The 133038-nt window shown below is 35.6% G+C and overlaps 2 protein-coding genes across 2 annotated transcripts; one reads left to right on the top strand and one right to left on the bottom strand.

The window, feature by feature from the left end:
* The first annotated feature begins 32059 nt into the window (after nucleotides 1-32059).
* LOC129273988 (integrin beta-1-A-like) lies at nucleotides 32060-87840 on the top strand. Its single transcript, XM_064108111.1, has 23 exons — nucleotides 32060-32161; nucleotides 38038-38114; nucleotides 48669-48776; nucleotides 51297-51381; nucleotides 55987-56118; nucleotides 56822-56918; nucleotides 57919-58003; nucleotides 58619-58705; nucleotides 61017-61100; nucleotides 63902-63982; nucleotides 64636-64731; nucleotides 66612-66701; nucleotides 66827-67014; nucleotides 70660-70744; nucleotides 71713-71855; nucleotides 72974-73046; nucleotides 73527-73608; nucleotides 74593-74717; nucleotides 75750-75842; nucleotides 77886-78015; nucleotides 78701-78811; nucleotides 79213-79379; nucleotides 81141-87840. Exons 1-23 carry the CDS (start codon nucleotides 32086-32088, stop codon nucleotides 81201-81203), a joined length of 2358 nt encoding a protein of 785 aa, XP_063964181.1. The 5' UTR covers nucleotides 32060-32085; the 3' UTR covers nucleotides 81204-87840.
* A 426-nt stretch (nucleotides 87841-88266) lies between these two features.
* Nucleotides 88267-113075, bottom strand: LOC129273989 (serine/threonine-protein kinase OSR1-like). Its single transcript, XM_064108112.1, has 12 exons — nucleotides 112968-113075; nucleotides 111864-111972; nucleotides 110283-110424; nucleotides 109756-109921; nucleotides 108882-108983; nucleotides 105311-105444; nucleotides 104106-104223; nucleotides 102878-103066; nucleotides 100567-100688; nucleotides 98317-98438; nucleotides 96929-96990; nucleotides 88267-96134 (listed from the first exon to the last, which is right to left on the bottom strand). Exons 1-12 carry the CDS (start codon nucleotides 112980-112982, stop codon nucleotides 96060-96062), a joined length of 1356 nt encoding a protein of 451 aa, XP_063964182.1. The 5' UTR covers nucleotides 112983-113075; the 3' UTR covers nucleotides 88267-96059.
* Nucleotides 113076-133038: the final 19963 nt, after the last annotated feature.

Consider the following 133038-nt stretch of genomic DNA (forward strand, 5'->3'; position numbering starts at 1 on the left):
ATGCAGTGTGAAAAGCACATGTAAGTCAGCATTAGTATCTGCTTTGTTCCGTGAACAATACATGTAGATCCTTGTTTCCTCTAAATAATTATCATAAATACCACTTAAACCATTTAAAGTCAGGGCAATGATTTATCACAACTTCAATCAGTTTAAACAGAATATGATAATGAGCATATGAAACCACTTCACTGTCACATTACAAATGAAAAAAAATAACAAAAACAAAAGTGAAAAACAGATAACTGAAGGGTGTTTTTATATACATGTATGTCAGGGCATACAGTATAATATTTCAAGATCCTTAATTAGCCTCTTGAAACTTGTTTTATAAGGAACTTTGCTACACTCTGCATAAAATACATACTGTAAGTTCAGGGGCGGATCCAGGATTTCGCAAAAGGCGGGGGGTGGCACATTTTCCCCGAGGAAAAAGTTGACCAGCCAAAAGAAAAAATTTTAAAGGGGGGAGTAACACTTCTGTTTTAACAGCATTTTTACATTACAAATTTTAATTGTGCCTCTCAAAAGGGGGGGGGGGCACAGGCCGGCTGTGTAGGGACACTGAGAATAGTGTGAACATCATGGGAAGTCTATCCTGGGACAATGGGAATAGTATGCAGTACAAAAACTGAGAACAGTGTGAAAGTCGGAAGTCTACACTATGCCACTGGGAATAGTGTGACCATAGGGAGCCTAGACTGGACCACTGGGAATAGAGTGAACATAGAGATTAGGAAGCCTACACTGGGCCACTGGAAATAGTGTGAAAGTAGGAAGTCTACACTGGGCCACTGAGAATAGTGTGAAAGTAGGAAGTCTACACTGGGCCACTGAGAATAGTGTGAAAGTAGGAAGTCTACATGGGGACACTATAAATAGTGTGAAAGTAGGAAGCCTACACGGGGACACTAGGAATAGTGTGAATGTAGCAAGTCTACACAGGGACAGTGGGAATAGTGTGAATGTAGCATTGGGAATGGTGTGAACGTAGGAAGCCTACTCTATGACATTGGAAATAGTGTGAACGTAGGAAGTCTAATCTACAACATTGGGAATGGTGTGAACGTAGAAAGTCTAATCTACAACATTGGGAATGGTGTGAACGTAGAAAGTCTAATCTACAACATTGGGAATGGTGTGAACGTAGGAAGCCTATACTTGAACACTGGGAATATAGTGATTTCAAGAAGGAAATCTATTCTGGAAATTGAGAATAGTGTGAATGTGGGAAGCCTACACTGGGACACTCAGAGGCCGTTCTCATTACGCTTTCTAAAACTAGTTTACTGGAAACCGATTCAGGAAACCACTTTGGAAGATCGCTTTGCTAGCGTTCCCACTTGATCGCACGAAAGTGGTTTTCAAAATCACTTCACGTAAAGCGCTCTTGTTGCTATGGAAACGCTCTCAGTGGGGTGACACGTTTCGCGCGAAATCCGAAACCGCAGCATAGGCATTCTACACCTTTCGTGTGGAGTAGCGCGCTCAAAATGTGCGAAGATCGCTTCCCGAAGAACGGTTGTGTCCTCACTTACGCTAAAACCAGTTTAACGAGGCAAAGCGATCTTGAAAACTACATCGCGAGGTGGTTTTCCAAACTGGTTTGGAAGATCGCTTCCAAGACCGCTTTGACCGTTCTCACTACGCGTTAAACTAGTTTCCACTGAACTAGTTTCCAGTAAACTAGTTTTAGGAACGTAGTGAGAACAGCCTCTATGAATAGTGTCAATGTTAAGAAGTCTACTCTGAAACACTGGAAATAGTGCGTAAACCCATAGATAAAAAGGTGTCTCCCCAAATTTCAGTTGCAAAGAGTAGTTCAAAGTTCATTCTTTATTGTTCAATTTATACCCCCATATGATAATGTATCATTTGTCTTTTCATCATGACAAGCTATAAAAAACCTGTGTACTTCAGCTTTATACGATCTTCGAACACTAGAGTCTGACGAGACGGCTATACATGTACATGTATTTTTAATCACAATGATCCTCTGAGCTGTAGGCCTAAAGCAGAAAATCTGTAGTCAAAACTAATAACACTTCATGAAAGCTTCTATTTCAAACACTTAAAAATATTTTTCCAGGCTCCTAGGCCTACATGTATTACAGTCATTTTGCAAGATGGATTTCCTTGAAATGTAGATGTCGACATACAAGCTGGCCATCATGTGTGTAAAATGTGCAATTGTGTATTAAAAATTCCATATCATTCCCTAACATCCATCCCATTCAAAAAAGGGGAAAATTAAAAATTTCTTTTATAATAATGTAATTAATCACAAATTTGTAATTACAGGGGAATCCAACCCAAATAAAAACTTGTTTTTATAAGGAAAAGAAAAATCAGACAAGTTGACAGGTGAAAGTTTGAACAATAAAGGACAAACAACAAGAAAGAAATGAATTTTTAAAAGTTGTAAATATTGGTAATCACTATACCCATGGAGACTTCAAATTGGCCGCATATGGGATGTCATAGAGGCTGTTCTCACTCAGTTCCTTAAACTAGTTTAGTGGAAACTAGTTTAGTGGAAACTAGTTTAACGCTAAGTGAGAACGGTCGAAGCGCTCTTGGAAGCGCTCTTCCAAACCAGTTTGGAAGACCACCTCGCGATGTAGTTTTCAAGATCGCTTCGCATCGGAAAAGTGGTTTTAGCGTAAGTGAGGACACAACCGTTCTTCGGGAAGCGATCTTCGCACATTTTGAGCGCGCTACTCCACACGACAGGTGTAGAATGCCTATGCTGCGGTTTCGAATTTCGCGCGAAACGTGTCACCCCACTGAGAGCGTTTCCATAGCAACAAGAGCGCTTTACGTGAAGTGATTTTGAAAACCACTTTCGTGTTATCAAGTGAGAACGCTAGCAAAGCGATCTTCCAAACTGGCTTTCTGATCCGGTTCCCAGTAAACTAGTTTTAGGAACGTAGTGAGAACAGCCTCTTTGTGATGTAAGGCAAGGACTACTCTTCCATGTACTCCAATACATATTATGGCTAAAATGTCATTTTTCCAAAAAGTTTTATTTCAAATTTTATTTATTTTTCTTTCATGAGGACATAAAACAATATACTACCTGGGTTATATTTATATTACTACCCAAAGGGAATGGGTACTTAGGAGAAAACCACAAATGGCTGATAATAAAGTACATGGCCTATGGGAAAGTTATCCTTGCCCCTGGTCATAATTTAATTACCCAGTTGCCAATTTGAAATCTACATAGTATTAGTGATCTCAATTTTAAAGCAGCTATAACTTTCTTATTGCTTGTCCGATTATTATGGCTAAAAATGTCATTTTTCCAAAAAGTTTTATTTCAAATTTTATTTATTTTTCTTTCATGAGGACATAAAACAATATACTACCTGGGTTATATTTATATTACTACCCAAAGGGAATGGGTACTTAGGAGAAAACCACAAATGGCTGATAATAAAGTACATGGCCTATGGGAAAGTTATCCTTGCCCCTGGTCATAATTTAATTACCCAGTTGCCAATTTGAAATCTACATAGTATTAGTGATCTCAATTTTAAAGCAGCTATAACTTTCTTATTGCTTGTCCGATTATTATGGCTAAAAATGTCATTTTTCCAAAAAGTTTTATTTCAAATTTTATTTATTTTTCTTTCATGAGGACATAAAACAATATACTACCTGGGTTATATTTATATTACTACCCAAAGGGAATGGGTACTTAGGAGAAAACCACAAATGGCTGATAATAAAGTACATGGCCTATGGGAAAGTTATCCTTGCCCCTGGTCATAATTTAATTACCCAGTTGCCAATTTGAAATCTACATAGTATTAGTGATCTCAATTTTAAAGCAGCTATAACTTTCTTATTGCTTGTCCGATTTCTTTCAAACTTTCACCATTATTTTTCTCCTTCCCAACACAACAATTAATGGCCAAGGCTGGATTCCCCTTTAATACTAGTTTGCTTGTTGCAACGGAAAGTACATGAATAAATTAATTTTCAAATCATGAACTGGCCCACTGATTGCAAATTTCCATGGCAACATCATTGTAAATTGTTTTTTTTTTCTTTTTTGCTATTTACTACCTCCTAAGATTTGAAACTTTACTACAGTAAATGCCTGTATATCATCTTTCACCATTAATGCATGTATTAAAGTAGACAAACAGTACTTTTTTTGCACCAATGAATTTCCATATGAACTCTGAAAATAAAAAGTACATGTATATGGAGGGGGAATTGATGTTTATTCTTGTGACTTCAACAACTGATGATTCAGAAAATGTGCACCACTGAACTCTCATTTTATACATAGGCCTCAGCCAATGCTTTATAGTAGTATAGAGACTAGAGAGTCTTGTCAAACAAACGTTGTTTACTATTAACAAATAATCCTGACACGCCTCTCTCTCCTGTTTTATAGTCACGATGTGCATTGCACAATGCACAAAATGTTGCACATGTACATGTACACTTTGAAATTGAGAAAATGACGAATAAAACACCAGTTGCAGTTAATCACAGCTTTGCCCACAGGTTTTCAGACTATTTTTATGGTCAAATTGGTCAGAATTCAAAGTTGCAACACTGATTTGTACCCAGTTGATTATCGTACAACATCAGATGACCCCTATCAGTGTTATGTATCACCAAAAAATAATAATTATCCTGGCATTTCAGACATGTACATGTATTTTGGATAAAAAACATATTTCTTTTTCTGTAAGAACCAAGATTACATATTAATTATGTTTATATGCAAATTAAGTATGTAGGCCTATACACTGTACATGTATGTAAAAGCGTACAGGTGTACATGTACATACTGTACCCTCATGTTTTGGTATACATGTACGTAATGTAGACTAATACCCAGCACATATGTATTACATTTAGGTCTACATGGGGAAAGTTTCCATAAAACAATCCTTACTTATTCTATTTTGAACAATGAGGGCAGTATTCTATTTAGTTGTCTGTATGACATGAGCAAACACTAAACCATGGCATGATTTTCAAAAAAAAAGATTACTTTGCCTACACATGTAAAGAGCCAACAAGAAAGAGATTCTCATTTTTATTCAGTTCCAAATGTATAGTGATCTCTCGATCTCTCCCAAACTCTCTTTCTCTCTTTCCCTTCTACATGTACATTCCTCCTGTATTATTAAACAACATTCTTTTATCAACTCACTCATTCATATATTCTTTCCTCATCTTTCTTCATCAACCCCTAGCATGGCATACACATGCTCACTTTAAAGGGATGGTCCAGGCTGGATACATGTACATGTACATAAAACTCAGAGCAAAATGCTGAAAATTTGATCAAAATTGAATAACAAATAACAAAGTTATTGAATTTTAAAGATTTGCATTATTCTGATGAAACAGTTCTAGGCATGTCTTCTTGAATATTCATTAGGTGGGCTGATGTCATATCCCCACTTGTTCTCTTGTATTTCATTATTTTATTATTACATAAAATCAGGTTTATTCAAAAATTTTCTACCAAGAACTAAAACAATCGGATTGGCAACTGATTATAAAGTGCATAAGTTATTTATTGCCGCAACTTATTTCATAATAATGGAGACACATCATATGAAAAAATGAAACATTTGAATGATTTCATGTAATAAAATAAGAAAAAGGGAAGTGGGCATGTGACATCATCAGCCCATCTAATGAATATTCATGACGATGTGCATATAACTGTTTTCACAAAATATTGATAAACTTTAAAATTCAATAACTTCCTTATTTGTTATCCAATTTTAATGAATTTTTTGCATTTTGCTCTGTGAATTTTATTCTATTTTCTATATAACTATTTCCAGCGCGGACCATCCCTTCTTAATTCATATCCGGTGGTTGACACAACATATGCTTCTGTAGGCGACAAATGTACATGTACGGTTAGCGTTGCAATAGGGATTTATATTAGGTTTAGGAATATGTTTAGAAGGGTATCGTGTTAAATCCAGGGTTGAAGTTGGTCATTCGATTTTGTGAGGAATTTAATATAGCAGATCAATTGTCGCTCCAGGGAGTAAACGTCCTGGAACCGTCCTGTGTACCAGATTTCTTTTAACACTAATTTTTTTCAAGTATTAAAGCTGCCCACTTCTTCAAAAGGTGACTACACAGGCTATAAAAGGATAACCAAACAAAAATTGTTTAGAATGTTCATACAACACTGTCTACTACATGTACATATGTACTGTATAAGAACCTCACACTACTTTGTTTAACAGTTTAAACAAGAGTTAAAATTTTTTTAAAATTGAAGTTAAATTTTTAATATTAATTCTCAATAAATTAAGCTTGGTTGTTTTGAACTGTTTAACAACTACTGTAAGGTTCATATAGTAAGTACAGCGTTGTACAAAGTTTTTAAAGGAGAATGAAACCCTTGAAACCAGCTGAATCCATATCAAAGAGAAAAATCAAAGAAATATATTGTTGAAAGTTTGAGGAAGATTGAATGAATAATAAGAAAGTTATGAGCATTTGAATATTAAGATCACTAATGCCATGTAGTTCCTCCAATTGGCAATGCAACCAAGATCTGTGACGTCACACACGGACAACTCCCTCATTACTTCAGTACTTATTTCACTCATATTCTCACTTTTATAGTCTATATCACAAGGTGAGGTGTTCTCTTTATGAGAGGACAAGTACAGAGGTTTCACAACATTATATCATTGATGAATCGTTTGTCATATGATTAGAATGAGCAAAAAGAGATGTTTTGGGGTATATTTTCAGTGTCCAAAAGGGGGGAGTTGTTCATCTGTGACATCATAGATCTTGGTCGCATTGCCAATGGGAGGATCTCTATAGCATTAGTGATCTCGACATTCAAATGCTCATAAATCTTCTATTGCTAGTCCTATTTTACTCAAACTTTTGTTGATCTTATTCTTTGATTTTTCTGCTTTCACAAAGGCTAACTTGCTCCAAGAGTTTCATTCTCCTTTAAACAATGCTTCTACTCAATCTACTGTGTATTGCTTTTGTTTGAATATTTAATAATCAAGCAAAATCTTACTGTAAAAAATACCTCTAGTAAAGAATATACATGTAGGAGTACCGGTATACAAAACGCAAATGGCATGTCCATATTTTCTCCATCACACAACAGAGAATTATGGAATAATTTTTTTGTATTCACAATGTCCTTCTCACCCACACAATCCTAGCTTTCTCCAAAAAAAACCAAAGAAATAAAGTTGATTCCATCATAATAGCTGAACCATGATGGGCCATCACTGCCAAATATGTGACCCTTGTTGTGCAAATAGTGGAATTCATTGTATTGCAATGACGGCTACACCAAATGGATAACACTACATAATCTCAATTCAACTGATTTTTATAACCATATGGTACACTCCAGTGTCTGTACATCTTGAAAAATGCATTCCAATCTATTCATGAGTAATCCTTAGCACACACACAGCATAACAATATTGGGTAATACAGTATACACATAGGGTAACTTGAAAAAAAATGCACAGTATTAAAGTGCAGTAAGTGTCAAACTACATGATAAAAAAGCTCATGACTATGATACTAAAAAGGTTCTATGAAACATAATACAATTTCGCCTCTAGTCACATACATGTACACTGCACACACAAATGAATTGGAATACTGGGACACTGTATTGTCAGACAAATAGTTTGGGGTATCATTATTTATAAAATCACAAGTACTTGAAAAGTGATATTGCAGTGGACTTTAATATATTCTCCTGACCCTAGTATCATAAAGAGACTATGAATGCTCACAAATTAATTTTTCCCCACAATCGGGTTCTCAATGTACACAAGTGATAATCATAAACACACCATTTGATTACCCGAGCCCACAAAAGGGCCGTCTGCACCAGCCCGAGTTTTCAAATTAGCGCGCTATTTCCGATCCGGCAAATTATCCCGATCTTAACAATCTCAAGATTATTTGAAATGGAGACGCAGTCATCGCGCTAGTTCTCTGGATTAATCTCGAGATTGCAATCCCAAGTCAACTTGTGATTATTTGCAAAATAGCGCGCTATTTTACTAATTATCCCGCTAATTTGCAGGTGAAGACGCACTCTGGATTATTTATTCATAGCATCACACCATAATGTACCGATGTCTCGCTCGAGCATGAATCGCTCTTCTCGCGATGGTGGAGACAAGGATTTCTTGAATCTCGAGATTAATCGCGAAGAGGGCTGATTGGGCTAATATCTCGAGATTGAGCAAACTCAGGCTGGTGCAGCACCGCCAAAAGAGAGGGACCTTCACTAAAGAGAACTTTTTAATAGGTAAAACATACGAAATATAAGTTTGTCAGTATACATGTATTGCAACACTCAATGCGTTATATTCATTAGGGATCCTAACCCACTATAAATTTAACCATAGACAGTACTACTTTCAAGATAAGCTTGTAAACAAAGCATCAAGAGAAAATATTACACAGGGGGTGGGGGCCTTTTCACCCCCTCAATGCTCAAAAGAACGTTACAGGTACAAACTCCAAAAAAGAGCCCTTGGAAAATCTCCATTCATTGCGATGTTTAAGCTTTATAAAATCCCATTTTTCTGGCAGTCTGAATTTACACCTGTACCTGAAAAAACGTGCCATTTTCCCCCTGAAATCAGCCTGTTTTATGCTTTTATTATAGCTTCACACACTCTAATGTCCGATAAAGAATAACCTTAAATGCTTTTAGCGATTTCAGAAAATTAGGCCTGTCTAGGATACCTATAAATATGTTGTCACTTGTGATCGTATCCATATAAATAGCTATTATGTGAATATTAAAGATTCCTGCACCACAAAACTGCACTTTAGTATAACTTAAAGAAAGGACTCTATGTGTAGGGTGGCAGGGTCTGATGTCAGACACTTTATGTAAAAGTCATCATTTTTTGTCTGGGTATTTCTAAACATACATGCATCAAATTGTAGAAACAATTATTTATGGAATATAGTCTCACATCACTTTCAGTTTCTGAAACATTGATCACAAAAACAAGGTTCCTGGAATGGTTTATTTCCAATTGGTCTAATGCTAATTTGTCCAATTACCAACTTTTCTGCTATCGTTCGGTCTGATATCAGTTCGTCCACTATCCCCATGGTCTAATTGTCATTTCGTCCACTCACCATTTCGTCTTAAAACCAGTTGTCCAAAAGCCATTTACTCCATATACCATTTGGTCTACTTGGACTGTTACTTGGACGAAATGAATGAAAAGGAAATTGGTATTAGGGATTAGACCAACTGGTTACGGGACAAAATGGTCATAGACAAACTGGTGATTAGACGAAGTGATTATTGGACCAAATGGCTGTTAGACGAATTGTGTATGGACAGAAAGGCATTAGACTATTAAAGTGAAGATGATTGGACAAGTTGACAATAGACAAATCGGCAATATATGCAACAAAATATGAAATTACAGTACATGTGTATGTTCAAGAAGAAAAATATATGCAACAAAATATGAAATTGTATGTTCAAGAAGAAAAATATATGCAACAAAATATGAAATTGTATGTTCAATAAGAAAAATATATGCAACAAATATGATGTATTTAATCTATATCTATACATAAAAATAAAGGCATGAAGATGCACCATATGCTCAGCACAGAATATGTGTGCAAAATATATGCAAGACACAAAAATATATGCAAGGCAGAAAATATTTGCAAGGCTCAATGTATATGCCAGGCATAAAATATGCAAGACTCCAGGGGCCCAATTCATTAGGAATTAAAGTTGCTATGATAGCAAGTCTGGTGGAATAGCGACTTTTACTTGTGTAGCGTAAATGATGTTGCAAGTGAAAATTTGACACTGTTTTGGGACTTGACGCTGATGCTAAACCTTAATGAAATGGGCCCCAGATATATACATTGTAGCCTACATGTATGTATGAACAAAATTAGATGCAAATCACAAATATATGTAATAGCCGGAAAATATATGCAAGAAACAAAATATTTGCAAGAGCCCTTTGAAGATGACAGCAGATGATGATGATGAAGCTTGCCATAATATGCAACCCAATTTTGTTCAAGCCTGACAAAATGTTTAAGCTCGACGAACCGCCCTTTCAAAAGGTAAAAAGTCGTAATTCGAATGATTCCAGTGAAAACTAAACTAGAATCACAAATTCAAATTCTACTCCAGAGGTGAATTCCATTTAAGTTTCACTCAAATTACGGTACGAATGAAAGGCTTGACCTCCAAAACATCTTTTTGGGGGCGGAGCTTACGTGTCCTTTCAAGCACTTTCATAGTTAATACAATTGTCTACACTCATCGTATCGATGCAGTGCTTTGATTGACAAGTCACAAAGGACACACACCGCCTTCGCTCAGGAATTCGAATTACAGTCACAGTTATCGAGTGAGCATGTGAAAGGTCCAATGATTCTAAAGACAAATTGCAATCAAAACAATGATGATTCAAGATTCAAGTGTTACAAGGCCCAAAATGTTAAAGGATGTTTGTCTCTTCCCAAGGCTTGGGCCGTTTGGGTGGGTGCTGGTGTTAAGGTAAACACACTCTTCCGTCCAAAGCCCCCCCCCCCCCCCGTTTTGTCGAAAGGGTGCACGGTTCTCTTAATATCCCTACATATATATAGTAAACTACAGTCAATTATAGTTAATTCATCTAATAGCCAATTTAGTCTAATACCAACTCGGTTTATTATCATTTGGTCTAATCATCAAATGGTCAGTCTAAAATAAAATCAAATTAGGATAAATTTGTCCATTGTCCAGTTTGTTTAACCTGGCGCGGATCAAAATGGATATTAGACAAATTGACTATAGTTCTCAGCCTTGAGAAGAGACTAAAATCATTGAACACATTTTGTCAAGCTTGAAAATGTTTTGTCACACTTGAACAAAATTGGGTTGGATAATATGGCAAGCCTTTTATTTTGTGTCTTGCAAACAGTTTGTTTCTCGTGACTTCGTGTATATTTTTTTGTCTTTAATACACATATATTCTGTGGTTTGCATATTTTGTTTCCTACATGTATATCTGGGGGGCGTTTCATGAAAGGACTTGTCGGACGTTTTATCCGACAATTCCCATTTTATCCGACAGTTACCATATGGGAGTGTTTCATCAACATTTTCATCCGACAAGTTGTCAGATCTGACATCTTTCTCTGATGTTGATTGGCTGAGAGGTACTGTTACTATGGTTACTGTCGGATAAAATGGGACATGTCGGATAAAACGTCCGACAAGTCCTTTCATGAAATACTTTTATCATTTCGTCTTGCATAGCATGTTGTGCCTTGCCAATTTTTTGTACCTTGCACATATTTTAATGTATTGCATAGATTTTCCATTTTGCACATGTGCCGAGCATATATTTCTTGTCCAAGTGCACATAATGCCTTTATATTTTATGTATATAGATATTTCTAATATTTTTGGTGTTGAATACATGTTACATATATTTTTCTTCTTGAACATATAATTTCATATTATACATATCTGTATATTTTTCTTCTTAAACATAGATCTTCTAAATAATAACTTCTGCAATAGCATGCCATACAAGGCATGGCATTGAAAAATTTTGGCGTTAACGCAGTCGCACCAGCCAACTTAAAGAAAATTTGCCCACCAGTAATTGTTTGCAAATGTCATATCATACTCATAGCAAGTCTCTCAATCACATTTCAAGGTCAAAATGCCCACCGCTTTTCCAAACATCGTGATAGGGAACAGCTAAAGTCAAGAATCTACATTCTTCTTTTCTTATTGATGTGATGTAACAAATGAAATAAACTATAAGTATAACAAAACATAAAAAAAAAAGACTCTACATGTATTTCAGCTTCGATCTCAACGCAATCATTCAAATTTTCAGCTAGACATCGCTTCCATTGGAATCACCGTAATTTTCATTTGGCCTGAAGTTAGGGACTATACACTCAATACAGCAGTTCATCCTTTGCAGCATGTTTACATGATTTTATTTGCTAACTTTTCAGTCCATATCAAATTATGGCGAATCCACCTCCTCGCATCCTCACAGATAACACAGTCATGACACAATCATTCATAGCCTACACATTAGTCACGTCTCACAAACAGTCATCATGCATCAACTGGCCAGAACTCAGACTCAGAGACGAGTACGAGTCAGAAGGATTTACTGTAGTATAGTGAGTGCTTGTATTACCGACCGGCCTTGCATTACCGAACGCGCGCATCATACGCATCAGAAATAATTTCATACGCTCAAAATTTTGCAGAATCCTTCAAAAGAGAACTTGAATAGAAAGATGAGGAAAAATGGTAAAAAACACATTTTCAAAGTCTTAATATTCTAAAAATAATAAAATATGGTCAAAATAGCTCATCAGTGATTTTGTTGTTTTCTCAACTTTTCCCATAGAAAATACACGTTCGGTAATACGATAACTTTTTCAAGTGACCAAATTATTTCACATGCGAAGAGGGGTCCGATTGGAAGCTAATATCGTAAAAAGGAAATACAATTTCGGCAAAATTTTTACATATTTATATTTTGTAGGTAATTGTGTTTTTATGGTGAAAGTTTGGTGAATTTTATGAGAAAACTGAAAAGTGTGTTGGATATGATTGAATTCATGACATGAAAAGTGTTCGGTAATACGATCCACTACCATACCACAGATGCTGATACCACAGATACCAATATTTTTTGCATAATAAATTAAGAATTTAAGGCACCGGTAACGGTTAGTGCCAGTAACACAGTCACACGGCCTTGGCCCTGCCCTGAAAAGAGCCTGCCGAAGTGCCAGGGGAAGGGCCGAACAGAAAAGGGGGTGGCTTCTTCGAAACGCTCCATCTGCTCAGTCACTGCATTGCACGCTTTGCCCGTTTGCATACCGCGGCGAATCCGGAAGACGATTGCTAACGAAAATCTAACCACAAAACAACATAAATCATGCAGAATAGGGAAGTGAGGGGCAAGAATTTTATCAGTTTATCAATTATTCAATTTATCGCAAACATGTTTAATTAGACACATATTTTGATATCAAAACAAATACAATTACTTACGGCACAGCCACAGGTTACGAAAATTGACCTCTTTCCGATAAAAACATCAAATTTAGACATTATCTCATGATGAGCTGAGATGGCGCTCTTCACTTCAATTGATAACTCTGCTTCAACGCAGAGTGCTTCAACGTTCACAACAACAACAAACATCAAGCTCGCGCTCGGGTGATATAAGTTTGGTATGACCTTTCAAAATAAAGTTATAATAACGATAATAAGGAATTGTACACAAACACAACTCTAACAAAAGTCTCTAGACTCCTTCAAAATAGAAATCACTAACTTTGAACACCACTGTATATTCCATATACCAAACTTCTGGCAAACGTGAAAATTAATGTTTATGAAACGGGATTTCTCAGAAATGTATTCCATGAATGAATAGTAGCATTCATTCTGTATTCGGGTTACATTTTCTAAACGCACGAAAACAAACTTAAGAGGTTTTTCAAAAGCAAAACTTATCCTTTCTCGATACAACTTATTACCGAAAAGAATCCATGAGCTATCCTTTTGAAAGTCACTTCCCTGCCTGCTCCCCTCTCCCAGTCCCCTCTCCGTATTTATTTTCGGTTCCTTCATCCACTCCCCTTCCCTCTCGATCTCCTATTCCCCACTCCACCTCATTCTGTCGTGATAATTAGGGCCTACATCAGGTATTTATTTTTTGGTGTTGTTACAAATAAAGCAAATGTACATACAAATATAATAATAACAATAAAAGGGCTCCTTCATAATAATCAAAAGGTGCCATTTTTGTTCCATCCTTCGAGTCTTTTTTAGTATTTTGAATGGCGATACATTTAAATATCATCCAAAGTTGAATATAATAAATATAGGAAAATACAACAAAAATCATCAAAATCGGATGTAAATTTGATTTGATTTGTTTCACATTTCACAAAAATACATACATCTTAAGCAAATGAGAAAATAATGACAATTACATTCAATTATTTACAAAGTAATAAAGAATCACGTGAAAGAGGAATCTAATAATAAAAAGCATAGCTTGTAAACATAAGTTCCCAAATAAATCAGAAAGATTAGGACATTCAAAATTTTCGTTTATTTTTCGCATATATAATATAATATTTATATTATATGAAAATATTTTATAGTATATGAAGCCAGTTACTGAATATAACACAGCGGCTGCATTCCACTCACTAATTGCGTTTTATTGTTTGAAATGCTGTTGCTCATTGCAGATCAGACAAAAAGGAGACTTTGCATTAACTCAAAATAGGTCATAAATGGCAATTTTACATTTTCGGGCAGAAATCAATCTTTGTTTTATATTATGACGTGGAGAAAATTAAAATATTTCATATTTCAAATACAAAATTGAGTGAGTGGGTGATAAAATCGGTTTCCTCTTCATGCTCATTTGCAGACCGATGTGCTAGCGGTACTTTGAAATAATATTATATTTTCCTATATTACAACCGATTTTCACGTTAACCCCAACAAAAAGTTCATTTAAAGAGAGGAATCTTACATGCAAGCATCGAACATAATATTTCATCGAAATCGGATATGAAATAGATTTAGATTTAGATTTAGATTTTATTTCCGTTCAACAATTTTTTTCAAAATATAATCAAAGTAACAATACATATTCAATATAATCGATAATACAGACAAATCAATGAAATTTCGTAACAAATGTTGAATATAAATTAAACAAATCTACAATTTGTTTCAGTAATATTATCAATGAAAAGAAACAAGAAATGAACGGAGGGACTTGCCAAGAAAAGCAAAAGCTTGTAGAGAAGGCAAGCCCCTAAACTTAGTTTCAATACTAATTATAAACAAACTATATATACAACTCTATACAAAAATCGAGACGGACACAGAAGACAGACTTAAAACAAGTAATCCACAAATATCAAAATAAAACGAATAAGCGACAACAAAAATAAGAGAAAGTAATTCAAATAATAATAATTACAGTGGTAACACACAAAAAAAAAGTACTTACAAAATCATAATAGGGAGGGAAAAGTGGCAAAGGAAAGAAAGAGGGAGATAAGGGAGGTGCAAAATAAATAGGAACGTTACGAAAGTCTCAAATTTCGCTTTTGTAAAAATTAGAGATTCGATGATGTAACTCTTAGTTTATTTGGATGATGTAACTCACAGTTTATTTTTCAACATTGTAGGACTGTTAATTTGACGTTTGGTTTCCTTAAGAATATATGAAGTTTAGTTTAGCTATTTCAGTTCGACCCTTCAATTCTCTTTATTTTGATTGGTTGATTTTATGTAATTTGAATGTATGTTAAGTTTTAATTTGAGCTCTGATGTGGCAAAGTATCCCAGCTATTAAATCAGTGCACGACCTGACTTTGTCGTGTCATGCTCTTTAAAGGAGAATGAAACATTTGGAACAAAATAGCTTGTGTGAAAACAGAAAAATTAAAGAAACAGATCAACGAAAGTTTGAGAAAAATCATCGGACACATAATAAGAAAGTTATGAGCATTTCAATATTGCATTCACTAATTCTATGGAGATCTTCTAATTGGCAATGCGACAAAGATATGTGATGTCACTTGCGAACAACTCCGTCTCCCCATTACTTTAGTATATATTTCACTTAAACTGCCTCTTTTATCACATGCAGTATGTATTCTTTCTAGGATGGTATGTAATACAAATTTTAAAAATACATCATGGATGAAGAATTTGTATCACCATGAGAAAAAAACAAAATGAGACATTTTGGCGGTATTTTATAGGCATGAAGGGAAAGTTGTTTACATGTGACATCACATAATTATCCTTGTCGCATTGCCAATGGGAGGATATCCATAGCATTAGTGATTGCAATATTCAAATGCTCATAACTTTCTCATTATTTGTCTGATTTTTCTAAAAACTTTCTTTCTTTTTATTCCTTGAATTTTTCTGTTTCGACACAAGCCTATTATTTTGTTCCAAAGGTTTCATCCCCCTTTAATGTTGTGTCTCCCTGAGTTAGTTCTTCTCTCCGTTTGCTGTTCCATTTGATGCGTGTTTGAGCTTGTTCTCCATTCTTCAGTTAGATATTATTTCTCATATTGACTAACTTATTCTAAAACCCAACAACATTTTTCCTTTTTTTTCCAAATATGACAACAAGGATATTTCATTCGTCTAATCGCAGTAGTTTACAATGGTCAGGGGCGGATCGAGGATTTTCGAAAGGGGGGCACATTTTCCCGATGAAAATTTGACAAGCTCCCCCCCCCCAAAAAAAAGAGGTTTCAACCAAAAATTAAGGGGATTTCGTCCACGAAAATTTTTGACAAGCAAAAAAACAAGAAGGTCTTCACTTTCAAAGGGAAGGGGGGATGCACTCTTCTATTTTAACGGCATTTATTACATCAAAAAATTTAATTGTGCCTCTCAAATGGGGGGGGGGGGGGGGGGGACGGGCCGGCTGTGCCCCCTGGATCGGCCAGTGACAATAGTATTCCCACAGAAGATTCAAACTTTGTTTCACATTATAATTAGGAGAATTAATGAAAATAAATCATAATAAATTGAATACATGTATATAGAAATTTTGAGTCGGTCACCTTGTTCATTTGCATATTACCGACCATAGCTAGTTTGTGAAATCGAATAAGCGAAACTTTGAAATGTCATAACTTTGACATGTTTCGTGTTCAGCTTGTATACTTTTCATTTTTCTATTCAAATCAACTTTTGTTTAGGCACGACTGTACGAGCGATGAGTGGTACAAGTTGAAATCGAATGTTAGTGGATCAAAATCAAAATCAAAATTCAAATTGTAAAATGCAAGATACATGGGCGGTGCCAGGTACTTTGATAGGGGGGGGGCAATCGTATTTTTCTTCTCAATGAAAGTAGAGGTATTCATTACGGATATCTCTTCAGAGTTCTCTCTTTCCCCTTTGTTCATATTTTATTACCTATCCAAAATACTTAAGAGTCTAACCGATGCACGATTTATTTAATTTTCTTTTCCGTGTATCAATAAAAAGCCCCACCCCAGAAAATATTCTTTACTTTCAAATTTCCGTCGTAATAGAGAGAGAGAGAGTGTGTGTGTGTGTGTGTGAGAGAGGGGAGAGAGAATATATATTGCTACCGATCTGCCGATTGATTTTATTCTTCCAGCACAGAATAGTATATACCGCCATCTACACTTTCTACATTTATTTCATTTTTTTGCAATCAAAATACAATACGGAAAAAAAGTTTTATGGGTGAAATGTAAATGAGCCATTAGATAACGTCATACGCTCTTAAACAATATATTAAATGTGATACATTCAAAATTTCTGTGAATATTTTATAGTAAATATGCTCTCGGACTGAATCATAATTAGTTACAACCACGTCTAAGTGCATGAATTTTCTGGGGAAGTGTAGTGGGGGGGGGGGGGGTTAAAATAAATGAAATGTTAAGGATATACAAGCAATTAAGAGAGTGTAGTCACCGAGCTGATTTCCTTTTTATTTTAACATAAAAATAAAAATATCCGGCTTACACAATGGATGCAATTACGTGAAAAAAAATATATCAGAAAATAACCTGATTTTACCATATCTGAAAAGGGGAGCATATTATTAGTTTGTGAAATCGAATAAGCGAAACTCCACTCGAAGGCCCAATGCAATAAGTTTTTTTTGTTGGTCTTTTCTTTATGCATGGCTGGCCCATCATCCCCGGCTATCGCATCTCCCTGGTCACCATCACCGCTACAACCGCCATCACCATCGCCACCACCAGTACCACCACCTCCACCACCACCCTCCCCCCCGGACTGTACGTACCCCTTTTTATTACCCCTAACCCCATACTTTTGCTCCTTGACGCGGAACACTTCAGAGCTTGCATGCCGGTGCCGGAAGTGACAAATTTCGACGACTAAGTTTACACTGAACAAACTTTTAACCAAGCCTTTGCCGTTGACAAACTTCAGTCGCTCCTGAGTTAGCTTCATTTTAGACTGAAACACAACATTGTTCAATTGATTTATTGGTGAGTATTATGCAATGATCGTCTTTAATACAACCTTTTCTTTTAGATTGTGTTAATGTGTGTAATTGTCATATTAAAGTGCAGGTTTTCTTTGGAGTTGTTACGGGTGTTTGTGATCGGCGAGTACGAGTGCTCTATGTGCTGAGCTGAATTCTGTGTGCAGGTGTACCCACGGCTTTCGGGCAAGAACCACTACCGAAACACGGTGGGGAGCGGGAGTGGATTGCTGGCGCTGATATTCGATATTATTAGGAATGGTATGGATAATTCTGCAAAAAATTACTTTGATGTTTAGAATTGAATTTAAAATAGTGCATGAGGGTTATTTCATTAGTGTTTAAAAATTATACTAGTCTAAAAAAAACCTGAATCATGTGGGCAGAGCAGCTCAGCTCAGGTAAAGTGCTCTTGTCTTAAGTCTTAGTCTTAGTCTTAGTCTTAATTGATATTATAAACACTACTATAATTCATAGTCAAATTTATTTTATATTATGAAATAAGAAATTAAGACAGGAGGAAGAACGTTAGAAACTCATGTAACTTGTAAATGACATGCATAACAAATAAATAAAATGAAAATCAGGGCTAGGGGAAAGGAAGTGTGTTACAAATTACATGTATATTTAAATTAAAGTCTTTCTGTGTTAATTTATATTCCTAATTTTGATAGGCCTATATTATATAACCAATAGATTGTTGATGCTTTTTTAAAATAAATATGACTGTGTAAATTGTACCAATTATACCACACATGTTTTAATTTGGAACAATTAAATTGCAATAAAGCTTGCAGTACTCTGTTGTACAAGTGATATTCTCTATAGATAGTACCACCAGTATCACATTATACTAGGCCTATACTTTCTGACATGTAGTCCTGATCATATACCAAATTTTGTTTACATATCGATGATTTGAAAATTGACTAGGAAAGTATTAGAGTTTAGGTGGGGGTATTGTGGTCTAGTGGTTACGACTCTCGTCTTTTAATCAGAGGGACATGGGTTCAAATCCCAGCCATAGCATGTTTTCCTTCAGTATAAGAAACCTACCCACATTGTGCTGCATTTAACCCAGGTGAGTTGAATGGGTAACTGGCAGGATTAATTCTCGCTACCCCAAATAGCGATTTCGCCGAGATCTGGGAAAATCCCTGTAACGTGCATTGCATTATGGGATAGCTTTTTCGGTATTACAACTTCCTGTTCGGAAGTCCAATGCACTGTTTTGCCATTCAGATCAACAGTGCCGTCATGCACAACAACACAACGTCGCTTTCGCTCGGAAAGTTTATGATCACAACCCTCTCTTTCACGATACAGTTTAACAGTTTTACAGCCTTTTCTGCTAAAGTCACTAATTCTGCCCGACGCTTTCCATTGCACGGTATTCATCTGTCAGTTAAGATTTTTTTAAGTTCCGAAACTGATTTTTATCCATTTTGTGGTCGACGAAAAATTGAACGAAATGAATGCTGTATATATTTAGCGTCTAGTTGAATACGATCGTGATGTCAGGCTGGTCGCTAAATGCAAAATTTTAAGATATTCATTATTTGTTTGATTTTTTTATAACCAAATAAAAACATGAATAAAAATTATTTTCACGTGAAATATATTTTTTATTTTTATTTATAATTCAAATGGAATCAAAACTGACCAAATGTAATAAAAAGTATTATACTCTGTACATATTACGCTGATTGGCATCGATTTCAGCGTGGTGGAAAACTCAGTATCGCGAACCTCGCGCGAGCATGACTCTAAACCGGAAGTGGTGATGACGACCCGACGGAGTGAAAATTATCTCGTCTCGCGCATTATGAAATTTTTGTTCCTATTTGGGGTAGCGAGAATTCCTTTTTTTCAGCTGGAGCTAAAGCCGGGGTAATATATAGTGCGCCATTGAATAGGCGACTAGATAATCGGCGCCTCAGCGATGCTATATTTTAATATTTTTATTAAATTTATATAGTTGGCTTAAGTTTTTAATGTAATGATAGCTGAAATCTTGAATTTGCCACCAATGATTTTCTTTGTGAAAAAAGAGGGAGAAAAGATAAGAGAGGTCCTGGTCATGTGTATGCTCTTTATAATTACCCCTTTCATTCAATTGAGAAAAAATATAACATCGTATTTAGGTCCCCTTGCTCCCGTCAAAATATGGCGTTGACCCTACACTAGGTGATTTCAAACTGCCTCGATCACAAGAATCCCTGTTGAATTACGAGAACTTTTTCAGGCTGAAAAATACCCGATAATTATTCCTGCATTCACACCGCCCTGAAACATACTCTTTGGGGAAAGTTCCTAAAGTTACCAGCATGCGCAGTATGGTCTGATAAGCAGGTAATCACGGCGCCCGTGCCCAACTAAGAAAGTTCCCATAATTTGCTATTTTGCTTTCACACTGCCAAAATACCTGTGACCTTGGAAAAAAAACCTTGAAAGTTCTTGTAGTTTATATTTAGACAACTACATACTATTTAGTGGATATTTTCTTTCTGGGATATTACGCATGATTTGCTTTAACTCAAAATTACGTGTTATTTACTTATTTTCTGATCAGGGCAAATTTCCCGATCAGAAAATACGTGGAACTGACAAACTTCAAGGTGGGCTGAAACCACCTAATATCTGTGAATTCTATTCCTTACTGGAACTTTTAGAATTTTCATTAATTAAATGTGAATTACAAAGAGAAGATATTGTATATTTTAATCTGATTGTCTTGTGCAGTCATGTGTGAAAGTCCAAACTCCCTAATTGCAGTTATGTTGAACTATTCAAGTATTGTCAGGGTGTTTTTCCTATAAACTTGCAAGGAGATGAAAAATTTCCACACTTCACATCTATAATCACTTCATTTAATCCCATCATATTTTTTTTATTCACTCATGTTTATTTCATATAGATAGTTGATAAAATGGTGGAAATATTTAGTCTAGTCCGTTGGAAAAATTCCAATTACTGCAGAGCCCTCTAAAATAACATTTCCAATTCAAAGAATTAACAAGCTGATCCAGTATAGTATTATTTTTTTATAGTGCTTATATCACATCAAAATTAATGTATTAAAGGCCTCTAATGATAATTGGCCCTGAATGAGGAAAAGTAGGTCTATCCACACTAACTTTTTTTTCTTGGTGGCCCGATCAGTCCACCAAAATAATAAATTTCATATTTTTGATGGCCTGCAAAGCAAATTTGGTGGCCCTTAAACTTTAGAAAACATTACGATTTATCAAAACTTTGGTAGCCAAACCACTTTCATAGCCAAACAGGGCTACCAAGTGTGGGCTTTTACAGAAGTTTGGTGGCCGAACTCTCATTTCTGGTTGCCCCGGGCCACCAGGCCACTGCTAAAATTGAGCCCTGTCTATAGACTATTGTCCCTTTAACACACTTTTATGTCCCGAAACAAAGCAATAGGTGGTTTCAGACCGCCTCGAAGTTCGTCAGTTCCAGGTATTCTCTGATCGGGAAATTTACCCCGATCAGAAAATACCAGGTATTTTGGTAATGTGAAAGCAAACTACGCGTGATTTCCCCGGAAGAAAATACCCGCTAAATAGTAGGTACTTGGCGAAATTACGAGAACTTTCGCGGGGATTTTTCCAAGGTCGCAGGTATTTTGGCAATGTGAAAGCAATTTACGGGAACTTTTAGCCCAGCGTGTCGTTGGGCGCGGGAGCCGTGGATGGCTGCTGGGCTAGTGGTTTTGAATCTTGCGCCTTGCCTGCTTATTAGACCATACTGCGCATGCTCCTAACTTCGGGAATTTATTCCGAAGGGTATGTTTTGGGGCGGTGTGAATGCAGGAATAATTAATGGGTATTTTTTAGCCTAAAAATGTTCTCGTAATTTAACGGGGATTCTTGTGATTGAGGCGGTTTGAAACCACCTAATATGCAATGAGTCACTTTCAATCCAGAACTAAACTGTAAAAGTATAAAACAGTCAGAAACGACAACTATATAGTGCATTCACTTCACTTTTCTCTCGAACATGAGTGCCTATTTTTACAGGAAGTCAAATATGAAGTCAAGTTGAACTCAAATGAAAGCACTTTCAAAGCAGCAATAAGAGAAAAATGAAATTGGAGCTTTGAGAAATATCCACAAAAATAGTAGAACTATGAATTTGGAGAGCTTTCATTTTCCAATACATGGCATTAAAGCAACTTCCTAGACCAATTCATTAGGCATGTTTGTATGTCATGTGAGTGTACAGTACATGTAGTGCAATTATGTCAGAAAGTTGAAAATGAAACCAGACACATTTAATATGTTTTTGTAAACATGGCAATATATGAAATTAATTTTGACATATTAGTTCGCTCTTTGAATATATACCTGTACAGACCCTGTACTTATAGATTCTGCCAAACCTTCACAAATATCTCTAGTTTTCTTGTTCTAAACCCAATCTGCGATCAGGGTGAAGTGTCCCTTTAAGACTACCCATTGTACTGGCAACAATCACAAGTCTGTGACTGACTTATGAATAGAGTAATTTGATAGGATATCTTTCAAGCTTCGACCTTATGGAGTGACCTCAAGTCTTTCATCTTGATGGCTGGCTTGTATTGTAATGGAATAGTTCTGAATTCTTCTGATGTGTGGAAGTGTTATTTATTAGGCATTGTTGTGTGCTCCTATTGAGTTTACATTGTACATGTAGTTACCTATAAAATCATGAAAACATTTTTTTTTAATTTTTATTCATATATAATTTACCTGATTGCCAGGCTCGTAAATGTGCATGTACATGCTCAAATGTACTGTATGCATGTATTTATGTATGTACACTGTACAGTACGTGTGTAAGGAACATTAATGATTAATCATTCTTGATTATGTAACCATGTACGTTATTGAATGTATCGGTACAGCAGAATGTCACATGTCTACATGTGCCAGCCAAGTCCAGACCACACCCCCAAAAAAAGTTGATTTGAGTATATGATTGATGTAATAATTGAGCGAGTTATTAAAATATCATTTTTTTCTTTGTTTCATAAAACAATGATATACACAACTCAGAGTTAATTGTGATGGGGCCTAATGCAACAATATACTGTAGACTGGTCAGTATTCAGTAATAGGCTAACTTATTAAGAATGGTACCAAATGGATCACCCCCCCCCATCGTATCAATCACAGACAGTTTTAAGTACAAACTACAAAGCATCTAGCCTATAACTCCCCTTCTTTACTTTACAAAGAAAGGACCCATTGTTTACATTTCAGTTAATATGATCATGGACCTACATTTACATGTACAGTGTACTAGAGTAGGTCCATGATATGATTCATCATTATGTAGTTCCCCACTAAAGTAGTTGCCTCCAATTATACTGAAAATAACATGTGGCCTTGTTATTGACAAAGCTACTTCACTTCAGACTTCAACATATTTATCCTATGACTGTTGTACATGTATTGTCACATTGTGACTGATGAGCTTGAGAATCTCAACAAGAACATACAGGACTATAATTACAAGAACACATAAAGAATTTAAGCAAGATTAAACAACATTTTGAAAGTTTATGTTGCATCAAGCTCCTTGGTTGCGTAAAGCCTTAGGCCTTTTAAACTTCCTGTAGGCCTGTACTGTACATGTATGTTCACTGTGTCACCCTTCAGTTTCTCGTTGTGCACAAACCATTATTCTAGATTTAGGTAATACATCAAAGTTTTATAGCAGTTTTCAAGCCAGTTGCCAAATCTTGTACTAATTACAATATTGGTGATTCCATGCTTTTGTTGTTTTGTTCTGTTTGTGCATTCCGTATGACATTTTGATTTCAATTATGTAATGAAGTTGGTTCTTGTCCCCTTCCTGGTATTACTACATATATTCTTTTATCTTCATGTCGAAATGTGAAGTTTTGTCCAAATATCCGTATGACAATTATGTTTTGCCAAGATGATATGAACACACATACAGTTTTCATAGAACGAAAAAGAGAGAAAGAGAGAGAGTCATGCATGCCAGAGACTGAGGCTGTCACACAAAACTGAAAATATGACCGCAGGCCGACTCTGAAGTGTCACAAACAATTGGATTAATATGATATTATGGTAAACATGATGAATCAAGCCAATGCCATTTATAAGCTCCTGTTGTGCACACCAGTCAACCAAATCTGGGCTTTTGCTCGGAAAGATCCATTGTTCACATTCACCCCCCCCCCACACACACACACACACACATACGCACCCTATTCATAGAGGCCTCTTCACACTTGGAATATGTACGTCTGCACTGTCTTCCAAAAAAGTAGGAAATACATATTGAAATATCATTTAAGGTAAATGCTGTAGTATCATTATTCTAGTATTCCTTTACTATAAAATTTTTGATTCATGTTGCTTTTATATTGTTACACTTTTGTTACCCTACATGTCAGTGTAGCCATCAAGACAAAGACATTTTGTGGTTCAAGTGGCAAAAAAATGAATAGATTTTATTCAGATTGTATCATGTTTAAAAATACAGCCTGTACATGTATATCACTGATCAGAAGAAAGAGTATTAATCTATTTGAAATGACACCCAAATTTTCATCATTATCTTTCACTTTATTAGTGCTTAGATTTGGAAAGGAAAAAATAAATAAAAGAAACAAAATCACATCTCAGTTAATATCCCTATTTGATTGAAAAGTAAAACTCAATAAAAAATTCCATGCAAATTGCCAAACCTATCTGTTGTTCAAACTTCATTCTTTATCAGTCTTTATATATTTTTCAAATTCTGATACATGTACAAAACTTTATAGGAAAATGTAGCATTGAAATGATAAAAATACTCAACCCCATCATATTTTTTTTAATTACTATTTTATTATTTTAATTTTGTTGATACAATGGTGAAGGGTAGTCCAGTTCAGTTGAAAAACTCTGATTATTGCGGAGCCCTCTATAAAGACATTCATATTTCCAATTCAAAGAATCGAAAAGCTGATCTAATATAATGTATAATATTATGCTTTTATAGTGCTAATATCACATAAAAAATAATGCATTAAAGGCTTCTAATAATAATTGTCCCTGAATGAGGAAATGTAGGTCTATAGTCCCTTTAACACACTTTTATGTCCTGAAACGAAGTGTATGCAAGGAGTCACTTTCAATCCAGAACTAAACTATAAAACTATAAAACAATCAGAAATGACAACTGTGTTGTGTTTAGACAAGATTAAAGTAATGTATATACAAAGGAAGAAAGTTATGAATATACTGGGTACATAATACTGAGAAGAATGGATGTACATGTATTAAGATTGTAAGAGTAACCTACAAAATAACATTGAACATTGTAGGCCTAAGGATATCCCCCCCCCAAAGAAAAACACCATAAAACCACTGATTGACAAGATGATGGTCTGATAACCCCACTCTAATACAGCACACTGTATTTCATTCAGTCACAGAGCCTTGTTTTTCACAATTTCTTTGTCCAAACATTATTTTACATGTACATTGTACATGTAGGTCATAAAATTGTTTTGCTTATTGACATCAAGGTAGAGCATTTTCAATAAACTCATTGATGTATGATATTCTATATAGGAGAGCACTACACTGTAATTGCTGGTTTTAGTTAATGTCCTTTTTAGTCAATAGAGTTTTGTACATATCATGATTTTCATACATGTACATTGGAATGATTGAATTCTGTCAGTCTAAAATGCGAGGTTCATTTTCTTCCTCAGGAAGTTGAACCAAGTGTTAGGTTTTCCATGTATTTCCTGTCTTTCGCTAGAGCAGGCTATTGTTGTACTCTCAATGCTCTCTTGTAACTCGACAGGAAAGTAAACGTTCTAGGGCCGGAGGTGAGAATTTTTTTTGTGATTCTAAAAAAGGATTGGAGCTCTTGAAATCATAGGTTTTGCCAAGAAATGGGTTTTTAGAATTAAAATTGGGAGTTGAGAGACTCTTGGAGAATGTTGAGGGAGTGCCATTCCCAGTCGTAGCTCTGAGAAATATTGTGCTTTTCAAAATGCCTCATTTATTAAAGATAGAGAGATTTGTTCGAATTTCCTGAGAAGGGATTCATTGTCAATTAATTCAATTTAATTATAATTTGAAAAATACATGTACCAACGAGCAAACTATGAATTAAAGACAGAAAACAGATTTAGATTTTAATATTGATGGATTTTAATATTGATGGATTTTATTGAACTGGAAATGCATTTTTTTACTTTGAAAATAAATTATTGTCTTAACTGTATTGTTTATTTCTTTAAGTTCATAGACATATACATGTATTTGAGCAGACATGCTTGCTTTCTTCATTCTCCGACAATGCTCCAACCAACGGGATTTAGATAATTCATAATATAAAAACTTGTTCATGTTTATTTTGTTCTGTCTGATTAAATCTTGCATATTCCAATATAAAACAAAAATTACTGTAGCATTGTGCCAAAATTACAATTAAACGTGGAGGTGTATACTGTACCTGTTAAAATCAAAGGTCAAGTCCACCCTAGAAAAATGTTGATTTGCATCAATAATGCTGAAAATTTCATCAAAATCGGATGTGAAATAAGAAAGTTATGACATTTTAAAATTTCGTTAATTTTTACAAAATAGTTAAATGTGCAACAATTTAGTCATATGCAAATGAGAGAATCGATGATGTCCCTCACCATTTCTTTTGTTTTTTTATTGTTTGAATTATAAAATATTTCAATTTTTTACAGAATTGACAAGGTCCAACTTGACTGAACAATAAAATGTTGAACAATGGTAATTCCACATGTTCAGGGAGGAGTAAAACTTTGTTTCATAGGACAATAAGGAGAAAATTTGAATATTTCCTATTTCATATAATAAAATACAAAAGAAATAGTGAGTGAGTGATGTCATCAGTTCCCTCATTTGCATACTGACTGGGATGTGCATATAACTATTTCTGAAATAAAGCGAAATTCAGAAATGCCATAACTTTCTTATTTTTCATCCGATTTTGATGAAATTTTCAGGGTTATGCTAGTTGGATTTTTCTCTTTTTATTCAAATCAACTTTTTTGTTTGGGTGGACTTGTCCTTTAAGTACTGGGAATGACCCACAGGAGGCAGTAGTACCATTGACGAAAATATTGACTCTCTTCCAAATTTCCTCTGACCTCTCTTTTTCTTCCCATGACCTCTATTTCTCTTTCTGAACCTGTCAGTTCAAAACTACTTGTCAATGGGACACTTTTCATTTCATAGAAAAACAGGTCATATTTAAACAGGTTCCTGCTGATTTAAAGATTTCTGTGATTCTGAGGCAATCAGCATAAAATAGTATAGTACAGTCACTATTTTTTAATTGAATGTATTTGTAAGAATTGAATTCTTACTATTTAGATAAGTACAGTACCTCAGTTACATGTTACCCTCCTGTTGTCCAAAGCACCAGCTCGAGGGTCAAACAAATTAGCCTCCACCAATAGTGCTATAAAGGATAAGTATATATATATTTTTTAAGATGTGTATAAATACTGAACAAAGAGAATCAAATTATTGAAATCTTCAAAGAATCTCAAGTTATTAAATTCTTTGAGTGCTTGAGGGTTTGAAAATGAGAAGGTTCTTGCATCTTCTTAGAAGACAGACCCCCTGTGGCATTCACTGTAGAGGATCAGGTGTATCTTTTGGGGAAAGTGGAATCAGACACCATGATTCATTCACTCTCATGCATCATCAGTTCTCCTGTCTGATGCGGTCATGGGCCAAATATTCTGGGATATTGATCCGTCTACATTGTTGATATGTGAGTGGGCACACAAACTTGGAGATACAGTTCTCAATTTCTCGGCTGACTTTTCTGAGAGTGAAAGCTACATTTACATTATGCATTTAAGCAATACTGTTAGTTTTTTGAAGTTTTCAAAGTAGGAGAATGGGAAAAGTGTGTGCATGTACATGTATGAGAGTGGCATGATGATTAATTCTCATCATCAATTTGTCTGTCAGATGCTACAGGTCAACAATTCTTTAAAAATGGGCTTCTATTATTCTTTAGGCCCGGGGTGTTTCATAAAGCTGTTCATAAGTTAAGAATGACTGGTGATCCTTTCTTGTGTTACATGTAAATGGTATATTCATTGGCTAAGCGCGTAAGAAAGGTTCACCAGTCGTCTTAAAGTCGCTCTTAACTTACATGTACGAACAGCTTTATGAAACGGCCCTCTGGCATGGCATACATGTATGCAGACCAGGGGCCCGTCTTACAAAGAGTTACGATTGATCAGATTAATCGCAACTATGGAAAGCCAGCAAAGCCTACATGTAGAAATGCATATTTGGTCCCAAAACAATTATAGATATGAATGTATATCTGTAAATTCATTGATTTCTTGACAATTTGATGTGTTCTCCTTTGTTTACATAGAACGTTTTGCAAATTTCCTGTCGAAAAAATCATGACACTGATGGATTTCCATAGAGTTACGATTGATTGGATCAAACGTACCTCTTTGTAAGACGGGGCCCTGGGGAACATATCAACATAATCCCAGTATCCATGTACCTGTGTTTTGAAGATGACCCTTTAAGCCTCAAACAAGGATATTACATTTGAGGATCTATCCTGTGTTCAGGTCATGATAAAACTCTTATCAATCATGAAGTGCAAATGGATAGCCTGATTCTTGCTCACCCTTGGTTTCTTAGTCTGTGGATATGGGCCAAATTTTATGTCTAAGGTTCTCTGTCTCAGTATTCTACCCTGATTAGCCCTTCATGTAGTAGATTTATCTCAAAATTGAAGAAATCTTCTATATCAACCAGTGTGTGAGAATTACTGCTTGAACATGGAACACGACCTTGAAACGACATAATCATTAATATTCCGCTTTTAACATAGTGATCAGGTACATGTAAGAGCATGTTATATCTTGCCTTCCCACAATGTAGGCCTATTGTTTGGGCTCTTTGTAAATGGGATGGTATGGTACAAATTAATTATATACTGATTCAACATTCACTTAATTATGAAAGACATGTACAGTAGTTAGATAATCCATCAAATCTCACTCTTGTTTTAACAAATTCTCAAGATCGTAATAAAATCAAATCCTACTGCAGCACTCACGTCCTTTGGCAAGGCGTTTATCTACCCTTGCCACTCTCCACCCAGGTGTAGTAAATGGGTACCGGTAGGCAGGAGTTCCTTAATGCTCGAGTATGCGATGCGGATCGCCGTGCTAAACCTGGGGTAACAGTATGCAGCGCTTAGAAACATTTGTATTAAGCGCTATTTAATGTTGCATATTAAGCGCTATTTAATGTTGCATATTATTATCAATAAAAGAAACCCTAAAAATAACCTGCTTATTGCGTCTTCATTACACATAAGATTCTTTTGATTGGGATGATTTTTCAGATCAGAAATAGTGGGATTATTTGAAAATTATGGGTGAAGTGGGAGAAGTGCATGGATCCAGAATCCAGATACATGTACATGTAATTATCTCAAACAGTCACAACAGAGAGTGCTTGCTCGATCAATCTGTGGGATTGATTATGTTCCAAACATACATGTGTGCTAAAATCAGGTGTAAACTGTTCATAAATCTAAGTCATACATTGTTAACCTAGTGCACTTAGGCCTATGCTTCCTGAAGTATTCATATACATTGTTTTATTATTATATTAATACCTGCACTTCCTTGTAATTAGTAATTAATAGTGCCTAGCATAAGTAGGCCTATTCGGATATTAAATACGCCTGCACATTACACATCCATGTACTGTAACTGCATATGAGTGTATGAAAGAAATGAGGGCGATGGGTGATTTTGCCGTTATCACAGCCCTTAAAATCCACAAAACGGATTGCTTTGGGGTGACCACCTCTTCTAAAAAGTTATCCCAATTTCTACTACATCATTCATGAATTTAGAAAATTTATACAAATATGCATTTACCATACTGTAGCCCTAATTGCTCACCTTACATGAAAAACAGCCTTTGAAATGATACAAATTTAGGGCCTACAATGTAGCCCCAAAAATAAAAATATTTCCTACCCCAGTACACTGTAGTTCCATGTGTCTACATGTAAATGATTGAGAGGTAGGGACTATAAAGAGAAAGAACAAGAGGTAGATAGCATTGTGTGATAGATAAATATCCTGGCCAGTGTATGTAATTTTCAAAGTCGCTGTCAACATCTCTAATTTGGTGAGAGGCCTCCATGCATGTATCTCCATTAGGAGAGGGGTACTGTGTGTCTCCATATAGACACTTCATGTACCTCACACAGGAACCAGCATGGAAACATGTTTCTTCAACAAATATTTCAGTTCAACAAAATGGTACCTAATACATGTATAATAGACTTGTACTAATACAGTGTACGTATTCAGCATTTACTTTAATAAATGACAGGGGCTACATTGTACATGTACATGTATGTGAAATTGTGATAGCATTTTGTGTCGTTTGTAGGATAGCTTGACACTTATCAGGTTGGTTGATTTGAAAAGGTATTATGAATAATATTTTGAAAGGTTTAGGCTATAGATTATTTGTTCTACCAATAACATTCAATCTTGATTAAATCCAACAACAATCAAGCAAGTACATTATTTGTTGTGTTAACGAGTTTAAAAACTATGTACACTTTATTCAACAAGTATCGCTTTAGTTAGTATATACATGGTTGTAGTACTAGTAGGTCCATGATATATACACTTGTGTTGTATAGGGTCAGAGTTTGCTAAATTATGTCTTGTTGTACATGCAAACTTACTATGGTCCTGCCATTAAGACTAGCTACGAATACAGGTATACATGTATGTAGTACATCTACATAGAGTTCATTTTTGGTGAGTCATGAAATATAGGCCTGTTGATGCTGATGTTTACTTTAAGAAACTGTCTCTTTCACCCCCTATCCTTCTCAGTAAGTGTATTCAGACTGACTTGATCTCCAGAATAACCATAAATTTACAATGCCTCAAATACCCGATAATTATTTTCTGCATTGATACCAACCCATAGCTCGGGAGCCCACAGCAACTGTGCTCAGCTATATGTACTTGCTGGTGTAAGAGAGTTTCATATTATAATAATAATATGCAACATCTATATGGCACTTAACACAAATGTTTCTATTCTAGCCCTGCATAGTACTATTACCCGTCGTGGTCTAGTGGTTCTGACTCTCGCCTTTCAAACAGAGGGTCGTGGGTTCGAATCCTAACCATGGCGTGTTTTCCTTCAGCAAGAAATTTATCCGCACTGTGCTGCACTCGACCCAGGTGAGGTGAATGGGTACCCGGCAGGATTAATTCCTTGCATGCACTGAGCGCCGGTGATGGTAGCTCGAGCTAAAGCCGGGGTAATAATAGCAGCGCTTTGTATCCTCGGGCAAAAGGCACTTTATAAATACAGCTATTATTATTATTATTATTATTACCCGGGGTTTAGCATGGCTACCCTGATCGGACGTTCGAGCAGTCAAGGAATTCCTACTGGGTGCTCATGTACTACACCTGGGTGGAGAGTGGCAAATGTAGATAAATGCCTTGCCAAAGGATGTGAGTGCTGCGGTGGAATTTGATCCCTGGACCTTGTGGTTCCAAGTCAAGAGACATTTTTCAGGTATTTTCTTGTGGGAATACATACCGGTAACACTATTTTCTGATTGGGGCTGTATCAGTTTAAATTCCCCAATTAGAGAATACCTGTGCCTGTAACACAAAGGTTAGTGATTAAATCGATAATATGAAAGAACATTCTGATTGGTTCCCAGTCAGTCTAAACCATTTCATGATTTATCACTAACCTTAAGTTTGTATTTTCGAAACATCGAGTCAGTCTGAATATGCTTTATATTGCAACACCCTTAACTTTAGTAAAAGCTCTCCCCCTCTCTCTCTTGTTCACTAATTTCCAGTCAATCCCACTTCCTCTCCGCCTAGCATAAACACTCCCTCTTCTCTTTACCATGTTACAGATTCATATACAAGGACTATACTGGCATGGCGTGGAAGTGCCTTCTTGTTCTGACGCTAGCGGTCAGCGCAGGGCAACTGTATAGGACATATGCACAATCAGGTAAGTACTGGCACATGTAGGCCTTAATGTTTTTTTCTTGACTTACTGTAGATACATATATGTTGAAAGTAGAAGTTCAACCTGATACTAAGTTGATATTAAAAATTCAAGCAGATAGATTAGACTCTAATAGAAAAAAAATATTGGTGAACTTTTTAATTAAAATCCATCAAAAAATATTTTATTAGAGCTATGAATTTATAATCATTTTTATTAAATTAACAAGCTGTGTGCACCGGAATCTGTAGACTAGCTTAGCAGGGGTGATATACATGTATGAGCGCCTTGAGCACCTAGCAAGGTGGATACGTGCACTTTACAAATCCTATATTATTTATTATTTTAAATTGTGGTGTCAGGTGCAAGCAGCTCCCTCAGTTATAATGTTGATATGAATTCCTATTTTTGATGGAATATTATTCTAGAAGGGGTAATGAAGTGATGTGTCACTTTCAATTTTTTAGAAAATTGCATTTTTGGGGGAAAAACATTTTCTGATATAAAAAAATATATAGTTGCTATGTTGTATACAATTTGAGTTTCCATCCTCATTGTATTTAAGAAAGGATTATCTTTTCTCATTGTATTATTAATGATACCTTACAAGGATAGGTTTCTATGATCTATTATATTTCAAGTCGGTTAGTTTTGATTGATGGGAAATTTTACATTATGGATTAGAAAGTGTAATGATATGATTAAGGAAAGACAAGTACAGTGTACATCACATTAGGCCTATAGGTATACAATGCACATTACATTATAAGAAAGAACTTAAAGAGAAATAGACGTTTTAAAGTCAGAACTGGAAGTATACAAATCTTCAATTTTTAGGCCTATTTGGCAAGTTTTTTGAATTACCTAGTAATGAATGTAAGTTTAATTTAGTCTGTAAACAGCTCCATAGAATTTCAAAAGTTTGCTCTACAGGTACAGGCCCACTTTTCTTCAGATCAGTTGATTTAAAGTACAAGAACATTTAGACTTTGTGCAATGTGCAGTGTACAGGTGCGGAGCTTATATCGCCATGGAGTTCCGCAAATGAGTCTGCAGGATTTTAGGCTCCTGCCTATTAATAGTTCCACGCTAGCCAGACCCAGTGGTTAACATTAGTGCTCACTGACAGTGCCCCCGTGTTTCCCACGATGTTCCCTTGTGAAGCCCCTTTGACAGAGTGTGGCTGTATATCAGGCCAGAGGCGCTGTTCTGTGAGACCTGTATTATGGCTGGCTGGCTGACTGACTGGAAATGTTTCATATCCTGATAGGCTAGGCTTAATAGAGGATGGGAAGAGGGGATCTTACTGGCCAAGTTCAGGGGTACATGTAACTCACAAAAAAATGTTCTGTCTTAAGTACTTGAATATTTACAATGGAGGCAAAACCCATCAAATGCTTTGGTTGTTTGTCAATAATTTAAGAGTAAATAGCATCCTGGGAAAATATTTCACTGTGGCTTGGGGCAATTTACCTTTAAGTGCTCAAAAGAGCAGTAATTTGTGTGTGTGTGTGTATAGTAACATCTTACATTCCTAATAGTGTAGTGGCCCTCAAATATTTTTTGCTCTGGAAATTTCTGTGAAAATTTGAATTGTGATGTTATTATTACTGTTTAGATTTTGAAAAACTTCATTTGGATAAATAGTCTGGCCCCTCCCATCCATTTCTTCAGGTGTGGTGTTATTTTGAAATAGGGGGGGGGGGGGAACAGGTATTTGAATTTGTTCCTATGCTTCCAATAAAAATAAATCATCATATAACGTTGCAAAATTCATCTTGTAAAACCATGAAAAGTGTATTCATCATTATGGCTTGTCACCGGTAAGTGAGGGAAGTTCACCCTGACAAAAAGTTTGTTGTAAAAATAGCAGAATACATGATAAAAAATAAGATGAAAGTTTGAGGAAAATCAATCCAGTATTAAGAAATTCATCAGAATTTATATTTTATTATTTGTGACATCATAGAAGAGCAGCTGCCCCATATGTTTTATGTAATATAAAACCCATATATTTCCAATTTTTAATGGTCCGTGGTGACTCATGTTTTAATGTCATTCATAGGAGCGGGTGTGAAATGACTTGTCTATCGATATATACTGAAGACACAATTAACACTTATTTCATTTTTCTGAAAAAATGACCTTTCATTGATTTTACATGTATATCATACAATATGTGGGGAAGCTGCTCGCATATGACACCACACTTTAATAGATTGTTATCAAACCTTTACCAATATTTTTTGTTATTTTTTCTGCTATTTTTACAATAACTTTTTGTCTGTGTGAACTTCCCCTTTAAAGTCTGCAGAACAATATCAACTGAAACTTTTGATAAATGCCAGTTGTTGTAATGAGCTCAAATGAGTTTGAACAGAATCCAATAAAATGACCACCTACAGTAAGTGTTTGTATACTATTTAAAAATATGTTCCAAATGGCTCTGGAAGAAAATGTGTAATTGCTGAGAAATGAGCAAAATAAGCACAAAATTCCATCAAATGTCATATATTTTTCCAAGCAATGTTATTACGTTGTCACACATACTTTTCTGTATTAAATCATCAGAACCATTGGTTTTCAGCTAAGAATTCATGATTTCACTGACACTGTAAAGTTTACAATAATAATAATGGTCTTTATTAGGCATCAAAACATTCTTGGCAGCCAATGGCTGAATTGTAAATGTTTTACACAGTAAAAAAAAATCAAGCTTGGGTGGATAAGGTATATCTGGTATATTGGGTGGATACCAGATTTAAAAGCCTAGATCTATGATAATATTGTGACAATTAATCTTGATTTAATTTGTTTGCTGCCCTACTTTCTTTTGCTTTGAAATTTGAAATGAATCTGAAGTTTAATTTTAGGTGTGCAGACATGACTGAGGCCCCCTTCATACATGATAACAAAAAGTATGAGAATTCACAACCTTCATGATTAAAAGCATTTGTTTTACCATGGACTTTACTATCTGATTATTTTACTATCCCTTAACATGCTTTCTGTGTATTGGAAGTAAAATGTGCTGGTAGCCTTGTATATTGTACATTGTGAACAATAGAAATTGAGTTCTAAAGGGTATTCTATCCCATACATGTACATGTATATCCATACTTGTAATGAGCCTAATCAACATACATGTATCACAGCCTTCACAGGGCCTTTTTTAATATTAGCATTTTTTAATTATTTATACACATATGCAGGCTTCTGTAAATTCTAAATTACATATAATCCAAACTTAGGCCTATACCAGTACCTCATATAAAATATTTTTGATACTTCTTTGAGTACTAACCAGGCGCAGATCCAGCCGGATTAGGCACAATACCATTTTTGGGCCATAGTATTAATGCACAATCATAGGCCTCTCAAAGACTATGTGTCTTTATATCCAGCTGGATTTGTTCCTGGTATATCTAGAGACAACATGATTGCCCTTTAAATAATTCAATACAGAGCATGCAATCAAATATTGTAATGTCGATTTATAAAGATTACATCTCTTTTAATGCCAACATTTATGAAAAACAAATACTTGTCTATTTGCTGATTATTCAGTCAGTATATTAAATGGCAGTTTGATCAACTGTCAAACACATTTCTGCTTTGCCATTTTCACTTGCCAGTCTGATGTACACAGCGTTATGGTTAGACACAAGAGCCTTAATAATACATTCACTTTTGAATTTTCCATGTTTGCTTTATGTATTAAAAGTGTTCAAATTTCTTATTTTGTATTGAGGAGTTTTAGTTGTTCATCTGAATACTATTTCTAATCTTATGAAACAATTAAAGTAATAACGGTTTCACTTTCATTCTAGAAAGAAAATTAAAGCACAAGTCCCACCCCCCCAACCAAAAGTTGATTTGAATAAAAAGAGAAAAATCCAATAAGCATAACACTGAAAATTTCATCAAAATTGGATGTAATTTAAATCGAGTTATGACATCTTAAAGTTTCACTCAAAACACTTCTATACACATCCTGGTCATCAGTATTTAAATGAGGAGACTAAGTACATCATCCACTCACTATTTATTTTGTATTTCATTATATATGAAATATTCAAATTTTCTCCTAGCTGTCAAGTGAAACAAATACCCCTTTCATAAACCCAATAAAACATATCCTCCAATTAGCCGCCTAAGAGTAATGCGGATAATTCAATAAAAATTGCGTTCACAAACTCCGAAAATTATCCGCATTATTTTTACGAGCGCCTGTCCTGAAAAAGGCGGATAATCGTCATGACAACTGGACACGCCCCCTCCGATGCGGTTGTGTTGGAAAAGGGTGACCTTGTGACCGCACCATGGCAATTATCCGCATTATTTGGAAATACGTTCATAAACTCAAAATCTTGTCCCGATGCCGCTATTATGCGGATAATAGCAGCATCAGAATAATGCGGATAACTCTTGTCCTCCTCTGATTTTACGACCAGATTATGCTGCTATTAGCCGCATAATTGGGTTTTATTGGGTTTATGAAAGGGGTAAAAGATTACAAGTAATTCCTCCCTATGAACATGAGGAATTAGCATTGTTTCAGGGACGTGAAAGGTCACCCTCTCACATTCCTGATTGTTTTACATGTACATGTAATACCACAAAATTGGTCCTTAAATATTGTCAAATCTGTAAAAAAAGAAATATTGTATAATTCAAACAATAAGAAACAAAAGAATTAGTGAGTGAGGGACATCATCAACTGTCTCATTTGCATGATGTCATTGAGTTGTGCATATAAATATTTGAGCGAAACTTTAAATGTCATAACTTTCTTACTTTACATACGATTTCGATGAAATTTTCAGCGTATTCGTCATTTGATTTTTATCTGTTTATAATTCAAATCAACATTTTTCTGGGGCGGACTTCACCTCTAATTACTGTAAAATTGTACAGAAAGTATAGATATCATGTCAGAGTTTCTGGCAATTTTGAAAGTATGACTGGAACTTGGAAGATGCAACTTCCAGTTTTGATCAAGTTTGTTAATAGAATTGTTTGCTTTTAGTTTTAAATAAGGAACCTAAACTCAAACTATCAGTTCTAATAGCCTTTTTGTCTCGTCTGCATAGCAAAAGCGAGACATACAGTGAACATGTATGTAGATGCTACTTTTGTTTTCTAGAGAAATTATTTTCATATCTACATGTGTGTACTGTACATGTATCAAACAATGAAACTACAGTGTTTTACAATCATGGTGCCCATATTAATGCTTAGAATTTGATCTATATCTCATTTTTGTGGTTCGTGATAAAAATACTTTGATAGAAAGGTTAATTTTAAAGGGACATTTCCTGATAGTTGATACATACATGTAGGCCTACATTAATGGTGTGAAATGTGAAATTGATTATCATAATATAATAATAAATACCTATTCACATAAAGAAAACTGTATATATTTAGAAGCACAGTTTGATAAAAGAAAAGACAAAATCCAAATATTCAAACATTTACCCATACAGACATGTATTGCTTATGAAGTTATGATAAAAAACAGTAGTCTAGTCTGTAGGCAAATACACTTGGTTTTTGCCTAGTGCATAATGCAGAGTCTGGTGTAGCGAGACTAGATTGACTCATGTACTGAAGCTGCTTATTTTACACAGAGGGAGGATTTGGAGTCTAGTCTTCTCTCTTAGACATGGAATGTAATTTGTTTGTAAAGTGTCAAATTTGAGTCTGCTTTATAAAATACAAGACAGTCCATCTGTCATTCATTTAGATGTATGCATTTTTATTTGTTTTGTCTTTTTTTACAAACTTCAGAGTCTTTTGAATGAATTTGATAATGAATCACAAATTTCTCACTCTCTTTTCCCATTGCATTCCCTACTCTTTTAATCTTCTTCCAGCATCTACATGCAGCGATGCCAAATCTTGTGGGGAGTGCATTTCACTAGATCCATCCTGCGGTTGGTGTACGTTACTAGTAAGTATTGAAAAGAAGGCCGGTGGTATTGTAATCAATGAAAATAAACACCACAATGTATTAACAAATAAGGATGTACTTTAACCATCAGGCAAATGATGAAATAATCATCCAACAATATTCACAGGAAATGATTAGTCTGCTGTGCAAACCCTTCACTCGAGTAAAGGGTCTGAATTGCAGCCTACTCATAATGCCTTGTGTACATACTGAAGGCCCTGAATTAAAACAGCAAGTTTTGTATGTGCTAGTCTTTGCGTGGAGACACACTTGTTGATCAAAGTTTCAATCAGGGTCTGTGCCTGCAGACTAGGAAATGATAGGCCTATTAATTAGGTGGTCTGTCATTAAGATGACAGATCACCTATTATATTCGTCAGAATTTTCTTTATTTTTATTGCCAAATCTTTGTCCACCTCTATCTCAAAATCGGGCATGTCAATTTCCTTGATTTTCATGTCATGTATGGGCATCATTATGGACATGGGAATCGAAACTTTTCAAGGTTATCAAATCATGATGACGTCATCTAGGCGCCATTTTGTAAAATTAAATGATTGATCATATCATCGCAATTAATCATAAAAAATCATCCATATTTGCATCATATCAAGTTCAGGTGACAGGTCATCAGGACATATCATCAGAGGTCATGCAAAGGTCACGACGCGCACGTACGCGCGCGTCAAAATTTTAAATTTCCCCAAATCGACCGTGGTCAAGTTTGGGTACGTTTCTGGTCATTTTGAGCATGTCAAGAATTTGCGCGCGCACAGGTATGCGTGCGCGTTCTTGCACCTACCATCGTTATGCATCTTCGAGTCATCATTTCTTTCATGTCTTTCCATTGTCCATTATCTTCTGATTAATTTGGTACCTCATTCAGCCTCTTACGACCAATAATACGGGAATGCGCGTCCATTCAAATTTGCATTACGCGCGCGTAAATGGGCAAAAATATGCCTATATAAAATTCACTGTAGCTCTTCAGGGAGTCCGTTGACCCCAATTTTTCTTTTCATATTCGAATAGAGTATGAATAGGAGATATGATTTCATGCCACATTTGACTCTTAATTACATCGTGACGTCATCAAAATGGCGTCGGAACTAAGAACAAGTGTTTTCTGTTTCATGATGTCACCACAGTCATTTAAATTGATTTTAATTCCGTAAATCTTGGTCTGTTCTCGCCAAATTTTCAATATGTTTTAGCTTAGAATGTATCCTTTAGACAATATCTCCACTGTTTCATTTTAAAGCTTGTACTATTCTCAAAACTAGAATTTGTAGAGTTTTGTCATCATGCCAATTTGGAATTGCAAGAATGTACATTCAATGTCAAGTTGACAATATGTTTCCTATTTTGCTCTCTGTGCTTGTCGTACACACTGTGGCCGACTGGATAACACACCTGACTGGTATACCAGGGTTCGGTGGTTCAAACCTCGCTGGACCCCCTTTTTTTTTTCTTCTTTTTTTGGCCCTTTTTAGGTGGTCTGTCATTAAGATGACAGATCACCTATTATATTCGTCAGAATTTTCTTTATTTTTATTGCCAAATCTTTGTCCACCTCTATCTCAAAATCGGGCATGTCAATTTCCTTGATTTTCATGTCATGTATGGGCATCATTATGGACATGGGAATGGAAACTTTTCAAGGTTATCAAATCATGATGACGTCATCTAGGCGCCATTTTGTAAAATTAAATGATTGATCATATCATCGCAACTAATCATAAAAAATCATCCATATTTGCATCATATCAAGTTCAGGTGACAGGTCATCAGGACATATCATCAGAGGTCATGCAAAGGTCACGACGCGCACGTACGCGCGCGTCAAAATTTTAAATTTCCCCAAATCGACCGTGGTCAAGTTTGGGTACGTTTCTGGTCATTTTGAGCATGTCAAGAATTTGCGCGCGCACAGGTATGCGTGCGCGTTCTTGCACCTACCATCGTTATGCATCTTCGAGTCATCATTTCTTTCATGTCTTTCCATTGTCCATTATCTTCTGATTAATTTGGTACCTCATTCAGCCTCTTACGACCAATAATACGGGAATGCGCGTCCATTCAAATTTGCATTACGCGCGCGTAAATGGGCAAAAATATGCCTATATAAAATTCACTGTAGCTCTTCAGGGAGTCCGTTGACCCCAATTTTTCTTTTCATATTCGAATAGAGTATGAATAGGAGATATGATTTCATGCCACATTTGACTCTTAATTACATCGTGACGTCATCAAAATGGCGTCGGAACTAAGAACAAGTGTTTTCTGTTTCATGATGTCACCACAGTCATTTAAATTGATTTTAATTCCGTAAATCTTGGTCTGTTCTCGCCAAATTTTCAATATGTTTTAGCTTAGAATGTATCCTTTAGACAATATCTCCACTGTTTCATTTTAAAGCTTGTACTATTCTCAAAACTAGAATTTGTAGAGTTTTGTCATCATGCCAATTTGGAATTGCAAGAATGTACATTCAATGTCAAGTTGACAATATGTTTCCTATTTTGCTCTCTGTGCTTGTCGTACACACTGTGGCCGACTGGATAACACACCTGACTGGTATACCAGGGTTCGGTGGTTCAAACCTCGCTGGACCCCCTTTTTTTTTTCTTCTTTTTTTGGCCCTTTTTAGGTGGTCTGTCATTAAGATGACAGATCACCTATTATATTCGTCAGAATTTTCTTTATTTTTATTGCCAAATCTTTGTCCACCTCTATCTCAAAATCGGGCATGTCAATTTCCTTGATTTTCATGTCATGTATGGGCATCATTATGGACATGGGAATGGAAACTTTTCAAGGTTATCAAATCATGATGACGTCATCTAGGCGCCATTTTGTAAAATTAAATGATTGATCATATCATCGCAACTAATCATAAAAAATCATCCATATTTGCATCATATCAAGTTCAGGTGACAGGTCATCAGGACATATCATCAGAGGTCATGCAAAGGTCACGACGCGCACGTACGCGCGCGTCAAAATTTTAAATTTCCCCAAATCGACCGTGGTCAAGTTTGGGTACGTTTCTGGTCATTTTGAGCATGTCAAGAATTTGCGCGCGCACAGGTATGCGTGCGCGTTCTTGCACCTACCATCGTTATGCATCTTCGAGTCATCATTTCTTTCATGTCTTTCCATTGTCCATTATCTTCTGATTAATTTGGTACCTCATTCAGCCTCTTACGACCAATAATACGGGAATGCGCGTCCATTCAAATTTGCATTACGCGCGCGTAAATGGGCAAAAATATGCCTATATAAAATTCACTGTAGCTCTTCAGGGAGTCCGTTGACCCCAATTTTTCTTTTCATATTCGAATAGAGTATGAATAGGAGATATGATTTCATGCCACATTTGACTCTTAATTACATCGTGACGTCATCAAAATGGCGTCGGAACTAAGAACAAGTGTTTTCTGTTTCATGATGTCACCACAGTCATTTAAATTGATTTTAATTCCGTAAATCTTGGTCTGTTCTCGCCAAATTTTCAATATGTTTTAGCTTAGAATGTATCCTTTAGACAATATCTCCACTGTTTCATTTTAAAGCTTGTACTATTCTCAAAACTAGAATTTGTAGAGTTTTGTCATCATGCCAATTTGGAATTGCAAGAATGTACATTCAATGTCAAGTTGACAATATGTTTCCTATTTTGCTCTCTGTGCTTGTCGTACACACTGTGGCCGACTGGATAACACACCTGACTGGTATACCAGGGTTCGGTGGTTCAAACCTCGCTGGACCCCCTTTTTTTTTTCTTCTTTTTTTGGCCCTTTTTAGGTGGTCTGTCATTAAGATGACAGATCACCTATTATATTCGTCAGAATTTTCTTTATTTTTATTGCCAAATCTTTGTCCACCTCTATCTCAAAATCGGGCATGTCAATTTCCTTGATTTTCATGTCATGTATGGGCATCATTATGGACATGGGAATGGAAACTTTTCAAGGTTATCAAATCATGATGACGTCATCTAGGCGCCATTTTGTAAAATTAAATGATTGATCATATCATCGCAACTAATCATAAAAAATCATCCATATTTGCATCATATCAAGTTCAGGTGACAGGTCATCAGGACATATCATCAGAGGTCATGCAAAGGTCACGACGCGCATGTACGCGCGCGTCAAAATTTTAAATTTCCCCAAATCGACCGTGGTCAAGTTTGGGTACGTTTCTGGTCATTTTGAGCATGTCAAGAATTTGCGCGCGCACACGTATGCGTGCGCGTTCTTGCACCTACCATCGTTATGCATCTTCGAGTCATCATTTCTTTCATGTCTTTCCATTGTTCATTATCTTCTGATTAATTTGATACCTCATTCAGCCTCTTACGACCAATAATACGGGAATGCGCGTCCATTCAAATTTGCATTACGCGCGCGTAAATGGGCTAAAATATGCCTATATAAAATTCACTGTAGCTCTTCAGGGAGTCCGTTGACCCCAAATTTTTTCTCACTCTTTTATATATTCAATATTTCATTTGGAGATTTTGTAATTACGTCAATTTTAAGTTATTAGTGAAAATTACATATTTCCGCAACAAACGTCAATGACTTGACCGTATCTTCGTTTTTACTGGTCAGTTTTCTTCCAAATTTTGATATCGTATAGTGAAGACAATTCTCTACAAATAACGTGTGAATAATTTTGACTTTTGACCACAGCATCAATGTGTTATGATGTGTTTAAATTTTTGCAAATTTTTTCTGGACGTAATTTTTGAGAAATTCTTTAGAGAAATGTTTTATTAACCAATTGTACAGTCTTCCTGAAAATTTCAAGCCCACTTGCCTTGCATTTTTTTATGTAGGACAATTTTTGTAATTTTGCCGGAACTTTTTAAGGGGCAATTTTAACATTGGAAAACATCATTTATGTATTTTTTAGTAAACGCTGCAATATTTAAACGCTATTGGGTTGAAAATTTTCATTCCGGACATTTTGCGGAAATTCCTGGATTTTTTTCTGTTTGTTCATTTTTACTTAATATAACATATAACAAATTTTCAGGTACCTTCTGTGAAATGAAAAAATTGTGCAATTTAGTTAATTACACATGTTCCCGAAATTTTGCGGGAAAATTGCCAGTATTTGAATCTTTTACCTGACTTTTTTTCAGTAAAAATCATCAAGAAAGAATTTTCAAGTAAATGTCAAAGTCATACACAATTAATAAATGGATATTGAAAATTTTTGACGGAAAATATTATTTGAAATGTTTAAAAATTTTCAGAAATTTGGCAAACATTTACAAAAAAATCTGGTTCTTTTATCAAATACATCACTCATGAGTTTTGAGGTGAATGCTGTGAAATTATAGCATTATGAAACTTCTCATTATAATCTATTGAAATGTAGCAGAAAATTTGAACAAAAATATTTAAGATATTTTAGCTTTTAAAAAGTATCACCTATGAATTTTCAAGTATTCTGTGAAATTAATACCCACTGACATTGTGAAATGTCAGTGGGTGAAATAAAAAAAAAAATGCTCAAAGTACAAAGAATTTTTAACAAGAATTTGCATAAAAAACATCAAACTGTCGATTAAAAATTAGCTGCTGTGAAAATTAAGGCGCCTTTCATTGCGCAATTTTGGAAAGCCAATTTCGGTAAAATCGTCTGAGATTTTTGGAGAGTTTTTAAGCCGGCATTTTACGTGCTCCTAACTTTATTTCGTATTTAACATATTGCATTATCACCACCATCATTATAATCATCACGATTGTCATCACTACATTTATAATCACATTTAGCAATGGTCAAAATTTATTCCTTTGATGTCTATGATCAAGATTATCAATCATATCTGAATGATTCATTCCCGGGATTCATTTTATACAACATTAGCCGACAATGAATGAAAAATCATGACAGACCACCTAATTCGTCCGCATGACGAATTAAAATCTAGTTTTAAAATTTTTTTCCTTTGGGAAAGGATTTCAATACATTTCTTTTGTGGGGGGGGGGGTAAAGTTTTATGTGCAAGTCTGATTATATTATGCAAAATATATTTCCATAGCAATCATATAAAACTTGAATAGCAAATTGTGATGCCATACCAGGGCCTTGTCTTCCAAAGTTATGATTGATCCAATCAATCGTAACTATGGAAATCCATCAGTGTCCTAATTTTTTCTACAGGAAATTTGCACAATGTCCTTTGTAAACAAAGAGAAGCGCAGTGAATTTTCAAGAAAACGATGAATGCATGAAAATACATCATAGTTGGAAAATACTTTGATCAAACATGCAAAATAGATGTTGACGGTGCTGGCCGTCCATAGTTGTGATTGATCGGATCGATCGCAACTCTTTGTAAGATGGGCCCAGGAATGTTGTTTCCTGGCTTGTATACATACATGTACACCTTAATGATGTAATCATCCAATAGTATTTACAGGAAATGGTATCAATTTTCACACCTGGGGGCCGTTTCATAAAGCTGTTCTTAAGTTAAGAGCAACTTTAAGAACGACTGGTGAACCCTTATATGCGCTAAACAATCACCAGTTCACATAGAGATGTAGTATACATCTCTATGCCAATTCAATACCATTTACCACAAGAAAGGAACACAAGTCGTTCTTAAAGTCGCTTTTAACTTACGAACAGCTTTATGAAACACCCACCAGGTCTTTGGGCTTTGTGGAAGAGGTTGAACTAATATTTATTTTAGCTGATTCCATACTTGAAAAGTATCTTAAAATGTATACTTTAAAAAAATTGCAGATATTTTCATTTTGTTGAGGCACCTAATCAAAATAAATTTACCCCAAATTGCACATTTTCTGTGATATATTCAATATCATAACTACATGTATTTAGGGCATTTTTCGTCATGTACATTTTTTTAAATCTTATTTCATTTCCAGGTACACATTATACTTGTGACAATAGTTAAATTCATTACATTGAAAATAATCATCATACAATATCCAATATACAATATCAAATTAAAAAACAAACTAAAAAAAGGGAAAGAACACCACATTTAGTGATGAATTGGATTAGTGATAAGGCACTTCTGGGAAATTCATACAATATCCAATATTCAATATCAAATTTAAAAAAAAACTCAAAAAAGGGAAAGAACACCACATTTAGTGATGAATTGGATTAGTGATAAGGCACTTCTGGGGAATTTATCCCTACACTGTAAAATAGGCTTTAACAATATGAAATAATGATTATTTCAATTCAAGTAATCTTTATTTTGATACAAATCAACATGCTAATAAAGCATTCATTCCAAACGTTGCGGAGTAAACATTCCGGGTGTGAATAAAAGAAGCATTCAAATCAAATCAAAGGGTATTATGAGTCAACTTCCAATCTGACTCAAGGTTTCTTCATTAATGAGCAGGATTCGGAGCTCGCTAATTTCACTTTATTGACACGCCCAATGAGGCATTTATTAGCTCTGCGGTGTGGGCTGTGTGTAGTACTGTATAATGACAGCCAGTGTATTTCTTAATCGTGCCCACCTTCTCATTATAAGCACACAATCATGTAAATAAGGGTTACACATGAATTGATGTCTTCAAAGGAAACCCATTACAATAGCAGTTTAACTTTTTTTTCTCTCTTTATTTTTTTAATCTATATTTTAACTTTGCATAGAATGGAATGCATTCCTTACATTATTGATAAAGTTCACAATTACGTCATATATGTCATCGATTTCTCCTAAATCTGTTTAAAATGATAAAAGAGGATATTGAAAAATAAAAAAAGTATTGTAATTAATATCTGATCTGTTAATGTGAAAAAGTTGGATATTTATCGTCAGTAACCTTTACTTTGTGGAGGTTGTCTTCATAATTAGAAATGTCAGTATTAATAAATAGCACAAGGAAGATTATACTACTGATAATGATATATATTTATAAATTGCTTAATATGATATTTCTAAGCGCTGCATACTAACTGAAGAATGAAAGAATACAGATGTATTTTACTTTTTCTGTGTTTAAGGCTGCTTTTTTTCTACATTGTAAAAAGATATTAAAGTGATTTGATTTGAAGAGGTAGGCCTACATATGAATTGTATCAGGAATGCATTTTTTATGTAATACTAGTGGGCCTAGATTCAAGCAAAAAAATTATCAGGAAACAAACTTTCAGTTTCAGGGCTGCAGATTTGTGATAATAGTACTATCACTAAATATGAAAAATATTGGTATCCCTGAAAATGTTTTTGCTTTATTAAACAGATTTTCCATGACAAATTACATACGGCCTATGTCCTCTTTTACTTTGAGTTCAATCTCGGTTTGAGTAACTGTTCATGAGACATGCTACAGATATTCATGTGTACTGATGCATGCATGTGAGTTTAATAAAGAGACATTTGTCACTTTGTCTGGCTTCGAAGAAGACGTTCTGCTTGTGCGTTCCTCATCAAAGTCAATTGCAAAACCAGATTCTATACTGGAGGTCTGTTTCTAATGATGCTCTCATAAAATGAGATCATTGAGAGCTCCTTGATGAACAGGCCAGACTCATCGAACATTCACACTAGAGAAAACTAAGGTGTAAAAATGTATTTTGTATACAGTAATACTCTCTGTATTTAGAGATACTCTCATACACAAATTTAAACCTAATAGTCTGGGGGAGGAGGGCATTATGTCCCCCTTCCCTCATCATTTTTCACGATAATCCACTGTGTCATTTGACTTTCAACTCTTGCGCAACTGTTGAGGCTAAATTTGCAATGTTCGGGCACATGGTAAAAGTACACATAATTACATCAATGTAGGCCCTTAGGTGCATCATGCATGTCAAAAGTGTGCAAAAATGTGATTTCTACAATGTCAATAAAAACTTTTTCAGCTAAAATTCATGAATTATGAGTGATTGTTTTTTATTTTGTTGACAGCAGTCATTTAATTTGATGCTGTTTACTTGTGAGTCAACATACATTTAATGTCACCAACAAATTTTGTCAAAAATCAAAGCTAAAAAGAACTAAAACAAAGAAATACATGTACATAAGAAATAAAATAAAGAAATATAAGAAATCAGTTTGGCACCAAACTTGTACTGAGTACAATTGTTCAGAATTCTATATAGTTACAAAAAATGGTTCTAGTCCTGAGCTTTATTAAGTGAATTTGAGAAAAAAAAAGTATGATTTTGTGAATAACTTGGCAATATTAGTTCATATAGAATAAAAGATATGAATTGAGTGAAATTTACCTATGCACTTGCGTAGATTGCGTCATTATCTATCATCATGCAAATTTTTGTCGCGATCACATGATACACAGCCGAGATGTTATGGGGCGTGGAGAGTGAAGAATAAAAATAACTGGGACTATTATAAAGGGTTTAATACTGTAGGTTATAAAGTATAATGTAATGCATAGAACATAATAATCAGGGGCCGCGGAAACCGTGTACAAAAACGTAAAAATGACCATATGATTGTGATTTTTTGCATGTTCAGCCCCCCCCCCCCCACTTTGAAAACCGTTCTGTGGCCCCTGATAATGTACATAGTCAGCAAGGAATTATACTAGAGAATGGAACTTACAGGCTGCAACGTAAAGAACAATGTTTCATGATACTGTACCCACAGAAAAATCGCAAGAATAGTAGTAAAGACAATACTGGATAGAGGAAATCTCCCAGTTTCAATGCTCATGCACACATGTACAGTCAATAGTAATGAACTAATTTTACACATTTTTGTACAAGTTTACTGAAAAAAAATTTGTCTATGGCTGGAGATCCATGTACCCCAAGTACGGTGTGGGAGGTAATCAGTATACTGTTCAGAGGCCCTTTGATAATATGATAATTACAATGTGATCTTGATATTGATCAAATACATGTACCAGCAAATGTAATTTCAGTTCTCAGAAGAGTCACAATAACTGGAAATCATAATTTGTATTCCAGTATAAATTTCTTGACAGTAGTAGTCCATGTATGTCTGATGTATTTTAAGAGATAATTTAAGATACATGTAGGACTTCTCAAAACATTTACCAAAAGCTCATGCACCTCAAAATATCCTTTCTGCAGTTGGAAAGGAAAACAGTCAAATTTACATCAATACTTTGTCCCAGCTTGCAGGTACACCTTAACAGGATGTGGCGGGGGGGGGGGGGACAAAAGTCAACATTCTTGTGCCATTTTCCTGACAATTTTTTTTAATGTCAAGTAAAAAGGGATAAATTAGGTACAGTTATGCTCAAAAGTTATTGAACCCACCACAAAATGCACCCCTTCAAGCCGAGTGTCGAATGTAGATAACAACATTACAATTTTCGGCGAACCTGGAGAAACAACCTTGATTGAATGTAATATTTTAGCACCTGACTTCACAATTAATTATCTAAAATACGGCAGAACTTGAACACTTTGCATTTTCAGGTGAGTTTCACTAACTTTTGAGCACCACTGTATCTTTTTTTTTTGGTGACGTTTTCTTTTGTTTCATCATCAGGTTTTGTTATTTTTCATAATTTCATATCTTCTATTTTTTCTTTCTTTTTTTCTTAGAATTATACAGATGAGACGGGAAGCCCACAGTGTGATGTAGCAAGCAGTATGAGATCGAAAGGCTGCTCGCAGGTCGTTGACCCAGACAGTACTAAAACTACCATTAAGGTAACCTTAATCCATTTATTTCTCTAGCTTTTCTAACATAATAGTAACAATTGATTTTTTATGAAGCACAATTAGACAGGAATATCTCTATAGTACAATTTATGAAGTACAATGTAAGACAATTGTATAATGAAATTTCAACAAAATATTTGAAAGTATTATAAAAACCAATTTTAAGGGTAGAGAATTACTGATACTACAGAAAATAAACATTGGATAATAATGTATAAATATGTATTAGTTATCTGTACAATCACAATAAACCAGTAGTAGAATTAAAGGGGAATGAAACCTTTGGAATAAGTAGGCTCGCGTCGAAACAGAAAAATCAAAGAAACAGATCAACGAAAGTTTGAGAAAAATTGGACAAACAATGAGAAAGTTATGAGCATTTGAAATATTGCAATCACTAATACTATTGAGATCCTCCCATTGGCATTGCGACAAGGATATGTGATGTCACATGTGAACAACTTTCCCTTTGATGGACTATAAAATACCCCAAAAATGTATTTTTTTGCTTTTTCTTATGGTGATACAAACTCTTTATCCATGATGTATTCTTTAAAAATCTGTATTACATGCCCTCCTATAGAAATAATACATGATCTACTGATAGATGTGATAAAAGAGGCAATTTAAGTAAAATATATACTAATGTAATGTGAGGATCTCCCTAGCATTAGTGATCGCAATATTCAAATGCTCATAACCTTCTCATTATTTGTCAAATTTTGGTCAAACTTTTGTTGATCTGTTTCTTTGATTTTTCTGTTTTCACACAAGCTATCTTGTTCTAAAGGTTTCATTCTCCTTTAATGTATGATTCAGAAAGGGTAAAATTGTTACACAATAGAAGGCCAATTCTTTTCTTTTCTGGTGCACTATGTGCAAAATTCAAGTTTTGTTTTCTATGTAAACACAAATATCCAAAGAAAAAAGAAAATGAAATCAATTATCTTTATTTCAACACTTCCATGTACTATTGCAGGTATATTGTATGGTATGTTTATAGAGAACTTAAAAATATTTTTTTAGTGTTTGTTTGCAGATGGTATACATGTACATGTACATGTATTTTTCATTTTATGATTTTCTTATCAAGAGATGAATTCAAACTTTTAAAATAGATAATCATTAAAACTTGAGACTTTAATGCAGTTTGAGTGACCATTGATGATTGATTAATAAAATACAAAATTGTCCTACTGGAAGAACATTGTCCACAGTGGGTGCCACAGTGTGTTCACAGTGTGGAACACAAAGCCCGAGTTCACAAAGATGGTTTTGAAAACCCACAGTTGAGTCCATGGTTTATGCAGATTTCCTGTATAAATTATGCTTATTTTACCGCGTATATTAAAAAATGTCCAATGCTGATGCGCGCTTTTGTCACAGTGCGCCAAAGTGATGTCTGTTGCTGTGGTTATCCACGCTATTTTATTCATGAGTCCACCCTTCAAACAGTGGACTCATGAATAAAATAGCGTATCTATCTTGGTAACAATTTGGCGCACTGTGACAAAAGCGCACATCTGCATTGGACATTTTTTAATATACGCAGTAAAGTAAGCGTAAATTATACAGGAAATCTGCATAAACCTTGGATTCAACCGTGGGTTTTCAAAACTACCTTTGTGAATTAGGGCCAATGTGAAATCACCTTTTCACTGTTCAATTTGAGCATTTCAACAGTGTGAATCATATATTCACATAGTCGACCATGACACCGTTCTCATTATACTTTCTAAAATTAGTTTACAGGAAATTGGGTCAGTAAACCAGTTTGGAAGATCGCTTTGCTAGCGTTCCCATTTGATCAGCCGAAAGTGGTTTTCAAAACCACTTCGTGTAAAGAAACCTTGTATTTATGGGAACGCTCTCAGTGGGGGTGACATGTTTGACACGAAATTCAAAACCGCAATATAGATATTCTATACACAGTGTGTGGAGTAGCACGCCTGAAATGTGCAAAGATCGCTTCCTGATGAACGGTTGTGTCCTCACTTACGCTAAACCAGTTTAATGAGGGAAAACAATCTTGAAAACTTCATCGCGAGGTGGTTTTCCGAACTGGTTTGGAAGATCGCTCTGACTGTTCTCATTACACATTAAACTAGTTTCCACTAAACTAGTTCTAGGGTGGTAATGAGAATCGGGTCCATGTGAACATGCTGTGAACATTCACACTGTCGAGGTGCCCACAGTATGAAAATATTTTCATGCACTCTGTTGAATCTCCGCATTTTAACAGTGTGAATAATATTTTTAAACAGTCCACTATGTGATCACACTGTGATTTACACTGTGTAACACATTGTAATCACCCTGTGGACACACTGTGTAACACTGTGATTGCACTGTGTAACACACTGTGATTACACTGTGTAACACTGTGTTATTTCTAGTAGGGTGTTTGCATGTATTAATACCTTTTTTGCTTGTATAATATGCATGTAATGATGGGAAATTCATTTTTTTTTGTCAAGCCTGTTTCCATGGTTATTTTTGTGTTACTAGGATGCACCTTTGAGTAATGCTGGCAGTGCCCAAGGCCAGGCAGTTCAGGTAAAGCCACAAGAAGTCAGTCTCAGACTCAGAAAAGGTAAGGATTTTTCTTTTCCTCTATTTTGTCCAAAATTAACAGTAACGAGGTAAAATCTGACGTAGTATCTGACATAGATAAAACCAATGATTGTCAAAGCATTAAAGGAGAATGAAACTCTTGGAGCAAGTTAGCTTTTGTGAAAGCAGAAAAATCAAAGAATAAGATCAACAAAAGTTTGAGTAAAATAGGACTAGCAATAGAAGAGTTATGAGCATTTGAATGTCGAGATCACTAATGCTATGGAGATCCTCCCATTGGCAATGCGACCAAGATCTATGATGTCACAGATGAACAACTCTCCCCTTTTGGACACTGAAAATATACCCCAAAACATCTCTTTTTGCTCATTCTAATCATATGACAAACGATTCATCAATGATATGATGTTGTGAAACCTCTGTACTCTCATAAAGAGAACACCTCACCTTGTGATAGACTCTATAAAAGTGAGAATATAAGTGAAATAAGTACTTAAAGGGGAATCCAACCCAAATAAAAACTTGTTTTTATAAGGAAAAGAAAAATCAGACAAGTTGATAGGTGGAAGTTTGAACAATACTGGACAAACAACAAGAAAGTTATGAATTTTTAAAAGTTGTAAATATTGGTAATCACTCTACCCATGGAGACTTCAAATTGGCCGCATATGGGATGTCATAGTGATGTAAGGCAAGGACTACTCTTCCATGTACTCCAATACATATTATGGCTAAAATGTCATTTTTCCCAAAAGTTTTATTTCAAATTATATTTTTCTTTCATGAGGACATAAAACAATATACTACCTGGGTTATATTTAGATTACTGCCCCAGTGGAATGGGTACTTAGGAGAAAACCACTAATCCTGATAATAAAGTACATGGCCTATGGGAAAGTTGTCCTTGCCCCTTGTCATAATTTACTTACCCAGTTGCCAATTTGGAATCTACATAGTATTAGTGATCTCAGTTTTAAAGCAGCTATAACTTTCTTATTGCTTGTCCGATTTCTTTCAAACTTTCACCATTCTGTTTAATTTATTTTTCTCCTTCCCCACACAACATTTTATGACCAAGGCAGGATTCCCCTTTAAGTAATGAGGGAGTTGTACGTGTGTGACATCACAGATCTTGGTCGCATTGCCAATGAGAGGATCTACATGGCATTAGTGATCTCAATATTCAAATGCTCATAACTTTCTTATTATTCATTCAATCTTCCTCAAACTTTTAACAATATGTTTCTTTGATATTTCTCTTTGATATGGATTCAGCTGGTTTCAAGGGTTTCATTCTCCTTTAATGTATAGATCACAGGACCTGGGCCCCATTGCATAAAAGTTACTAAGGTGACTTTGCCATCCAATGGTAACTACCAAGGTAATGATATTCAACAGCCAATCAAAATCAAGGATTTCATGGAAGTTAACCCCATAATGGTAACTTTTATTATGCAACACGGCCCAGGACCAACACTTTTTGAGATAAAGATAGATTTCAACATAAACACTGATTACTCCCATTTTTGTCTCGCCTGCACAGCAGAGCGAGACTATAGGCGCCGCTTTTCCGACGGCGACGGCGGCTTCGTCAACATTGAAATCTTAACCAAGGTTAAAGTTTTGAAATGTCATCATAACTTAGAAAGTCTATGGACCTAGTTCATGAAACTTGGACATAAGGGTAATCAAGTATTACTGAACATCCTGCCTTAGTTTCAGGTCACATGCCCAAGGTCAAAGGTCATTTAGGGTCAATGAACTTAGACCATGTTGGGGGAATCAATATCGAAATCTTTACCAAGGTTAAGTTTTTGAAATGTCGTCATAACTTCTAAAGTATATGGACCTAGTTCATAAAACTTGGAAATAAGGGTCATAGTGTATAACTGAAGATCCTGCCTGAGGTTCAAGTCACATGACCAAGGTCAAAGGTCACTTAGGGTCAATGAACTTTGACCATGTTGGGGGTATTTGAGGAATTGTCATCATAACTTTGACATTTTATGGATCTAGTTCATGAAACTTAGACGTAAGAGCAATTAAGTATCCCTGAACATCGTGTGCTAGTTTCATATCACATGATCTAGGTCAAAGGTCATTTAATAGGGTCAACGAACTTTGATAATGTGGGGGTATTGGTGGAATTATCATAACTTTAAAGTTAATAGATCTAGTTCATGAAACTTGGGACATTAGAGTAACCATGTATCCCTGAATATCTTGTGCTTGTTTCTGGTCACATGATCAAAATCAAAGGTCATTTAGGGTCAATGAACTTTGGCCGTGTGCGGTGTATTTGTTGAATTTGCATCATAACTTAGAAAGTGTATGGATCTACACATGTAGTTCATGAAACATAGACATAAGGGTAATCAAGTATAAATGATTGTTTTGCACATGTCTTAGGTCACATGATCATGGTCAAATGTCATCTTGGGTCAATGGACATAGTATTCTTTTGTGAATAATTATTTAATAGCTGTTTTCAAAGTCAGCACTGCTGCTATATCGAATTGCGTAATGCAGGCGAGACTGCCAGAGGCGTTCCACTTGTTGTGACATAGTGGCTTTTAAAGAGGAGAGTAACTTTTTTTAAAATGTCAGCCACACACGGTGATTGAAGGCACATAAATTTAATTCACCATTCCACCTTCACTATCTGCTTCTTTGATTTTTATTTATTTTAAGAATTCAATTGGGGTTATACTTCCCTTTCATGACACATAAATAGTTAGAAAGTTGGTATAAGGATGGTGGCTGCACCTCTTAGACTCCCCCAAGTCTTGATATTGCCTTTAATAAAGACAGACTCGGTCTGAGATTAAGTTAGTCGCAAACCTAACTAAGACTTAGTTTTAAACTGATGTTCCCTTTAAGGCTGCAGCAACAAAGAGATTAGCGTTGGGGAAGAAAACAACCTGACACTGTGCATTGGCTGTGCTCTAGAAGTGGTGAAAGTCAGGATTGGTTCTCACGTTGAAGCGATATTGACAGACAAGCATCCCGGGGAAAGTTTTCACTTGATTCAATTAATATTTCCTGATGCTAGAGTTATTAATATCTACATGTGTGATAATCGTTTGTGAGGGAGTAGCACAGGGGGATATGTTTTGTGTACAGCGAACTGTCCGTGGGTCATGTGACTGTGTGTTTGGAGTGTGTTTTTGTGTGTGTGTATTTCACTACAAACAAGTAGCAACCACTTGAATATGTACATGCTTGCATTCATGAGTTTGTTGACCTTTTTAAAGTTTAAACATTTTTAATGAAAAAAAATATTTGAGATACATACTATGATTACACGTAGATGGAAAGAAAAATTGAAAGCTATAAACTGTTGAGGCTTTGTTGTAATAATTCTATAAGAAATGAAAATGAAAATGATTATCATTTAGCAGGTTCAAACAAATTTACTTTGTCTTTTACATTCTTTGTGGTTTGTTTCGAATGTTGTTTTGTACATGTATATAAATCTTATTTTATGACATTGTTAGCATGTGGGTGTAATGACGAATGTTACATTATAACCACTAATGTTAATTATCCTATGATAATATGATAATGATAATTATCTATTTGACATGTATATTGTCACCTATAGTTTCGGTTTTGAAAATGTATCAAGAGTAATTGAGGGCATTCTTTTCTGCTTGTCTAACATTTGAAATTTCTGTATGCCATTTGAAATTCTTGTATGCATATCATTGGGGGTATCGCTGAAGTGACAATCGGGTTTATTAAAAAAAAAATCCAGTTCATTCCATTGGGAATGTAACAATTTTTTTCTGCTTTGTGATTCCTCGGCACAAGATACATTTTTAATGTTATGATGGTGATGATGCTGATTGTGATGATGATGATGATGATGATGATGGTGATGGTGATGATGATAATGATTGTAATTAGGGATTTCCTTTTGTTTCTGTAATACATGTAGTTGACTAAATTTGATACTACTACTACTGCTGCTGCTGGTACTACTACTACTACTACTTTTACTAACACTACCACTACTACTACTACTACTACTACTACTACTACTACTACTACTACTACCACTACCACTACCACTACCACTACCACTACTACTACTACTACTACTACTACTACTACTACTACTACCACTACCACTACCACTACCACTACCACTACCACTACCACTACCACTACCACTACCACTACTACTACTACTACTACTACTACTACTACTACTACTACTACCACTACCACTACCACTACCACTACCACTACCACTACCACCACCACCACCACCACCACCACCACCACCACCACCACCACCACCACCACCACCACTACCACTACCACTATCACTATCACTATCACTACCACTACCACTACCACTACTACTACTACTACTACTACTCCAGTACTACTACTACTCCAGTACTACTACTACTCCAGTACTACTCCAGTATTTAATTTGCTACTAATAAACATAATTTGACTACTATGTAGTAGAATATGAATTCAATAATTTTTGCATTTTCTGTAAGTCGTTATATCTTCCCACAGCCATTATCTTTAAGAAGTAAGTGGTCTATCTATGTAGTAAATGTTGTACAGGATTGAATAGTTGGCGTCATTGATTGATGTTTTGCAGGAAAGCCGGTGGAGTTGACACTTCAGGTCCGGCAAGCCGAGGATTATCCAGTGGATCTTTACTATGTCATGGATCTATCTAAATCTATGGAGGACGATCTTTCCAAGCTCAGGGACCTTGGTGATACACTCGGTATGTCATCATAGTCAAGCCTACACTGTACAATTACAGTGTCAAGAACAACATCAGTCAATGTTCTGTGATGGTCTTTGCACCAAATAGTGTTAGAAATAAAATGTTTTATTCTGAGAGGATCTCACCTAGAGGTGTTCAAAATACACCTTGAAATTTTATCATAACACCAAATATTATTAAAATGAAAACTGAAATATAATGTTCTTAGATGATCTCACCTTCTGGTGTCAGAATACACCATGCAACTTTATTATAACACCAAATAGTGTTAAAATAACAAATAAAATGTGTTATTCTGAGAGGATCTCACATTCTGGCGTTGGATTACACCATGGAATTTTATCAGAACACCAAATTGTGTTAAAATGAAAAATAAAATGCGTTAGTCTGAGAGGATCTCACCTTCTGGTATTAAAATACAACATGGAATTTGATCATAACACACTCTACCCTGATATATGTCTTTCTTCAAGTTTCTCTCAAATTTTTCTTGATAATCTATTCATTTCACACGGTTATACCTTTTAAAAAAATATTTGACCCCCAGTTTTTTTCTCCAATGGTACTTCACTCCATGAACTACCAAGCCATTCTGAAATCATTTCAAGAAGGCCCCAGATACAGAGGCTTGTACATACTTATTTATGACTTTTAAGAATTTTTTTAAATCAATATTCTATTTATTTCCAAATCATTCCAGCAAGTGAGATGAAAAACATCACAAGCAATTTCAGGCTTGGATTTGGGTCATTTGTTGATAAGACTGTCATGCCTTACGTTAGCACAGTACCTGAAAAGTAAGTACATGTATACTTTATTTATTTTTATTTTGTTTTAAGTTTTATTTAATCAGCATGGCCTCATTAGTTATACAAACTGCCGTCCTTGAGGGCCCTGAGAAATCATATACAAACATATACAAATCTGGATCCACAGAGCGGTTTTGACAGTGGGGGGGGGGGGGGGAGGGCTGACCATGCCAAAAAAACTTAGCACTTGAAAGTGAATGCTTAAATTTGAGTTCAGATCACATCGAAGTATTTTACTCTAATTATTACAAAATTTCAGCAAAACGCAAAATACTTACTACATTGTGACGTCAACAAATTTTAAGTCAAATAATGTCCCCTGTACATGTATGTAACCATTTGTGAGCAGTATGTATGACTGTGCAAATACATGTTTGTAATTTGCATGTAAGCCAGACTTGAGCCATGTGAGGGGGCTGACTTAGATTTAATAAGCAAACTACTTTGCCACAAAAATACCATAGAATACCAAAGATGATTAAGAACATGTATTTTACTTAAAAAGCAAAATACCAAGTAAAATACCTTAAATTTGGGCTGAAGTATTGAATTGAATACCGGTTCTTGTCCTCAAGGTAGTGCTATATAATTTAAAATGGGATGCGGGGGGGGGGGGGGGGGGTGGGGGGTTGATATGCTGTACCACGTCTGGGGGTGTTTCACAAATATTTAAGTATGACTAAGAATTGCACTAAAATACCGAGTTGCGTACAGTATAAAACGCTTGACCGCATTGGTCAGATCGTGTCATGAGGATGCGCACGATTGCGGCTCTATCAATAAGAACGCGCGTTGTATATCATTTACGCGTCAGCATTTAAGTGTGACTTAAGTCATACTAAAATCTTTGTGAAACACCCCCCTGATGTCGAAATGTGTTAACATTTTAATGCAAAAGGTTTACCTGGCTCAATGAGATGTACACCCCTCCCCCTCCATAGGAATCTTTATGTCAAGTTGAATATAAATCCTGTTTATTATTTTCCAGATTGATAGCACCTTGCACTGGTTGCGAGGCTCCTTATGGATTCAAGAATGTCCTTCCATTGAATGAAAATACCGACAGTTTTTCGGTAAGTTTTGATTTATTTATTTCATTAACCCTTAGCGTGTAGATACATTTTGTGTAATTGAACTTATTTATTTAAAAAAATTATTTTCTCTGAGATGGTGAAAGTACAGGCTGTGCTAAACAACAATATTCCTTGTATTGTGTCTGTGGATTAATTTCTAGTTATCAATCAAGGCTTTTTCATATTTTTAATAAAGATAAAAAAAGAAATTGTATTATTTCAATAAATTGAATGTGACATGTTAAAGGGGATCGAATGCTGGTAAGAAAAGAAATATTTGGAAGGGGAAAAAACAAAAGAATGGTGAAAAAGGTACAAATTATCTGACAATGAATGAGCAAAATATGAATGTTTGAAAAACCTGAGAACTTAGTACTTTCATTTATATACAGCACAAAAAGCATGTTTTTTAAATGAACTCTACTTTCTTGACAGATTCTGATTTAGTATGGTATCCATAAATTCCCTCATATTTTTACCTCTCATTTCTTTTCTTTTTCTCCTCATTTTTTAGTTGTGGAACTTTTTTGTGGGGGGGGGGGTGGTGATGAGGGGGCTGTGTTGCACTCAGAAATTATACAGTATGAAAATTTGTAATTTTTCTTAATTTTATAGCAAACTGTAATGATGCAGCAAGCTTCGGGTAACCTAGACGCACCTGAGGGAGGCATGGATGCTCTTATGCAAATCACAGTCTGTGGGGTAAGACTAAGATCCTTTTCACACATGAATCTTGAATCATCATTGTAATGATGATTGCAATTCGTCTTTAGAATCATCAGACCTTTCACATGCTCACTTGAAAACTGTGATTTGAATTTGAATTCCTGAGCGAAGGCGGTATGTGTCCTTGGTGGCTTGTCAATCAAAGCACTGCATCGCAAATACAAACTATGATAAGTGCTTGACAATTGTATTATCTATGGAAGTGCTTGAAAGGTCACGTAAGCTCGGCCCCCAAAAAGATGTTTTGGAGGGCAAGCCTTTCACACACAAATTCGTACGTAATGTGAGTGAAACTTAACTGGAATTCACCTCCGGAGTAGAATTTTGTGACTGTGATTAGCGTTTGTGATTCTAATCATGCTCTAATTTGGTTTCACACGTGCTAAAAATTTGTCATTAGCCTTATCTTTCACTGGAATCATCATTCAAATTACAGTTTTTTTACCCTGTGAAAAGGCGGTAATAATTTCTGATATTCTTAGAAAAGAAAGCAGGAGTGCATGAACCCATTAACTGTTTTTATTCAGTTAATTGTCAGTCACTTGAGTTTTGGTTTCATTAGTCAATAGTCTTTCAAAAAAAAAAAAAAATCTTATTATGGTATGGAAAAGTATATATATAAAACAAATCTGAAAGAGAAGAAATTCATAAAAAGGTGGTCATCTTTTACTTTATTACATTAAGTCTATCAGATATCATTCTAAAATACATATATATATCTTGTATGGATTTTTTCTTTCCTTTGCACTTTGATTTTGCTTTTTTTATACAAATGTTACGACAATTCCATGGAATATTGTATTGTACATATTCAACTTGTGTGTCATATACTGTGTTAATTACATGTATTTAATCATGTATTGTCAAAAAATATGTATTATAGTGATTTCAATAAAGGACCCCTGTGGAAGGGTTTAAAAAAAATAAAAAAATAAAAATAGTCTTTCAATCTCTGAATAGCATCTTGTCTTGTAAATACTGCACTTGAACGCCTCAAAGAGGCTATAGACGTGTTGCACTTGGAGGGATGCATAATACAAGCATTGATTTAGGATAGATTCTTCATTGGAACAATAAAGTGAAAGTTTTAATCTCATTTCATATAGTTTCTTTTGAAATAGAAATCAAAGAGAAGGGGCTTACTTTCATTTATAAGGAACATATAGTAGTCCACCCTAGATGTTATTGAAACCCTGTTTGGGAGGTCTTCATAATTAGGTCAACTATTGGCTTAGAAGACGATCTTCCCGACAAACAATTGAATGATTCGATTGTTTTTTTCAGGAAATAATCGAATGGTAAAATTAACATTCGTCCCAGGCCTACTGTTCAGTGTGAGGTGAATCCGGCTACCCCCTGTAATTGCAGACTAAAAATTGAATTACTATTGCTTGCATGTTTTTTGTGATAGTTTTGTAATAAGACTTATTCTTAATCTTTGCCATAATGGGTATTGGCATTGGGCTCATTTGGAATACTTAATTGTGCCATATTTCATTGCAGTGCATTGAAATCAAATGGATTCAATTCATAAATGTTTAAAAAAATCGTGATTTGTTCCAAAAGCCGATCATGGTCCAGTCAAAAGGCAGACCTGCCAAGCAGTACGTTTTTGGCGTATTTAGTACGTTTTTGCAATCAAAATACGACAGTACGTTTTTTCTTTAAAAAATACGATTTTGTAAAAAATTTTTTTTCTAAATCGTATATATATGTCTCTATTTCATAAAACTTACACAAATATGGTTATTACTGTAGATCAATGTAATTTCAGGTAACTGGGTTTTTCTTTTCAATCATTTTGTTGAAACCAGGGTGAGATATACACATGTTTCAATGTTTTTTTTCATCTGCAAGAGCAGTGCGCATTTTAGATTGCATGCAGCTTGAGCGCCGCGATGAGCGCGTGTGCGCCACGCATTTTATTATGAAATACACTTTTTTTGGGAAAAATACAGTTTTTTTTATCACAATACAATTTTTGATTCCCAGAGGTTGGCAGGTCTGAAAAGGTGTGCGGATGCATATTAGATGGTATAGTTACTGATGTGACACAACCAAGATCTAATGAAGCTTGCATGTGAAAGCTTATCAAAACATGTAATAATTCATGATTGTGCAAAAAAAAAATGTTTCTTATGTCATCATACATGTACCAAACAAATGGATCTATTTTGTAGTGATTTTTTTTCACAATGTTTCTTTTTAATGAAAGGGATGTATTTGAAAAGTAACAATGTCAACTATTGTAAATTAATATTCTTTATTTTTTTGTTGTTGCCAATAGCAACAAATAGGCTGGAGAGTTAATGCAAGGCATCTTGTTATTTACACTACTGATTCGTCTTTTCATTATGCTGGTGATGGCAAGGTAGGAAAAATTGTTTTTTTTAAGTTGTGTCTAAATTAGCTGTACTATACTATTATTCTGTTTTCTATCAGTCAAACTCTTGTATCCATTAATCCATCTATCTATCTATCTATATATCTATCTATCTATCTATCTATCTATCTATCTATCTATCTATCTATCTATCTATCAATCTATCTATCTATCTATCTATCTATCTATCTATCTATCTATCTATCTATCTATCTATCTATCTATCTATCTATCTATCTATCTATCTATCTATCTATCTATCTATCTATCTATCTATCTATCTATCTATCTATCTATCTATCTATCTATCTATCTATCTATCTCAAATCTATACTTGTACAAAAAATCTCTTTTAATTACCAACCTTCATGAGTGGCTGGCTTGAATTTCCTACAACAATGCAAAATTATGATAATATGTTGATTTTGATAATGCTGGCCTATACCCAGTAATCGTAGTGGTGTAGCAATTTATTGAAGCTTATATGTAATTGAGTATTTCCGTGTATCTATTGTTTGCATTTCTGCATTTATTTTTGTCTTCAAGGTATTAAGAAGCATTTCTTTTTGTATGCATTATATGCTGGGTATTTCTTAGGGATTATGTAATTTATATTCTCTGAAGGAATATGTATTTTCATTGTGTATGAAATTTGAAGATTTTATTTTACTTCATGCACATGTGCGTAAGCAAGTACTGTTTCAAATCTTGAATATTTAGGTCACAGATGCATGTCTACTGCTAGTTATAGGATTATACTTTAGAACATGGTTTAGGCTTATGATAAGTAATGATTCCGAGTCCATAAGTTACACATGCATGTCTATTTGGTGTATGTTGTACAAGAATGTAATGCATAACTCTCGACATTCATTTGAAATAGGGAGTCATAGTTTAACAATCTTTCTTTACCGATTTCAACTGTTTTATCTTTTGTCGACTAATTTGTCATCGATTAGACAAAAAGATCAAAGAACAGAATGTATTAAGAAAACAAATTACATTGAGTATTGCTTATTTGGCAAGCATTTATTTCATATGTATAATTTACAGGCTGAAATATCTGAGAATGAAATATTGCAGTATTTATAGAAATAGTCAATATTGCTTTCAAAATACCAACTAGGCCAAATATAGCTAACTTTATATCAAATCTTTACCCTTAAACTCCCAATAAAAAAACTTGTATCCGCCAAATAATGATCTGGATCATAATTATTGTGGCCTCAAAAACTGATATAGATCTGCAAATTGTAATTGTTGAAATATTATCTTACAGGAAGCGAACTGTGCTTGCAGATTTTTATCCCGGTTGTCTGAACCCGTGTTCAATCCTCACTGTGTTACCTTTAGGAACATGTTTTTTGTAAAGATTTTAGTTCAATCAACAGGCTGTATTCACACATACTGTACATGTACATGTATATTTGTCTGTCATAAAAAAAGAAAGACATTAAAGAAAAGAATCCTTTTCAGAGAACATTCTGGAGAACTTTAACATGAAATTTGATAGAACTCAATTGGGATCTCAGTTAGGATTCTGCAATGCGCAGTGGGTTGGCTTGAAAAAAAAGGAGGGGGGATTCCTTGAGTGTTATTCCAAAGTGACCTATTTTTATGTTTCTGGTATGATCTTGGATTCATTCACTTCCAATGGTGTTTATTGATGTTCAAATATGTTTCATACCATGAAACGGGGGGGGGGGGGGATGAGACTAGTACATACAGCAGCCCATTGAAATTGGTCATCCCTCCTCCCCCCCCCCCCGACAAAAACTGATACTGCTGTGCTTACATGTACTTTACAGTATTTCACACTGTATCACACATAATACAGACTGCATACTGCTTGAATGTTCCCATGTTTATATTCTTGTCTTTAAACATGTCATTCTCAGCTTAAAATGATGGTTTGAACACTCTATGGGGCTTATATATATATATATATATATATATATATACATGTACAGTATATAAACCCATTCTCAGCCAAGTGAGTAATTGCATGCACAGTGGCTAAATGATTGTCCTTATTCTGGTGGATAGATATCTGATTATGAGTCATACAGTGTGTTCTATTGGCTACTTGCTTCCTGCCATCATAGCCTTTGTTTAGAAAGTTTCAATGTCATGTACATGTATGCACAGTGGTGCTGACAAGTTAGTGAACACCACCAGAAAAAATACACTCCTTCATGCCGAGGTGTCCCGCGCATAAAACATTCCCCATAGACTTGTGTGTTAAAATGGCAATTTTGAAAAATTCATAAAAAATAAACATGAAATTAGGGGTTGAATGTTTACTACCATTGGATATATCTGACATTCCATATATGACCAGAAAAGGGTATCGTAGCCAGCTCATTTTAAAAATAAATCGCCATTTATGAAGATAACTATGATGGGATCAAATTTATCAACTGAAACAGTAAAATAGCCCCAATTCTTCCGCCAGTCAAAATATAGTTCCAAAATCATTGATATATCTTCCCAATTGGGCAAAGGAAGTTCAGTAGATACCATTTCTAGAATCAGTGTTAGATTTTCAATTATATTCATACACTTTTGTCAATCAGCAATATCAAATTGAAAAAAAATTTGAATGGGTTGGGTCGAACGAATATCTTTAGCCTTCCTGTTGTAATTAGGCTCATGGAACCCTGTACCATGGAAATATAACAATAGTTTTTTGTTCCATTCACTGCAATACTGAAATCTCTTTCTTTGAAATAGATAGAAATTGAGCTTCATTCCAAAAATGTTCTCTTTGTTTCTTTTTTCCTCATCAGCTTGGAGGTATCATTACACCAAATGATGGACGATGTCATTTAGATCCCATCTCACAGAATTATACCATGTCACATTATCTGGTAAGTATCATTCTCCTCTTCATCCTCCCCTACACTTCTGGCCCTCCCTCAACTTCTCCTTCCCCAGTGAACGACAATGCAATTTAGATCCTATTTCACAGAATTATACCATGTCACATTATCTGGTAAGTATACTCCCCCTTTATTCCCTGTCCTTCTCTCCTCCCCCCTCTTCTCCTTTACCACTGGTGGACAATGCCATTTACATTCTGGTATTAGCACCCCCTTCTCCTTCCTTTTATGATCTAGTACTTTAATTGCAATGATAACAATTACAATGATAATTTTCATTTAAACAAAAATGGCGATGATGATACATGTATGAATAATATTGAACATAATGATAATAAAGATCATCATTACCATTATCATCATCACTGTTGCTGTCATCAATCACCATCATCATTATTACCATCATCATCATCATTATTATCATCATTGTCATGATCATTATGATCATCACCATCATTATCATCATCACCACCATTGCCATTATCATCATCTTCACCATTATCATCATCATCATCACCATGATCATCATCGTCATCACCACCACCACTACCATCATTATCATCAACAACACCAACAACATCCATCACCTTTACTATTGTATTGTGCATTATTTGTTATATCATCTGATGTATATCTTACAGGACTATCCATCCATCAGTCATCTCAATGCCAAGATGAGGGAGAACAGCGTGATTCCAATCTTCGCTGTCGTCCAGCAGGAATTTGAGGTGTACAATGTAAGTTTCATGATGATTGCCATTAGATGTCAAGGCACCAAAAATTAATTTAGTCCATGGCAGCAATAAAATGATTTTATAGTGAAATCTGTCTGTAACTCCATTGATACCAGGACCCCATCTTACAAAGAGTTACAATTGATCCAATCAATCGTAATTCTATGGAAATCCATCCGTGTCATAATTTTTTTTTACACGAAATGTGCACAATGTCCTTTGTAAACAAGGAGAAGCACAGTGAATTTTCAAGACAACGATGAATGCATGAATATACATCATAGCTAGAAAATATTTTGAACAAACATGTATAATAGTTGTTGACATTGCTGGTCGTCCATAGTTGCGATCGATCGGATCAATCGCAACTCTTTGTAAGACGGGGGCCCAGATGTGATCTTTGTGTAGTGTGCAGTAAATAAAGTTGCCAATTCTCTCATTATCTGAGAGGATAATTAAATAAAATGTCAAATTTTACTGTTGTCATGTTTTGTACAATCATTCTGAACTTGTATATATTTGAAGAACTTCTCCCTGATTTAAAGATAAATGCCAGTTGTGGTAACGATCTCAAAATGACTTTTTACAGAATCCAATATAATGACCACCCAAGTGTCTGTTGATATGAATAAAAACTATGTGCCGAAGGATTCTGGAAGAAATTGTGTAATTGCTGAGAAATAAGCAAAATAAGCGCGGATTCGGGCACTTCCGTCAGGTCTTTATTCCAGCAATATAATATACACTGTCCCACGTGTGCCTATCTGTGTTGGCGATCTTCAGTGTGATTGTTTTTCAGCTTAGATTTTATGATTTCACAAAGTTCAGTTTATGTAACTGTACCAGATCTAGATCGACGATGATATAGTAATACTTAACCTTGGTTTTACAGACTTTCTTACGAAATCAGTGTTTTACTGCAACTACTGTAATCTAGCTTTAATGACAATGTCTGTGAGGTGTGAATGTAAAGTTTGGAATTGAAACTCAATGTACATGTATACATCGTATATCTTTTTTCATTATTCAGTATTCGTTAAATTCAGCTAAAATGTCATATTTCCCTGAAACAGTCGTTATGTTAAATGAATTGAAAAGGTTATTTTTTTTCTAAATCTCGATAATTATGAATGTAAGTCAAGTTTTATATGTGAATTAAGGGATCATGAAATCTGTCCGAATCTGCCATAAATAAGATTGTTTATTAAACTATGACATAGTTTGTGATCTGCATTTAATATACGGTGTTATTATGCAAAATTTTGGTTAGGGCCCATTGTATGAACCTTAAATCAATTGTACCCTTACCATCAATATTTGACTGACCTAGCAACATTGTTCTTCATCTAATCAAAAGCAATGAATCCATAGAATTTGTCACAACATTTTGTAAAATTATTTGTAAGGAGATGGGGCTAACATATACAGTAGTTTTATATCCAATTCGTCTAATGCCAATTCGTCCAATTTCCAACTCGTCTACTACAATTTGGACTATCATCAGTTTGTCTACTCACCACATGGTCTACTTTCATTTAGTCTAATGCCATTCCGTCTAATGACCAGTTGGCCCAATAACCATTTAGTCCATATACCATTTGGTCTAATTAAACTAAAGTGTTAATTGTGCAAAATGAATGAAAAGAAAATGGTAATTGGACCAAATGGTTATTAGACAAAATGGTAATAGACGAAATGATGATTAGACGAAGTGATGATTGGACTAAATGGTAATTGGACCAAATGTTTGTTCAACGAAATGTTGATGGACGGAATGAGATTAGACTAAATGAAGGTAGACCATGTGGTGAGCAATTTACCAGCAAATAGACTTCCATTCTGTTTATGATTGTGTTTCATGAACTTTTCTTTGTTCCCTTCAGAATCTGACGCAATACATTGAGGGTGCTACGGCAGGTGTTTTGGCCCAGGATTCCAACAATATTGTACAGCTTGTCAAAGATAACTACAATGTAAGTTAAACACTCTTCATGTTGTATTTGGGCAGTCCTGTAATGTCCGACCCATGTATAAGAGGCCTACAGTGTAACACATTACATTAAAAAACAATAATATTTCAATTTTCTTCTTATCATAGAAAATCACTTCCAAGGTAGAAGTTGTGGACGATGCCCCTGACTCGGTGAACATTGAATACATAGCTCATTGTCCCGGAGGCCAGGTCATACCCGGGTCACAGGTCTGCGAGGGGCTCAAACTTGGCGACACGGTCAACTTCACTTTGACCGTCACCTCAACCGGATGTCCAGCTAACAAAAACCAACAGTGAGTTGTTTTTATATATACACTAGTTCAAGGGAGCTCTACCACCTTGTCAAAATGGTTTTGTTAAAAACAGAAAAATGAGAGAAACATGGTGATAAAAGTTTGCAGAAAGCCATAAGAATAACAGGTTCAATTTATATTAAAAAAAACATGCCATAAGATGGTACATGAAGATGCTTTCATGTGATATTGCAATGTTTAAAAGACCTATGATATATATTGTTTGATGTGTTTTCAGCTAGACCTTTGTCAATATATACAAGTATTTCTCTTTTTTCTGTTTTTATGAAATCCAATTTGATTTCAGGGGAGACATAAAGCTCCCAATTTTTTTTCATTGAAAGGAAATTACATCCTTGCTATTAAGGTGCTTATAAAAATAGAAAATAAAACAAACAAATTTTAACATATTAACTTTTATACCTCTACTGTTCTTCAAAATTTTATTAGAATTTGGTGATTATTTAATAGTTAATGGTTCTTATTTGTCGTTTTTGCTGTTATTGCTGTTATATTGAAATGAAGTTTCTCTTCCTTTAAATAGTATAAACTGGAAAGAAACTGTCAGTGATTATTGTTGTTATATTGAAATGAAGTTGATAAGCTTCTCTTCCATAAAATAATATAAACTGGGATGACACTAAGATTTTCATTCACCAGTTATTGATATCAGGAAGAGGAACTATCCTAGAGCTGCTTCTGAAAGGAGATATGAAATATATATATATATACATGTTTATATGAGGGAGGATGTACATGTATATACTTTGAAGAACAGGAAGTGTGTGGGATATATGCCCTGCAATGTGACAAAAGGGGCTGATTGACATAGTGATCGTGGACTAAAGCTTGTATCCAGCAAAGTAAAGTTTTCAGGAGAATGATGTTTAGTTCAGATATGTTTGAGTATGCATGTATAAGTAGTCAATATACAAGTAGTGTTACATTGGGACACTCCCCACTGAGTGGTGAGCGTGCATGTATTGAAGTCTGATTCAATCTGATAATTTGGCAGTACCCTATCAAGTTGTTAAGTTTTTTCCTTTACCAAAACAAAATATGAAGGTATATGTAGACAGTATAATAGAAATGAAAATATTAGAGAGAGAGAAACAAAAGAATGCTTATATTCATAAAAAAGGTGTATGGTTGTTAAAAGGGAGGAAAGGGGCTATGAGCAATTGAAAGAAAGAAAGAAAGAAAGAAAGAAAGAAAGAAAGAAAGAAAGAAAGAAAGAAAGAAAGAAAGAAGGAAGGGAGGGAGGGAGGGAGGGAGGGAGGGAGGGAGGGAGGGAGGGAGGGAGGGAGGGAGGGAGGGAGGGAGGGAGGGAGGGAGGGAGGGAGGGAGGGAGGGAGGGAGGGAGGGAGGGAGGGAGGGAGGGAGGGAGGGAGGGAGGGAGGGAGGGAGGGAGGGAGGGAGGGAGGGAGGGAGGGAGGGAGGGAGGGAGGGAGGGAGGGAGGGAGGGAGGGAGGGAGGGAGGGAGGGAGGGAGGGAGGGAGGGAGGGAGGGAGGGAGGGAGGGAGGGAGGGAGGGAGGGAGGGAGGGAGGGAGGGAAAAAGAAAGGATTACAAAAAAGGACAAACAAGGGGAAGGAAAAGAGGGAGAGAGAGACGTATACATGGTTCCATATCAATTTGAATACTAGAATTAACGTCAGATCATCTATTTCAATTTGCAACAAGAGTAACCACATCCTCTTTTAAATTGAATAAAAATTTATTATGTGCCAATAGCAGCTATTCTTTGGCACTCCGATGTTTTGGCATACATGTACCATCTCTTCAGTTGCAGTGTCATTAGCAAGCCATGTTTGTTTAAATTTCTGAACCTTGCTTTGTTTCAATTCTGTTGTACCAGCCTGCCCTTGGTGGTGTTCCTAAACAGATATTTAACAGGAAGTAGAGAATCATGATTATATGAACCTTCAGTTGCTGTCATGTAAACAAATGGTTAGACTCTATGTTGGTCATACTCTGAAAGTGGATTAAAAAACTAACTATTAAAGGGGAAGTTCACCCTGAAGAAAAGTTTGTAAAAATAACAGAAAAAATAAGAAAAATTGGCGAAGGTTTGAAGTAAATCTGTTAAAGATTAAGAAAGTTATTAGAATTTTAAGTTTTGTGACGTCATAAAGGAGCAGCTGCCCCATATGTTATGTAATATAAAAAACATGAATTTCACTTTTTAATGGTTCCTGATGACTTTTATTTGTTCTCTTTCTATGATTGAGTGTGAAATGATTTGTCTATTGATATACAAAAGGTACAGTAAAAACCATTTTCAATTTTCTGAGAAAATGACATTTCATTGATCTTTTACCATTCGCTATGTAGGAATGCTGCTCGTATACATGTATGACGTCACAAATCAAATAATTGAAATTCTGATAGCTATTTAATTCTTTGATGGATTTTTCTCAAACCTTAGGCAATATTTTTTTGCTACTTTTAAAATAAACTTTTTGTCAGGGTGAACTTCCCCTTTAATCCCTAATACTAGTCTAAAAAACAGAAGCGACTCCAAACCGACCGAGGGTATGTCATTGGAAATAACCCAATAGCTTTGGTAGATTTCATAGAGTTATAGTTTACTAATATGACTATGTGACTATTAAAGCCATGGGAAAACAAGAGGAGGGATGGGTGAGGTTGGCATTAATAAAAATAATTACAGTTATTGAGCAATCGGTGAATCAGATTCTTTTTATTTTAAACTTATGTAATCAATTCTGCATTAATGAATATGGATGGATTTTGTGAATTGTCATTGTTTAAATTAATTTGCATACCCTATATTTATGATGACATTTAGTTACCTATGCAAATTGTGTTGAAAGTTCCCTGTCATGAATATGTGTAGGTCTGCTAGGGAGGGGTTTGGGGATGGGTGGGGTGTTATCCCAGGTCGTGTATGTTGAACTGGGTCAAATCCTGGCCAAGTAATGGAGATTAAAGCGACATCCTGTGCTATTTATTGAGAGGATATCAACAAGTAAATACAAGGGCAAGTAACCATGTTGATATGTCGCTAAACTGTCATTATGAACCAGGGGAAAAATTACACGGGGGCTTGGTGCGAATTTGCCCCCGAATGCCCTACAAAGCCCTGGAAAACTAAACAAAAGCCCCTGAAATTCACATAGAGTCCAATGTAAACCTTCATACAATGTGGCAAATTTGGTCTGGTGAGCTCAAAAGTAGCCCCAGAAAAAAATAATTAATTTTTACCCTGTTATGAACTGAAAATGATTGATTGAGGGACATCACCATAAAATACATACATGAACATGTATAATACGGTAATAGAACAATTTCCCCTGAGAAAATGACATTTTATTGATGTTCTACGATACGATATGTACGAAAGCTGCTTGCATATGATGTCACAAATCAATTAATTGCAATTCTAATAACTTTTTATTTTTTCATGGATTTTATCAAACCTATTTTTTGCTATTTTGTAAAATAAACTTTTTGACAGGGTGAACTTCCCCTTAAATGTATCTGCTGAAATTTAGGATAAGATTGTTGATATCCAGTTAAACAGAAATGTAAAAGAATCTTTCTTAATATCAAGTATTGTCAGAAAGAAATAGATTGATTGCTTCAACTCATTTTTAAAAATTGTCATTCTTTAATTGTCCAGGTTCACAGTTCGACCAATTGGGTTCAATGAAGAACTCAAAGTTAATGTCCAGTTTGAGTGTGACTGTGAATGCGAACAACGAAAGGTATGTATTTCTTTTTTCATCAGGATAATTTAGGCCTATTTTAAACTTTCAAACATCAACCTTTTTTTGAGATTCAATTGAAATAATGTTAGTACTGATGAATGCTTCGAATGTCTATTCTTTTCTCTAAAAAAATCTGTATCATGGATATGGTTGAGCTCGACTGCCAAGATCCTTTTTTTAGGGGGGGGGGTGTAGAGGGAAGGGTTTGTCAACCAAAGGTTCACTTGCAAATATTTGAAGAAAAACTGTTGGTTTAGAAGAATGCTTCCATGGCATTTGCACTGGGGACGGTTGCTCTGATGGAAAATCTGCTGGTTAAGCCAAAAAAAAACCCTTACCTCCAAAATTAAATAAGCCCTAATCCTTATCTTTGCATTATTTTGAACAAAAAAACCAAATTACGATCTTCACTCTAACCCTACATGTATGCCCTCTGAGATATTAAGATCAGAGCAAATGTTGTGCATCAGAAGAACTTCAACGTTAATTACATGTAGTTATAAAGCCTGGTTCACACCATTGCGCTATAAGCTGCATGTTGCTGCATTAGCCAGAAAAAAAAGCCTATTGTAGAATACTATGCGGCAAATTATTTGTACAGTAATTTGAGTGAAACTTAACTGGAATTCACCTCCGGAAGCGTTGGTGATTCCAGTTTGGTTTCACACGTGATAAAAATCCATCATTAGCCTTGCTTTTCACTGGAATCGTCATTCAATTACAATTTCTTTGTACTGTGTGAAAGGGCGGTACATGTACATCTCTTCGGGATATCACAGAAAATGTGCATGAATGGCCCTATTCCATCGGTCATAGAAATCTTAATCTAAATATCATTCATTCCAAAGTCTTAACACATAGTTCTCTAACTACCCTTCAAAAACATTTTCATATACCACAAACATAATGACTTAGCAACTTGATTACACAAAATGTGTATTTGGATTTTTTTCTATCTCTCGTAGGTCCCCAATAGTCCTACATGCAGTGGAGGTAACGGGACCTTAGAATGTGGAAGTTGTATCTGTAATACTGGTCATTATGGTAGATACTGTGAATGTAGCAGCGATGATCCTTCGTTAGAAGACAATGATGCACCATGTAGATCGTGAGTATACCCTGGTGTTTTTTAGTATATATATGTTACCCTTGTGTTTGTGAGTGTATATATGTTACCTTGGGTTTGTGAGTATATATATATATATGTTACCATTGTTACCATTGTGAGTATATCATTGAAGCAAAAACAAATCTGAGGGGTTACAGGAAATTTATCCCCCCAAATCGAAATCAGGCATACGGAAATGTGCCGCTGGAATTGGTCGCTTTTTTAGAAGAAATCCCTAAACATGGGCTATGGTTTTATGCTGGAAAATCCCTAAACATGGCCCCAATTTTTAGATACTGGCCCTAAACATGGGTCCATATTCTCCTCCAATGTTGGATGATAACCTTTTTTTTCTTTTTTTTTTGCTTGTCAAATTTAATCCTTAAAGATAGGTACTATCTTTAGCCAAAATGACTCGCAAATATGGGTATGGGTTTTGAACCTTCAGCCGCACACCCCCGTCCAAACCAAATCTAAGTACCCCCCCCCCCCCCCCCCGGGCCAACAAACATGTAGCTCTTGTAAGGGGAATAGTCCTCGAAAAAGAATGACGGTCTTGTGCAAAGGTTTGCTCTCCAAATGCCTTCACATTTATAATATTAGTAGAAAAAACAAAATGGGCTATGTACATTTGAAACAAGACCACCGTGTATGTATAGTCCCATCCACGCAGATATGTGCAGTCTTTTTGTTTTATAATAGATGAGTGGCTATTATCAAATGTGTAATGTAGATTTTGTTTTAGTACACACACTTTTGTAGGTGTAGTATGCATGTTTCTCCAACAATTCAAGCACTTGATATATACTTTTTGAGATCATTATATTTCGTTTGTATAAAGAAACTAAAATGTTTTTAGAGGAACATACATGTACTTGTTTTTCTACTTAGTAACATAATTACATGTACTGCAATATGAATGTATCGAGAAGTGAAAGAGCATTTTATTATTCAAGCGGGCCTATATTACAAGACTACACTCAGAATTTTGCATCATGGGTATTGAACCTGACCACATTTGAGGAGCTAGATAAGGACTTGAGGTGGTGTTGTTAAGAGTGCAGGTTTGTATCTGCTTTAAGACAGTACTAGTCTCTCTCTCTGTTCTTTTTGTGCAGACCGAATACTACCATCGTTTGTTCTGGAAGAGGATCTTGTGTGTGTGGAAACTGCATCTGCTTTCCAAGACCAGTGAGTATAAATGACATTAACCTTGTATATCTTCGCACAATATTGCTTTTTCTGAAGCCAGCCGCTTACTATATGATCCGATGCGACATCGTCCATGAACAAATAGCCTTTTGCATTTTGTACATATCTTGGTCTTAAAAAGTGGAAATTAATTGAATTGAAATATCATTCATTTCATAACCTTTGAAAGTTGCAAGAAGTAACATTATTTTATTTGTAGCTTAGCATAAGTTCAGAATAATAAAATCATTATTCCGCTTTTCTGCAAGCCTTTTTGTTCGGAGTAAATTCCAAATCGGCCTCAAGTCGATGATGGCGTTATGATTTAGAATTGATTTTGCTTTAATTGCCTACATGGAGAATAAAAATAGACTGGGATTTTCAGATTCCCCCTATTACTTAAATTTGTTATTTATATTACATGAAGCCTGCATGAAAGCTGAAGGTTATAACTTTTCTACCCATCTTGTTTTGTGACAGAAACCGACCGAAATTGTGTCTGGTCCATTCTGTGAATGCGATAACTTCAACTGTGACAGATATCAAGGGGAGCTGTGTGGAGGTGAGTTTATAAAACTTATCCCTAACTTACCTGGGCTATTTTGAGAGTTTACATTTCTGGAGGAGGGGGCTTTTTTCATTCCCGTAATATCTTGGCCCGCGGATATTACGATCGTGACAAAAATTTGCATGGAGGTAGAGAGTGACATTATCCTCACGATTGCATAAGTAAATTTTACTAAATTCTTATTTTTTATGATATATGAATTAATTAACTCAATTCTAACGTTTATTTGCTTCCAATAAATGAAGGAAAATAAGGGAGACATAGAGTGAAAGTTTGTCAAAAATCTATAAAAAAAAAAAGGATTCATTAAAAAAAAATGTGTTTCAAACTACTCTTTTATGCATTTCGTTCTATATATGATTTCCTTTAACAAACAACACATTTTCAGAAATGTGAAATGATGTATAAACTCCTCCACATTATAAACATGTATGTTCAGCTGTAACTGACTGAGAAAATTAATGTATGGAATCAATGATAGTTGGGAGGAATATGCCAGTGTAAGCAAAAAAATTGGACTGCGAATGGCATACTCTAAAATTAATTGTTTGTTTAATTTTGGCTCCAAAGTCATGTTTCTTTTCTGTTTTTATATAATCAACTTGACCTCAGGAAGAAATCCACTTTAAAGGACTGGAATAATATCCCCTTCTCAATTGTAATTAGCCTTTCCTTGGATAGATTTAAATAAAAACTAAATCAGCTTCGCTAAAGTCATTCCACATACAGTGCGCTGCTCTCCTCAACAAGTTAGCATAGGTATGTCCATCAACAACATTTTTGCTGACCTATCCATTCAGTTTACCAGGGCAATGTAACATATAGCTTTTTGATTGTGATTGATTGTGAGGTCGATTTACGATTGATAATGTACAATATTGCAATTGATTGTAGAAACGAGCCCCACGATCAATTGCTATTAAGTTACAGGGCCCATAATCACTCTCATTTTACTCCAATGATGTGATTGTCTTACAGGTGAGGATAGAGGGCGCTGTGTGTGTGATGAATACCTGCGGAGAAGTCGATGCCAGTGTAAACCGGGGTACAGCGGAGATGCCTGCGAGTGTTCTACTCGTACAGATACCTGTATGACGCAAGATGTAAGAAACTGGAGGGGAAAGTGGGAGTAAGGGAGGGAGGAGCAGGGAGGGGAAACAGAAAATGGGAGATAAGAAGGGAGGAGGAAGTGAGAGAGGACGAAGAGAGAATGGGAGCAAGGGAGGGAAGGATGGAAGGAACGAAGGACTAAAGGGGGAGATGGGCAGGGGAGGAAAGAGAATGGGATCAAGGGAAGGGAGGAGGGAGAGAAGGGCAATGGAGGAAGAGAAGGTCAAGGGAGGGAGAATGGGAGAGATGGAAAGGAGGAATAGAGGGAGAGAAGGGCAAGGGAGGGAGTAAGGAAGATTGAATGGGAGAGAAGGAGGGGAGGAATAGAGGGAGAGAAGGGCAAGGGAGGGAGTAAGGAAGATTGAATGGGAGAGAAGGAGGGGAGGAATAGAGGGAGAGAAGGGCAGGGGAGGGAGTGGGAAGGAAGAGAGAATGGGAGGGGAGGAATAGAAGAAGAGAAGGGCAAGGGAGGGAGGAGAGGGAGTAAGATAAGGGGAAGGAGAGAGAATGGGAGTACGCAAGGGGGGTGGGTGAGAAGGGAGAAAGAGAGGGAGGGAGGGAAGGATGGAGGAAAGCGGAGGAGTAGAGTAAAGAGGAGGGGAGGTAGAGATGTGGGAGGGAGAGTGGAGGGAGGAAAGGCAGGGGAGAGGGGAAGGAAGAATTAGTGTAGTTATGGTTTGACTGGAGTTACGCTATTGACCAGAATTGCATTAACAATATAGGACTTGTGCCATGCTTAGCTAATGCAAAGTCTTTCTGTAAAAATAACTTGCATGGATTGAATTGATGTAGACAATCAAGTTTGATAGAGAGAAGGTTTTAAAATGAGCGAGGGTGTTTCTTTATGAGGTAGCTTTATTCAAGTTTGGCTCAGGTTTTGTACTTATTAGACCATCTATTCACTCTTGTTAGCTTGTTTTTAACCTCGTTTTTAACCCTAGTCCTTGATTTTATAATGGGTAGAATACATATATTACAAACTCAAATATTTTTTTTGACCATATTTCTTTCTTTTTCCTATCCAGACCATATGTAATGGTCAAGGGGTCTGCGTTTGTGGCGAGTGTAGATGCAATGCTACGTCAGCCTATAGGGGACCGCTATGCCAAGATTGTCCGGTAAGTTCTTGACCCTTCCTTATCACCTCTTATTGTTCTGAGATTATTTGTTTATGTTATTTGGGGTTTTTCGTATGTATTTTGTGCTTCACATATCGTTGCTAGCTAGTTTATTAAATCCTTGTATCTTGATTTTTTGAAATTTGAGAAACGATTTTGAAAAGTGAATACATCTGGGAACATTGACTTAGAATGCACCAGCAGTGAACTATATACACTGATCCTGTAGGGCACTCTGAATTATAGATACACCTTTCAGCCACAAACATCTAGGGGCAAGCTATTTTCAACTGCTTTTTATGATTGAATTGAATTGAATAAATTTATTGTCCATTTAGGAAATTCTTTTTTACACTGGTTTACACACATGTACTGTAGATACAATGTACATGTATATACACAGAACAAAACAAAATATGAATAAAACATGTCAACATGAGGAAATAATTCCAATTCAGGTATACATGGTTCACGCAAAATTTACAATACACGAGTATTTGAAATACAAGCGAAAGTTAAAGTCAGGTTTAAGAATGAAATCATATTCTAGAATAATCATTGAGGATAGGTGTTTAAAATGTAGTTTATATTAATAGAGTGGTGCTCTAGCTGCAAGGCAATTCTTTCAGAGTTTCAGGTCATTAAAGGTCAAGTCCACCCCAGAAAAATGTTGATTTGAATAAATTTTTCACAAAACAGTTATATGCACAACTCAGTGGTATGCAAATGAGTGAGTCGATGATGTCCATCACTCACTATTTCTTTTGTTTTTTATTGTTTGAATTATACAATATTTCAATTTTTACCAATTTGACATCAAGGACCAACTTAACTGAACCATAAAATGTTATAACAATGTTAATGCCACATTTCCAGGGAGGAATAAAACTTTGTTTCACAGGACAATGAGGAAAAAATTAGAATATTTCATATTTCATATAATAAAATACAAAAGAAATAGTGAGTGAGTGATGTCATCAGTCCCCTCATTTGCATACCAACCAGGATGTGCATATAACTGTTTTGTAAAATTAAACAAAACTTTAAAATGTCATAACTTTCTTAATTTACATCCGAGTTTGATGAAATTTTCAGAGTTATGCTTGTTGGATTTTTCTCTTTTTATTCAAATCAACTTTTTGTGGGGGTGGACTTGTCCTTTAAGTTCATCAACCTATCAAGTGGGAATAACCCATTTCAAGCTCCTTGTAGCTTCTTTGTTTTTTCCCATATTGCTCTTATAAGTTTTATAATTTCAAATTCATATACCTGTTCACTATGTAATTCAATTATTAACTTTTTATTCTCTGAATGTATATATTGTATTGTTTTTTTATCACGAGAAATAAAATCAATCAATCAAACTACTTCAAGCACCAAGACAAAGAACTAGACACATGGCAAGAGGTCCTTCACCTCCAGTGGCCCTACCCTTCGGAATTCTTTCCCTAGCACTCTCCAATTACAAAACAATCCTAGACTTTTCAAAACCGAACTTAAGACATATCTCTTTATTGAAGTTTTTAATTATTATTCATTGTAGTTCAGCCATATATCATTGATTAATGTTGCTGTCCTTTAAGTGAAGTATTAAGCTTTCCACTCTTTAAATCTATAATTTCATTTTTGTTCATATTATTTCTGTAGAGCGCATTGATAGTCCTTACAAGTCTGAAATGCGTTACATAAACCTGTCATTGCTATTATAATTATTATTAGATTTTTATTAAAGTGACATTTATGTGCACCTGTTCAGATTGGGTATTTCAAGTGTGGTGTTGGTGTTGGAAGCACAAATTGGATTGCTTCCCCTAGTTCCAAAACCTATTCTGAGTTTATAAAACTGATCCAGATCACATTATTGACATCTCTTCAACTAGTGAATGACTTTTTAGGACCATCTTCATTTTATGTTTGGTGATATACTCGTGTAAAAATTGACCTAACACCAACACCAAAAGGTCGACACTGAACTTGGAATCACCCATGGCATTGTATTTATGAGCTCGCTGATTGTTATTTTACTATCTTGTCAATCCATAGACCTGTAGCGGCCAGTGTTCTAGAAATGAGAAGTGTGTCCAGTGCAAGGCCTTTGGTACAGGAGGACTTACTAAAGATGAATGTGATATGTGTCCATTCCCGGTTATCTTGGTCGATACCCTTGAGATTCGTAAGTAATAATTATAGTTATTATACTTGCTTATACTGGGCCTATTAGCTCTTTATCAGATGTCTCTTATCCCTGTACAATAAATGCGGCATAATTGTCGTGCCTTTAGAGAAATTATTATTCATTATTTTAGGGACACACTCACACAGTTTTAATTTGGGGAACTAACTTGCTTTATTTTGTTCAATGGATTATTTTAAGTCTTTATTGGTCAGTTTTTAATTCTCTGAATTGGCAACAACGATTTTTCTCTTGTTTTATTTGTTCTTATTAAGATTTGTTTATTAGGAATAAAGATAGATGAATAAAGAATGTTCTTGAAAGAAATGTGCCTTTTGTGACAATAATAAGCAAATATGCTACTTGCTTGCAGCAAAGTACCCAAACTATTTTATATGTTAATATACATTTCCTAGTCTATCTTGTTCAGGAGTTTTTTTCCCCTTTGTAAGATAATTAATCTGTTCATTAGACATTGACACAAATACTTTTACTCTTGCACTCTTGGTTAAAAAGAAGCATATAAGAGTTTGCGCTGGTAATCCTGTTCATATGGTATGGCACGGCTTGAATACAGACTATGTATCTGTTTGGATTTTCACCATGGGAAAATAGAAATTATATATATGTATCTATCCATCTTTCTCTATGAACATGATATTATATTTTATTTTTATGTTGACAGCTGATGGATCAGAGAAATGTCTAGCAGAAGATGATGACGATTGTTCAATCATCTTTACCTATGCTAAATTTCCCAATGGATCCCTCGTTTTATATGTGCAGAAAGAAAAAGGTGAGAAAATGGTTTCTGAATCGTGCTTGTGAAGGCTGTTTATTTTAATTAATTGACTGTGAGCGCATATTGGAATTTCAAGATTCTAATTGTAGTAATCAGCAAGGTGACTTTGAATGGAATCCAACACAATTACCACCAAGTATTTGTCTACTGCTACTCTTACATTTGTACTTGGTGGATAAAACCATTCTGCTCAATATCGTCTTTTACTGCAATTGCAGTGACTTACTTTAATTGGCCTTTCTGTGTTTTTTGCCTTTTATTTATTTATTCATTTGTTTACATGTATCTTTATTTTCTCGCATATCTGTGTATTTCGTTTTTGTAATCAAAGAAGCATTAGAATTATGAAAGAAGATAATATTAAAATTATTCTTATAATTTTGTCCCTTCTCCAGTCTGCTTTGTACCGGTGAATATTCTTCATGTTATCATTGGTATTATTGTCGGTATCATCATCGTTGGATTGGCTCTATTACTTGTTTGGAGGTTGCTAGTCTTCGTTCAAGACAGGAGAGAATTTGCATTATTTGAAAAAGAAAGGCAGGATACGCGGTGGGGACAGGTGAGAAATAAGATCTTTCTTTCTCTCGTACTTTTCTTTCAGTCTTTTCTTTGTGTCTTTTTGTCTTTCACTTTGTCCATTTGTCTTCTGTTTATGTTTAGTCATATCCTTTCTTCTTCCCCCTCCCCTTTCTTTCTTTCTATGTTTATTCTCCAATGCTGATTCTTTCTCCCTTTCTTTCTCTCTCAATATTTTCTCTCTCGCTCTCTCTCCCTCTCTTCCTCTTGAATCTCTTCTTTGTCCAAATCTGCCTTCCCTCTCTCTTTCACTTTCACTACTCTCCATTTCCATTCCTTTCATGTCATTTCGTTGTCTTGATTTCTCTTTGTATTTGTTCTGTTTGGCCCGAATTTACAAAGGTGGTTTTGAATACCCATGGTTGAATCCATGGTTTATGCAGATTTCCTGTATAAATTACGCTTAATTTAGCGCGTGTCGGGCGCGTGTATAAAAAATGTCCAATGCTGATGCGCGCTTTTGTCACAGTGCGCCAAATTGACGCCTGTTACCAGGGTTAGATACGCTATTTTATTCATGAGTCCACTGTTTGAAGACTGGACTCATGAATAAAAACAGTGGACTCATGAATAAAAACAGTGGACTCATGAATAAAATAGCGTATCTAACCATGGCAACAGGCGTCAATTGGCGCACTGTGACAAAAGCGCGCATCAGCATTGGACATTTTTTATACACGCGCCCGATACGCGCTAAATTAAGCGTAATTTATACAGGAATTCTACATAAACCATTGATTCAACCATGGGTTTTCAAAACCACCTTTGTGAATTCGGGCCTTTGAGTCCCACTAACTTACGTTATTTTCTTAATGTGATTCCCATTTTCAATCAAGTTTTTAAAACACAACATTTATTTATTCATTATTTTTTGTGTGTGGAAATATAAGCCTACATGTAGAAGCTTACATCAGAGTGAGACTGATCCACCCCAAGGCATTGTCACAGCAACCCCTTCCCCCAGAAATAATAGATTATACCCTCCATGGCCAGGTCCATGATCCACATTCCACACATATGTACTTGCATTACAGTTATGAATTCAACCTCAGAACACTTTAACTTGATAAATGGGAGTCTGTCCAAAGAAAAACACAAGCTTTTTCAATGGTATACAGTATGCCAATGAGACATGTGCATTGCTATGTCAGTGCCAGTGTTATCCTGTCTGTAGGCATGTACCTTCCCCCCCCCCCCCCTCAGAAAAAAAAGAAAGAAGAAAAATATATGTAGCTTCCTAACAAAATTGGTGTTCATGTTGAACAGTTCTACCCCAAGACATTGGTAATATGTCACCGATGTGTTGGCTCAGTAGGTAGAGCATCCGTCTCACAATCGGGAGGTCCGGAGTTCAAACTCCGGCCGCGTCAGACCAAAAGATGTTTAAAAGATGGGAGTTGCTGCTACCCTGTTTGGCGTTCAACGATTAAAAGGATAGAGCATTGTCGTTCTGGCGCTGCGCAGCGGCTGCCGGGGACACGATCAATTGGACAAAACAAATTTTTGGATTATTTCATTTCATGTCTATTTCCAATGATAAAATATGGATTTTCATTTTCATGTTTCACATGATGCTCGATAGTCCTAATGCTCGAGTGTATTTCACAATCTCTGCCATTGTTACATACAGTATCTTTACCTCTTTATTTTTTTTTTCAATTCTTCTGGCCCACACTAACTTTCAATGTGATATACTAATGCATATCATACTTTTCTTTCCTTTTCTCAATCAATTAATTTCCAGAATGAAAATCCGATATACAAGCCATCAACATCTACATTCAAGAACCCTGTCTACCAGAAATGAGAAAGGACCTCAAGTGCCAGTTATTTTTATTAATCTTTCTCTTTATATTCTAAAATATAAATTCCATTCAGCAATAAAAATTAATAGGGTTTTTTATACAGTGGATTGAAGCAGTGTACACACAATGAAGTTAACTACACACAAATCCTTGTAGCAGTGGTTTGAGTTTGAAAAGTGGATTGAGGAAAAAAATTTATGAACATGCATGTATTAATTGGCTTACGTACGGTAAGTGCAGCCAGTTCATACATAAATCAGCAGTGATGATAATACTAGTGTTTTGCTCAATGAATTACTTGTACTCTGGCTAACATGCAGAGTGTATTTAAACCACAATGGCATGACTCCAAGATCGTTGTGGATGTTATGGAGAATATTTTCCCCTCCAGGTGGAGCACACAGGCTATTTCTGTGAACTACATGCACTAAAATTCTAAAACAGAGTTTGATAATATCTTTCCGACAATGAATTCATGCAATCATGACTTACCACTTTGTTTATTAATTAAATAGGTCGGCTGTTATAAGTTTATCCACAATATTTTAGATGAAAAAATGATATATTTATCTTGATCAGTGTGTGTATGTGTGATGTGAGCATTCACTATAATTTCATTGTCTAGTATGCAACAGGGATATGATGTTAGAAGGGAAAGTACCTGTACAGTGCACACAGAAATGTGTATATATGGGACTACACCAGTCAGAAGCGTCAAGATTTTTAAAAAGTAAATTCTTAGCAGGGTTCATGGTAGCTTCAGCATCAAAAGATTGAAATTTAAATCGGACAATATATTTTGTGGCTTTAGTTCAATCTTGTTTGAAATATTTAGGTGTAAAGTTCCGAGTATATGACTCAAACAATTCATTTTCTGGCGGGCAATAACTCAAGCTTTTTTGTAACATACAAAACGGCTCATCCCTGGAATTGAACATGTGTTATCAATCTGGCATTGATCGATAGTCTTTTTAAAGAGCGTAATTTTTTTGTTCTGAATCTACAGAACAAAGGAATATTGCCATAATGTAAACAAAATTTTGTATAAAGTTAATAATTTATGTATGTTTTTTGTTTTTATATATATGTCGCTATGTCAGTGTCTTGTCTTTGTGTACCGGTAGGTCTATAGTGAGTTGGGTTGGTATTGTATTCACACATCTGGATGTGTAAACACAAAATGTTACCTTCACTTGCATTGGGTGATTACAAGGTTGGTGTTGGTGTTGGGTTTAGAAGTACAATTTAAACGTTGTTTTCACAGGGCATGCGAACGGTTTGCAAATGTAGGAAAAGTGGATGTGGAGAAGTTTGTCTCCAACAGTCTGCACAGCAATGTGTTCGCAAATCATTCTCGCGCAATTTGTACAAATATCGTGCGTCTGTTTCTGGCAAACTAAGAAGAACTCTCACGGGGGATTTTCAAAGCTTCCGAACTTACGCGCGTGTTTTGCAAGCTTTTGCAGCAGAAAGTAGGAATGACAGACTTTGCCATTATGTTCAAACTTCGCATCCTTCGAAAATCATTCACCTGCCTTGTGAAAACGGTCCTGTGCTTTAGATTGCAATTCCTTAGCTCCAAAACCTAATCTGAGTTGACAAAAATGATTCATTCACATTATTAAGAGCTCAACACTTGGTGAGATTCAACCCAGGATCAGGGGGGTATTTCATCAAAAAAATTTGTCTGACAAGTTTTCAGATCTGACAACTCTCCTTGATTCTGATTGGCTGAGAAGCATCGATGATACTATGGTAACTGTTGGATAAAACGTCTGAAAAGTCCTTTCATGAAATGCCCCCCCAGCTCTATTTTTAAGTTTGGTCCTGGGCTGATATTAAAATTGACCTAATACCAGAAAAGAAAGGTCATCACCAAGCTTGAAATCACTCACTTTAGTGATAAAATAATTACATGCACATGTAATTCTTGTGGTAGAAATGCATATTGTGACCTAATTGGGGGGGCGGGGCTGTGAATAAGTAGTTAAAAAGTTTGTTAAATATAATGGTAAAAAAGTTTAAATATGCACTTTCTGCCAAAGGTAATGTGACTCCGAAATCACTTTGTATGCATGTTTTTGTTGCGGAAATGGACCATATAATATATACATCCCAATTTATGCACCAATCATTAGGCTCAGTTTTGTTATGTATTATATTACAACTCCTATTTGTTTGTATAGAATCAGCTTGTATATACATATTGTAGAGAAAATGGACAAAAAAAATCTGAAGTTGATTGCTATTTTAAGAAATAAATGTAGAATAGAATTTTTAACTTATATGATTAGTTGTAAAAAATATCTGACTGTAAAGGAATATAACACATCTATGTAAAAAAAAAAGTAGCAGATGGTGGATTGAAAAACATGAACCAAAGCAGTAAAGTATAGGACCAAATGCCGAGCATGGTTTCTCCTTAGTTGATAGCAATCTTTTATTTTATGTTGACAATTATTATTGCGATTATTCTCTTAATCACCAATGATGAATTTTGTAATTAAAGAATGTCAGATATTGACTACATTACATTCTTGACTACTTTTCAGTTCATCCTTTCAGACTCTTGATTGAGTGTGTCACTTTTTGCATAAAAGGGCTGCATGACATGACAATAATGCATCACCTTGCATACATGTAGATCGACCAAGAAATATTCTTGTTTACTTTGTTTTCCATACTGTTCATTGTTCAATAGGGAAGAATATTTAAATGAAGCCCGGAAAAAAGTTTTGAAGCATTGCTTATATTCATATTCTACTTGCCTTTTCAGTTTAGTATAATGTTTGTGATGATCAACCTTGTTCATCAGTTTCTTGGTCGTATTTTCTTTTTTTTTGTAATTTTCTTCTTTTGTCACATATTAATGTTATTTTTAAAATTGCCGATATTTCAACGAATATCTTGAAAGTTAAAGTAATTTACTCCTTATTGTCTCTATTGTTTTTTCACTTACAAATACAGATGATATTTGTGAAAAATCCTTTTTAATATTAAAATGAGAGAGCTTGGATCATGTCGTCAATTTTTATGCTAAAATTATATCGATATCTTGTAAAATACAAATTAACAAATATTGCGATTACATGTGCATAATCTATACATTTTTGTTTTGAATAGCTGTACATAAACAATTGTAGAAAAAGCAGTTATTTATACTTGTAGAAGAATTGCTCAAACAAGTTTTCAATTTCTCGTTTAATTTTGAATTATATGTATTTGTCAGATTTTGCAAAATCTTTGATGATGGGGAGAAAAATATATATTCTAATCATATTTGTGTAATGAACATAACATGTTAATCTTCCAAGATTGATATCAAAGTATTATAATGAGTGCAGTAGTGTAAATCTTTCTCTATCAACTTGTGTTGTTATATTTTATATTTATTAGGCTATTTTGTCATTTCTTTTCAAATTTAATTCACAAACACTGGTGTCATCCATATCATTACCACAACCATTAAAAAAGAATTCCCCTTTCCAATTTCTTTAAAAGAAATAATAGCTTTAATGAAAAGAAATGAATTGTGATACTGTAGCTATTACTGATCGTATACTTATGCAATTTTCATTAAGTATTTAATGCAGGAATTTAGTTATATACATGTAAATGATTTTTCTATTGTTGGTGCAGAGAAAAAGATCAAGTGAAAACGAAGATCATGGACTATTTTAATTTTTTAAGATGTCGCAATTCTGGAAAATGGTGTCTAAATCATCTTCTGGCTCACAGCCATGCTAGACAATAAAAGTTGCACATGGCATATGTGCTCAATGACCATCATCTCTGATTTGAAAATATAAAAGATTAGAAGTGAATGTGTTTATAGATGTTAACAACTAGTTTGCATATCTATTCAAGCTAAAGCATTGCTAGCCACTGATCACAGATGAAATGCACAAACCGCCTTATTATCCCGACAGTAGTCACACAAATGTTGCAAGGTTGCAATGCTACTGGTAATGACTGAGACATTTGAATTGTGGCTCTTTTTTTTTGAAGGGGGGGATGAATGTCCTATATTCCTCCAGTGTTTCATGCCAAAATTTACACTTCGACATGTATACAAATTCTTCCAAAGTATTTTTAAAAGAGACATGATATATAGATATATTTTTTTCTTGAATCAGATACTAGAATTTAAGATCTTGAAAAAAGCACACACTGTACATGTAGATGGAAACATCTAATAAATTACTATAATGATATACTAAAATATCAAAACTGGTGTATGTTAGTGACATTCTTAAGCAATATACCTTGTAAATGTTCAGTGTCGGTTTATTTGATGCATTTTTAGATTCTTTAAGAACAAATCAATCCTATGCAATCCAATTTTCAATTAGTTGAAATTGTATCCTAGGTCATGGTCAATGATGATGTTGCTTTTTTGGTTTGGTGATTTTCTACAGCAATATGCCTAATGGAACAGTATATTATATAGTTAACTGGGAGATAAATGCAGGCTATAAAGACATGTTGAATAAATACTTTATCCTCGTATTATGAGTTCTTACATGAACTTGTCGTCTTTGATAATGCTGTTGTGTTGCACATCATGTTGAATCCCAAAAAGCCATTTGTCTTCTCTTTCATCCATTTTAGTTTGAGTTATGTTCAAAATTTCATGAAACTACAATGTACATTTTTGTTTTGCATCACACATCATTTTCTTACATTTTCATGATTCGCTGAAAGCTTGCTAGATATCTTAGAATAAAGATGTATGTGCAAATAATGCAGAGTCAGAGGAGCAGTTTTAGATTGATGCACATTTATCTGTTTTTATGTACTCCGCTTTGTGTATGACCTTTGCTTGTAAAGGAAATTATTGAAAGCTAGAGTTTAATGGATTTTTTATCCCCTACTATTTGTGCTTAACATAAAGAACGTACATGAGTTTACAGCAGATATTATATAAATTATCCACCTTTAAGTTAGTTTATTGCACAGAAGCTATACTTGAATGATATCGATACGCAGATATGATGACTGTGTGAATGCCCTTAGAATTATGCTCTACTGAAATACATGTCAATTAATATGACACTATAGATGTAAGTTGATAGTTCATTATACCAGTTTTTTCATTAAAAAAGATAGCGTATTCACATATCATTTGAATATGCAGATTTAGATTTGCTCAGACCTTTTTTCCTCTGTGAATAACATGACAGACCATTTTGTCCAAATCAAATAACATTGAAATTTTAAAAATTCCATAAATGAGACAAATGTTCACTCTGATTTGAAAAATTATGTATAACATGAACCTTTGCTACCACCAAACAATAGTGTAATTTAATTTTCTTTGCAAATCTAATGTGAAACTGACAAGTGATGTCTCAAAGTTGTTCACAATATCAATCACATGTAATGTAATATTCTTATTTTTCTCATTACCTTATTCAATGTGTTAGTAGAATTAATTATTTTGATTATTTAATTATGCAAATTTTATACATGATTCATAAGGACATTCAGTATGGTTCTTGAAAACGTAGTGAAGTTGATTAGTCAATTCTCCTGCAATTATGATTATTATCAAAGACGATCATACATTTTTAAAAGATGAATTTGATTTTCTTTATAAACACCATGGTGCTAAATCTGTCCTTGTCTTTGACCTTTGACCTCCTGTGACCAAAATCAAGGAATTATTTTTTATTCTCACTTTTCTAACTTAAAGTAGATATGTAAAGTCATGTGTGGGTGTTTGATTTTTTTTGCTGTAAATGTCTTTCTACTGACATCGTTTCTTTAACAGTATAGATATATTAAATAATCCAATTTATGAAGAGCTTTTCTTGGGCTTTGTCATACATAGAGTTGCAATTGATCCAGTCACTCATAACTATGGAATGCCAGAGATGCCAATATATAGAAATTCTTGAATGCATTTGTCAGTTCAAAGAGTTTTACAGATACAGTGTGTACTCCTGCATGCGCCAATTAATACGTGGAGCGTTGTGGCCCAGTGGATTAGTCTGCTGACTTTGAAACAGAGGGTCGCGGGTTCAAATCCCAGCCTAGGCGTAATTTCCTTCGGCAAGAAATTTATCCACATTGTGCTGCACTCAACCCAGGTGAGGTAAATGGGTACCTGGCATGAATTTATTCCTTGAAATGCCACTGCACTGTAAAAGGCTACGGGGCTAAAGCCAGGGTAATAATATCCAATTGAGCGCATAGGGACGCATTTGGCAGTGATATGTGCTATGTAAGCATGTTGGTATTATTATTGTTATTGATAAACTACATATACATGTACTCCTTGTTTGCGAAGTTGCAATGTGGAGAATTATGGTATCGATGGCTTTCTATAGTTGTTACTGATGACATTAATCACAGCTATTTGTGAGATGAGGTCCAGTTCTCTGTCCTCTTTAGTATGATATCTATACATGATTTGTTTTATTTTATTAAAAGCATAGGCTACCCTCTACTACATATACATGTATGTCCATAGATTCCTTATAATCTATCTGTAATCAAAGTAATGTTATTTTTACCATTCCATCTTTTCACCTTTGAATGTGATATTGGATACAATGATTATATGATGTATAAGAGCTGATTTTGGTAAAGAGGATTATGACGATTAAAGTTGCCTTTTTTGGTAGAAACAGTAAATTGTTGCATTTTTTAAATTCCTTGCATGTGCTTTGATTATGATATATAGTTGTAGTGAAGAACCGTGTGATAATTAGTAGGGAGTAAATGTATTGAAAATGACCGTCAAATGACAAAGAACGGCTGGGAGTTCTTTGTCGAAAATTGGTGAAATGGAACAGCAGTTTCGTCATGGGTTTCAGAGCTGACAAAAAGTTGCAAATTTGTCGTCCAGGATGAAACTGCTGTTCTGATTCACCAATTTCTGACAAAGACTTTGTTTTAGGCATGACAGGCATTTGACAATACATTTTTCTCCCACCCCTCTCTGTCTTCAATTCTGCTTTTCTTTCCCCCTCTCTCTTCCTCTCTGGTCTCTCTTTCATCAATGATTAACCTTAAAATACTAACAAAACAAAATGAAACACGATGCAAGAGTATGTAGTATTATCTTGTTTCATGCCGACTGTCGTATTTATTTGCAATATTGGCACACATGGATAACATTGAAAAATTGAAATAATTGTCATGCAAATCAAAATATTGAACTGTATGTTGTCATGCCTCTTTTGTTTACCTAGCCACTTTCTTTTTAAAATTAGACAAAGGCATTAGGTTAGAGCACTATGTGTCAGTTATAAACTGATAGCTACGGCATTTATTCTGTTGAAATTAGACCCGACAATAGTGAATTTCACCAAGAAAAATAAAAATAAAATAGACTTGATATCCACTTGGTCTGGCGGATTTAATAATAATGAAGAAGAATAAAGGCTTTGGCCATGGAGTATAAAGCAGAAGTATCCTTTTTCCCATGGTTCAAGCATAAGAGTGATACTTCTTTTTGATTTTCTTATGAATGAAAATTTTCCGAACAGCAATTGACTAATAATAAGATAATGCAATACATTTGCCTTCCCCGCCTCCCCCCACCCCCCCTTCCAGAATCTACAAAATGGTTTTATCTCAACTTAATGCATTTGAGATGAAGAATTTGTAAAAAAATAAGGTAATTTACAAAACTGTATTGCCCTAGATTTCATGAACATCAGGAAGGGATAATATGTATATTATTTGTATTTTGCTCAGTCTTTCCATGCATACTGACTTTGCATGCAGAGAAGATGCAAAATATACCTTTGCATTTTCCCTGGTATCACATCCGGGCACCTGAAGACGCGTAGAGATACGCATCATATTGATCCGTGCAGCAATATCATGTCATAATGTTAATCAATAGGAGTCAACGCTGGATTTTGCATCCCAAGGCTGGGGAAGCGACATTTCAATTACGTCACAATGGTAAAGCTCAGAGGCCCAGCCTGCTCAACATGAAAAAATAAATCCCATTCTTAAAGGGTAAAATATACAAATTTCCACAATTTTGCACTAGATATCTGATTTGGAATATGATAAGAATATTGACTGGCTCTTCTTTCGGGGAACATCAAATATATTGCCCTTAAAAGAACCATACTGCCCTCATTTAAAGACTTGGGCCAATAAGATTCTACTGTAGGCAATATATTTCATGTTCCCCTCAAGGCCACTCAACATTGTACAATTATTGACTCTTTCCTTTGGTATTTGGCAAAACTTTTCTGTACAGTACATGTACAAGAAGACCCTTTCCAATGAAATATGATTAAAGTCTCATTTTTATTCTGATTTAACAAAAACTCAATCATAAGAGCAAAACAAGTAATAACTGGTATGCATCTTTATATTCAACTATACTGTACACGACAACATGATATATTTCACTTTTTATATAATTTTTCATTCAACCTCATAAAAACAAATTGAATATTTTCTTTACAAATCTGGAAATGGCAGGTTACATTTATGTTTTCATTTTGAACAAGGATCCATGCTTTGAAGATATCTTATAATAAACTGCGTAGTTTTTCTCGGTGCTATATGGGCATTACCTCAATCAATCAATCCTTCCAGGTATGGAAGATGCACATGAAAACTAAACCTCCATTTTGCTTTCAAATGGATGTGAAAATATACAGATAACCCTTCATATAGATGAATATTCATCAGCAAAATAAATATTCATCACACCAATGTATATGTGAGATAAAATGAATATATAGATTAGTTCCAATAATATTTTGCATTATTAGATCAGGAATATACAATAAGTTATACTGATGGTGAAAATTTTGAACATCATGTATAAGCACCTATCTATACATGTACTTGTGTGATTGTCTATAGTGTATTGTATTTGGTGAACTAAGTTTGATTGTAGTGTACGGGCTGATGTATATGGCTATCCTAGACATGAAAGCTACCATAATTCATGAATATAACATTCACAAATATGTAGACTTTGCAAAAAACAAAAAAAAGGAAAAGCCAAGAATATGTGTTTATGGAAACACTGGCAGCAATCGTGATTAAAAGTGTTTGGGAGAAAATCACTTCTTGTCTTTACACTGATGAGTTAATTCATCATCAGGTTCAAATCTCAGCTCTCATTCTTAAAAAATGATGAGGCTATTCCAAGAGAAGATATTACTGACGAATACAGTGTGAGGGAAACCAGGTTCTTCCACTTTCCTATGCATCATTCTTTTCAAGGCCAAAGATAATATACATTCATTGTGAGACAAACGGAAATAGTTGGAAGTAACATTCTTTTTCTTGAGTTATCATGGTATGTTGGCCGAGCAGTATTTTATAGTATAGTACAATCTATCAAGAATTCAGAAAACAAAATATATAAATAATAAACAGAATACACATGCAGAAAAAATTTCTGAAAAATATATCAAATCATATTGAATCGAACAACTTAAAGATAAAAACACTTTCACATTGAAAGGAAGACAAATTAAAACCTATGGGCAATTCAAACAAAAATAATCGACCTTTTTGTAAATCCAACTTCAAGTTTTCTCCTTTTTATAGCTCGTTCCCACCCTCGTGCGATCTTTTACGAAAGCCATGACAGGCCTTTCGTAACTTGATTGCAATTTTTTTTTAACCATTCAACATTTTTCTATCATCAATACCATTGCCACGACTGATCTGATGGTGATACGATCTGATAAGATCACGACGATTACTCCACGATTAAGTACGCCGTTTGAATCGTGGCGTAATCCGTGACAGAGGGAACAAGTTAATAAATTTGGGTCGAAAACTGTTAAACTCATAATTTGAGAGCTTCACAAATTTCATATAACCACATAAAATACAGACAAATGATTTTGGGGAATACATGTACATACTTCATGGAATTGCCCCTATGCTATTACATTAAATTGTTTAACATACGCATATTCAACACTCAAATTAACGTAAACAGGCAATTTTTTTACCCATTTTAAAAGTAAAAACTAGACAGCTGATTGTAATGCCTATCTATAAATGAAAGACTTTATAAAGTAAAACAAATGAATCATAAGCTCTGATAGAAGGCCGACAGTAAGCCTGCCAGAAACGTTGTTTTTTTCCTCTCTTACTCTACAACTCCACTTGCTGACTCAAGCCAGCCTTTTCTCATCTCTCCCGCTACTCATGCCTCTCAACTTGCACTTGGTTCAGAAAAGACTACTCTTCCTTCCAAACTTCAGCTTTCTCTCCTTTCCATTTCACTGAATTATATACCTCTATCCCCTTTTCTTAGTCCTTTTAGGACTCACCACATGGTGTACCATATACTAATTCCATAATTGTCAATACCGCCCTGCAAACATCTGAGCTCAAATAGGTACAAAATTATTCAATAAATTTATCTCGCAACATGCAAAGTGACATCTACCGACCCAATAAAGACAATTATTGACAAATATGAAACAAAAACTTACATAACCCTTCAAAGGAAATCAAAGGAGAACCGACCCAAAAGGGAAGCTGTTTTTTCTCTTCAAAGAAACAAAACAATCAGAGAAGCAGGTAAAAAAAAAATAGGATTTTTATAGTGCACGTATCCAACTTGCTAGGTGCTAAAGGTGCTCCTAGGTAGATGAACAATTGAAGAAAACTGGACAAACATGAAAGTTATGAATTTCCATGTTGTTTGTATGTAACAAATAGATTAAAGAGCCTTTTCAGTATACTGTTACTGAACATAAGTTGGACACAACTTAACGCACGAATGGTGACCGTAATTGTAATAAAATATTGACAAATTATTCACTTTGAATTCATGTAAGAATAATATATACATGGAGCACATAGGAGGCGACAATTTTCTAGTTGCCTATTCAATGGTGCAATATAATCCGCTTTAGCTCCAGCTGCCAAATGCGCTGGATTAATTCAAGGAATTATGCCTGCCGGGTACCCATTTACCTCACCTGGGTTGAGTGCAGCACAATGTGGATCAGTTCCTTGCTGGAGAAAATTATGCCATGGCTGGGATTCTAATCCACGATCCTCTGTTTCAAAGTCTAAAGACTAATCCACTGGCCCAAAACACTTCACATACGCATTGAAATTTAATCTAAATTTTAACTTTAGATGATTAATGAGACTCAAAGTGAATAAAAATCTGATTTGGAACCCATGAACAGATCACTAGTCAAGCATTAAAATGAATGTTTCACTTTGTTCCAATTAAAAAAAAAAGCCATTTGTTTCTTGGAAATGGGCTTAACATTAGGGTTATAGTGGAAAAATACCAACTAAGTTTCAAAGTATCATATCTAAAGGAACTATTTAAAAACTTTGGAGATGTAAACCAAAATCTGAAAGTGATTGGTGGTTGGTTTCAATTACTATGTTTGTAGAGCGAATCCGTATACTCCAACACAAAAGCTCTTGACGAACCCAGCATGACCTACGTACATGTACAGTGCATACAAGGTACACTGAATATACAGTGTAGCTAATAATAGTGTGTGCATAGCAGTTGCACACAGCAGAAGGCAGTCAACACAGCCAACTGACTTTTCTAATTTGAGAAAACTGGGCATAAGCTTAATGCGTGTCAGAGATGGTTATCAAAATCAGGCTAATAAACTACTACTTGTGTCTAAAAATTATAGTTTTTCATCCTATATTGTGGTCCGTTTCAGGGGTTTTGAGGACGAATACATGCATCAGCTGCTAACAAAGTTAAGCGATCCCTGTATTAAAGTCATAAACTTACAAACAGCTTTATGAAATACCATCTTGCCATAGCAAACGTAACATTGACACTATGGCCTCTGTTCTTGAAGTCGGCTTACTCTGTGCTTCAATTATGGGAAGCCACACTTGTCAAAATTTTGTTCACTCTGCTCTTTCCTAATTCTTTAATAGTGAAGACAACCTATCCTTCCCAGAGAGTTAAGAATCAAATGAGCCGATTCATTGTACCTCAACCGTTAGAGATTTATGTCACAATTGGCACTTTCCATAGGTAAACCATAACTTTAAACAAGAGTTTAACATAGCCCCAACTTCAGGATAGAAGGGCTTTATCACTCTACACATGAAAATATATTACCATTAACTTTAAGTTGGCTTCATCGTAATGTCAAGCAGTCTTTAAAAAACATATTTATCATTAGAAATTGTATGTAAAACATAAAGTTTCAACAAGTTTGGCCTTCACAATAGTCTATTTTGGCAGATTAGGTGCTTTAAACGGTCAATACACCGGGTGTGAGAAAGAACTAAGATCTTTGAAGTCGCCCCTCTACAAACAAAGTGTTGATAATGCATAGATAAAGCAATTTTAATTTCTATTCAATAAAAGACAACACTTGTTGCAATTACCTGCATGAGATAAGGGAAATAACTCCATGAACCAATTATTTTTTTTCATCTTACACGTATTTGACGAGAGTGAAATCCCTACACAACAAAAGTGTGTAAGTGCAGTTTTACCTCAATATTAATTCTATCACTGGCCTGATTGTTTCACAAAAAATCTAGTAGTAGTTTATGAACACCTAAGTGAAAGCACTTGTACACCTCAGAGATGCCATTTAAGCACATCCGTGATATAATTTGAACACCTCAGTTATATCATTTAAACACCTCAGTGATATCATTTGAACACCACAGTGACAGCATTTAAAACACTTCATTGATGGCATTTGAACACCTCAGTGATCACATTGGTCGTCAGGCGTTAACACCTCAATGACAACATTTATGCACCAAAGATTGTTTAAAACACTTCAGTGAAAACATCTGTATTAAAACCTCGGTTATATCATTGGAACACCAGTGACAGCATTTAAACACTTTAGTGATAGCAACTGAACACCTCAGTGATTGCATTTTCACACCTCAGTGATTGCATTTTCACACCTCAGTGATAACATTTGTACACTACAGAGATATAATTTTCACACTTCAGTAATAGCATTTGAACACTTCACTGACAGCATTTAAACACTCAGTGATAACATTTGAACACCTCAGTGTTATCATATACTGTACATCTCATTAGCAATTTTGTACACCTCAATGATAGCATTCAAACACCCAAGTGATGTCATAGCATTTAAAAACCTCAGTGATCGGTTAGCATTTGGACACTGCAGCCATAGATTTGTACACCTCAGTGATATCATTTACACACATCAGTGATATTATTTGAACACCTCACTGAAAGTATTTAAACACACCAGTGATGTCACAGCACGTAAACTCCTCAGTGATAGCATATGAACACCCCAGTGATACTGTAGCATTTGTACACCTCAGTGACAGCATTTGAATACCTCAATGATAGTATTTAAATACCTCAGTGACAGCATATGAACACCCCAGTGCTAATGTAGCATTTGTACATGTACACCTCAGTGATAGCATTTTAATACCTCAATGATAGCATTTGAACACCTAGGTGATAGCATTTGTACACCTCAGTGATAGCATTTGAACACTACACTGGTAATGTTACGACGCCTGAGAGAAATCATATAAAATTTGATTTCAATTCCAGTGCTGTTGTTTAATGTCTTGGTGAAAGCATTGTTGTACAGCATTGATAGCATAAAAATATTGTTGATGATATTACGTCATATTCAAAGTGACATCCTGACAGTCAATCAATCCCTTAACGTTAAAACACCATGATCGGTATTCTGATAATTATACCTAGGTTTTAAGCCTAGTCTAAAGTAGAATTTCAAACTAAACTTCTATGGAATGCTAGGCTTCATAATATTTCTTCCATATCCATGGCAATTATAATCTGTCAATTAATTCAGCAAAATTAATAATTCAGAATTTTCCAATTCTTTCAATTTGACAAACTCGTTAATTTTTTTGAAAACTCTTTGTGGAAGGATAAGAATAATATTTGATTGATGAATGAGTTGACAATTGGCACTCCATAAAAGTGTGGTCAAGGTTAACCCATGTTTAACTAAAACCATGGCTATCAGAGTACCACCTCATGTATTTTGTAGCAGTATATTATCTCAAAAATATCTAAAGGATAACTAATAGAGTTCATCTCCCTTGTAATGGATTGACCAGATATATACATTATAAAAAATGGTATTTCTAAAATCCAAGGATAACCAATACCACGGTATGAGCCAGAGAAAGCACATTTAAAGCCTTACATTACATCTGCGATCATATCAAAGGATGATTCTCCAGAATAAAAAATGAAACGGTGCATTGCTACCACTTACAATGTCTGCAATAAATGCATGAAAATACGAGCAAATGGCAACACGACTTAAGAACTACAAACGTGAACCGTCGTGACAAATTTGACAGGAATGCAATCTAGTTTTGCACCCATATTTTCCACTTTAAACATTTTGATTGCTTTAAATTCTTGACACAACATTGCATAGTTACATGTACTATTTCACTCAAAATTGTTGTCAATTTCGTAGTTAAAACACTGCTGTAGAGAACATAAATTAACTATTCAAGCCTATCACCCTGTGTTAATAACATCATACTAATCACATAGAATTCAGGCAAAGATAAAATAATGGAATTTACTGTTCAAAGGGGGGGGAGGGGTGATGTAATAGATGATAACCCCCCCCCCCACCTCTGAACAAAAAGCATTTCTTAAAATATTGCAATTCGACGATCATTTTAAACAGGCTTTGGTTTAGACGCTTACTTTGAAAGTGAGCTAAAATTATAGATATGTACCAATTTCAGTGAATTCATGACAATTAGCAATGCGTGATTTGATACCATCTTTTTAAAGAAGCTATATAATTGTAAAAATCTCTATACACCCTACATTCGTTTCCTTTATATTGTGTAGTTTCTGTCTTCAAGACATCCTTTAGGGGCTGGAAGCAAGACTAGCTGACAGTAAGCTGAGCAAAACCTATAAGAGCTTTGTCGTCTGCCACTTCGTTCACTTCACAACCAGAATTCTAGAAAAAAAAGACCGAAGAGTTAGTTGCTAATGCATAGACCTTAACTGCTGACCCTACAGACTTATTAAAATCTGTGAAATTGTAGATATTACATGTGTATGATAACCTATTAAGAAGCCAATAAATTGGTCAGGTTAATATGGACACCATAGACGTTTGAGGTCAACGCTTTAAACACAATGCCTCCAGTATCATTTAATGTAGGCAGAGGCATAAAAATTGCTTTGTCATGTTTTGTTCATATCAATAAAGAACACAAATTTGATTTGTAGAAAAAAAGAAAAATAGAAAACCACCCTATTTCACACCTTCTTGACTAATTAACTAGTATTGCACTAGAGAAAATAATAAATACATACAATAGCCCTGAAAGTAAAACTCAAACCATAGAAGCATTCGATCAGTTTACCAACAATCAGCAAACTAGATTTTACAGTATCAATTCTATTCCCCCAAAGATGATGATTACTCATTTGAGACATCGATTATTCAAAGTACATGGCTATAATCTTTGATATTTGACAATAAGTGCAGGATAAAATTAAATTCATGCTAAATTTCAATAAATTCAAAACATGGTTATGCTTTCAAGACACGACAATGACGACCGAGACACTCGACTGAGTCAGCTCGCTCATAATGTGTGACCGCTGGTAGGGCATGTCAGTAGGACAATTTTTTTTTATTTCTGACCATCCAGAATCTTGGTTGTTGGAACCATGCAATTGTGTACCTGGCAAACAATCAAATGGCAAAGGGTATACGTCCCAAGCCTAAAATACATCACTTACCAGTCTAAATGTCCTAGATTTACAATCCCGATCTTTCACAACTTTCTCCAAATTTGCTGCAACTATTAACACAAAAAAAAAAGGATTATGAAACCATAAGTAATTTACTTAGAATTAAGAAGTTACATTATAAAGACACTTTTAATCACATTTGAGTGGGATTCTTGCAAAAAGCTACAGCGTCAAATACTTTAAACTCCTTTTTTTGTACCTTATAGACTGAATTCCTCAGATATTACTGTCTTTCTGAAAGTAACTGCAACATGAAGAGGCTAGTCAGAGGGAAAGGAAGTGACCAAAGAAGACATGGTAGCAGCAAGTGCTGGAGGAGAGTAGGAGAGTTAGGTTGAGGAAGGAGGACGGTCAAATGGGAAGGGGACAACCAAAGCGGACATGGAAGAAGCAAGTGGTGGAGGAGGGTTGGGTTGAGGGAGGAGGATGGTCAAAGGGGAAGGGGTGACCGAAGATGCCATGGAAGAAGCAATTGGTGGAGGAGAGTAGGTGGGTTGGGTTGAGGGAGGAGGACAGTCAAAGGGGAAGGGGTGACCGAAGAAGACATTGAAGAAGCAAGCAGTGGAGGAGGGTTGGGTAGAGGGAGGAGGACGGTCAAAGGGGAAGGAGGTGACCGAAGAAGACATTGAAGAAGCAAGCGGTGGAGGATGGTCAAAGGGGAAGGGGTGACCGAAATTGCCATGGAAGAAGCAAGTGGTGGAGGAGGGTTGGTTAGAGGGAGGATGGTCAAAGGGGAAGGGGTGACCGAAGAAGACATGGAAGAAGCATGTGGTGAAGTATAGACGGGTTGGGTTGAGGGAGGAGGATGGTCAAAGGGAAAGGGGGTGACAGAAGATGCCATGGAAGAAGCAAGTGGTGGAGGAGAGTAGGTGGGTTGGGTTGAGGGAGGAGGACAGTCAAATGGGAAGGGGACGACCAAAGCAGACATGGAAGAAGCGGTGGAGGAGGGTTGGGGTGACTGAGGAGGATGGTCAAAGGGGAAGGGGTGGCTGAAGAAGACATGGAAGAAGCAAGTGGTGGAGAATAGGAGGATTGGGTTGAGGAAGGATGGTCAATGGGGAAGGGGACAACCAAAGCAGACATGGAAGAAGCATGCGGTGGAGGAGAATAGGAGTTTGGGTTGAAGGAGGAGGATGGTCAATGGGAAATGTGTGACCGAAGATGCCATGGCAAAAGCAAGTGGAGGAGGAGAGTAGGAGGGTCGAGTTGAGGGAGGAGGATAAACTATATAGAGTAAAGTGGAGGAAAGGGGTGAGGACGATTTCTATGAGTGTGCGGTGAATCACGCCCTCCCGTAGTCGGGGACTAAACCAGATTTAAAACCTGTATTACTTCCAATCCAAACTTCTCTCATCCTATCCCATCCTTCTACTCACCAACAATGACATCCCTGCCGTCGACGAGACCTTCCTTGACCAGTTCCTGAGAGAGTCCGTTGGGTGTGTCCTGGTCCACTCTAAACTCAAATCTGATGTCATGCAATTCCCTTGATGCATTCCTGCGTGATAGAATATTTTCATTACAGAAGCGTGCCATGAAAGTTGTTGACAAGGTGCATCATACAGCATGTACTTCTAAATTTTTTCTAAAATATAATGAATTGATAATGTGACCAGTAACTTGCAAAATTTATGTGTAAATATACCAAAAGTCTATTACCAAAAGAATTTTTTAATTGGTAAACCTTAAGTGATTCCATCCATAATTATGATACCAGGAACTAAAAAATGTATAGGAATAGTATTCATTTCAAACCAACCCCAGGGCAAAAGAGTGTTAGATACAGAGGTCAAGTCCTCTGGAATGGTTTAGATGGTAAATCTAAACAAAGATGCATCACTTCCAAAGCTTCAAAAGGAACTTTAACCCTAACTAGGCCGGGCTTTTTTGGCTGTTCTGTGGCCGGGGGGGGGGTTGATTCAACCCCCCCCTGAGATCTCAGCCGCCGATCGCGCGAGCGCCGCAAAAATTTGCACGCTGGTAGTGTGCGATGTAATCTACAAGGCAGTATGGTAAAATTTTCCAAAATAATGAGATTTTATTTTATATGAATTAATTATGCTAATTTATGCATAAATACTTTTTGCTCTAATTCACTAAATAAAGCTCCTAGAATGCTAATTTTTGGTAAAAATATTCTTTGTAGCATTCTTAACAATGGCAATTGAAAAAAACTTCGGTTTGGAAATCAATTTCTTATGTATTTTATTGTTTTATGAATTTCTTATGTATTTCTTTGTTTTTCAACCTTTTGTTTTTCTTTGTTTTTTTTACCAGATTTATTGCACAACCTTTTTGAAGCATAATTATACTAAAATCAATTGCTTTCAGCTGTTTAAAGTAGAAATATTCATATCTTTATGAATAAGATGCGAAAACTCAATTTGCATTGACTTTGTACACAAAATCACGTTTTGGAACAATTTTTGGTCTGACATGCACTTACAAAATGTTGCGTAATTTTGGAACCGCGTACCTGGGCGTCGTAAATTTGGTCTCAAAAGATGCGCGAGACTTAAAAGTATAAACTCTGTGAGTGGCGCGGTCAAAAAATTTCGCGCGGCGGAATGATCGCAGAAAATGTTGAGGGGGGGGTTGATTCAACCCCCCCCCGGCCATTTTAGGGTTAAAAAATATTTGATGAAAACAAAACCCTCTTCTATTAATCTGTTATATGAGCCAAGGTTAAGTTAAACTAAAGTTATCGCATTTACAAGGAAAAGTTAACAGACAGACGGACGGACACCGAGCGTGATACCATATTACATCCCGTCCCGTCTAGACGGGCGTAAAAAAATTTGAAATATATACATAGCAAAAACAACATCACAGCAGATTCAGAGATATTACAACCAGTGCCCTTTAGTGACATCAAAGATTGGAATTGATATTATTTATAAGTCTGTGACAAGCTATGTAAACAACAACAAAAAAGGTGACACAACATTGCTCCTGTGACATTTGCTCTGATGCTCTGATCTTAATACGGAATAAGGAATAGGGGTAGAGTTTGGATTATAATAGAGTTTTACATTCAGAATAATGTAAAGATAAGGATTTATTCAGTTTTTAGATTTTATATTTGGCTTGATGTGCTGATTTTTCATCAGAGCTAATGTCATGGAACCAAAAGAAATTACACTGATTGGAATCCCAAGCATTGCACAATATCTTCAAGAAACCTTTGACATACATTTATTATAAATAAAATAATCATAAACATTCATTTGTATAGCACAGCTTTTATATGAATATATTCAGCTGCGCTTGTTCAGAGCTCTTTTTACTTAAATCTAAATCTACAAAGCAAATTTTCTTAACTAAAGAGATATGTTTTTAATTTTGATTTGAAGAGAGTCAATGATGGAGAGCTTATTAGGTCAATTGGCAGGCTATTCCATAGTTTGGGAGCAGCAAGTGCAAATGCACCATCACCAAGTGTAAATTTTCTTTTGTGAAAGGGAATCTGGAACAATATATAATTCATCTGTGGAACTTCGCAGACTTCGACTATGTGATTGGGTTTTAAGTTTTACAAAACAGACACTTAGGTGGTCATTTTATTGGATTCTGTATGAACTCATTTTGAGATCATTACCACAACTGGCATTTATCTTTAAACTGACCTGAGTCTAAGGATGAGGCTTAGGGGTGGGGTTTGGTCTCCTCCTCCTCCACCTTCTACGCTTTGTTCCGTCTCTCCGCTTCGTGGAGCATCGACTGATTTCACATCCTCGTTCTTGATAGGCTATGGACACAGACAAAAAAAAATTGCAGTGAGTTCTTTATAGCCATCTTGGAGTGGAGCGTTGTTGCCAGGTGGACTAGTCTCCAGAATTTGAAACAGAGGGTCGTGGGTTCAAATCCCAGCCATAATGGAATAATTTCCTCCAGCAAGAAAGTTGATCCACAAAGTGCTGCACTCATCCCTGGTGAGGTAAATGGCTACCGACAGGAAGAAATTCCTATGAGCAGAGGAATCAGTAGCCAAGCACTGCTGGGGTAATATAGGAGTGCCTCAAGCACCTAACAAGGTGGATATATGTGCTATACAAATACCCCATATTACTATATATCATGAATATCTTTACAAAAAATAAAACAAATATAGGATTTATATAGCACACATATATATCAGGTCTTTATGCCAGGAAAGGTCTACATGTATGTACATTACATTCCAAGGCAAGGTCACATTACAACAGGAAGGAATTGACAAGAACCAAAGGCAAGGCTCGAAATTGGTGGCGGTCCGGGGGCCATTGACCGCCTAAAGCTCCGTCGGGCACCCTAAAAGTCGGGTAATAGTGCCCGGGCTGACCACCAGAAAAAATAAATGTAGAAAACCGAAAATGAGTAAGTCTAAAACGAATCGTAGGGACAGTGATTTTCCGTTTAAAAAAAAATTGCCTTTTCCGTTTCAGAAAATCGTAAATTCCGTTTCAGCATGTCAGAAAACGGAAATTCCGTTTCCCCATAAACTTTGTGTACACGGAAAATTGGCAATTCCGTTTACCATTCAGTAGCAATATATCACTTGCGCTGGTCAAAATTTGTATCTGCCACTGTACCAACAACGCAGTAGAATCCGCTCTAATCGGAACTATGCGGGTACACAAAATATTTTGAAAAACACATTTGACATAAATACATCCTTACCTTTCACATACTTAGCATTATTTTTTTGTTAATTAATTGTTAATTTTTTGTTAATTTGTTAATTAATTTTTATCGATAATTTTGGGGGTTTTTGGACATCGTTTCGACCAGTCAACGACTTTAGCCTATCCGCCATTTTGAATTTCAAGACCGGAATATCGTGCTGTTACATCTTGCAACGTAGAGGGCAGCAACACACAACCGTGTTGTTTGCATGTAAATGTTTCGACATGGCCGACTCGGCCCATTGAACTTGAATAAAGTTAAGTCCTTTCATTATAGTATCAAATTCGACGTGTGGTGAGCTTGTTGTGTGTAATTCGGTGATTGAGGACACATTTTGTGATGTTGGGGAATGGACAAGGACATGATCACTTGTTTATGTTTTGCCTCATCCAAGTCACTTGTGGTTTTGTTCCCACTCTGACTGTAATGTATACTTCTGGGGCCCATTTCATAAAAAGTTGCTATAAATTCTTTCGCAGCCAGAGGCTGAATTATGGAATCTTTTACAAATACAAAATATAAACATAACATGTACATAAACATCATAAATAATTACATAATTACACAATGCAAAATTAAAATACTAATATGATATCCAAAAACTAACTATGAGTACAGGATATCATGCATTAAAAGAAAACAAATTAAGCACAGAGACTCAGAGTTTACCTTAGAGTGACAGAGAGAAAGGGACAGGGACAGAGAGAGATAGTTACACAGAGGGAGAGAAAGATGGACAGAGAAAAAGAGAGAAAGAGAAAAGGATCATGAGTAATTTTTTTATCTCCGTTGAAACAAACGCTTGAGTTTGTCCTTTTTAATCCACAGAAAGGTTCCACCATTAATGTAGTGTTTCGCAGCAAACTTACACATACAGAGTTGATACACTTTACAATTTGTCATGATACAATATTTTCAATATGCATGTGATGACCACCTAAACTGCCATTTGACCACCTAAAGTTCAGTCCAGGGTGCCTGGCTGACTTCCAAAAATTAAAGTTAATCGAGAGGCCTGCAAAGGTATTTATTGTATTGCAGATTACAGTAAATATCATTCCATCCAAACAGATTACATGTTAAATAAACAGCAGAACATTTGACCTGTACTCGCCTCATGGAATTAAGTGTGCGAGTAACCAGAGATGAAAATGGCTGAAATTGCAAAAAGCACTTTTAGTATTGCACAGACAAAGTACACAAAATGCTGAAAATCAGCAGGAAAATACAGCTAAAAAGCTGAACTCTCAGACCCTTGGAATGAGATATTACCTCTGGTTCTACCTTTGTGCCCATCTCATTCTCTAGAGCTTCCTTGAACTGTGCACCAACCCTTGGTGATCGTCCAATGCTTGCCGCTTTACCTTCCCGACTATTCTCGTCCAGTTCATCGTCTGACCATTCCCATGCCCCGTCTACCGTCCTGTGCAGGCGACCGCTTGACCCCGGCACTCGCTTGACCTGTAGGAATGAGAATGACCGATGGTGTGGACAATTAGGTTAACTGCACTGAAACATAATTTCATAATCAGAATCCATGTGCATTCAAATAAAGGATCAGTAAACCTTAACAAGACCAGTGATACAGTAAGTAAGATTTTAGGCAGGCATTGTGTATAATTGTACAGTATACATTGTACAATAGGCTACAATACAGGCATAAGAAATTGGGGGGATGGGCAAGAGTCCCAAAGGCAGGAGTCTCATATGCCTTGGGGACTTGGCAGGTCTGCTCCCAAACTTTCTAATTGAAAAATAGTCATGATTTTGCTAAGTCTTAAGGAAGAAACAATATTTCACCCAGGAAAGTGTATGAGAAATTATCAAGATCCAGATGTATGCCTTCGCCATCGTCACATCGAACCTTTAATATTCAACGAACCTTGAAAATTACAAGGAGCAGGTAAAACCCTGATACAATGAAATTCTTTGAAAAAATCATCTTTAAAAAAATTAAATTTGAAGGTTCCAAGAGGAAAACTTATTTTATTCAAAGTTCGGCATAATGCTAAGAATACTAATATCAGAATTTTGCTTTATTGCAAGTTTTTTGGCCTGAGTAAAGTCCAAATCAACTTCAAGTCCCAGCCAACGACAACGTCATTACAATTTGAAAAATATAAATAAAAAATTTATTTATTTATTTATTTAGAATCGTTATGATCATATAGGTTGGAACGTTCATAAAAAGTGCTATATCAATTTCTTTGTAATTTAGATCACAACGGATCGTGTAATGCGTCCTGGGCTTTAGAGTCTAATAGGATGTTGCAAGAAACTTGCAATTGATGGCAAGTCAATCTTAGGTCTCAAAGTCAATCATAAGTCTTGTAATTAATTGTAAATTTCCAATTGATCACCGGTCTGCTTCTTGCATCAACAACTATAAGTTGATTTGTTTTAATTAAAACTAATCTATAACTTTTTAATTTACCACAGAAATGTGCGATTGCAACATTCCCTTGCAACCCCCCCCCCCCCCCACCCTCGCGAGGCTTACATTTTGTTGTTGTGCTTGTCTGACTTTGAGTCCTTCTTGAATGAGACTCTCAATAAGATACTTCTTTTCTCTGGCTTTCTTGAAGAACGGACTCTTGAGCAGTTCAGACGCAGTAGGTCTGGAAAGAAACAGAACAGAGAACTGATTCACAAAATGCATTAGATCAGATGCAGTAGGTCTAAAAGAGAAAGAACAGAGCACTGATTCACAACGAGCTAACATTGATTTTATAGACCATCTAAAGCTACGGTACGGGGTCAGTATTGTGAAAAATACTTGAATTAATATTGAGTTAATACTTGAGTATTCCAATTTTTAAAAAGTCCAGACATTGCAGTTGTTACTGATTTCTTTTAGCTGTTAAAAGTCGGTATTGTTTCATTTCTAGCAGCCTCACTCTGTAATTATTTTATTTCGAGTTAAGAAATAACCTTTTCAAGGACTTACTTTACAAATTTATAATTGGATATTTGAAAGCTAAAGACAAAGATTATATCCTCAAATCCCCCCTATTGTATGTTTCAGATGGGGTTTTTATAATTGTCAAATAAACAAGATAAAAGTCTGCAGATATTTCAATTTAATCAAGCACCCAATCAAAATAAATTGTGATGTAAAACCAATTTTTTTACAAATTCATTTTATATCCATCACATATTTCAAACTGTTTTAGGGCACATGCATTCATGTATAAATCTAGTCATGAATCGGGATAGTGATATGCATTTATGTGGGATTGACCAAAAGTAAAGATAGGTTTTGAGCACTAAGACCTAAGAAATTTTCAATGCAGTTTCTGTTGTAAGCAAGAGAAGATAAAGATTAAATAAAACCCAGGTAAAACAATATCTGAAATTTCATTACATGGCAGACACCTCAGTAATCCTTTTTCTGTTACAATAATAAAAAAATATATATTCTGATTTTTGTCCAGCACTTATTGCATTGGAACAAATCTCTATGGACCTTATAAATACCCAAGCCTCTACAAAATCCATACAGAGATAACAAGGTATCTTTTCAAAAATCATGGTTTCATACTGTATAAACATAATAAAAAAACATTTTGCCTGATAATTTTAAATCAAGGGAAAGCATGAAATCTTACAAATCCTACTAGATTCCTGTACAACTATGTTTTCATTTTATTTTTGTTTTGTTGGGCATACACCTGTACACAGAATAAAGCATTCTTATAAATGTACCTTTTCGTTGGATCTTTTTGTAAGCACTTTGAGACCATTTTCTTGAATTCCTTGCTGTATTTCTTGTATTCATCTTTGTTTTCTGAGCAGGAATCTAGGTTTGGTGGTTCATTCTGAAGGGTTAGCATCAACACCTGGCAAAGCAACAAAATAATGTTAGTGTCATCTGTACATGTGTGTCCAGCTACCCCAAAACCACCAATAAGTCGCCAGGGAAGGTTCTCTGTAATAGCAAAAATAGTAAATTTGTCTTCAAAGAGCAAAAATCTAAAAAATAGTCTTATCTAAAGGAGTATTTCTTCTTCTTTATACTGTAAATAATAAATCAAGCTTTAAATTTGATTAGAAAGCAAGATACTCAACTTTTTTTGACAAAAGTTTTGTGGCCTGGTTGGAAGTTTCATTGAAATTGCAGAGTGCATAACTCATGCTTAAGTGAACCCGAACTCCAAACGTTATTTTCTAAAGCTCTCACTTTGTTTCTTCTGCAAATATTCAATTTTCAATTATTTATTGCAATTTATACAATCTCATACCGAATCGCACGACAAAGTCAACCAAAGTTAATTTAGATAATTGGTCAGCATATTCCCTTTCTGTTATTCAATTTCTTACCTTTTAATGCAGTGTATTTATTGATATTTGTTTGTATGAATTTATGTGTTGATTCTGAGTAATTGAACATTTTGTTATATTATGTAATTTTGAATGAAATTTTGAAATCAATCGCAAATTTGCAATTAATCGCACAGCATATGCTTGATTTCGGGAACGAAAATAGACTTGCAATTGATCGCAAGTTTCTTGCAACGCCCCATTAGTTTAGCACTCAATTAGCATACTGTGATGTGATACCAGATGAAAATGAATATTTCCTGCTATAGTTGTGTACAACTATAGCCTACATTCACAAAGGAGGTTTTGAAAACAATCGGCTGAACCCATGGTTTATGCAGATTTCATGTACAAATTATGCTGATTTTACCACGTATATTGAAAAATGTCCAATACTAATGCGCAATTTTGTTACAGAGCGCCAAATTGACGCCAGTTGCCATGGTTAAGCATGCTATTTTAATGAGTCCTCTGTTTTGAAGAGTGGACTCATTAATTCAAAACAGTAAACTCATGAATAAAATAGCATGCTTAACCATGGCAACGTGGATTAATTGATTTTCAAAACAACCTTTGAGAATTTGAGCCATTGACTTCATCACATTTTGAAACATGAATTGTACTTGCCTTGATACACACAGAGTACATCATGGGTTTATAAAAAACCTCATAACTGCGCTGATCAAATATACAATTATATATGGGCATTTCTGATAAATTCATTTTCTAAGTGTGTGGATTAGGTAGTTCAAGGCATTCCTCATCAATTAGAAATTCAAATTAATTCAATGACAAGTGGAATGCCTCTGGCCGTCTCACCTGCATCACGCGATTCAATATAGCAGCAGTGCTGATTTTGAAAACTACTATAACTCGCACAAGATGTTCAGTGATACTTGGTTACTCTTATTTCCACGTTTTATGAACTAGACCAATACACTTATAGAGATATGATGGCAATTCAACAAATACCCCCAACGTGGCCAAAGTTCTTTGACCTTACATGACCTTTGACCTTGATCATGTGACCTGAAACTCGCACAGGATGTTCAGTGATACTTGATTACTCTTATGTCCAAGTTTTATGAACTAGACCAACACACTTTCAAATTTATGGCTGTAATTCAACAAATACCCCAATTTGGCCAAAGTTCATTGACCCTAAATGACCTTTGACCTTGATCATGTGACCTGAAACTTGCACAGGATGTTCAGTAATACTTGATTACTATTATGTCCAAGATTCATGAATCAGATCCATAAACTTTCAAAGTTATGATGGTAATTCAACAGATACCCCCAATTCGGCCAAAGTTCATTGACCCTAAATGACCTTTGACCTTGGTCATGTGACGTGAAACTCATGCAGGATGTTCAGTGATACTTGATTAACCTTATGTATAAGTTTCATGAACTAGGTCCATATATTTTCTAAGTTATGATGACATTTCAAAAACTTAACCTTAGGTTAAGATTTTGATGTTGATTTCCCCCAACATGGTCTAAGTTCATTGACCCTAAATGACCTTTGACCTTGGTCATGTGACATGAAACTCAGGCAGGATGTTCAGTAATACTTGATTAACCTTATGGCCAAGTTTCATGAACTAGGTCCATATACTTTCTAAGTTATGCTGTCATTTCAAAAACTTAACCTCAGGTTAAGATTTGGTGTTGACGCCGCCGCCGTCGCCGTCGCCGTCGGAAAAGCGGCGCCTATAGTCTCACTCTGCTATGCAGGTGAGACAAAAACTGTTCATTAGATACCAGTCCACACAGCACACGCCTTGCACATGTTTACATTAAATAAACAAGGAAAAGAGGACATGCACAGCCCTACAAAATATGATAAAGCAAAGAGTAAAACTGAAACTGCACCTATTTCAATTGCAAAAGTATATTTTTGTAAAACTTTCATTAACATTTGAAAGAATATAGTCACTCATCTTTCATTTAGCAAGAAAAACAAGGGAAATCACTGTTTTCATGTGAATTGGCAAATTCTAATTTCATAACATATTCTTCATCAATTCGTTTTTGTACTACAGGAATATGAATTTTAGAAGAAACAAGCAGCAGTGAAGAAAGATGCTGCCAATTTGAAAAAAAAAAAATTAAGGCTCCATAACATCCCATACATCATGGATCCAGTTGCACAAAAAATACTCACTCTGCGATCCAAAGGCAACTTTCATGGATCGTTGATTTTGATTGGCTGTTGAGTATTGTTACCATAGTTACCATTGCATGGTAAAGTTACCACAATAGCAAAGGTTCTGTCACATCGTTCCGTGCAAGCCTTGCCTATGACTTGCAGGTGACCTTTTTTGCTCCCCGCTGGTTGCCCGCATTGGCAGAATCTCACACACATCCTAAGGCGACCGCACACCTTACGATTGGTCTGCGACCCGATTTCAGAATAAAATGTAGTAGAATTTGATGCTAATATTGAGACTTGGAATATCTTAGTGTGCAATGTTCTAAATCATCGTACGAATACCTATGTTCAAATCTGTGACTATGCTGTCATCCTTCTTAGAATAAAAGCGAATTTAATATCTAGTCGTAATGACGTCATACATGTAGCAGTCATACGATTGGCTACGATTTGAAACTAATTTGGCCTTTACTCCAAAATAAAGGCTTGCAATCTTTCAAAATGGTTATATTAGTATTCTTTTAATTAATTTTAACCTCAAATAAAATGATATGTTCCATTCACTTTTTTAGAAAATGAGCAAAATGCGATTTGTTCCAAAATTGGATCGCGAACAGTCGTAAGGTGTGCCGTGGCCTTTACATGCAGTTGCCTGCAAAAGTGCACACAAGTCTCATTTGCACGCAAAAAAGTTTTGAACGAGCTCAAAATTTGTTGCAGGTGTTACTTCCCGCAAGGCTTGCACGGAAGGATGTGACAGGTGCCTTAACATTCACCCAACAGGGCCCTGAGTGATACCTTCATGGCAGGAAACTTTGCATAGGGTGCAGCACCAGTAGCTAACTCTATGGCCAGGATACCAAAACTCCAGATATCGGCTTTGAAGTTATATCCAGTCACCTAAATAAAACACAAAGAAAACCCACAATTCAATGATGATAATAAACATTCTCCCCCCAACCATCAAATCTATCTGAAAAAGCCCGAGTTTCCAGCTCCGTAATTCATCCCTGAAATATCTTCGTCAACCCCTGGATCTAAAATAGGAAATCAAATTCTCATGTCAGCAATGAATAGTGATATTTATACATTTTACTACAATTAAAACTGAAGACAATATCAGAAAAGTGAATGTTCAGGATTGCTATTCACGAAAGTGATTTAGTTCCTGTCAGGATGCATTGCTCCTACAGAATAGAAACAGTTAATAAAATGCACAGGTCATAACAAAAAGTCTCTTTTCAACCCCCTCTTTCCAATATACAATGTAGAATACTCTAAATAGGGAAATCAAAATATTGTGACAAAGCCACTTCAATCAGCATTGGATCTATGATAATTTATCGCCTATCATGACGTAAAACGTTTGAGGTTTTAAGGTGTTTTGAATTACAAATCTCCCTTGGAATACTATGAAACAAAAAAATTCCTCTTTTTACTCCGATCTAACTCACCAGGGTACGAAAGAGTGACAAAAATATCATCCCTATCCTATATTTTATTTCCCAAACTCCATTTATTCAGTCAGTTGGAGAAAATATACTTTTGTCACGATTGTGATTTTTACAATTGAATGCCCAATATCATGCAGCGCTAGCTTCTAACAAAACAGACAGTTGGAAGTGTACATGATGATTACATCACATTAAGATTGGGACCTTTGACCTCTCACCTGTTCCATGACCTCTGGTGCCATCCAGCACGGTGTACCAACGAAGGTTGTACGGACCTTATCACGGGAGAGGTCACCGCCAGTCGCAATCCATGAGCTAACGCCAAAGTCGGCAAGCTGGACTGTACCATCTGAACCCAGGAGGATGTTTCCTGCTTTAACATCCCTATGACAGAAAATGGAATGGTCCAAAATCAACAGCATTAATAAGAGCAGTGTTATAGTCCACTTTAGTTGATAGGCAGAAATCTGAGCACTTAGAAACACCTGTATTAAGCAGCCTACAAATGTTAAAATTATAATTATTATTATTTTGAAAATGGGTTATTTTCTAAGCATCACTGAACAAAATGAGTTCCTGTTAATATCATTAAAAAAGGTATATTGAGAACTTGTGCATTAAATAGTTTATATTAAAAAGTCCATATCAATGTTTTTATTGTCAAAAGCCTCTTCATACTTTTGTTTTATAGAATTAGCTCTATTATTTAAATTGATAGATTCAGAGGATGTAGGTAATAGCTCACCTATGGATTTGACCATTTTCATGGAGGTAGTCTAGACCTTGTAGCGTTTCTTTGAGCATTGTTGCGATGACAGCTTCTTCAAATAGTCCTCCCTTTCCTTTTCCTTTCTTCATCATGTACTTGATAAGATCAAGACAGGATCCTGATGGAAAACCAAAGACACATACCAAAGACCTCAAAGACTTATTAGATGAAGAATATCTTAATAATACAATGATAGCTTCTTAAAATAGTCTTCCCTTTTTCATCAAGTTCTTGATGAGATCACGATGATGTTAAGTGCCATCGAGTCATTCTCATCTCCAGGGGAGCATTTCATGAAAAGGCTTGTCAGACATTTTATCCGACAAGTCCCGTTTTATCTGACGGTTTCAATAGGAGCTGTGTTTCGCAGCCAATCAAAGTCAAAGAAAGTTGACAGATCTGACAACTTGTTGGACAATAATGCTGATGAAATGCTCCCCCGGGTCTCCACATGGCTGAAGTTTCTCCATGCTGTTCTATCCTGTTAAAGCCTGCTCAGTTCACGGATTTTTTTTTCCAGTTTCTTTGGTAATTCCTTCCAGCCATCTATTCCTTTGTCTTCCTCTTCTCCTTCTGCCTTGTACCTTCCCAAGCACAATGTCCTGCTTCATATCCTTTGATCTGAATATGTGTCCAAGTATCTTAGTCTCTTCTTTACTCTGTTTTTAAGATCTGGGGCCCCGTTTCATAAAGGACTTGCAACTGTTGTAACTTTGCCATTATGGCAACTCCCATGGTAACAGGGCTCAGCAGCCAATCAGAATCAAGGTTGCCATGGTAGTTGCCATAATGGCAAGGTTACAGCAGATGTAACTCTTTATGAAACAGGCCCCAAGACAGGATCCTAATAGAAACAAAAGGGCACCTACCAAACAACTTTTGAGTCAACAACTACATGTTTACTACAGTGCGTCCCCAAAAAACATATCACTTTTGGGGAAAACACTTACAAACCCTCAACTTTGCAAGTTCCAAACAAAAAAAAACCTGAAAGAAATTGGAAGGCTAATTCCAGCCCAGCCTAATTTTCATACCCTTTGTTTCAGTGGGCAGTGCTTGCTCAAGCATGAATAATTTTCCAACTTTTTGGTGTCATTTGAAAATTGACTTTATTGCCTTTCCATATATATAAGTCTTTCCCCCAAAAGTGATATATTTTTTAATTGGCAGCCATTTCAAAAGTGTATTGTTTTTTTGGGACGCACTGTAGATGGATTCTTCATTGCACACAGTCAAAATTTAGTCATTGCCTGATCAAGATTTACTTACACACCCAACCTCATAAATTTTCTCATAAGGACCTCTGTCTTTGTGACCCCAAAACATAATCAGAACAATAGCATTCACACAAGTATACATGAACCAAGTATGCAGTTGATCCCACAAATGGTTGTTCAGTTTATATTGCAAGAATGAGATATGACCTGCATGTACATGCCTTTTGACCCCAAGAGCTCATGGAGCCTTTTCAGTCTCAAGCACACGTGAGCAAAATTAGAAGTTGAACTGGAAAACGGTTATTTCATGTACCAGAATAATAAAAAGGCATTGACTTACCAGCTTCTAGCAGCCTCATAACAAGCCAAATTTCATCCTTAACAACGAAGGAGGTGTAGTACTGTACCACATTGACGTGTTTACATAAACACATTGCCTGAATCTCTTTCTATAATAACAAACAAAAGAAAACAAAACAATAACAATGACAGGTTATTTAAATGGTCATGGAAATCATTCTTTTATTTTAGCCTGCACGCCTGTACTGTTACATGGCCATAATTTGAACGCAATCGTGAACCACTGATATAAAAAAGCTGGATGGAGCTCGTATGCTGCAGCACACACGACCTTGATGCCCTGGAAAACTACTACATGACGCAAGTAACACAGTACATGGGGCCATACCAACGCATAAGAAAAACATGGCTGCACACACAATATAAACAAGTGTAAAACTCTGTGCACACTTGACCTTGGAGTACTTTTAGTGGCCTAACAAATGCGCATTGTAGCTCTATCCAGCTATTGATATCGATGCAGTGAACCAACATCAATCCTTTTCAAGCTCACATTTTGGTACTTCATAACCTATACATCGCTTGCTGTATTGCACCCAGGGAAGCCACTTCAGTTCTAAAAACTGTTCTCCCAGCGGGCCCTGCTATTATTATTACCCCGGCTTTAGCTGGGCTGCCTAGGCGCTCAGAGCATTCAAGGAATTTCTTCCTGTCGGGTGCCCATTCACCTCACTTGGGTTGAGTGCAGCACAGTGTGAATAAATTTCTTGCTGAAGGAAATAACGCCAGGGCTGGGATTCGAACCCACGACCCTCTGTTTCAAAGTCAAATCTATGAATAGCTTCATAGATGCCAACTCTTCAACCTAAGAAAGACGTATGAGGAAAAGATGTTGAAATTTATATGAAAATAAGGACATTGTATAAACTAGAGTTCCTCATACTAATGGACGGACTTTTCATAATTATACGGACAAAGTGGTTGAGAAAGCTTTTATTTCAAAGCAAAATTCAGGACTGTCCCAATCAAATAAGGATAATTATTAAGAGGTACATGTATGTGAATCCCAAGAAAAGTTACGCCAGACAATTTTATGTGGAAGAAAATATGTACATGAAGTATGCTAGAAACAAAACTCTCTTACCGCTAGTTCTTCCATGGTGGTGTTGCACTTTTCCAGATTAATCCTCTTGATGGCGCACTCCTCATTACGAGGAAGGCAGATTGCTTTGTGGACAGTCGCAGTAGCTCCATGACCTGTTAGTGACGAATAAAATGCAGGAAATAGTTATCCTGGTATCGCACAGCAATTCACTCCATAATATTTTATGACTTCTACATAAAATTTCTTTTGTGTACAGTGATATTTTACAGTGTACATTACATGTACATGTAGGTCTGAACAGAATATAGTTGAAAGCTTTTATTTATTTGGAACAACCAGAAATGCTAAGTCAAAATTAAAAATAAATTAGCTCATATGTCTTTACATATACCCACCAATTTCCTATAAAACAAGATCAACTTTTTATATTAGAAATGCATCAGATATAGTATGTACTATGTAGACCTACAGTGTATACAAAGTGTGTACTCAATATGTATACATGTACATACACACAGTCAAAATGCAATTTTATTTAATTGGAAGCCTGCTGGTTCCAATCAACCCATTAAATATCATTGCATAGCATTCCAAATAGCTGTGAAAATAAGGCTTCGGTCAAGACAGAACTTAAGTATTCTCTTCTAATCCTTGGATAGTTTACAATCAAATTTCAAAACCGTATTCATTGAAGTATTGACATTAAAATTTTCGGGGGCTGCTTTTCACATCTTACTATTTGAATCTGAAAAAATTGATTTGAAATTGATTGAAATTATGGGGATTTTCAAGGGCTCGTTTTTTAAGTTTCCAGGGCTGTTTAGAGCATTTCGAGGGCGAAATCGCCTTCAGCCCCCGTGCAATATTTCATTATTTGGGCAGAAATAATTTGAATGATCGAAAGAGAGGTATATTTCTATGTAATTGCAAAGTTTACTGCCTGTGTTTTTTGTAAAGAATGAATCTTTTTTTTTTACACTTCACACCATAATTACATACATTTATCTATGGATATCATCCGGGTCGTGCAAATAAATGTTATGTATTATAAAATAGGTGTATCATTTCAAGCACCGCGATTGGCGAATATGCATCACATGACATCCAACTTTTTTTGTGCATGCACGGCAGTGCAAAAGGTGTGCAACGAAATTTGACATTGCACGCTCAAGCAGACCAGTGCGGTAGAAGTGCCGGGAGAAGTCCAACAAATTTGTACTGTAACTTTTTAAGAATTTGTTTCTGTGTTGCTATTTTATAAAACAAATAATGCGCTTGCTCTGTCGTGCGTAAAAGTAAATGCAGAGAAGGCTCGGTTTCTTCAGATGGTGCACACTGGGCACTCGCCGCCAGCGTCTCGTGTACAGTGCGGCACTTACATGTATCTAAAGAAACCTCGCGTGCGCTGCATTTCCACTAACACACTCCGCTGCATGCATTATTTGTATACTATACACGTATCAAGTGAAACTGCATAACTTTCTTCTTCTTGAAATTTTCCATCAAACTCCTCCAGAAATGTTTCATATATTCCTAAAACAACTAGAGGTAGACTGGATTTGAAAAGTCATCTTTGCATGCATTTACATTGTACACTTTTCTACAGAACATGCAGTGTACATAAAAAAGCAAAGAACCCTAGGCAGGGGAAGTAAAGTGAATGAGTGATTCATGAAATAGTGATGAAAGATGTCTTCCTTTTCATTCTTAACAGAAAAGTTACCTGCACTATTAACACAATCTACATCTCAGGATCTACTTTATGGCAATTTGGAGTTAATAGTGTAAATCAAGTTTGGCTTTATGAATAGTGATAATGTACCATGTTATATTTATATTATGAATTTATTCATTCATTCATAATCCATCAATCCATCTATTCATGTTAATATTTTTCCATCCATTCATTCATTATATTTAGTTTTTTATCAATCAATCAATCAATCAATCAATCAATCAATCAATCAATCAATCAATCAATCAATCAATCAATCAATCAATCAATCAATCAATCAATCAATCAATCAATCAATCAATCAATCAATCAATCAATCAATCAAGTCAAGTCAAGTCAAGTCAAGTCAAGTCAAGTCAAGTCAGGTCAGTCAGTCAGTCAGTTGAGACCGTCAGTCAGTCAGTTAATTAATCAATCAATCAATTCTTTTAAAACATTGTTCATTTCTGCTAGAATTTTTTATCTTTTTATTTTTAAATCAAGATTTTAGTACGTCATTACTTACTATCATTCACTCACTCATTTATTCAATTATTTGAATTTTATTCCTAGGTAGTAATTTATTATTATTAATCATTATCTATTTTTTCATTTATAATTTCCTATTAATAGGAAGGGAGGGGGTAGTCAGGTTTTGAAAGAGTGCATGAAAACCATGCAATTTGGTCCCCCTCTGCATTCCTTTTTACATGTTAGTCTCCTCCTCCATAAAAATAGTCAGATGAAAGATCACCAACTCTAATGCCTATTTCTTGAAATTAAATGGAACGCAAGCAATAAAATCGCCCCATTAATACGTAGCCGAAATCTAATAGCACACCTGTCAGTGTAAAAATGGTCATACATTTGTAAATAAATGACATTAAAAATGAGGTAGGGTGAACTACTCACACTTTATGAGTTAAAATGTTTAACTCTTTAGCCCCCCCCCCCAAATACACTTTATTTCAGACATTCTGGCACATCCACATTTTTTCTCTTTGCCAACACCATCAATTACTTTAATACCATGTTTGTATTGCTCATAAAATTTCCTTTTTGATAATTTCATTGAGGTAATAATGATATGTAAATTCATGTTAATTAATCTAAAATATCTTAAACTGACATTTACAGTAACTTTAACCTTCAATTTCTAACAAGTGGAGCGGCACTGGTAGTCTTGCCTGCATTACCTGATTCAACATAGGCCTACATGTAGCACCAGTGCTGACTTTGAACACGACTACAGAATAATTAGTCACAAAACCACCATTCATATGATGATAAAATACTATGATTATTAGGCCTGGGACTTTCGGGTATTTTTGTCTTCGGGTAACCGTGGTAATTTTTGGGCGGGTACCCGGGTACCTGAAATTCATGTCGCATGAAATATGACTGGTGGAAAAACCCCATAGGTGACGTCATCCAGCCACTGCGCCGCAATCAAACTTATGAATGAAAATATAGTAAGCATGCGCAGTGCAAGCCTCCCGTGCCCCACGCAGTATCCATCAAAACAAGTCTGCAATACTCTGTCACCTCGTACCAAAAGCGACCTAGATTTCCACTTTCCTATATTTCATATTAATTATGAAAGGTATTCTCGGAGGATCTGTTTTCTCACCGATACCACACAGGTAAGCAAATTTGATTACTTCTTGCTTTTCCGTCAAAATCTTACGAAGTAGCGTCGATATTACATCGTGTTCGTGAGTTTGTAGAATCTATCGCTACATGCACAAAGTCAGTTGATTTCCGGGTAGTTTCGGAGCGCCGAATTCGCCAGCCAATCAAGATCGTGTTACCATAATCAAGGCTCCACATTAACTTTTTTTGGTGGTGGCCCATTCGGGCCACCAAAACCATCAAATAATTTTTTTTAGTGGCCCGATATTAAAGTTTGGTGGCCCAAAAAATATAAAGAAAAACATTAACAAGTGGAATGCCTCTGGCCGTCTCACCTGCATCACGCGATTCAATATAGCAGCAGTGCTGATTTTGAAAACTACTATAACTCGCACAAGATGTTCAGTGATACTTGGTTACTCTTATTTCCACGTTTTATGAACTAGACCAATACACTTATAGAGATATGATGGCAATTCAACAAATACCCCCAACGTGGCCAAAGTTCTTTGACCTTACATGACCTTTGACCTTGATCATGTGACCTGAAACTCGCACAGGATGTTCAGTGATACTTGATTACTATTATGTCCAAGTTTTATGAACTAGACCAACACACTTTCAAATTTATGGCTGTAATTCAATCATGTGACCTGAAACTTGCACAGGATGTTCAGTAATACTTGATTACTATTATGTCCAAGTTTCATGAATCAGATCCATAAACTTTCAAAGTTATGATGGTAATTCAACAGATACCCCCAATTCGGCCAAAGTTCATTGACCCTAAATGACCTTTGACCTTGGTCATGTGATGTGAAACTCATGCAGGATGTTCAGTGATACTTGATTAACCTTATGTATAAGTTTCATGAACTAGGTCCATATATTTTCTAAGTTATGATGACATTTCAAAAACTTAACCTTAGGTTAAGATTTTGATGTTGATTCCCCCAACATGGTCTAAGTTCATTGACCCTAAATGACCTTTGACCTTGGTCATGTGACATGAAACTCAGGCAGGATGTTCAGTAATACTTGATTAACCTTATGGCCAAGTTTCATGAACTAGGTCCATATACTTTCTAAGTTATGCTGTCATTTCAAAAACTTAACCTCAGGTTAAGATTTGGTGTTGACGCCGCCGCCGTCGCCATCGCCGTCGGAAAAGCGGCGCCTATAGTCTCACTCTGCTATGCAGGTGAGACAAAAATGAATAAAACAAACTTTTGAAATATTAATTCTGCAGCCACTACCACTAAGTTCCTTTCACTTTATACATCTTGTATGTAAACCTTGTTTGCTGTTATTTTACTCTGCTAATTGATAATTGTTTCTATCATTGTAAAAATGAAATGATTGAAAGTGAATGAATTGTATTGTTCGCAGGTTCTGTGGACTTTTTTTTAAATCTCTGTATAGAGATAATGGTAAAGTAAATAAATAGTGCATAGCAAACTCAGATAGATGTACAAAACAATGGTTTTTCCTTCCTTCCTCTTTGAATCCTAAAACCTAGATTATGCATGCCCCAAATCCAGTTTATTTCTGTTTTCTCTTTTGCAGCATATTATAGAAGGAGAAAATCACAGAAAAATATGCTGCAAAATTAGAACAATGCATAAAAGGGGGAAACAAACGAAAATAATTTTCAAAAAGTATATAACAAAAAGAAAACAAAAATAATAAAAGAAATTAGTGAAATAAAACAAAAGAAAGAAAATGAAGAAAGAAAAAAACAAAGAACAGGGAAAAAAAGAAAAAAAAAAGAAAAAAATTAGAGAGAAAAAAGAAAAGAAAATGAAAGAAAAATTAATAAAACAAAGTTAATATAAAAATGGGGAAAAGGGGAAAAATAAGAAGCCATTACATATATTTTTTAACAGCTGTGGCAACAGTCTATTCTGACTGGAATATAATTAAAAGCCAAGCATATAATTTTCACTTACCTTTTGGGAATGGCACATTTCTATTTTTGTATCCTTTAGTTTGTATTATTTTATTTTCAGTAGAAACATATTTTTCACTCAGGCATATTCAATGGGAAGGAGTATAAATGGTTTAACCACTGTCAAAAAAAATGAAAGAAACAAAAAGAAAACGGCAAAAACTATATCTGGAAAAAAAGTGTGAGAAAAGTCCTTCCCTATATTTGCCAAAATGTTGGAAAAAAAAATCACATTTCATATCAATGAAATGCCTTCCCAAAGTATTTACTTTCTCAAGAGTGGTTTAAGAAGTCATTTATAAACAAGAAAGAAAGAAACTGTCTGTTTGTTTAAGGCTAGAAAATACACAGCTTCGAAAGAAACCAAGTATCAACATACATACAAATGCACACGTGGGACTGTGATGTACTTGCCTATGTGTTTTTATGTGTATTAATTCATGTGGAAATCGGTCTTTTTGAGTCAAAAGAGAGGTCATAATTCCTCTTCTTTAATACTTGCAAATAATCAGGGTACACCAGATTTTCGTAATATAGACTGTAGAATTGCATTTCATTGGTGTAAAAGGTGACTTTGACTTAGATTTTCAAAGTTCTGTGGAAGATTTCTCAGCAGCAACATTTCTTATCGCAGCTCCCTGAGTCTGAATAGGCTGAGCTAGATCTAGAGCACAGCTAGCTGTATGCAGTGGCTTCATGCAAAGCTCACGCCAGCCGGCCGGCGCGGCTGGCTGGATAATAGCTACTGTATGCTATAGCTGTAGGCCTAATATGCAAACTGTGTGTGTGTGTATTTGTGTGTAGATCAACAAAAAGGGCGCATGACGAACTGGCTTGCAATTTGAGCTGTAGAAAGTTGATAAATGCGTGCAAAATTGGGAGAAAAATTGCGCTACTTTGAAAATTATTGGTTGCCCGATTCGGGCCACCAAAACTTAACATTTTATCAATAATGGTTGCCCGAGGTGAATTTTTGGTGGCCCTGGGCCCCCGGGCCACCGCTAATGTCGAGCCTTGCCATAATGTATATTGCAAATCAGAAGTTCAGAACCGTAACATATCATGGGATCAAAAATGGGACCAAAAATGGGACCATTAGCTAGCTCTGCGCACCACAGAAATTTCTGTGCTGCGCACGTGCAGAGCTAGCTAACGGCCCCCTTTTCGATCCCATGATGTATTGCGATTCTGATTAGCGATAAAACTTATTTTAGGTTTATGATGAACTGAAAATGGTAACACGAACGTGGTTGGCTGGCGCTTCGTATGCTCAAGCTGCAAAAGAAACATGGCGATGATCGAACAATCTCAGTTACATCATCACTTGAAAAACTTGTATATTTATGGATATTTCGAGGGTAATTGGTGAGATTCAAAATGAGACTTGTGTACTTACAAGTGTGATGAGTTACAATCATGTCTTACACTACGCAATACAAATCAAATACATATACGTTATACTGGCAAGCAATTTTCGGGTATCGGGTATTGATTGTTCTACCCGGGTACCCAAGGCTTCCGGGCGGGACCCAGGTACCCGGGTTTTAGTCCCAGCCCTAATGTTCATTGACCCTAAATGGCATTTGAACTTGATGTGTGACCAAAGACTTGTGCAAGATGATCAGTGATACTTAATAACCTTTATGTCCACATTTCACGAACTACATCCATAAACTTTCAAAGTTAAGATGGCAATTCAACAAATACCCCAAACACGGCCAAAGTTCATTGACCTTGGTCAGGTGACCTGAAACTGATGCTTGAATACTCTGATGTCCAAGTTTCATTAACTAGATCCATATACTTTCATAGTAATTCAAAAACTTAACCCTGGTTAATTTGTTCGATTCCCCTAACATAAAGTTCATTGACCCTAAATGACCTTTGACCTTGGTCATGTGACCTTAAACTCACAAAGGTTGCTTACATCAACCTTTAAAATGAGACCAAAATTAAGTCTCCAGCCCCCTGTATACCATTTGAAGTAATTAATGTTTTACATGGGAATTACATTTTCCCCCATAGACTTTGTGTGTTATACCACTTCCCTGCTCTAGTACAGAGCTCTTTCCTATTGAAGTGCGCACAGCTGTTGTTTGCATTGCTACGGACATGTTTCCAATGGGATTTGCACATTTTATCAACAATTTGAATGGCATCGCTGTGAAAATCCCCACATATCTTAAAAGTAAAATAACTTGCTGGCTAGATATTTAAGCATGTGATTAGGACTTTCATTTTCAATTTCGGCAAAAATCTCAAAATCGATTTTTTAAATATTTTTTAAAACCAAAATTGACTGATACGACGGTTCGGATGAACGCCAACAATATGAACAACTTCCATAATCTTGTCTTGCCTTCCTGTTGCTGTTGTTGCCCACAATCATAACAGTTAATTAAAATGGCAAGTTCAAAGTTGAATAAGGAAGATCAGTTAAAAATGAAGACACCTGTCTGATCTTGTTCATTGCATATCTTGTCTCGTCCTTATCGGAAGATGTGTTTATTTACATTCCTTCCAGGTTGCCAGGTAAGAGAAAGAGTTTGTTCCGGAAAGTACAGCCGCTACAGCTGAGCGTACGGACGCGCCAGCGGATTGGTTGGCACGTTTGTACGCTCAGCTGTAGCTGCGCTAATATGGCAATTGAAGAACCTGGCTGATCCTGATCTGCTTGTCATAAAAATTCGCTATTTTCCGCCATATTTTTCGGAAAGGTGGTGAGCTGATTGTATTAGATATAAATTTATCTTTATTATTTCTTCCATTTTCCCCCGTCAAAAAGCTAAATTTAGGAGTAATCGAGGAGGATGCAAAAGCACACCCTTTCTCCATAGACGCTGTAGTTAACCAGCGGTTGTTCGCTCCACCATTACAAGCCCAATGGCCGTCATCGCTCTATTGACGGAGGGGATGCCGCGGAGCCAGACAAAGTCTCAGCGGAGCATAACCCTGACAGAAATAGACCGAGATCTATTTCTCGGTCTACCTCTAGAAATAAATATTAATTTTATTTTTAAACTGAAGTTAAAATAAAAATAAATTTAAAGTCAACACAGTTTGGGAGTGTGTGTTGTAGTTGCACACATTGACTCTCAGAGTCTCACTCAAGCTCAACGCGGACAGTGCACGTGGGGCAAAGCAGCACCCATGGGTTAATTTCATCTCACGTGCGAAGGAATACAAATGCATGCGACACATGCAAATCTTTAGTGGGCTTTATAAACACTAAATTTCGGATTTCACATTGGGCTATGACATTTACCGAACCAAATGAATCTTTTGGTGACTCCTCTATCCATTTTTTTTTTTTAAATGGATTCTTTCTTGATCTTCACGTGGATGCCCTTTGATCAGCGACGATATCAATTTTGGCCTAAAGAGGGCGTGCGATATTATTTATAAGCCGGTTTGTTTACGATTCTGCAGCTTGTACTGCTAGCTGCATTCTAGGTGCTCAGCATTATTTCTCGCTCGTTCAGTCCACTTTCTTCATCATCTTGTCAAAAGATGGCGTACTTCAAATTACATGAGATGCAACCTGTTGATATTTTTTTACAATTTCCTATTATGCGCCGAAGACTTGAATCGAGACTGTTAGATAGGAAAAATTTGCATTTCGATTGTTGTTTGTGTGATTTCCACCGCAGTATTCGGACAGACGGACGGAGTATCTTGGCCGAAATTTGGAGGTAAGCGTTAAAAAATCGTTTAAAAATTAAGCGTTTAAAATTAAGTACCGGTGTGTTGATTGATGAAAATTACGTAGTGATTATGAATATGTTGAAGTTTTTGGCGTGTTTTATTCCCTCACAAGTCACATTCGTTTGAAACTTTGAGTTTGATGAATGAAAACGTCAAAATGCATGCATGCCTTGTGCGAGGTTAGTATAGCTAACCTCGCATGCATGTGTGAGTGGCACAGGCATAGTCACATTTTTATGTTATTCAATTCTATTCAGTCAAGTGAGTCAACTCAGAAAACACTCTCAGTCTCACTTGTCTCACTTTCACTTTTTTCAGCTCAGCCGGCATCATTCACTGATTCAGACTAAGCTTGTAACCGATTTTGCAATCGGCAACCGATTCCATTCGATTTCACCACAATCGGCAATCACTTGCCGATCTTCGATCATGCCCCTTGAAGGAAAAAATCGAAAATAAAAAATCGGCGTAGATCTGGTTACAGTGCGTGATTGTTTTTGAGGTGCTAGCTATTTAGAGGTCGCATTATTCAGGGAGAAAGACGCGGTATTATCTATGGCGATGTTTAAGATGATAGATATCTTCTCTTCCAACTCATGGTGATAGCGGATGCCGCCGTGAACTTTGAAAGGTCGTATTACCGATGGAGCTCACTGCGTTACTCTCTTACATCGTTTATGATTATATACATTTTATTTTCAACCTCGTGGTGATAGCGGATGCCGCCGTGAACTTCGAAAGGTCGTATTACCGACGGAGCTCACTGCGCTACTCTCTTACCCCCTTTATAATGATATAAATCTTCTCTTCAACCTCGTGGTGATAGCGGACCCCGCCATAAACTTTTAAAGACTGTACTATTGACGGAGCTTATTGCGTTACTCTCTTACATCATTTATGATGATATACATTTTATTTTCAACCTCGTGGTGATAGCGGACCCCGCCGTGAACTTTTAAAGATCGTGCTACTGACGGAGCTCATTGCGTTACTCTCTTACATCGTTTATAATGATATAAATCTTCTCTTCAACCTCGTGGTGATAGCGGACCCCGCCATAAACTTTTAAAGACTGTACTATTGACGGAGCTTATTGCGTTGCTCTCTTACATCGTTTATGATGATATTAATTTTATTTTCAACCTCGTGGTGATAGCGGAAGCCGCCGTGAACTTTGAAAGGTCGTATTACCGACGGAGCTCACTGCGCTACTCTCTAACCCCGTTTATAATGATATAAATCTTCTCTTCAACCTCGTGGTGATAGCGGACCCCGCCATAAACTTTTAAAGACTGTACTATTGACGGAGCTTATTGCGTTACTCTCTTACATCGTTTATGATGATATACATTTTATTTTCAACCTCGTGGTGATAGCGGATGCCGCCGTGAACTTTGAAAGGTCGTACTATTGACGGAGCTCATTGCGTTACTCTCTTACATCGTTTATGATGATTTACATTTTATTTTCAACCTCGTGGTGATAGCGGACCCCGCCGTGAACTTTTAAAGATCGTGCTACTGACGGAGCTTATTGCGTTACTCTCTTACATCGTTTATGATGATTTACATTTTATTTTCAACCTCGTGGTGATTGCGGACCCCGCCGTGAACTTCTAAAGATCGTGCTACTGACGGAGCTTATTGCGTTACTCTCTTACATCGTTTTTGATGATATACATTTTATTTTCAACCTCGTGGTGATAGCGGATGCCGCCGTGAACTTTGAAAGGTCGTATTACCGACGGAGCTCACTGCGTTACTCTCTTACATCGTTTATGATGATATACATTTTATTTTCAACCTCGTGGTGATAGTGGATGCCGCCGTGAACTTTGAAAGGTCGTATTACCGACGGAGCTCACTGCGTTACTCTCTTACATCGTTTATGATGATATACATTTTATTTTCAACCTCGTGGTGATAGCGGATGCCGCCGTGAACTTTGAAAGGTCGTACTATTGACGGAGCTCATTGCGTTACTCTCTTACATCGTTTATGATGATATACATTTTATTTTCAACCTCGTGGTGATAGCGGATGCCGCCGTGAACTTTGAAAGGTCGTACTATTGACGGAGCTCATTGCGTTACTCTCTTACATCGTTTATGATGATATACATTTTATTTTCAACCTCGTGGTGATAGCGGATGCCGCCGTGAACTTTGAAAGGTCGTACTATTGACGGAGCTCATTGCGTTACTCTCTTACATCGTTTATGATGATTTACATTTTATTTTCAACCTCGTGGTGATTGCGGACCCCGCCGTGAACTTTTAAAGATCGTGCTACTGACGGAGCTTATTGCGTTACTCTCTTACATCGTTTATGATGATATATATTTTATTTTCAACCTCGTGGTGATAGCGGATGCCGCCGTGAACTTTGAAAGGTCGTATTACCGACGGAGCTCACTGCGTTACTCTCTTACATCGTTTATGATGATATACATTTTATTTTCAACCTCGTGGTGATAGCGGATGCCGCCGTGAGCTTTGAAAGGTCGTATTACCGACGGAGCTCACTGCGCTACTCTCTTACCCCCTTTATAATGATATAAATCTTCTCTTCAACCTCGTGGTGATAGCGGACCCCGCCGTGAACTTCAAATTGATTTGAAAACGCTAGCTACCCAAAACATTTTAATAACATATTTCAAATCATCGTGCGTGCTTGCGTCTTCTACTTCATTTTAATTGCACTTGCGACTTTAAGATGATGCGTCGTAAGAGATCATTCCAATAATTCTAAATCGCTAGCACCTAAAAATACTTCTAAAAGATGTCCCGCCGATCGTTCATTAACCTGTGATCTATGAGAAATATTTTCATTTTATTTTCCTTTGCGCCTTTGCTCGGAAGATGCGTCTTTCGTTTATCTTTCTAATAAAAATCACTCGGTTTATTTTAAAGCTATAACACCTCAAAACTCCTTGCCGGCAGAGATAGTTACTACATCAACGTTGAACAGATTCAAGTCACAGTTAGACAAGTTTTGGTCTGCAGTGCAATATACTCACCCTTGGGAATAGTAACTCTGGCACAGCACACAGGCACACGTTATTTTAATAGTTAGATGGAGATAGCAACAGTGATAGACCTGGAAACACGACTGCATAAGTAATTGCATTTTTCCAGTAGATCCGGTAATAAAGGTAATAAAGGTAATAAAAACCCCTGGCTTTAAAACATGTTCCAAACGATCGCGCATGTTGGCGACTTCCATTCCAATGCATTGTCAGGAAGATGCGCGCGACCGCGAACAACATTTTGATGTATTCCTTTGTTTTTAAACATCGCCGATTCGATTTTCGATTCGATTTCGATTTTAGAAGCTTAACTGCCGATCCGATTTTCGATCTGATTTTTGATCCGATTTACAACATTAATTCAGACACAGAGCACGAATTGTGGAATCGCCCGCCCCCACCACACAGTACACACACGTACATACGACAGACACACGGCGACACGCACAGCCAGGCATCACGATCATAATTCTAACTTAGAATCTTGCTTCTTACGGTACGTTCCCTTCCTTGAAATTCTCAAAATTTAATTCAGACATACCGAGGACCGTTTTGATTTCGTAAGCATCTCTGTTATTAGGCCAAGGCTTTGCAGATGATGTTTCAGAAGAAGAGGCAGAGCCAGAACTTGCAGTTGCAGTCGCCATTTCTCTCTTTACCTTTGGTCCGTCAACCTCTCCGTCGCGTCGGTAAAACGGCGCACCGGCTACCCGATCTCAGATTTACTTGACGGTCCTAATCGAATGCCAGCATACCTAGTACTGTGCAATACGAACACCGGATCACACTCTGGAGGATTCTTAACCGAACCGGACCAGTATGGCAAGCCAGAAGGAAATATTCAGCCCCCCCCCCCCCTCATTATTGTGTAGGCCCACTTTCTTCCGTGGTACAGCCCCGTACAGCTACAGAACAAGATGGTTAGACTATAGCGCCCACAAAACTGTGAAAATATGTTATCACTTTCTGAATAATGTCATATCACAAAATTTGAATTTTGTATTAAAAAGATCAAAATTATTGCTGGATCGCTTCGCTCCTTCTCGGATTTTGAGAAAGTTTGTGCCACACTAACGGTTATGTCTTGCCCATCAAAAATTGTTGCACATTACTCCACTGCAGCTAGATAGGCCCGTAATCTGTATACTTCCTCAAAATCATAACTATGTGATTCATCAATACACTAGTGCAAGATACCCTATATTTGAACAAAATGACTTGGCAAAAATAATTATTTGACAGCAGTGGCGCTCAATGATAGCCCCCCCCCCCAAAAAAAAAATGAGGGGCTATCATATTGGGGAAAGAAGACATAAGCGAGCTTTGTTTCTGTTCTTTGGTTGTTGTTGTTGTTTTTTTTTATTACAAATATTGCATCCTATCAACATCCGTTTATCGATTATTGAATTCTACATACATGGAGGTCTACATATTCAATGTAGGGGAGAATGCGTAAAGACAAACCTATTCGTCAAACCGGGGTCAAACCACTGTAAAAAGATGGTTCGATTAAAAAAAAAAGAATTATGGGGATACCTAAGAAACACAATTTGTGTTTTCCATTAAAAACTTATACTTCTCATTATCTCACGTTTGTACCATTCGTACAAGAGATTCGTTTTCATGTACTATTTTTTTCTTCTTGAGTGGTCCACACTTTACAAGCTTTGCTTTTCAGTGGGCCACTCCATTTTTCCAACATATCTTGCATATTGTTATTATCAAATTGGAAATATTATCTTCTGTACCAGGTGTATATATTCTTTATATTTGGTTTATTTGAATATTTATGTCATTTATATTTTCTGCTGTTATGTTTCATTTATTGTAATTATTGCATTATAAATTTTGTTGGAAAAATGAATAAATAAATAAATGAATGAATAAATAATCATCTATAATTTTGTACTTTCAGCTGTATTTCACAGTCTGTGAGTTTTTGTATCCCTGACGAAGACATGAGGTTTGCGTCGAAAATTTGGAGAATACTTGGAAATAAATTTTGTTGGAACTGCAATGTAATATATATATATATATATATATATATATATATATATATATATATATATATATATATATATATATATATATATATATATATATATATATATATATTTATATATATGAGACAATTAAAGAAGTAAGGCATTGCAGTTCCAACATATTTGATTTTTTTTTTTAATGAAGAGACAAAGCAATATGCCATCTACTTTAAATTATTTTGATTACCTCGCTAAGGGGATAGTTAAGGAGAATAAACCACACAATCATGGTAAAAAAAAAATACAGCAAATATATAAATACATGTATATATATATAATATATATAATTTAACACATTTATATATATAAAATACTGGACATTCATAGCACTTTAAAAAGAATATGAACAAGATATGAATCTAAACAATTAATGCGGGCGCGAAGCGCGAGCTGAAAGTTTTTTATTTTCCAACCTAGGAACTGGACAATCGTAACACTTTTTCAAATCATGAACAGGATAGGAATCTTACTAAACAATATTAGATTCGAGCGCGAAGTGTGTGCTGAAGATATATCATTTTCGGCCTAAAAATTTGTATTATTAGCATATTTTGAAATCAAGGACAGGGTAGCTATCTAACTAAATTTTAATTGATGTGAGCGCGAAGCGTATCCTGATTTTTTTTATTTTCCGACCAAAAAAGTCATCTTCTTTTCACCTTATAGCCATAAACGGGATAGTATCTGACTCAACCATATTACTGATGCGAGCGCGAAGCGCGAAATTAATTTTATTTATATTCAGATCTGAAAACTGGATCTTTCAAGCACTTTTGAAATAAAGAGCAAGCAGTTTATCGGTATAAACAATGCGAGCGCAAAGCGCGAGCTAATTTTTTTTTTCTTAAGATTTAAACCTACAAATTATGAAAAAGATGGATATCTTCCTAAATAAATGATTTGATTTTATATATTACGATCTAAAAAGTAAACAAATTTTAAGCACGTTTTGAAATAAAAAGATGGCTGTGTATTAATGCAAAGCGCGAGCGAATTTTTTATTTTTATACAATGACCTGAAAGTTTTCTTTTTTCCAATTATATTCCCCTCCCCTTTCATCATTAATTTTCTTCCTCGTCCTATCTTTCTTCTTATATTTCTCCTCACCTTCCTATTTTGCGCCGCCAATAGGGGGCGGACCGCCGCTTCGCCCCCGTGGATTTACATATGATGGCCCCTCCCACGTACGGCAGGAATTTTGTGTAAAAATGGAATATAGAAGTCTTGTTAATAGAGTATATAAAAACAAATTTTGGGGGATTGAACATAGTTAAAATTCACTGCAAAGGATTAATCATAATTCATGAAAACTTTTCTTTTTACTGAGTACGCGAACAATAAAAATATTCTTATATTCCAAGTAAATTTGGAATAAAGGGAAAATGAATTGGTTTAACAAAGGTGTATTTTTACGGGGTATGGTCAACATTCTCGTCTACCATCTATACACTAAATTTACTTATAAGTATCCAGGGGCGATTTTCTTTTTTCGTCATTTTTATTAGTTATGAAATTGACAATAGCCATCGATTTAATCAATGTCATCACTCTTTGCTGGCATATAGAGCTATATAGATGCGAGTTCGAGAATAGTCGGGCCGGTGTGCCTTTTCTTTTCCTATCCAAGTTCTTAACAAAAACTATCTGTTCATATATATTTCGAATTTCGAGGATACATGTATATAATTTCGATTTTGAATCATGTATTTTTTTCTATAATAAAAGACCACAAATAGTTCTAAAATGGTAGGGGGACGCGTCCCCCCTGGGATTTCCGCCCATGACTTTGGTGGCATAAAATGGTCACTAATCTATTAGAGTTATATGTGCACAATTTAATCAAAAGGAAATATGCGCCATATTATACCAATATGCTTTGATTAGGAAAGCAGTTATACTAAACCAAAAAAATAAAATAATCAAACAAACAAACATCATATTTGTATTGGCTTAAACAAGCCATTAATCAGAAGGATAAAGTTTACGATAATAAAGATATCTAACGCTCCCTATACCCCTCCTCGACAGCGGCTTTATGCCGGCGGGCGGGGAAATGATTTTTGATAAGATCTGTTTAGCTCAGGAAGAAGCACCGCCTCGCCACTGCCGAGCTGGGGGGGGGGGGGGGTTAGTTGGTTAACACAAAGACAAGAGAAAGGAATAATTTAAATTTCTAATTGGTCGTTTGTTTTATTATGCTCAAAATGTATGCTTTCACTTCCTTGGATTTCTCAAAACTTGATTTCTTAAAACCCATTCACATAATATGGTTTACTTTCTATACCAAAAAGACACAGTGTAAATTATGAGCTCAATTAACATACTGTAAATGTATATACGTTCACACCAGCACTCAAATATTTAGTACACTCTATATAAGTGTTCCATGAGGGTACGTGTCCAACCAACATTGTGCATTTCTTTTGGGCACTTTTATTTATCCAGTGTCGATGAAAATTTTGTCAATTCTAAAAGTAATTGCTTTTTATTTTTACCTTACTGGACTGCTTCCCGCATTGGGTATACTGCCCAAAATTGGTTTGACAGTCATTCACTTCACCCTCATGGTGGTAAAACTTGTACCCAATATATTTTTTTACAGTGTAAGGGAAATGTAATGGAAAAAGAAAGGAAGAGTTTTGGGGTTTTATTGTCCGTGGGTCCTAAGTTAAAAAAAAATGTCCTTCGTATTATTTTATGACTAAATGTTTATAGTTCTAGTTATGTAGGCCTTTTATAAAAAAAAACTTGTCTACTTATAGCTAATGTCTGGATTCTCTCTCTCGACGTTCCTTTAAAAATGTGTTAATTCTTCTCTATCATCTGGAAAGTTTTGACTTGTTGCAGTTCGTTACTGAACTTAGTAAAGAAGATACAGCATGTCCAGTTATGTTGTTTAAATTTCAAGAACAAAACTGGAGGCTTTTGAACGGGAGATTATTTGCTTCGCCAAATTACAGTCTTTCGTTGCTCTCTGTTTAGCACTCAGCAAATCGAAGACACAGACGACAAAATTTTAAAAGTTTCTTTCTTTAGAAGGACAAACTTTGATTTATCTTTAATACCGGTACTTCAGGAGACCCTTTCGAGACTAGCCAAACGTGTTTAGGGTATTTTTTTTCCGCAAGCTTTTCCCCGGCCCGGGGTCATATTCTGGCGACAACTTGTTTAAGGGCCAAAGTGTGTAAATAAAGCCCGCGAAAAACTTGTTTAAGGGGTTATTTTGCACACAGAGAAAAACTCGTTTCAGGGTATTTAGAAATAAATTGGTCACGCATGTGTACAGCAATACATTTGACTGCCCCCCCCCCCCCCGAGGGGGTAGCGAATGCTCTGGGGCGTGGATAAAATTTATGCAAGTGCAAAGCATGCGCAGAAGGGGAAAACGTGGGGTTTTATACTGCATCCACACTCAGCCAACCTACCTAGCTCACACCTATATTCCAAAAGATTTCTCATTATTAGTTATTATTTTTCCATCCCATAATAATCTTTTGGTCACCTGATCTAACTCCACTGTCACTTTTTTATGGACAGGGCAAAACATATTTCCATTGGTCAAAATATTTTAATTCAACTCTCAAATTTCTAATTTTAAATAAAAAATCATTACGATTAATTGGTCAATTAAAGGGGCAGGCCTTACTCCATTGGATACACTGGACTGTCTCTATCACCTGCTATGGAGAACCTATAAGTTTAAGCTCTACGGAGTCAATTAACTATATAGTGACAGACCGACACCTGCCCTTATTCAAAATATCAACAAATATTATATCTAAAAATTGACAAAAATAAATTCTCTGTCCAGGACATTTCAATATTGCCGACCTATCTCTCCATTTGCTCTGCCATTCAGTCTCCAAAACCATTTAAAATTGTTGAAAAAAAATGTTTTTCGATAAGTCCTATGTCCCCTAGGAATCATTTACCCTCAAAATGCTCTTTTTCTGGAATTCAGGTGCATTTTGGTGTGTTCACACTCTAAATTTATCAATAATTGCGCTTTTTCCAGAAGATAAGCACAAATGAACTTTAGCTAGAGAAGCCCACGTCATCACTGCATGGGTATAATAGATTCTGCCATATCAGCTGCGATTCGAATTAATGACCATCTTTTTCAGAGATTGATCTACGGACCAACTCGACGCACCATTAGTATGATGAATGAGGGCCACCCCTTCCGCTCCAAACCCCAAACCAACCAAACAATGATCATGCAGTGTCAGTGCACAAAGAAAAGCAGAATATATCATCGATAAAATGAGAAGGTTTCATTAATAAATAGGGCAAATGGCATTCTACAGCTATAGCCCTCCCCCCCCCCCCGGTTTGGGGAGGGGGCTATCGATCACTGGTGGATCCAGGGGGCACAGCCGGCCCGTGCCCCCCCCTTTGAGAGGCACAATTAAAATTACCCACCCCCCCCCTTTGAAAGTGAAAACTTTTTTTTTTTGCTTGTCAAATTTTTCCTCGGGAAAATGTGCCCCCCTTTCGAAAAATCCTGGATCCGCCCCTGCTATATCATCATCATCTGGTATAATCTTCAAAGGGCTCTGCATGCAGCCTATCTCGAAGATGAAATTAAATTGGATGCACATTTTGAGGAGGAGTGAGCTATATGAGGAGGAGTCAGGGATATATAGATCTATTAAGATCTAGATATCCCATATTGCACCGCCTCTGCACTATATTGAGTTTATCTATTACAGGGGCCGCGGAACGGTTTTCAAAGTGGGGGGGGGGGGGGGGGGGGGCTGATCGAGCCAAAAGTGGGGGGCCGCGGGCTGACCATGCATGCAGAAAATCACATTCATATGGTAATTTTTACGTTTTTGTACATGGTTTTGGAAAAAAAGTGGGGGGCTGACCAGCCCCCCCCCCCCGCTTCCGCGGCCCCTGTATTATAAATAAACGATTAACAGCTAGGCCTGGCAAAGAATTTTTTTTGGCCAAACATGTATGAGGCGCCGAATGTACCAATATTATATAGAACAATTATTTGTTATATAATCATTATTTATTAAATAATAACTAATATTTATATATAATTTACATTTTATTTGTAAATAACTACTATTATATAAAATATCATTTCTAATTATTTATATATAATTCCAAGTAATACTTCATTATTTGTAAATAATAATAGTTCGACATTCCATTATTTATAAATAATGATTATTTGTTTTTCATTATTTATAAATAATGATGATTTGTTTTTCATTATTTATAAATAATGATTATTTGTTTTCCATTATTTATATATAATGATTATTTGTTTTTCATTATTTACAAATAATGATTATTTGTTTTTCATTATTTATAAATAATGATTATTTGTTTTTCATTATTTATAAATAATGATTATTTGTTTTTCATTATTTATAAATAATGATTATTTGTTTTTCATTATTTACAAATAATGATTATTTGTTTTTCATTATTTATAAATAATGATTATTTGTTTTTCATTATTTATAAATAATTTGTTGAGTTTTCCATTATTTATAAATAATGATTATTTATAAATAATGGGATATTGAAACAAAATTATTATTTATAAATAATGAAGTAGATATTTCATTATTTAACAAATAATCTTTATTTATAAATAATGGAAAACTCGAACATTAAATAATGATTATTTATAAATAATGAAAATAATGGTGCACTCGAAAAAATTATTTATAAATAATGAAGTAGACGTTTTCATTATTTAACAAATAATCATTATTTATAAATAATGGAAAACTCAACAAATTATTTATAAATAATGAAAAACAAATAATCATTATTTATAAATAATGAAAAACAAATAATCATTATTTGTAAATAATGAAAAACAACTAATCATTATTTATAAATAATGAAAAACAAATAATCATTATTTATAAATAATGAAAAACAAATAATCATTATTTATAAATAATGAAAAACAAATAATCATTATTTGTAAATAATGAAAAACAAATAATCATTATTTATAAATAATGAAAAACAAATAATCATTATTTATAAATAATGAAAAACAAATAATC

Source organism: Lytechinus pictus, chromosome 13 (assembly GCF_037042905.1).
Source record: "Lytechinus pictus isolate F3 Inbred chromosome 13, Lp3.0, whole genome shotgun sequence".
Taxonomy (NCBI): domain Eukaryota; kingdom Metazoa; phylum Echinodermata; class Echinoidea; order Temnopleuroida; family Toxopneustidae; genus Lytechinus; species Lytechinus pictus.

Coding starts and splice junctions, on each gene's coding strand:
- LOC129273989 (XM_064108112.1), bottom strand. Junction 108,984..109,755: donor CACCAGAGGTCATGGAACAG/GTGAGAGGTCAA, acceptor TGTTTTATTTAG/GTGACTGGATATAACTTCAA. Junction 103,067..104,105: donor GACAAGCACAACAACAAAAT/GTAAGCCTCGCG, acceptor TCATTCCTACAG/GTCAAGCGAGTGCCGGGGTC.
- LOC129273988 (XM_064108111.1), top strand. CDS start 32,086: ATGGCGTGGAAGTGCCTTCTTGTTCTGACGCTAGCGGTCAGCGCAGGG. Junction 71,856..72,973: donor AATGATGCACCATGTAGATC/GTGAGTATACCC, acceptor CTTTTTGTGCAG/ACCGAATACTACCATCGTTT. Junction 78,812..79,212: donor ATATGTGCAGAAAGAAAAAG/GTGAGAAAATGG, acceptor TCCCTTCTCCAG/TCTGCTTTGTACCGGTGAAT.